This window comes from Pongo abelii, chromosome 1 (assembly GCF_028885655.2).
Source record: "Pongo abelii isolate AG06213 chromosome 1, NHGRI_mPonAbe1-v2.0_pri, whole genome shotgun sequence".
NCBI classification, from domain to species: domain Eukaryota; kingdom Metazoa; phylum Chordata; class Mammalia; order Primates; family Hominidae; genus Pongo; species Pongo abelii.
In genome coordinates this window covers 154,259,607-154,403,785 of record NC_071985.2, presented here as the reverse complement: position 1 = coordinate 154,403,785, position 144,179 = coordinate 154,259,607, and the positions used below count along the sequence as shown (strand labels likewise).

The window sequence follows — 144,179 nt, the reverse complement described above, 5'->3', positions numbered from 1 at the left end:
AAAGGAATTGATGGAATAGCAAATGAAATAAAACAAAGGATGATAAAAATTCTAGGTTTGAGAGATCTCTGGAATGAAGCTGAATTGCAGTGAGACTGACTGTAACTTGTGGCCTGACCTTGAGCTCTGCCCCAGTGACCTTGATATGCTCAACAGGATTTCTGCTCTGTTCTATTTAAAAGGAAAACAAAAATCCCTCTCTGTGTTTTCCCTTCTTTTCCTTCTTCTTCATTTTTCCTAAAATGCCTTTCTTAATTTAGGTTCAATTTTCAGACAATGCATATTGCTGGAAGAAAAAAAATGAATTATGTCATTAAATATGTTATTTCTTCTACTCTACAGTTTATTTATTCTTCAAGTAATATTCCAAGAAGATCTGCTTTGTTCTTACAGCTTTTACCATTACTTTATAAATCCATTGATTTAATAAATGCTTTTGGCAAATAGAGGATGTTTTTTTCTATACCCAGGAATTAGCTAAACAGAAGCCATTACAGAAGATCTTTTGCTGAAATTTTTAATTATTGGCCACGTCTCTTGAATAAATCAGTAGCGTATTCCAGGAATCAAAGTGGTTTATATTGTAGAGATATTGACTATACCTATGACTTTTTAAAGAAGTTTAGAAATACCAGAGTCCCAGAATGCCTGCCCTTTATAGAATAATCAAGTACATTAGTCACTAATAAAAAGAACCTCATCTTGGTTGATGTGTACCTCTTCAATATCAATTAATTGTCACAGCACATTATGGAACTCACTAGGTGAAGAATATGGTACTGGCTACTTTAGAAATCAATATGTAGACGTCAAAGTGGAAACGAAGACACTAATGAGTAGATTCAGAGAAAAATCCATTTGAAATGTGCTTTTAATTTATAAGTCTGAAGTGTTATGGACTGACAAAATAAGTGAGAAATAAAGTTTAATTTTTATGTAATAGATTAGGCCAGGGATTCTGCTGCACTGGGGATAAACTCAAGCAGTTTTGATGAGCAGAAATTCTGGAAATTATGTTAATCCAAGGGTTTCTGCCAAGTTTTATGATGTTTAAAACGCCAATGAAGGGCAGGAATGGAAAAGTGTAAATGAAAGCCCGGATAGTTCCCCATGTCTTAAGGCATATACTCTTATAAATTGGGGTAGAAAAGAGATCTGGCAAAGAATGACACACAGCTGATAGGATGATGTTCACCCTTATGAACACCCAGAAAGGCTTCTCAAGGGCCAGTTTGTTTCTGAAGTGAGAATTGTTATTGAAAAACTGTTGTGTCACTTATGAAATACAGTATTTAAGGTTTAGTGTATACAATAATACAGGGTAACATGTATATATAATGATTATAGAAATGTGTTAAGTGTAATAAAAAATTGCTATGGTTATAATGTGTGTTCCCTCCAAAATTTATGTTGAAACTTAATCACCATTGTGTTAAGAGGAGAGGCCTTTTGAAAAATGATTAAGGCTTGAGAGCGGAGTCCTCATGAATGAATTAGTGCTCAATAAAAGAGCTGGAGGGAACTAGCTTAGGTCGTTTGTGCTCTTCTGTCCTTTCTGCCATGTGAGGAGACTTAGATGGAGCCATCTATGAGGAACGAGCCTTCACCAGACACTGAACCTACTAGTGCCTTGATCTTTGATTTCCCAGCCTCTAGAACTGTGAGAAAATAAATTTATCTTGTTTATAAACTAACCAATCTCAGGCATTTTGTTAATAGCACAACAAACTAGGATCTGTTATATTATGCAAAATATAATTTCCATCACTATTTACATAGTTTTTCTTTATCTTTTTCTCTTTTGCCAAACATACAATTCCGTTTCACATTAACTGTACAAATAATATGACTCCACTGAAATAATTTTAATAATTATTTTTGTGTAACTTTCATTTAAGGAGTGGCTTATTCTGTATTAGGACTTTGCTGATACTTTTAGATATTTAATTTGATACTTACAACAACACTGTGAGATAGAGATTGTTTTCCCATTTTACAAATGATGAATCTGACAGAGAAATTAATACTTATGTAATCAGGGTTTTAGCACACTTCAATTCAATCTGACTCCTATACAGTAGGTGGTGTTCATTGAGCTTGAATGTACATATACTATACACACACATAGTACAGTACAATTGTGTTTCTTTCTAAATTGCATAACTTCAGTGCAATTGATAAAATATTACAATCGTATTCAATCCATTTTTGTTTTTATATTCTGAATCACTGAAAGAAAATCCGTTGCAGAGAAGAATTAATGTTTGAGGGGCCTCAAACCAAAGTAACGAGGATGCCACTGGTTTCATCCACTGTTATATCCTTTAGAATCTACTCTTCGCAGAAGACTAGTTATTGGATCTAGATAAATACTAAAAATATAAATACCTAATGTTTAATAAGGCCTAATTATGAATCAGGGACTTTATATTTACAATGTTATGAGTTGAATTTTATCTCCTCAAAATTCATATGTTGTAATCCTAAGTCTGAGTACCTCAAAATGTGACCTTATTTAAAAATAGGGTCGTTGCAGCTGTAATTAGTAAGTTAAGGTGAGGTCTTAACTGGGTAGTAGAGTGAGCTCCTAACTCAGTAAGAGTGGTGTTCTTATAACAAGAATTCCACGTGGGAAGAAAGAGATGAATACTGAGGGAAACTGATGTGAACACAGGGTGACAACGGCCATCTACAAGCACAGGAGACAGGCCTGGAACAGACCTTTCCCTCGCAGTCTGCAGAAGGAGCCAACCCCGCCCACACCCTGATTTTGGACTTCTAGGCCTCCAGAACTGTGAGGCAATACATTTCTGTTGTTTAAGCCACCCAGTTTGTGGTGCTTCGTTAAGGTAGTTCCAGCAAGCTAATACATATATCGTTTCATTGAATCTTCACAGCAAATCTATGTGGCAGGCTTTCTTATTATCTCCACTTCACCAGTGAGGGGACAGATACCCAGAAACGTTAACTACCAGTTACTAATGACCTGACTGGGCTGTGATGCTGGATTCCTTCCTGTCTCCATCAGAAGCAGACTCATCTCCCTTATTACTACAGAGATTTTTTTTTTTTTTTTTGAGATGGAGTTTCACTTTGTCGCCCAGGCTGGAGTGCAGTGGCATGATCTTGGCTCACTGCAAGCTCCGCCTCCTGGGTTCATGCCATTCTCCTGCCTCAGCCTCCCGAGTAGCTGGGACTGCAGGCGCCCGCCACCACGCCCGGCTAATTGTTTTGTAGAGATGGGGTTTCACTGTGTTAGCCAGGATGGTCTCGATCTCCTGACCTCATGATCCGCCCGCCTCGGCCTCCCAAAGTGCTGGGATTACAAGAGTGAGCCACCACGCCCCGCCAATACTACAGAGATTTTTACAACACCCAGAAAAACATGTTTCTGGTGTGAATTAAAAAGATTGACTTTATACTTTGACTCTCAACAGCTTAAAAGAGTTAATGAAGTTTCCTGGGATACTGAGTAGAGAGTGAAAAGTCAGCTTTTCAGGTCCCAAGAGTGTACTACCTGCCTGTCACCATCACAGACACAGGCACACACACACACACAGGCACTCCCAAACTGGTGTTTATAATATGATGTAAAAATTATGTTAGGGAAGCTTTTTTCCCAGTTTTCCTCTAAAGAATCCCAAGCTCTCTGGGCTCCTTGGGACAGGCACTGAGTGAACACTGAGACTCCAGAGGCTGAGAATAGGTACCTGGGCCAAGAATTGCAGCTCCTCCTGAGATATGATGTTCTGCATTGGTATGACCTCCAAATCACACCAGTCCTTTTATTAATAACAACTGAAGGATGAATTGTTTATGCAGCCAGTAAAATGGGCCATTATTTTCTTAGATTGTTGCTAACACTTCAAGGTGATTTATTTCTCCTTGTTATTGCTCTGTTTGTACCTTTGGTATTGGAGACCTGATTTAACCAAAAGTTTCCATTTTAAGTGATCTAAAATAGCATAAGGTTAGTTCTAAACTAATCTCTTAAAGAATGATTAGATTTTTATTGTGGTAAATGATTGTTCAACAACTAAGGGTGAACAAAATGGAAAGTTACATACATTGCATCCTCTTGTCTCCTCTTGCATATCTGTTTTGAGGCATTGTAGGAGGAAAATGCTTTTGTAAATAGAGCAGGAAGTTTGGAATTAAGGTGAGTTTGAATCTGGCTTCATTATTTGTGTTATCATGTTGTTTACTTCCTTAAGAATTTGAGCCACAGTTTTTTCAACTAAAAAACAGAGATAACAGTCCATAATTTTTAATGGATTTTAAGGTTTAAGGAAAATAATGCATATAAAAATTTTATTGTAGCGTACTTACTACATAGTAGGCCCAATTTTTTTCCATTTTCTTTAGTTTGGGAAATTTGATTTTAAAATGCTGCTTTTAAGGTACATATTTTATATTCCCAGCAAGAGATGATGAGATGGCACCATGTATCCACAATAACAACAAAAATTTAAAAACAGATGATACCAAGTAGAGGCAATAATGTGGAGAAATGAGCACTCATATACATTGCTATTGGGTGAGCAAAACTAAAAATAATTTTGGAGAAGCTGAAAGAGTATTTAATGAATTTGTGTAGGTATACTTCCAAATTACCTAGAAATTCTACCACAAGGCACATTACCAGAGGAATTCTTTCACATATGCATAGAGAAGCACACATAAGAACGTTTGGCATGGCAGTTTTTGAAATAAGAATTAGAAACAACTGAAATAATTAAAAGGCAGAATGCATGAATACAATGTCTATTCATGTGATGGGAGGCTATACAATGTTAAAAGGAATGAACTAGACCTGCACACATCAAAACTGATCAATTTCAACATCTCAAAACCACAATTTTTGAGAGAAAACAGATACTTGACCCTGGATGCCTACAGAAGGGTGGAGAGGTAGATGAGCAAAGTTTGGGTGATAAAATGAACCAAAAATGATGACCTAGGCCTGGACCAATATGCATAATTGTGCTGTGAACTGAGTCTGACAGATTTTATCAATCTCATTGTGTTTTCCTATGGTTCATATAATAACAAATGAAACAGTAACAATAGTAGACATATTACATATTTTTATTCCTCAAATTATTTATATTGAGGGGTGATAGAAACAATTTGGTGCCATTAAAAAAATAGGCAAGATTTTGCTTTGCTGAGACTTTTCCCCCTTCTAGTTGGCTCACTTGGACAGGACAGGATCTAAAGACAGACTCCATGTGGGCTTGCTCTTTTGTGGCCCCCTTCTGGCCCTTGTAAACATTTATTAAACCTTTGCCCCTGACAACTCCTGGTCAGTGCCAGTGATCAGAACCTCTCCTTTAATTTTCTAGTCAGACTACCTTTTGTTTTAGATTTTCAAGGCATCAGATATCACTCTGTCATATTTTCCTAACTGCGAAGGAAACAGAAATTAGGTTTTCAGAGGAGACTCTTTGGAAACCAACTCACAAGTCTTGTGGTAAGAGGAAAGCACTCCTTTTTGGGGGAGTTGGGACACACAGTGTAACTCTCTCCAGTGAAATCTCTTCACAGTTTCTCTTCCTCTAATCTCCAGCAACCCAATCATTTTATACTCTGAAAGTGGATGAAGAACTTAAGAGTTGAGTATTTTTCCCTTTTGTTTTGTATCTTCTTTTTTTATCTGTGCTCCACTCTAAGCTCCTATTACATTTATTCTCTGCTTCTAGAGGCCAAGGAAACCAGTTTCTCATTTTAGAATCTCCACTGCTTATGCAGTGTCTGGCACATAGTAGGTGCTTAATAAATGCTTTTAAAGTTCACCTGGAATAGTATAACAGCCTCCTCTCTCTCTGCTTTCATTTTTCCACTCCCTGCTATTCGTCATTTTTCCACACAGCAACCAAAGTGAGTCTTTAAAAATGTCAATCTGAAATGTCATGCCCTGGCCTTAAACCTTCAGTGAGCACCTACCACAGAGTATGAATTAAATTCAATCTTTATCATGATGTACAAGGCCCTGTCTGACTTGGTCCCGATTATTCTTTCCTCTTGCTAACTCCTCACCAGCTACATGGGCCTCTTTGCTGCTCCGACTTGTCAAGCAAAATACTACCCTAGGAATTTTGTGTTTGCTATTCCTTTTGATAACCTCTATCCTCAGACATTTGTATGCCTTCCTCCTTCCCTTCTTTCACATCTCTGCTTAACATTTCCCTCAGCTAAGATGCCTTCCAAAACCACTTTACCTTAAATAGCATCTCTCTTCAACACTTCTATTTTCTTATGTGGCTTTATTTCTTCATAGCCCTACCTGACAATATATGTCATTTGTCACTGCCTATTAGATTGGGAGCTCCAAGAGGAAAGGGATTTCATTGGTTTTTGTGCATTGCATATCCCTAGTACCTAGGTCAGCCCCTGGCAGATAGCAAGTGTCACCCTTAGCGGTATGTTTTATATTCTTACTTTTCAATAACTTTCATATTGAGCTGAAAACACATAGAGTAGAATTCATGTCTTAAAAATTAGCAAAATGTATTAATTCGTTCCTGTAATGAAAATGTTTTTTCCCCTTTTGAATTCTAAATATGCCTATCAATTTTTCTTGGTTTGTGAAAAAATAAATTATGACCTTTAACCTTTAAGATGTCTGATTAATTTATTCTATGAGAATAGTATAACACCATAAAAGCAATGCACACTTTAAAGATATTTCTTGAAAATAGTTATCCAACTCTAATAATTGTGAAATCCAGTGATAATCCTATTTCACTTTAGAGAAAAATCATCCATGTAAGAGCTGTAAAAAGGATTAAACAAATGTGGAGTGATCAAGTCTTAAGTTTTATAACATGGGGGATTCTTCGCAATTCTGGAGAGTCTGGGCATTATTATAAATAAGTCCCTACGCATATCGTGCATCATCTGTAGGCTGACTATGTAATATGCCTCTATATGTAAAAGTCTTGTCGCACATCTAAATGTCATATTTAGATGTGTCACATTTAGATGTGAGACAAAACTTTTATATGTAGAATATGGTTAATATGATTCATTTAAAATGATGGATTTTTTATTAATATTTGGTAATACTTTCTTTCCTGGCCAATGAATATTTTAAAAGTGGAGCTACTGTCGTATGGATGCAAGGGAAATGTTTTTAGCTTAAAAGAAAGACTTGTGCACCCCCTCCCCCCAGCAAATATGGGTAAACAGTGATGTAATTGACAACTGTCATTTTACAGGTAAGGACAGGGAAATGCAGAGAGCTGCGTGCAGTGTTTGAGGGCAGGTTTCCATCAGGTGAGTCCTGTCCCTAGGGCCTGCCCCTTCAGTATCATCAATTTCTTATTTTCTTGGAACTCAGAGATGGGCCCTTTATGCATGTCTGTTTTCCCCCTCCCTTTATTTCTCTCTCTTCCCTTGTTTTGTGCTTCATCAGTTCCTTTGGGCCTTCAAAAAATTACTGACTTTGCAATATAGAACTGAACCATTAAAATTTTATTGTGCATATGTTTGCTGAAAGACCCTTTGGCCCGAGGGAATTCAAAGCAAAAGATCACAGGAGTGTTGAGGATGGACCTTATCATGAACCACCTGGGCCAATGATCTACACCATATCTGAATAAAACTGAGAAAGAAACTTACGTCATGAAATGTTTCAAGTGCTTAAAGCTGATTTAGGCTCTAAGAGTCACCAGTCAGAAAACAATTAATTAGACATATGGGACATTACATTTCAGAGATGTAACTGTGCGTTATTAACAATTACAAATATGTTGGAATACTTTAGGAAGCACAGAATAAACATACAGAAACTCAATATAAAGCATACACACATACTTGAGTTCATGTGAGAAAAACAAGACTTTCTAAAAAATTTGCATGCAATTTTTTCCTTTTAGCTTCGTATTTATATTTATATTTTTGTATAGGCAGGTTCTTGCTTTGTTGCCCAGGTCTTGAACTCCTGGCCTCAAGTGATTCTCCTGCCTCTGCCTCCTGAAGTGCTGGGATTACAGGTATGAGCCACCATGCCTGGCCCTTTTAGCTTTTTATTTTCACAGAATTTCGTGAGAAATGTTTCAAAAAACAGCACAAAAATTCCTTTATAATTGATTTACTTGCAGAAACTGACCCTTTGACCTCTGAATACTTTAGTGGACATTTCCTAAAAATAATATTCTCTCACATAACCACAGAATAAAGATCAAAATTAGAAAATTATTATTGATATTATACTCCTTTCTACTCTGCAGACCCAATTCAAATGTTACGGATTATTGCAATCATATTGTATTTTGTAAGAAAGGAACATCCCAAATCAGTGTTGCATGCAGTTGTCTCCTTTATTTTGACTCTTTAGTCTCCTTTATTTTAGAAAACTGTGTGTAGCTTTTAAATTTAACTGTAAATTAAATATAATAATATATGCACCAATCATAAATGTTCAGTTTGATTAATTTTAGCAATTATATATATGTATGTAACCATCGCCCAAAACAAGACAGGATATTTCCTCAGCCCAGACAAATGTTCCTTTGTGCTCATTTCCAGTCAAGTCTGTTCTCCCCAAGAAGTAATTACTTTTTGATTTCTTTTTATTATTATTATTATTATACTTTAAGTTTTAGGGTACATGTGCACAATGTGCAGGTTAGTTACATATGTATACATGTGCTATGCTGGTGTGCTGCACCCATTAACTCCTCATTTAGCATTAGGTATATCTCTTAATGCTATCCCTCCCCCGTCTCCCCACCCCACAACAGTCCCCGCAGTGTGATGTTCCCCTTCCTGTGTCCATGTGTTCTCATTGTTCAATTCCCACCTATGAGTGAGAACATGCGGTGTTTGGGTTTTTGTCCTTGAAATAGTTTACTGGAATGATGATTTCTAATTTCATCCATGTCCCTACAAAGGACATGAACTCATCATTTTTTATGGCTGCATAGTATTCCATGGTGTATATATGCCACATTTTCTTAATCCAGTCTATCGTTGTTGGACATTTGGGTTGGTTCCAAGTCCTTGCTATTGTGAATAGTGCTGCAATAAACATATGTGTGCATGTGTCTTTATAGCAGCATGATTTATAGTCCTTTGGGTATATACCCAGTAATGGGATGGCTGGGTCAAATGATATTTCTAGTTCTAGATCCCTGAGGAATCGCCACACTGACTTCCACAATGGTTGAACTAGTTTACAGTCCCACCAACAGTGTAAAAGTGTTCCTATTTCTCCACATCCTCTCCAGCACCTGTTGTTTCCTGACTTTTTAATGACTGCCATTCTAACTGGTGTGAGATGGTATCTCATTGTGGTTTTGATTTGCATTTCTCTGACAGCCAGTGATGATGAGCATTTTTTCATGTGTCTTTTGGCTACATAAATGTCTTCTTTTGAGAAGGGTCTGTTCATATCCTTTGCCCACTTTTTGATGGGGTTGTTTGTTTTTTTCTTGTAAATTTGTTGGAGTTCATTGTAGATTCTGGATATTAGCCCTTTGTCAGATGAGTAGGTTGCAAAAATGTTCTCCCATTCTGTAGGTTGCCTGTTCACTCTGACGGTAGTTTCTTTTGCTGTGCAGAAGCTCTTTAGTTTAATTAGGTCCCATTTGTCAATTTTGGCTTTTGTTGCCATTGCTTTTGGTGTTTTAGACATGAAGTCCTTGCCCATGCCTACGTCCTGAATGGTAATGCCTAGGTTTTCTTCTAGGGTTTTTATGCTTTTAGGTCTAACGTTGAAGTCTTTATTCCATCTTGAATCAATTTTTTTATAAGGTGTAAGGAAGGGATCCAGTTTCAGCTTTCTACATATGGCTAGCCAGTTTTCCCAGCACCATTTCTTAAATAGGGAATCCTTTCCCCATTGCTTGTTTTTCTCAGGTTTGTCAAAGATCAGATAGTTGTAGATATGCAGCGTTATTTCTGAGGGCTCTGTTCTGTTCCATTGATCTATATCTCTGTTTTGGTACCAGTACCATGCTGTTTTGGTTACTGTAGCCTTGTAGTAGAGTTTGAAGTCAGGTAATGTGATGCCTCTGGCTTTGTTCTTTTGGCTTAGGATTGACTTGGTGATGTGGGCTCTTTTTTGGTTCCATATGAACTTTAAAGTAGTTTTTTTCCAATTCTGTGAAGAAAGTCATTGGTAGCTTGATGAGGATGGCATTGAATCTATAAATTACCTTAGGCAGTATGGCCATTTTCATGATATTGATTCTTCCTACCCATGAGCATGGAATGTTCTTCCATTTGTTGGTATCCTCTTTTATTTTATTGAGCAGTGGTTTGTAGTTCTCCTTGAAGAGGTCCTTCACATCCCTTGTAAGTTGGATTCCTAAGTATTTTATTCTCTTTGAAGCAATTGTGAATGGGAGTTCACTCATAATTTGGTTCTCTGTTTGTCTGTTATTGGTGTGTAAGAATGCTTGTGATTTTTGTACATTGATTTTGTATCCTGAGACTTTGCTGAAGTTGCTTATCAGGTTAAGGAGATTTTGGGCTGAGACAATGGGGTTTTCTAGATATACAATCATGTCATCTGCAAACAGGAGCAATTTGACTTCCTCTTTTCCTAATTGAATACCCTTTATTTCCTTCTCCTGCCTAATTGCCCTGGCCAGAACTTCCAACACTATGTTGAATAGGTGTGGTGAGAGAAGACATCCCTGTCTTGCGCCAGTTTTCAAAGGGAATGCTTCCAGTTTTTGCCCATTCAGAATGATATTGGCTGTGGGTTTGTCATAGATAGCTCTTATTATTTTGAGATGTGTCCCATCAATACCTAATTTATTGAGAGTTTTTAGTATGAAGGGTTCCTGAATGACTACTGGGTACATAACGAAATGAAGGCAGAAATAAAGATGTTCTTTGAAACCAACAAGAACAAAGACACAACATACCAGAATCTCTGGGACACATTCAAAGCAGTGTGTAGGGGGAAATTTATAGCACTAAATGCCCACAAGAGAAAGCAGGAAAGATCCAAAATTGACACCCTGACATCACAATTAAAAGAACTAGAAAAGCAAGAGCAAACACATTCAAAAGCTAGCAGAAGACAAGAAATAACTAAAATCAGAGCAGAACTGAAGGAAATAGAGACACAAAAAACCCTTCAAAAAATTAATGAATCCAGGAGCTGGTTTTTTGAAAGGATGAACAAAATTGATAGACCGCTAGCAAGACTAATAAAGAAAAAAAGAGAAAGAATCAAATAGATGCAATAAAAAATGATAAAGGGGATATCACCACCGATCCCACAGAAGTACAAACTACCATCAGAGAATACTACAAACACCTCTACGCAATAAACTAGAAAATCTAGAAGAAATGGATAAATTCCTTGACACATACACTCTCCCAAGACTAAACAAGGAAGAAGTTGAATCTCTGAACAGACCAATAACAGGCTCTGAAATTGTGGCAATAATCAATAGCTTACAAACCAAAAAGAGTCCAGAACCAGATGGATTCACAGCCAAATTCTACCAGAGGTACAAGGAGGAACTGGTACCATTCCTTCTGAAACTATTCCAATCAATAGAAAAAGAGGGAATCCTCCCTAACTCATTTTATGAGGCCAGCATCATCCTGATACCAAAGCTGGGCAGAGACACAACCAAAAAAGAGAATTTTAGAACAATATCCTTGATGAACGTTGATGCAAAAATCCTCAATAAAATACTGGCAAACCGAATCCAGCAGCACATCAAAAAGCTTATCCACCATGATCAAGTGGGCTTCATCCCTGGGATGCAAGGCTGGTTGAACATATGCAAATCAATAAATGTAATTCAGCATATAAACAGAACCAAAGAAAAAAACCACATGATTATCTCAATAGATGCAGAAAAGGCCTTTGACAAAATACTTTTTGATTTCTATTAACATAGATTAATTTTGTCTATGCTTGAAAGTCACATAAATGGAATTATATGTGTATACTATTGTGTCTGACTTCTTTCACTCAGCAAAATGTTTTTGAGATTAATTCATGCATCAGTACTTTGGTCTTTTTTATTGCTGAGTAGTATTCCATTGTTTGAATATACCATAATTCATTTATCTGTTTTCCTGTTGATGGATATCTTGGCTGTTTTCAGTTTTGTCTATTATAATAAAACTGCTACAAATATGAAAGTACAAGTCATTTAATTGATATAAGTTTTCATTCTTCTTAGGTAAAAAACTAGAAATGGAATTGATGGGTCCTAGAGTGGATGTTTATGTATTTAAGAATTGTCATATTTGTTCACCAAAGAAGATGTGTGATTTTCCACTTCTGCCAGAAATACACGAGAGTGTCAGTCTTTCTATATCCTCACCAAAATTTAGTATGTCAATCTTTTTTATTTTAGCCATCCTAGTGGGTGTGAAATGTTACGTATCTTCTCTTCTGCTTGTTGACTATTTATATGTCTTCTTTTGTGAAGTATCTGTTCAAGTCTTTTGTCCATTTTTTAATTGGGTTGTTTGACTTTTTATTGTGGTTTTTGAGTTCTTCATATAATCTGTATATAAATCCTTTGTCAGATATACATACTGATTTTTTTTCTCAATCTGTGACTTGCCTGTTAATTTTTTTCATGGTGTCTTTGGATGAGTAAAACTTTTAAATTTTGATGAAGTTGTTTTCTTTTTGTCATATCCAAGAAGTCTTTGTCTACTAAAAGGGAAGGATATTCTTTATGCTTTAAGAGCTTTTGGTTCTAGGTTTTATGTTAGGTCTATGAACTTTATTAATTTTTTTAATATGTGGTAGCTAAGGACCAAGGTTTTTTTACTTTCATATGACTATCTAGTTGTTTAAATGCCTTTTTTAAAAAACACTTTTCTTATCCTAATGAATTCTACTGGTATCTTGATGGAAAATCAATTGAGTGCATATGTGTGCACTTATCCCTAGACTCTATTATTTTTTTCCATTGATGTATCCATCCTATGTCAATATCACACTTTTTGCATTACAGTAGCTTTACAACAAGTTTGAAATCAGGTAGTGTAAGTCCTTCAACATTTTTCTTCTTTTAGTTTTTTTTTTTTTTTTTTAGCAGTTTAGATCTTTTACATTTTAATATAAATTTTAGAATCGGCTTATCAATTTCTCAAAAAAAATCCTGCTATAATTTGATAGTGATTGTGTGGAGTCTAAGATCAATATGGAAGAATGGACATATTAACATTGCTAAATCTTAATGGAGATTTGTTTACAATCTTAACAATTTTAGTAGCCTTCTAATCTCAGAATATGCTATATCTGTTTTATAGTTCTCCTTCGATTTCTGTCAGCAATATCTTGTATCTCTGCTCTTTTTCATCTGTCAGGTAGTCTGGAAAATGTAGTTTTCCTTTTGGTAGTTACACACTTTAACCATAGCAAATTAATCAGCAATTTGGATCTTCTAATCAAATAGATTCATTTAAGGAAACAAATTCTTTAATTCATAGGTGAAGAATGAGGAACAGGTTTCAATAGTCTCAAACTGGTTGAAATAGTAAATACACTTTCCTTTAGACCTGCTGGCTTTTGGAGGAATAAACCTAGAAGATTCTGTTTCAAAGAAACTGCAATGGACAAGTCAAGGTTGACTTAATTGTCTAAGTTAGTCAGCAAACAATTAGAACTATCAAACATGTGCTCCCTAAAACAAGAACCTAGATTCTAAGAAAAAGATAAATAAGGCAAATTAATTTCTCGGAGGGAGCTTGTCATAGAAGAGTAACAGATATTTAAACAAATAATGTTGCTATATTGTGATAAATGTGACCTTAGAAGAAACTACAAGGAGCTGAAGTAACGTGGCAGAGAGAAAAGGGCTAACTTCCATTTGTAAAGTTCTTTAAAAATGGGAACAGAGATCTTGCATGAAAAAACCCATCATAGTCCCTGGTACATATTAACAACAAATTAATGTTAATGACTGCCACTAACAGCTTTAGTTTTTCATGCATAGTCTCTTTTTATCACCAACTCTGTGGTATTACTACTACTATGCTTCTACAAATGGAGGCCCAAGGAGGTCAAAATTATACTGAGCTTTTTGGTAAGAGGCAGAATTAATACTCAAATATTAAATTTTAATACATTATTAATTCTTATATACTTTTTACCAAAAGTGTTTACAAACAGAGAGCAACCATTTATCAGTTCTGATTTTTCAGTTACCTAATAAATCAATACCTTTATTGCCTGTCACACTATTTTGAATAAATATTACAAAATTAATAATGGAAATAATTCAACAGTAAGAGCAGAACCAGTTGAAATAATGATGCTGTCTTTTTTTTTGAGAAAGAGTCCTGCTGTGTTGCCGAGGGGCGTGATCTCCACTCACTGCAACCTCCACTTCCCAGGTTCAAGCGATTCTCCTGCCTCAGCCTCCCAAGTAGCTGGGACTACAGGCTTGAGCCGCCATACCTGGCTAATTTTTGTATTTTTAGTAGAGATGAGGTTTTACCATATTGGCCAGTCTGGTTTCGAACTACTGACCTCGAGTGATCCGCCTGCCTCAGCCTCCCAAAGTGCTGGGATTATAGGCATGAGCCACCATGCCCGGCCAATAATGCTGTCTTAATGCATCTTTCCCAAAGCCTTAAAATATGTAAAAAACTTGGTTATTTTAGATTTTATGTGCCATTTTGATAACAGGGTGAAATAAAACAGACTGTACTTTGAAATTTCTATGCCAGTTTGGAGCTCTATAGATAACTTTCTCATACGAAGAATAATGCTAATAGGAGAAATCTGTATTATGGTGCTCTTGTGAAGATTTTAAAACATTTATTTATTTCACAAATATTTTGAGTCCTTACTACAGTTGTGTCTATCTTATCAATTGAATTTGTCTAAATAAATACAGTTTCAATTTATTAGGTCTTCAGGATTGAGGGTAAGTTCAGTTTTACACTTTCCCTCTAACATATTCTTGTGCTCTTGTCTTCTGTCACCAAGTTTCCAGACTAAAACTTAGGTGGCAACTTCAAAAATAGAAGACAGAGAACACAGAACATAACTCAGTGTCTGAGGAAACAATGTTGTTGGACTGGTATTTTGTTCATCGAAAGTCTTCCCAAAAGCAGTGATGAAATTTACTTCTGTGAAGATTTTCAAAAACATCATTGATTTTTTGGCAAAGACCTGACTCGAAACAGAGTGACTTCTCTGAATTGGGAGGATCTTTTATTTACGCAGTGCTGACCTGAGTAGCATTTTTTCTCATCCTGCTACTGGTTTGATCACTAGAGAGACTTTGTTTCCTTTGACTTCAAGATCTCGGGAAGCTCAAAAGAAGGAAATGAACCAATAAAACACCTAATTGGTTTTATTGTTTGATGACGTGACCAATTACTGTCTTGTCTTCCTCTGTTTTCATTTTTGATAACATCCAGCAGCTTGTAAATGTGACAGATTACATGCTACTTTGTCGAGATGTAAGCCTCCGGAAAGGCCTGTGGTACATCTCAACAGGATTGAGAAATTTCTGTGTTACATTTTATCCTTAGCCTTGCCATTTATTTTAGTTAATTAAAACAAAACATTCCCTTAGTGAAACGTTATCCTAACATGGTTGTTACATCAAGATTAATAGATATATTACATATACCATATCTACTGCAAAGAATAGAAAGAATACAACTTTTTCTGCAGACACTTCATTCTTCAGGGATGTTTGTGCATTCCCTTTATTAGCCACTTGAGAATAAAATTCCCCCCGTCAAAAAAAAAAATGCAAAATGCAATTTGCCAGTCCTTTACAGCTTGAAACCAGAAAGAACATGTAGAAACACATCAAATTGGATATTTTATTAAATCATGCTTAAAGGGAATTTCACATGTTGTGAAAATAGCTTTTGAAGTATTTATTTCATTTAAAATCTTAAGCTCTAAAGACAAATATTAAACAACAAGTATAAAGATATTTTAAGCTAAGCTTTGTACTATAATAAAATTTCACATCATTATAGACAGGAAAAATTTTGGAGACCAATGTAAAAAGTATATAAAAATGTAATTTGGAAGGCAACCAAGATGGCCGAATAGGAACAGCTCTGGTCTACAACTCCCAGTGTGAGTGACGCAGAAGATGGGTGATTTCTGCATTTCCATCTGAGGTACTGGGTTCATCTCACTAGAGAGTACCAGACAGTGGGCGCAGGAAAGTGGGTGCAGCCCACTGTGCACGAGCTGAAGGAGGGCGAGGCATTGCCTCACTCGGGAAGTGCAAGGGGTCAGGGAGTTCTCTTTCCCAGTCAAAGAAAGGGGTGACAGATGGCACCTGGAAAATCAGGTCACTCCCACCCTAATACTGTGCTTTTCTGATGGGCTTAAAAAATGGCACACCAGGAGACTATATCCCACACCTGGCTGGGAGGGTCCTACGCCCATGGAGTCTCGCTGATTGCTAGCACAGCAACCTGAGATCAAACTGCAAGGTGGCAGCGAGGCTGGGGGAGGGGCGCCAGCCACTGCCCAGGCCTGCTTAGGTAAACAAAGCAGCCGAGAAGCTCCAGCTGGGTGGAGCCCACCACACCTCAAGGAGGCCTGCCTGCCTCTGTAGGCTCCACCTCTGGGGGCAGGGCACAGACAAACAAAAAGACAGCAGTAACCTCTGCAGACTTAAATGTCCCTGTCTGACAGCTTTGAAGAGAGCAGTGGTTCTCCTAGCACGCAGCTGGAGATCTGAGAACGGGCAGACCGCCTCCTCAAGTGGGTCCCTGACCCCTAACCCCCGAGCAGCCTAACTGGGAGGCACCCCCCAGTAGGAGCAGACTGATACCTCACACGGCTGGGTACTCCTCTGAGACAAAACTTGCAGAGGAACGATCAGACAGCAGCATTAGTGGTTCATGAAAATCTGCTGTTCTGCAGCCACCACTGCTGTTACCCAGGCAAACAGGGTCTGGAGTGGACCTCTAGCAAACTCCAACAGACCTGCAGCTGAGGATTCTGTCTGTTAGAAGGAAAACTAACAAACAGAAAGGACATCCACACCAAAAACCCATCTGTACATCACCATCATCAAAGACCAAAAGTAGATAAAACAAGATAGGGAAAAAACAGAGCAGAAAAACTGGAAACTCTAAAAAGCAGAGCACCTCTCCTCCTCCAAAGGAATGCAGTTCCTCACCAGCAATGGATCAAAGCTGGACAGAGAATGACTTTGAAGAGTTGAGAGAAGAAGGCTTCAGACGATCAAACTACTCTGAGCTACAGGAGGAAATTCAAACCAAAGGCAAAGAACTTAAAAACTTTGAAAAAAATTTAGATGAATGTATAACTAGAATAACCAATACAGAGAAGTGCTTAAAGGAGATGATGGAGCTGAAAGCCAAGGCTCAAGAACTACGTGAAGAATGCAGAAGCCTCAGGAGCCGATGCGATCAACTGGAAGAAAGGGTATCAGTGATGGAAGATGAAATGAATGAAATGAAGTGAGAAGGGAAGTTTAGAGAAAAAAGAATAAAAAGAAATGAACAAAGCCTCCAAGAAATATGGGACTATGTGAAAAGACCAAATCTACGTCTGATTGGTGTACCTGAAAGTGACGGGGAGAATGGAACCAAGTTGGAAAACACTCTGCAGGATATTATCCAGAAGTTCCCCAATCTAGAAAGGCAGGCCAACATTCAGATTCAGGAAATACAGAGAACGTCACAAAGATACTCCTCAAGAAGAGCAACTCCAAGACACATAATTGTCAGGTTCACCAAAGTTGAAATAAAGGAAAAAATGTTAAGGGCAGCCAGAGAGAAAGGTCAGGTTACTCACAAAGGGAAGCCCATCAGACTAACAGCGGATCTCTAGGCAGAAACTCTACAAGCCAGAAGAGAGTGGGGGCCAATATTCAACATTCTTAAAGAAAAGAATTTTCAACCCAGAATTTCATATCCAGCCAAACTAAGCTTCATAAGTGAAGGAGAAATAAAATCCTTTACAGACAAGCAAATGCTGAGAGATTTTGTCACCATCAGGCCTGCCCTAAAAGAGCTCCTGAAGGAAGCACTAAACATGGAAAGGAACAACCAGTACCAGCCACTGCAAAATCATGCCAAATTGTAAAGACCATCGATGCTAGGAGGAAACTGCATCAACTAAAGAGCAAAATAACCAGCTAATATCATAATGACAGGATCAAATTCACACAAAACAATATTAACTTTAAATGTAAATGGACTAAATGCTCCAATTAAAAGACACAGACTGGCAAATTGGATAAAGAGTCAAGACCCACCAGTGTGCTGTATTCAGGAAACCCATCTCACGTGCAGAGACACACATAGGCTCAAAATAAATGGATGGAGGAAGATCTACCAAGCAAATGGAAAACAAAAAAAGGCAGGGGTTGCAATCCTAGTCTCTGATAAAACAGACTTTAAACCAACAAAGATCAAAAGAGACAAAGAAGGCCATTACATAATGGTAAAGGGATCAATTCAACAAGAAGAGCTAACTATCCTAAATATATAGCACCCAATACAGGAGCACCCAGATTCATAAAGCAAGTCCTGAGTGACCTACAAAGAGACTTAGACTCCCACACAATAATAATGGGAGACTTTAACACCCCACTGTCAACATTAGACAAATCAATGAGACAGAAAGTTAACAAGGATACCCATGAATTGAACTCAGCTCTGCACCAAGTGGACCTAATAGACATCTACAGAACTCTGCACCCCAAATCAACAGAATATACATTTTTTTCAGCACCACACCACACCTATTCCAAAATTGACCACATACGTGGAAGTAAAGCTCTCCTCAGCAAATGTAAAAGAACAGAAATTATAACAAATTGTCTCTCAGACCACAGTGCAATCAAACTAGAACTCAGTATTAAGAAACTCACTCAAAACCGCTCAACTGCATGGAAACTGAAAAACCTGCTCCTGAATGACTACTGGGTACATAACAAAATGAAGGCAGAAATAAAGACATTCTTTGAAACTAACGAGAACAAAGACACAACAAAGACACAACAGTTCTTTGTAGATTCTGGATATTAGCCCTTTGTCAGATGAGTAGATTGCAAAAATTTTCTCCCATTCTGTAGGTTGCATGTTCACTCTGATGGCGGTTTCTTTTGGTGTGCAGAAGCTCCGTACTTTAATTAGATCCCATTTGTCAATTTCGGCTTTTGTTGCCATTGCTTTTGGTGTTTTAGACATGAAGTCCTTGCCCATGCGTATATCCTGAATAGTATTGCCTAGGTTTTCTTCTAGAGTTTTTATGGTTTTAGGTCTAACATGTAAGTCTTTAATCCATCTTGAACTAATTTTTGTATAAGATATAAGGAAGGGATCCAATTTCAGCTTTCTACATATGGCTAGCCAGTTTTCCTGACTGTTTTTCATCTAGTTGTACCAATTTACATCCCACCAACAGTGCACAAGAGTTCACTTTTTTCAATATGCTTGCCAATAGTTGTTATCACTTATCTTTTTGATAACAGCTATTCTAACAGGTATGAAGTATGTTTTGATTTGCATTTCCCTGATTATTACTGATGTTGAACACCTTTTCATATACCTGTTGGCTATTTGTATGTCTTCTTTGGAAAATATTCTAGCGCTTTCTTATTTTTAAATTAGGCTATGTACTTTTTTTTTTTTTTTGCTGTTGATTGGAGCTCCTTATAAATTTTGGCTATTAACCCTTTATTAGATATATGATTTTCCAATATTTTCTCCCAATCAATATGCTACTTTTTCATTTTCTTGGTTGTTTCCTTTACTGTGAAAAATCTTTTGAGTTTAAGGTAGTTTCACTTATTTATTTTGTATTTTGTTACTTGAGCTTTTGGTGTTGTAGTAAAAAATTGCCATGGCTTATGTCAATAACCTTTTCCCTTTGTTTTCTTCTAGGAGTTTTATGATTTCAGGCCTTATGTTTAGGACTTTAATCCATTTTGAGTTGATTTATTATATGGTGAAAGAAAAGGGTCCAATTTTATTCTTTCATATATGGATATAAGGTTTTCCCAACATCAGTTATGGAAGAGGCTGTCCTTTCCCTGTTAGGTCTTCTTGGTGTCCTTGTCAAAGATTTGTTGACTGTATATGTCTGGGTTTATTTCCAGGCTATTTTGTTTGCTCTGAAGATGTTTTATATGTTCATGGAAAATGCTTAAATAATTCTGGAATATGTATATTTTAAAATATTCCTAGAATTGAATTTCATAACCTTTTACAAGTAATTTATTCTGATGTTTAAATTCCTTTAGTGTCAATAATTGCTTCCTTATAACTAATGGAAATTGATTATATGTGTATTAAATTGTTTATCAGTCTCTATACATTAACTCTTCATCTAAAAATAGAGAATGTCTCCAGGAAGTCCAAACTGAAATATTCAATTAACTAGTCAACATTTCCACTTGAATGTCTAGCATTTTAATTATCTCCAGGCCTTAAGTAATGATTCCCCCTATGTCCCACAAGCCTGCCAGTCTCAGATTTCTGTATCTCAGTTAGTGATTCCTTCAGATTTTTAGTTATTCAGGTTAAATAATCTTTGATCTGTATCCTCCATTAAGTCCATCAGAAAATCCTGTTGGCCTTTTAAAATATATCCCATTCTAACCCAGTGCCCAGATATTGGTTTCTCCATGCCATTCTTGAAACAAAGTAACCAAGGACACTTAGAGAAATGGTTGTTTCTAGGGCTGGGACAGGGTAAACATAAGATGAGCCTGCAGTATCTTGTAGTTACAGAAACTAGGGAAGTGCTATAAAACAAAAGCTAGGATATGTCAAAGGAACTCAGGAGCTTAGTAACAAATAAAAAATGTAGTTTTGGATTATAACCCAATGTATAAAATAAATATTTATGCATCCATACTGAAATAAATACATGATTAAATAAATAATGGAGAAGAGAAAAATTTTTCTTATATAATTCAAATTAATACATGGATAATAATATATGGAGATATTCCCCATTCCATAAGAGCTGACAGTGAAGATGAAGGATGTTTCAGCACATTTATGTTCTTCACTGCCTTTATAATTTTATGAATATCAAAGGATAGATTATTTATATTTTCAGCTTCCCCCATTTTGATGCAATGCTGGATATGCTTTAGCAATTTGACTTGCCTTCATTTTACTTTAACTTACTCAGCTATGGCAGTGACCATTTATCTTTTCTACAATCTAAAATGTTGAGATTTTAGCGCACATTTCTCCCCAAATTATCCTGTACTGTACCTACCTAATCAGAAATCATTTGTTTCTAGAGAAAATATAATAATTTTGGGGGGGGCATTTTAATATCATCAAGAAATGTCTATAGCACTGCTGTGGACTGAATGTTTGTGTCCCCCTAAAATTCATACTTTGAAATCTTAATTCTCAATGTGATGGTATTTGGAGGTGGAGCCTTTGGGAACTATTGAGGTTGGTATAAAAGTTATTGCAGTTTTTGCCATTAAAAGTAATGACAAAAACCACAATTACTTTTGCACCCACCTAATAACTATTAGATGGGGTCATGATAGTTATATCCTCATGATAGGATTAGTGTTCCATACAAAAAGACAAGAGAAAGATTGTTTCCTCTGTTAGCTCTCTGCCATGTGAGGCTACAGCAAGAAGAAAGCCATTTGCAAATCAGAAAGTGGGCCCTCATCAGACACAAATCTACTGGCCCCTTAATCATGGACTTCCTAGCCTTTAGAATTGTGAAAAATAAATGTTTGTTGCATAAGCCACCTTTTCTATGGTAATACAAACTGACTAAAACAAGCATTTACGAAAATAAGGAATTAGTACAGGTCTAAGATTGTGAAGGAAAGGTGGGTGATTCCCTGGGGAAGCAAGTGAAATGGAGAACTGAGAGTTTCTTGACAATTTAGGCCAAGAAAACCACTTCTATTTCAATTATATGAATAGTTCAACTGAAAGTTGCTTATTGAGGAGAAAAGATAATAATCTAGATAGTTTCCTCTTAAATTCTCTGTAATTTATTCCTCTAGTATAATCTAAGTAGAGTGTTTCCATTCTTGGATAAGTTAAGGAAGGCCAAGTCTAGAAAGAATTGATAACCAATTACCTGGCGAATTGGGTCGTATAGTCAACCTAGAAGAAATAGTCATATTTCTTATATCATCAAATAAAATGATAATTCAACTGGATATCTGGATAACTGGATTTCTATAAGTTTACATTTTATTAACAAAAAATGCAGAAAAATCCCAGACTATTCAGTTAAAATATATAACAGAAAGTCTCTATAGCAAATTATGGTGGATTATTAAAAAGATAGCTGGTTTCATCAAAGATTTCAGGGGATAATTTAAATGTCCAGTTGGAAGTAAAGCTTATAATTTTTAAAAATTTAATTAAACAAAAATGTGGATATAAGTGTTGGCACAAAGATTGAAAATTGCTGTCTAATGTATAAATATAGATGTATAAAATAAAGATGAATGCTGCTGTATTGAATTGGAGGTAGGAACTAGATGGCAGGGATGTAGATATCTGTTTATTAAATTTGATTTACTTTAATATCATTGCTAATTTCCTTAAAAGGAGCAAAATCACATGGATTACATTTCTGAATGACAGTACATTGGACAAAATCTCTATTTCAATAATGCCTGAAAAAAATCACAGAGTTAGAGATCTGCAGAGAATAGTGAAGATATACTTATAAGTAGAAAATAGGAAATGAAAAAATAAAGCTGTTTTTAGTTTTAGATGACATGTCTATGTAAAAAGCCTTAAAATTCTACAAAAATCTTAGAATTTATGAGTTTAGCAATGTCACAAAATACAAGGTCTACATGCAAAAATCAATCGTATTCCCATAGCCAACAATGCACAATTAGAGTTTGAAATAAAAACATACCATTACAGTGGCACCAACAAAAATGAAATCCTTATGTAGAACTCTAACAAAATATGGACAATGTCTGTATGCTAAAACTACAAAAATTAATGAAAGAAAATATAAGAACTCAAAATTAATGGGGAGACAAGATTGTGTTCATGGGTTTGAAGACTCAGGTAGTTAAGATGTCATTTCTTTCCAATTTGATCTGTAGATTCTACACAATTATGATCAAAATTCTAGCAAGCTATTTTATACGTATTAACTAGCTGATTCTTAAATTATATGAAATTATATGACTTGGAAACAGCAAAACAATTTTGAAGCAGAATAAAGTTGAAGTATGCACATTATCTCATTTCAGGACTTACTTAATATAAAACTACAGTAATGAGCGTAGGCATACCTGTGAGACCGGCTTCCTGAGTGTCTGATCTGTCCAGTCACACAGGGCCATGTGCTCAGAAGCACTCCATACTTGGCTTAATGCTTTACTGTCACAGTATGCATTAAAAATGCATACTTAAAAATTTTTGAACACAGAGCATTACATTTTTATTTTGAATTTGCCCCACAAATAATCTAGGTGGTCTTGCACAAAATAGACTAATACAAATATAATTAAATGATTTCTGACAAAGATATGAAGACAAACCTTCATACCTTTGGTAAAGAATTGTGTTGGAAAAATTGGACCTCTACGTACAAGAAAATGATCTTTGACAACATACCTCAGACCCTATATAAAATTTAACTCAAAATGGATGATAGACCTAAATGTGTAATGCAAACCTATAGGATTTCTAGAAGAAAGCATAGGAGAAAATTGATGAGATCTTTGCTTGGGCAATTAGTTTTAGATACAATACCAAAAACATGGCTCATAAAAGAAAAAAAAGCTAAATTGGACTTTTCAAAATTAAAGAGGGCTGTTTACAAAATAAAGACAAGCCACAGATTGGGAGAACATATTTATAAATCACAGATCTGGTTAAAGACTTGTGTCCAGGATATACATAAGGAACTCTTCAAACTGAACATTAAGAAAACAAACAACCCAATTTTAAAATGGTGGTGTATACACCTAGCATTCAATTCTGTTTTCAAGTATAGATCTTATTTCTTCTTTTTGATAAAACTTATCAGGCATATGCTGCAGTCCAGCTCACTGTTTGTCCTACTTTATTGCAGTTTGTAAACTTTAGCTTTTTCTTCAATATATTTGCTTTCCACCTCTATCACTTTTACATGCATTTAAATAATATTTATTTCTTCCTGTTGCAAGAACAACATGAGTATATTAGTTTCCTAGGGGTGACATAAGAAAATACCACAGACTGGGTGACTTAAACAGAAATGTATTTTCTCACGATTCTGAAGACTAGAAGCACAAGATCATGGTGCTGGTAGGGTTGATTTTTTCTGAGGCCTCTCTCTTTGGCTAGCAGGAGGCAGCCTTCTGCCTGTGTTTTCACATGGTCTTCCCTCTGTGTTTGTCTGTGTTCAAATTTCTTCTTTTTATAAGGACACCAATCATGTTGGATTAGGGCCCACCATAATGACTTAATTTTAACTTAATTACCTCTTTCCAAATGCAGTCAGATTCTGGAACCTCTTTCCAAATGCAGTCACATTCTGAGATACTGTGAGTTAAGACATCAGCATAAGAATGGCGGGGCATAGTTCAGACTATAACAGTAAGTTTTTATGTCTTGAGATGGCACTTAGGAGATGATGGTGGCATTTTCCTCCATCCAGGTTTCCTCACAGTCGTGTCAGAATATAGATCATAACATCATCTCTGTATAACACGGGCCCTGGGAAGAGACAGTGGCGGAAACAGTGCAATACATTCCTTAAATTCATTTTATTTTGTCCTAGGCATGAAGAATACTACATGCTAAAACCTACTCCTAATACTACTAGTAATAGTACTCCTAAAACCTCATGCATGATTCTGTATGTCCTTTCCTAAATGCTGGAGGATGTCATTGCCCAGGGCAATCCCAGAAGCCATGTGCTGAAGATGGTGGAGCCCTCTTCAGCTTGGGTCTCTAAACGACTGTATGAAGCAGAGAGCCGCCCTCCCTCTACCCACCGGCCATTTGGTGTCGTACTGTTTCATGAGCTAAGAATACACTTCTCTTGGTTTAACCATTGAGATATAGGCAGAGGTTTCTGTAGCAGTCGTCTGCCAGGACTACTCAGATTAACTGAAGATTTTGATGAACAAATTGACAATGAATGAAACAACTTCAAGTCATTATCAAGGGAACAAATTACTTCAAGTGTATACAACATTTAGATGATTTTATGAATTATGAGTCCACATTTTTAAAACGGAAAAGTTTCTGTTAAATTGGGCCCTGATATTAAAAAATGACTTGGCAGCATAGGTTCTTATGGGGGACGACAGCGTGCACTATTATTATTTACATTTTAGAGATGAGGAGACTGAGGCATGGAGAGCCTCATACAACTTTGCACTGCTGGTAAGAAGCTAGTGCAGCTGCAGAGGCTGGGCCTGCAAACCCCACTCTGCACACTGCTTCTTATTGCTACAAGGCACTGTTAGACACTTGGTGAATTCTTGGATCTATTGACAAATCAACAACTGCACTCTTGTGGTTATTAAGACACCCAGGCATCCTTGAAAGAAGAACAAGTGATAATAACTTGAATTTTGTGATTAATCATTTTGTGCAAGCCATTCTAGCTTGAAATTGCTTTTCAATGATTCATTATCCATGAAGAACTGTGGTATATAGTTTGTTTCCACAGTTAAAGAAACTCTCCTCCAGATTCATCTGGAGAAGCTGGGTCTTCTTTTCCTGCAAATTGCTTCAGTGCTGCTAGCTCAGCATCACTTTCTATCCTTACTGCACATTCAAAACAAATGGGAATTTTAGAATTGTCATACAAAGACTGATTAGCAAAACTTAGTAATTCAAATGCAGTGCAAAATCCCAGAGATATGTCAATCATAAACATTTTTAAGTTGTATTCAAATCTTGAATGAAGATTTATCTCTTACTAATTTGAATAAAATAATGAATCTAATATAATTCAGATAGAAACAACCCTTAGTAGAAAAGTTCTCTGCCAACTTTCATTTATTCATCAAATATTTATTGCCCACTCATTCCGTGGTAGGCACTGTTCTGGGTACTTAGAATATATTCTTGGCAAAAGAAAGAGTCCAGAACTTATGGAACAAACTGCAAATGTTTTCCAGTGAATGATGCATTATAATGTCCCTGGAAGAATGTGGATTCCACTGGCCTTACATTTTTTTTGTAAGAATACCATGCATGGGGTATACACATGTAATGGCATGTCTAGGGAACATTACATTAGTGTGGGCCAACTTGGTTCCAACCAGCAACACTCCTGGTAACCTGCATGCTGTCTTTAGGAAGATAAATCACCTCTAAGGCATAAAATATATTTTCCTTCTGGGGAGTGGAAGTATCAAAGGTCTGTGCCTTCCTTGGAGATAATCAGAAAGTTAAACTCTTCAGAAAGCTGGGTAAAATGTGGGTAAAAATGAGAACACTGGGAGGTTGTTCTGCTACCAACCAAACCTAGAAATAGATCTACTGGTTTCTAAGATCTGGACTGTATCAGAGGCAGTCTTTTATCTAGGAGGGAAAATGGAGTAAGCTTGTGTGTTTCTCCAGATGGAAAAATCAAGCAGTCTAACTGGCTTCTCCGGGTCTCAAAAGAGAGATGGGGCCAGGGACCACCCAAGGCTCAGATACCTGCACCAACTGACTTCTATGGCTCTGGGATAGCAGGGACCTTGAAGGGCAGTATATGCCTGAAGACCTTCGCCATCAAGATTCAATATTGGGCCCAACATAGGTCCTTTTACCTCCCTTTGAGGATCATGTACTAGATCACACTTCTTCAAAGGACCATGCCTGCCCATGCCAGAGCTGTCAAAGAAAACCTGTGAATTTGCAACAGGAGCCAGAATAACAGCTGATAATAGATACAAGAGGAGGGAAATAAGAGGAGCTTTGTGTTTAGATTGTATGTGTCCCTTGGGTTCTTTAAAAAAGCAGAGGAGGAAGGGGTGGTATGGAGGGGTAGGAGATGTAGCTCAAAAAGCTATTGCTGAACTACCTATCAATCCATAAAAGGGAATTGAGCTGCTTTTAATTTATTTTGGGAAAAATTTAAAACAAATGTAACATCTAGGAATCTCCAAAATTTCGGAGTATTTAAATCGGTTAATATTTAAAAAGTAGAGAGAAAAATTAGCATTTGTTGAATCACTTCCATATGTTGAGTATTGTACTAAATAATTTTATCTCCATAAATTTTTATCGAATTGATAATTCTTGAGTGCCAATGTTTAATTTATTTTATATTTGCCCTCATTCATTTTAAGACCCTGGGCCAGTATTTATCTATTCATCCATCCATCCATCCATCTTCCTATCTACATATGTATTTTTGATGTGGGTATTTGTGTGTGCATATCATAAATAACTAGAACTGTAGCTTTCTATTTGCTGAATAGAATTCTCATAATCCAAATCTTGCAGAAGATGTTCATAGGGCCAAAAATATGTTAAAATGTTCTTCTAATTAATAAATAGTTATAGAAGGCTTTACTTTCCTAATATTATTTAAACTCTAAAACAATCCTGAGAGTTAAGCCTTCCTAAAAAGCTAGGAAGTAATTTAGGTGACTTTGAATCCTACCCTGTATGGTTACAGTCATTACTGCCAGGTAAGGACTTATGAAAGAGGTGACATTAAATCTTAATTGTTTTAAAAAGGATAACTACATTCACTAAAAAGGTCCTCTTGAGGTGCCTCCTGTATCTTTTGACCTTTGCTCACCATGTTGAGCTGCACTGATTTTCTTTCTGTTTCTCAAATAAGCCAGTCTTGTTACCTCAAAGGCTCAATTATCTTCTGCGACTGTCTTTTCCTCAGATATTTAAGTAGTAGTTGGCCCAGTGTTTTCAATCAGATGTCCAATTAAACGCCCTCTTCTCAGAGAGGCCTTCCTTGAACACTGTCTTGGTCCATTCAGGCTGCTATAACAGATTATCATAGACAGAGTGGCTTATAAATAACAGAAATTTGTTTCTCACAGTTTTAGAAGTTGGGAAGTTCAAGATTTGATGTCTGGTGAGGGATTGGTTCGTGGTTTATAGACGGCTGTCTTCTTTCTGTGTCCTTACATGGTTGAGGGGTGAGGGAGCTCTCTGGGGCTTTTTTATAAGGGCACTAATTCAATTCATGAGGGCTCTTCCTTCATGCTAATCATCTCCCAAAAACCCCACCCCCAAATATCATCACACTGGAGATTAGTTTCCAACATGTGAATTTTGGGGAGACATAAAGGTTCAGTATATAGCAATCACTCTGACTAGAATGATGTATCTTCCCCAATCTCATGGCCCTACTCACAAAACACAGTAGGTGTTCTGTAAATGTTTATTCGTTAGCTCATTCAAAAAGATTGTGCTTGATATCATTTGAAAGCTAACATAAGCAACTTAGAAATACTCCATTCTGTAGCATTCAATGACTTTACTGATTCTGATTTTTCAACTAATCTCTGTTGGGTAATCTCTCCAGAACAGTCACTGTGTGTGTATGTATGTGTGTACATGCACACACATTTTCTGGTGTGAGTTGAGGAGTATGGTAAGTGGTAGAGTGAGAGAAAGGAATAAAATAGGTTATAATAAGATAAAATGCAAGGAAACTGATTTTCAGTTTGGCTTCAGAAGTACCAAAGGAATATGTGGAATTATTATTGACTAGAAGATATGTAGCAGTTTGTTTTACTACCTGACATTCTTAAAACTTGTTAATCTGTATGATTTAGGGCACTTGACCACTGGAAAACCGAAGTAAATATTTTGGGGATATGTTTACTTAGCTTTTGTATGTTTCATAAATAATATTGTGATAAATGCCATTCAAACTTTTATATTCTGGTAAAATAAAATATATTAAACAGAGTCTTATCCTAAAAGCTCTTATAAATAATATTTATCTGAATGCTATAGTGATGTATATAAGTAGTTCCATTAAACTGGCCTAGATGTTATTTTATAAATACCTATTAAAAACTAATGACTATCATGAAATATTAGTACAGTATCTAGATACTTTTGAGTGATCAAGTCTTTTTCATATATTTGAGAAGAAACTAAACTTTAAAACCTACCTCTGGAGAAATATTTTGTTCTACTGAAAATTATAGCAAGGTAATATAATAGCTCTCAATTTTAACAGCTATTATTAATAGTTGTGTACTTTGTGCTAAGGTACTTTAGTAAGCAATTTGCACCTATCATTTTTAATTTTCCTGTAACATTGATTCTTGGTGGAAAATTGAATTTCACTCAAATGGTTCTACTAAACAGACTTTATCGATGGGGACAGGGTTAAGGAAACCAACAAATGATACTGAGCTCCCAGAGCCTAGCAACAGTGGCAAACCACTATGATTTGAGAATGCTTGAAAAAGGAAATCTCACCAGAATCCAATGAAAGTGGGGGCGCTACTGGAGGGTATGCCTGACAAGAGCTGAGGTCCTAGACATATTCAGCCACTGTCTGAACTTCATGGTATAAAAGCAGCAGTTTTGCAGGGAGGAGTAAAGGAGAGAAATAACCCAGTTTCTCTCTTTTCTTACCTTATGAACTTCTACTGGTGCCTCAAAATAGGCTACACTAGCAAGGGACTTTATGGATGCAGTCCATCGGTGTCAGCTTACTGAGAAATAGATTAGGGCAGAGAAAGTGGAAACTGATTGGTCATCTCAAGGAATAAAAACTATGTTATAAACATGAAGACACTGGGCTCAGAGAAGTTAAGGAGTCTACCACAGATGGATTATAAATGGTAAGGTTAGGATCTGACCACATACCTCTATTCTTTCTATGATATCATTAGGATTAATTAACTCTGGATGAGGAAGAATAGACTTGCATGCAATCAAGATGGACAATGGTGGATAGATTGAAAAAGTTGGCGAAGCTGAATTTCAGAAAAGAGACCAGGTAAATAAAAGATTGAGAAAAAGTAAGATCAATGGTATCCACTATGGCTCACTGAAAGAATGGTAAATGTTAATAATAAGCAACTAACATTATGCAATAAATATGATGTTAAGTGAATGTGGAGAGGCTGAAGATGGCCTTTACTCAGCAGACTTCAAGATAGCCTTTCATAAACTGTCTGTGTTCAGTAAAATCTATCCTTCTCTTTTCCATATCTATAAGTCCCTTCTCTGGCAGTGAGAAAATGGGTCTACCTATCCATAATGTATTTGCTTATTTACTCAGTCTCCACTCCTTAACTCAACTCTTGGTCAAGCCAGGTGGAAACTTGGCTTAGGACTCCTTGCTGTGCCTTACCTCCTGTTGAACAGGCTGGCTGAGCCATAGGAGGATTGAAGGAAGGAGATTGAAAGAGAAAGTTCAAGAATGCTTAGCTTGGGATATGCTATTCTCCTGCTCCTTGCAAGTGGCAGTGCCATCAAAAATTTTTGTCTGGAACCAAAAACCCTTCTTCACCCTCACCCTGCCCCATGTGGAAAGTCTTAATCCACAATAATTTGACAGTGAGTGAAGGGAATGTTTCCAATCAGCTAGGAATGGTCCCTTGAAATCTTTCAGGTATTGTATCAACTTCTCCTCTTAATTATCTCAGACTTTTTGATTGAAAACCTTTTAGTAACCAGCATTGCTGTTGCTGACTGAAACGAAATTTAGCTTTCAAAGCTGACTATTAATGTGTGTTTGCAAAGCTGAAGTATCAATTGGGATTTAATACTGTAACTATTTAGGTATTAATTTAGGTTTAATACTATAACAGAAAAAAACTCTCAAAGTAATAGTGGCTCATATAAGATGAAAATTATTTTACTTTCATATAAAAGAAAGCTGGAAATACATAAACTCATGTTACTATGGCAGCACCACGGTATTAGACAGTCAAATTCTCTTCCTTCTATTTTACCATCCAAGGGTGTGGTTTTCTTCCTCTGGGACATCACATGATCCATAACAGCTGGTAGAACTTCGGTCATCATGTCATCTGCAGAAGAAGGAATGGCATAAGCGAAAATAATTGGCTTCAACTAACTGTGGTGACTGTTGTCAAGTAAATTTCCTCAAGTTCTGCAAAACTTCTACTGATATTCATTGACCAGAATTTAGTCATAGTTTCCCCAAAGCTGCAAGGAATGTCGGACAGTATACTCTTTTATTTCAGGTGACAATGTGCTTAGCTAAGAATCTATTGCTGAGGAAGAATGGTTAGGACAGGACTTTTCCAGTTTCTGCAAAGACTAATACTGGTCAAGCAATGTTTGAGAGCTTGGAAGCCACTGAATGAGAATAAAGCACACTCAGTAGGTGAGAATATTAAATAAGGAGAATACAGTCATGTGTTGCACAATGATGTTTCAGCTAAAAATAGAGAGCATATATGACAGTGTTCCCATAAAAATATAATGGAGCTGCCCTTTCCTGTTGTACCATATTAAAATCTTTTATACCATATTTTTACTGTACATTTTCTATATTTAGATACACAAATACCATTGTGTCAGAATTGCTTATTGTGTGCAGCACAGTAGCATGCTATACAGGTTTGTAGCCTAGGAGCAATAGGCTACACCACATAGCTCAGGTGTGTAGCGGGCTATACTATCTAGGTTTGTGTAAGTATGCTCCATGATGTTTGCACAATGATGAAATTGCCTAAAGATGCATTTCTTAGAATGTATCTCTGTTGCTAAGCAGCTCATCACTGTAATACAAACTCCTAATTTGATAGACAACTCTATTAAATTTTGAAGTCTGTTCTTGGTGTCAACATGTATTAAAAAATACATACATTCTCCTCTTCAGTGCTCATGAGTTTATATGTAAATGGTCCTCCAGGAACTGACTGAGAAAGTAGCCTTCTCTCAAGAACAATAATACTCAGAGTAACAACTACAAATGTCTATTGTGTACCTATTAAGTAATAATCCAATTTACTATTAAAATAATAGTTACAAATTAGTTTTAGTAAGTGCTGCCCCACTGATTTTGGAGTGATTTAATTCATTCTTAATCAATCTGATAGCATATTACCCTATTGTACTTAGACTCTCTGTAATATAACTAATGACAGGTTTCACATTCCATTTAATATTGAGCTTTAGCAGCAGAAGAGAAAAAAAGAGAATAAGGTAATCATAGATCTGAATAAGGAGACCTATTTTAAATGTTTTAATACAATGATGTTAAAAACTGCGTATGGGATTTGGCAATGAGCACTCTTAAAGGGTTGAAGTGCTGGTATGTTCTTACTGAAGGCTGAATGGGATAGACATCATGATAAGGATATTCTTTTAGAGGGTCTGCTCACTCTGTCTTCATTGGTATTCCAAATGTCTCTCAGTTGAGTTATATAGAGGTTTATAGGTAGATTGAAGTAGTTCACGGATGTAAAAAAGTAAAGGTACAGTGGTCCCCCTCACTTTTGGGGTGGATACATTCCAAGACCTTCAGCATATTCTGTAATTTTCTCTCTGTCCGTTTCACTGTTTTCCTAAGGTCCTTTCCAAAATAAACTGTCTGCTTTTAAGCCCTGCCTCAGGCTGTGATTTAAAGGAAACCAAACTAAGACATATATTTACAAGAAATGTTCTGCTTTTCTAATGTTATTAGACAATAATAATATCAAAATATCAACAATAGCACAAAAACAATGTTCTTTGTCCCTTCTTACTCAGCCTTAGTTTTGGAATAAAACAAGGAGTAGTGGAGTTTAAATTGGAGAGATTAATTCCTACCTAAAGGAGGTAGTGCAACCTAACTGTAGTCAATTGTTAATTTGTGGGAACAGGCCAGATCTTCTAATTTTTCAAAAGAAGCTTGAAATAGTGACAATTAAAATTTTTAAAATTAAAAACAATCAGAATACAGTACTTTGCTTTCAGCCTGGATTCAGCCTTTGGATTACCAGTTATGATATAAAAGTACAATGTCATTAGCTGGCTTTGCTGTATGATACCCAAATCACTTAATTACCAAGTACCTAGGAATAAATCTAACAAAAATGTGCAGGATCTAAATGAAAAACAAATCAAAACTCCAAAACCACAGCCAAAACTTTATTGAGGAAGATAAAATAATATTTAAAAATTATAAAGATGTAAATTGTTCCTAAATTAATTGTTAAAATTAGCACAATACTAATGAAAATTACATTGGTATATATTGGGGAACCTAAAAAATTATTCTAAAGTTAATCTGGAAAACAGGTAAACAAAAATAGCCAATGTTTTCAAAGAAAAGTAGAAGGGGACATTTGCCACAGCAGATAGTAAATTTATTACAAAGTACTGTAATTAAAACCTTGTGGAACTGAGGCAGGAGAATAGGGCTTGGAGGCAGGGAACCTAAGACCAATTTACACTGACTTCCTCCAACTAAATCAAAAGGAAAACCCAACTTTCCACTCCCAAGTAACAAAAGGATCAGAGTCTACTCCCTTTGCAACCCCCTCCTTTATGCCATGCAGATGAAAATGGAAAGTAACTCTGACTGACCCCCTCCCACCACCAATCAGACTGGTCACAGGCCTAGTCTTCATTTGCATAGGGGTATAACTTTGTAACTTCACTTCAGCCTCTGATTGGTCCCCTCCCAAAACCAATCTGATGTTTGCATAGGGGTATAATTTTGTAACTTCACTTCAGCCTCTGATTGGTCACCTTCTGCAACCACTTAGACTGGTTGCTGGTCACTACTTCATTTACATAGGGTGTAACCAAGTAACCAATGAGAAACCTCTAGTGGATATTTAAACCCCAGAAAATTCTGTAACCAGTGCTTTTGAGCCACTTGCTCAAGCCTGCTCCCACTCTGTGGAGTGTACTTTCATTTCAATAAATCTGTGCTTTTGTTGCTTCGTTATTTAGTTGTTTTGCTTGTCCGTTTTGTCCAATTCTTTGTTTAAAATGCCAGGAACCTGGACAACTCATAATCAAGATTCTCCACCGGTAACAGAACCACAATGAGATACCACTTCACACAAACTAGGTTGAAAATAATAATAATAGTAATAATAATAAAAAAAACAAGAAAATAACAAGTGGTAGTGAGCCTTTGTACATTGCTGGTGAGAATGTAAAAATAACAATGTAAAACTGAATCTACTTTGGGAAACTGTTTGGAAGTTCCTCAAAAGGTTAAACATATAATTAGCATATGATCCTGCAATTTCATCTTTAGGTATATACCAAAGGAATTGAAACAGGTATTCAGACAAAAACGTGTACACAAATGCTTATAACAGCGTTATTCACAGTCACCATAAGGTAGAAGCAACTCAAATGTTCATCAACTGATGAATGGATTAACAAATGTGGCATATCCATACAATGGAATATTATTCAGACATAAAAAGAAATAAAGCACAGATATATGCTACAACATGGACAAACTTCAGAAACATGCTAAATGAATGAAGCCATACACAAAAAGTCACATATTGTTGAATCTGATTCATGTGACATATCCATAGATTAGTAGTTGCCAGTGGCTGGGAGGTGTGAGGAGTGATTGCCTAATGGATACAGGGTTTCCCTCTGGGATGATGAAAACTAGGTTGGTGTGATGGTTGGACTACATTGCTAATGCATTAAATGCCACTGAATTGTATCCTTTATTTTATTGTATTTAGTTTTATGTTATATAAAGTTAGTTTCAAAGTTAAGAAAAAAAAGGCCCTGTATATGGTGCAGGAATAACCAGGTAGAAGAATGGAATATAATCAAATTTCCAGAAATTTATCATATATACATATAAATACTATTTATTGGATTTAGTGCATCAAGCCAGTGAGGAAAATGATGGATATTTAAATAAATATATTGAGAACAATTTCATATGAAAAATAAAAATTAGTTTTTTACTTATCAAAATGAATTATAGGAGGACAAGTTTATATATAAGCAAGAAAACTAACAAAAAGAACCAACAGAAAATACAGTAAAAAATATAATGGAATACCTGCACCTGGGCAGAATAAAAAATGGGAAGAATTAGCAAAAGATAAGACTGATGGATTTGATGACATAAAAATAATTTTCAAGTATTTCCAAGCAATTTTAAAATTTTATTCACTTTTGTCCCCCAAGAAGGGGGGAGTATCTCAGTACTGTCATCATACATTTTATCATGTCTCTCTTGTATTTTAAAATACTCAGTGCTTTTATTTTGCCTACAGGAGAAATTGTACATTCCTTTGAATGTCATGAAAGTAATTTTATAATAAGATTACCCTTACCTCACAGGCACCCCCTCTTCCCACTCTGCCTCCTACTCATATTCACTATGGCAGTTCTGTTGTATAGGGCCAGATGGCAAATACAACCTAATAATGAAAGTTACAAAGGAAATTTAATTCTTTTAAAACTGTGGGAGTCAAAATAAAATATAGAGACAAATCTCTAAATTTAACTTTTATTTTGGGAAGCAAGAATTGAAATTCAGGGCATACGCAGAATGGGTGTTCTTTGATAGGTCTGAAGAACAAAGAAAAGTTTGGGAATCTTATTAGAAAGAGAAATGTTACATATTGTTTTGAAAGAAAGCTCATTAGCACTAGAGAAGCTCTTGGGAGCTGGCAAGCTGTGATTGGTGAGTGGTGATGGTAGGCAAAACTAGTAAGCGTCATGGCAGGTTGTTTAGGAAGCTACTAGGTAAAACTGGTCTTAGGATTAGAGTAGACAATTTCAGCAGCTGGGCTTGTGGAAAATTTAATTCCGGGAGCAGATGGTATGCACCCTGAGTGCTAGTTTTTTTCCCTGGCCCTTCTACTCTGATTTAATTGGGTCTCAAAAAAATGACCCAATTTTTATAATCAACTTTCACAGAACTTATGTAAAAAATTTGGAATTATTCACAGAAATCTATCAGTCACTCTGCATTAATGACAGCCAGACAGGTTTGATTATTACATAAGATTCAGGACCCCAAATGACAATGAAGGTACAATATAGCAACAGCATTAAAGTAAGGACAAGCATCACTGCTAAAAGTGCTTCACAGGCCAGGCGCGGTGGCTCACACCTATAATCCCAGCACTTTGGGAGGCCGAGGTAGGCAGATCACTCGAGGTCAAGAGTTCAAGATTAGCCTGGCTAACATGGTGAAACCCTAACTCTACTAAAAATACAAAAATTAGCTGGGCATGGTGGTGTATGACTGTAATTCCAGCTACTCAGGAGGTGGAGGCAGGAGAATTGCTTGAACTCCGGTGGTGGAGGTTGCAGTGAGCCGAGATTGGGCCACTGCACTCCAGCCTGGGTGACAGAGCAAAAGTGCCTCATTGCAAGGTATGCAAGTATGTCTTAACAAATATGTAAATATTTCTTAATAAATATAAATATTATATTTGAAAGTGAGCTAAGATTTCTGTCTAATGATTAGCCCTTCATCTGTAGGAGGAGATTTGACCAGGATGTGGGGGAATAGTGAGGAAGGCTGAGAACAATTCAAGTTTCTTTCAGTTGACAAACACGAGTCTACCCAGGCTTCAGGAGAACAGTTAGAAAACAAAACTGTATGTATCTATCTAAAAAAATTTGGGAATGAAAAAATACTATTATTCCAAAACCTCAGAGGCAGAGTCTACCTCTGGAAATTAGATACACCACCAAAAATACAGAAAACACTGGCATTCTGGTAATGATGAATTAATATAAAGTAAAATGAAAGAAGAGGCTAAGATAAAAAGAAGCTGAATAAAATAAACAAAACAATTGGAAATGAAATAGAAAGATTAAAATCCACATTAGGGGTGATAAACAGCAAAACTTATATTGGGGACAATTTTATTAGAAATAATGGAGGTCAGATTTGATAAAATCTCCTAGAGTGTAAAGGAAAATGAATTAAGAGATTAAAATGATGAAATAGTTAGTAAGAGAAATAGAAAAAAGAAAATAGAACTCCCACTGAAGAATTAATTGCAATCCTTAGGAAGTACTTTATAAAATAACAAAATGTTCCTATGTAGTAAAATAAAAGACCTCATTAAAAGGACTCATTATTTTCTAAGTAAAATTCATTTAAAAATCCATGGAAAGATACTCTGAATTTTTAAAATTATATGTGAAAAAGAAATAAGCTTGTATGATAAAGGAAATGTGTTAAACATCCGAACAGAGAGAAAGAAAGGAATAAGAAGGAAACCAGCTTATTTACTTAAAAAAGAGTACACATTTATGCTGGGGTAAGTTTTTTTTTCTCCCTCTGAGGTGAAATTGCTAGGAGACCTTGGGCCAACATTTACAGAATTTTGAAGGGGAAGGATATACTCAGATACACCATAGTACAGAGAATATTCTCCCAAAACAGACTTCTTGGGAATGAAATACTTCAAGACATGCACAAGTTAATAGGGAAATAAATAAAGGTTTATGACCCAAGAATGGGGAATTTGCGGTACTAAAGGAATGGGATAAGCATAGAAAACATTTCAATAAAAATAATAGAAGCACTTATTTTCTGTTATTTAATTTTATTTATCTTTATTTTTTTGAGACAGGGTCTCGCTCTGTCACCCAGGTTGGAGTGCAGTGGTGCACTCACAGCTTGCTGCACCCTAGACATCCTGGTCTCAAGTGATCCTCAAACTTCAACCTCCTGAGCAGCTGCGACAACAGGTGTGTGCCACCATGCCTGGCTATTTTTATTTTTTATTTTTGTAGCAATGGGGTCTCACCATATTGCCTGGGCTGGTCCTGAATTTCTTGGCTCAAGTAAATGTCAAAAGTAGTTTTTAAATGAAAACACATGTAATATTGGAAATAATAATTTGATGTTAATAACATATTGGACTGCTTAGATTATATTTACAAACGTAGAAGAGAGAGAACAAAAACTAAGTAAATTTTCATTTTATAAGGAGTGGGGTGAGGCAAATTCATCCTTTGATAATCAGAGAAATTATCATCTTTTTGTTTTTTAATCTTAATGTAATTAGCAGCATTTAAAAGCAGGATATATCTCTCCTAAATCACTGAGTAGAGAGTGCTAAGAATATTTAGTCTGTAATAAAATGCAAAAAGTTGGGAGTATTTTTTTAAAAAAAGGAAATTCGAAATAAGAGGAGTTACATCAGTTAAAAAAAATAAACACAAATGGGTTAATCCTCCCTTATGCATAATGATAATCTCATATTGATTTAAAAAGGATATTTCCACAATATGCTTCTTATAAAAGGCATATCTAATAAACTGACACAATCAGCTGTGTCACTATAGGTTGGTGCAAAAGTAATTGTGGTTTGGTTTTTGCCATTAAAAGTAGTTGCAGAAACCGCAATTATGTTTGCACCAAGCTATAGTCACACAGCTAATTAAAATAAAGAAACAATAAAAGATTATAAGGCAAGTAGAAAAAATCAAAGGAAGCAGTATTAGATTTCAAAGAAAGGATAATTCAAGGCAAATAATTAAGCAGGATAATACCATATCAACAAGTATGGTTTACAATGACAATATTAGTCATGAGTTATTTTAGTAGAATATATAAACTTGAAATATTTTTTGTAAAAATGTGCTAGAAGTATACAGACAACTAGAGAGAAACAATATTTGTAGAACATTATAAAGCATTCAACTAATGAAACAAATTATATCTAAAGGACAGCTATGTCAATTAAGAAATTAAAAATTTAATAATTTATATACGTTTAAAAAATAAATTATTAAGTAAACTCACCTAAATAACTATTGGATGTAAAATAAAATCCAAACTCAATTTCACACTATTTAGAGAAAACTAATATGAGGCTATGCTGTATGAAAACATGAAATGTATCCAAAGAACTACTCAAGAGCAAATTTAAGGCCTTAAATATTTAAATGCAAACAGATAAAATTTTAAATGATTGATTTCAGCATTTTAACCACTGGAATTTGAAAATGAACAACAACAAAAAATCTTGAAAGTACTATGGACTAATGGAAAAATTCTTCAGGAAAGATAGAAGTAATCTCATTTCAAAAGCTCAGAGGAAGAGCATAATGACAAAAGCTATACACTTAGGAACCTGATGATAATTAATTGTTTGGTTTCCTATCACACATGAAGAATGACTTTTATGTCAAAAGAGTATAGAGCAAATAAAAAATTAAAAAAATTAAAAACCTAGAAAATAGATGAAACAAGAAAACTGATAAATTTAAAAATTGATTGTTTTAGGGAAACCCAATAATCTAAAACATAATTGGGATAAAAAGATGAAAATTAATGAAATAAATAATGAGAACTCAAATACACTAACACATGTCTAAATTTGTTTTTAGTTAAGAACATACTGCACACAACTCCATCCTAACAATATTACAAACTGGGCAAAATTGATTATTTTTCTTTATCTCAATTTCTCCTATCTCACCATATATTGTATAAATAGAATTTAACTAGTCTTTTATAATGGCACAGGCTGAATTAGACTTCAGAATCTAGACTCTATTACTATTTTACTGTCAAAACATTGTTTGAGCTATCATTTAGTTGTTTTTGTCTCCATTTCCTTTCTTTAATAATAGTTTTATATTCTACCTATCTATCTGATTATCTATCAGCTATCTTTAACCTCTTCTTTCAAAGAATGTTATGCACACAAGCCTGCCAATATTTGTAAAGCTCTTTTAAGTTTCCCAGAAGCGGTTCACTAGCTCTTAAGGTAGAAATAACTTGGAGTTTCATTGTAAACACTCAAGTGTACACCTATTTTTGTAAGGTATCAAACCATCAGCATAAATATATCTGGCCTTATAGTTTTCCTAAAATGTGTTATGCCTCAGCCATCTCAGCTGGGTGTCTGGGTTAAAATTTAGCTCCTCAGTGAGACACCCAAGCTTCATTTGAGCTCAGCTTTCCAAAGGCCATAGATTATGAAAGGCAAATAATAACTTCTTAATATTTCCAATGGAGTTATCAGGTACAAAAGTTCAGCAACAGAGTAGGGCATAGGAAATGAGTAGGCTCTTTGTATATTAATACAAATAACATCTGTTGGCTCCCAATCCCTGCACTCTGTGTTCCTCAAAACAGGTGCTTAATTTTCCTGCACTAATCATCATGTGTAAATTGTAACACAATATCATCTCCATGAGAAATACTGATCCTTCCTTCCTTTTAACAAATATTTGCTAACACCTTTCAATATCTCCTAATTTTAGAAGCTACATACTAAAACTACACATTAATCATTAAACTCATGGCAACAGAGTGGCCAATATTACTTTCATAAGAGTAGAAAACACAATGGAAATTTGAAACCTATATGGGGTATTATTAATTTAATAACACCTGGCAGCTGTAAGCATAAATTAATTTTTTCTTGTTCTTTTATAAAACTAAAAATCATTGATTAACACAATATGAATACATCTTTCTTTGATTTATTTTGGCTTAGGCATATCATTTAGACTCTTTGGAACCATTTTCTCTCATATATAAAGTGAGAACAACATTATTTACCTCCTGGATTGCTCAATATTTTAATAAATCATAATGATACATAATATATAAATATATGACCGTTATTTCCATTGGTGAATTCTGTACTGCTTCTTGTGGTTGTCTGACTATTAGTGAAGGATAAGATCAGAATTGTAACAATAGGGGAACTCTCGGTCTGGGTGTAGGGAAGAGTCTATTCAAAGATGCACACGTGTAAAAACATGGTGTGTTAGAAATATCGTATCATTGGAGCTTAGGGTGGACTGTAGTTAAAGATTAGTCTGAAGATTCTTGGAGAACCTGGGCCTTACTGAATTTGTATCATTCTGAAAGCATCACCAAACTATTTTAGAAAGGAAAATCATGTAAGATTTGCATTTTAGAAAGATGCCATGCCTCTCACAGCAGTGAGTAGAATGTATTGGAGGGACTGTTGCCCTTGCCTAGTTGAGGGCAATGGCCTGATCCGCTGATAAGTCCATTGATGATCCCAACAGGGACAATGTCAGTCAGTATAGAGGGGGAAGGACAGAACAGAGAGCTAATGCTTAGGAGACAGATTACCAGAACTTGGTGACAATTATATTTAGGGTGCAAGGAAGAGGGAGGAATAAAATTTAATTCCAATGACATTGATTTAGGTACACTAGGTGGAAGCCTATACTACTCAAGATAGAGAACAGAGGAAGATCAGGTTTAGGGAAGAAAATGGTGAGTTTTAAGTGCCTTATATCATTAGAGATAAAGTTCATATTTCCAGTTGTCAGCTAAATACAACAGTCTGGAGTTTAGTTGGGAGGCCTGTACAAGTGTAACACAGCAGCTTTGAACATATAGGCTTCATATGGCTTCAGTTAAGCCATGGAAATGAATGGGGTTTCTTAAGTCCAAGGAACATGCTCTTCGGGCCGTTGCTAGTACTATTTAGGCAGAATATAAAATACTGATGTCAATGATTCATTTTAAAATAATGGAGGTGTATAATTTTTCAAAGGTAGCACACACACATTAGGTGTCAGATGAATGCTGGATCTTATTATTTTATGAAGATGTTTCATTCTATTAGTGTCAATTGGGAATTGTACTCTGCTGCATAAAGTAAACTAAATTATCAGTGATTAACTTAAAAAAGTCCTAAAATAGAATCAAACATTTGTGAAATCATGACAGAAAGACCTCTAAATTTAAGATAAATAATGAAATGGAAACTCTTCCGAGAGTTAGTGAATTGGGCTACTTTCACCAAGGTTTTAATTACTTTATATAGAAGGAAAAAAAGTAATATTTCTATTTTGAGAAACAATAGTAAGAATTGTGGAGTATAAAAAACTAATTTCTAGATACTTTGAAATTTGAAGCAAGGTATCAAGTATAGTCAAATGAATATTATATGATAAAAAATTAAGAAGCTGAGGAGTGTCAGTGCCAATAAAATGGAATTATAAAGGATCTTTAGCTTTCATAAATAGATCTATTTTTTTGGGAAAAGAATAAACATTTTTACACAATGTTGTATATATAACCTATATGCAAAACTGAATTTTTCTGAATAAGTTCTATGACAGACTATACTTCTTCAATCCTAGCTATAGGATTGTATGATAAGTCAGAAATAATATTAGTGACTAGGATTTAAGGAATTTACAGAGAATCACCACAAAAGATACTTAGATGTAATGTTTTCACTGCACATATAAAATGCCAGAGATTTTTGAGGATACCAAAAACTAGATTTTTGACTGATATTTCAAAGCTATTGGCTAGTATGTGGTCTGAAAGTACTATAATCCAATGGTTATAATGATATTGTTCCTCCCTTTTCTATGTCAGTATGGGTGATCTTATCCCAGTGTGTCTGAGCATGCATATTTTACATCCAAATGGATTCAATCCTACCTGGATGCAAACATTAAAAAAAATCTGTTGCATAATGAAAAACTCTCTGGAGATTTAAATACTTATGACTATCATCACACTGATCAGATTCTATAATTTAAAAATATTTATATAAATGTATTTTCAAGATCTGTGTCTTGCATTAGATGGAAGCTCTGTGATGACAGGGACTATATATATATACATATTTTTTTTTTTCAGCACTCTCTCTTTGATGCTTAGCTCAGTCGTAACAAAGCACATAAGAGATGGTCCATAAAAATTTGTAAATTAATAATAATGAAAAAATAGTTTTGAATTTTCTCTGTTCGTCCCTGCCATTCATTATCATCTGTTACTTCTTTATTTCTTGACTTTCAAGGATAAAGTTTAGATATACTGAGATATAATGCCAGATAGCAGGAACTATATGAATAAAACAAAGAGGTGCTGTAAAATGTGATTTTCTAGGAACAGAGTAAGAAGTCATGCTTGATCAATATTATTCTCTTAATATTATATTTAATTTTTTGGAAGGTTTTGAAGAGATTTGAAAGCTAAAACTTTGATGATTTACTGCAGTGAACATGCAAGATGGGATTTATATTTGTTGATTGGAAGTAAATGGCACTGTATGGAACTAAAGAGTCTAATGCAAGTCCTACTGGCCCTAAAGAATTATTTTCAACACACCTGGTGTTTTCTACAACACACTATTTATCACTAAATTGAAAATCAGACTTCAAGTAATAGGAGAAACTTTTATTTATATACTTATGTCTTATCATTCTATATCTTTCCATTTTTGAACACTTATAGGGAACATTGTTTTCTGATCTGGTAGAATCTGAATGCTTTTCTTTAATTTCAAGAACTAAATGATTTCATGACCATTTTAAAGAAAGAAAAGAGAATTTTATTTATAATTCTTCTAAGGTTTGTTATTTAGTAGTGTTTATGTCCTCCCCAAATTTATATGTTGAAATTCTCACCACTAAAATGATATTAGGAGGTGGGACCTTTGGGAGTTAACTAGGCTATGGAAGCAGATCCCTCATGAAGGAGATCAATCCCCCTATAAACGAGGCCCAAGAGAGACCCCTGGCCCCTTCCACCATGTGAGGTTAGAGTGAGAACACATCTGTCTATGAGGAAGTGGGCCCTCACCACACACTGAATCCACCAGCGCCTTGATCCTAGACTTCCCAGCCTCTAGAACTATGAGAAATAAATTTCTGTTGTTTATAGGCCACCCTGTCTATGGTAATTTTTTTTAGCAGCCTGAGAGGACTGAAGGGACAAAGACCAACCTAAATGTAAACATGGCAATGTATTTCTCTGAAATCTGTCTCTGTCTTGTCTCTTTCTTTCTCTCTGTCTCTCACTCTTCTCTTCTTCTCATTATTTCACATTCTGACTAAAATTAAAATGTGATTTTTTTTTTTTTTGAGACAGTGTCTTGCTCTGTTACCTAGCCTGGAGTGCAGGGGTACGATGAAAGCTCACTGCAGCCTCAGTCTCCCAGGCTCAAACTATCCATCTGTCTCAGCCTCCTGAGTGGCTGGGATTACAGTCATAAGCCACCATGCCTAGCTATTTTTTTTTTAATTTTTATTTTTAGTAGAGATGAGCTCTTGCTATGTTGCCTAGGCTGGTCTCAAACTCTCGAGTTTAAGTGATTCTCCCACCTCGGCCTCCTAAAAGTGTTGGGATTACTGGTGTGAGCCACTCTGCATGGCCTAAAATGTGGATTTTAAGAAGTATTTTTCTTTAAATCAGAAAGTGAAGTTACCTGACAAGAATGATATTTAATTGGTCTCCAATTCCGGTTTAGAGAAATCTTCATTTATTTTACCAAACTGGTTTTTTTTTACCAGGATTGACTTGCTTTATCAGATTAGTGGAGAAAACAAATCTAATTTGGGCAAACAACGAGTATCTTCCTCATTTAAGAAAAAAAAAATCAAAGTTTTGATTTTTGAGCTGGCCTCAAAAGTGTTTTCTGGGCATGGTGGCCCACGGCTGTAATCCCAGCACTTTGGGAGGCTGAGGTGGGTGGATCATCTGAGGTCAGGAGTTCGTGACCAGCCTGGCCAACATGGCGAAATCCCGTCTTTACTAAAAAACTACAAAAATTAGCCGGGTGTGGTGGTGGTGGGCACCTGTAATCCGAGAGACTAGGGAGGCTGAGGCAGGAGAATTGCTTGAACCTGGGAGGTGGAGGTTGCAGTGAGCCAAGATCATGCCACTGCACTCCAGCCTAGGTGACTCTGTCAAAAACAAACAAACAAAAAAAAGATAACAGGCCGGGTGCAGCGGCTCATGCCCATAATCCTAGCACTTCAGGAGGCCGAGGAGGCTGGCAGATAACGTGAACCCAGGAGTTCAAGAACAGCCTGGGCAACATGGTGAGACCCCATCTCTACAAAATATAAAAAAATCTTAGCTGAGTGTGATAGTGAATGCCTGTAGTCCCAGATACTTGGGAAGTTAAGGTGGAAGAATCAATTAATCCCAGGAGGTAGAGGATGCAGTGAGCCAAGATCAGGTGACTGCACTCCAGCCTGGGCAACAGAGTGAGACCCTGTCTTAAAAATAGATAAATAAGTAAAACAACTAAAACATAATCTCTTTTCAGGTAATCTATTTTATATAAATATTAGCATTGGGTCAGGTAATCTAAAAAAGGACAAAAAATAGTTTCTTATCCCTGACAACTTACTACTCTCTGGGGAGAGAAATGAGACAAATATTCTGTCTATGAGGCAGAAGTTAAACTGGTTAAACTGTACTCTATTTTTTAAGCCATGGCTATTTCGGAGCATGTTAGGTTGTGGGGGTACAGGAGTGACACACTGCATATTATCTAACTGCTGGAGTTTTCAAACAGCAGCTCAAGGGTAGAGAGAGGGAAGGAGAAGATAAATGGGATGAACAAATCATGCAGTGAAAGGCACTCTTAAGGAGCTCTTGAACGCTCCCATGTCCAACAGCCAACTGAGAAATGTCACATGGTTGTTCAACGTCTAACTTTGCATGTCCAAAATGGAACTTTTGGGTCCCTGTGCCAAATGTGATCTTTCCTGAGCTTCCCTTTGGTTCAGAAAATGACACTTCCATACAAATAGTTGCTTAAGCCAAACAGTTAGGAGTTGTTCTTTGTTTCTTTCTTCCTGCCAGTCCCATACATGAACAACCTGCAGGTTTTCCTGGCTTTCCCTCCAAAACATTAATTTTACAATTATTTGGATTCAAATTACTTTGTTCTTGAATATATTATTTTACCAAATCAAATAAAATGAATATCACTGAGTTTCTACTACATGTTTACTTTATGAGGCATGAGGCATTCAGTACATTTGTGTATAACAAAAGATTTGTGGAATCTAGTTTAAGTAACAGTCAGATAAAAATATTGTGATCTATTAAAATGATTGTCTAAATTTAACAGAAAGTTAATAGGGATGAACAAAGTCCTGCAATGCAGATTGTACAGATGGTTTAAATATAACTTCCAGAAAAAAATCATCTGTGGATATTAACCAACTGCCAATTTAAGCAAAGTCTGTGATAGGATATAGCTGATAAAAATACTTCAGTTGACTTAATAGGAGTGTATACTCTGTACAAAACAAAAGAATTTGGTCCTGAGAGAGCAATAACAAAGGCTAGAAATTACAAAAGGTAGATTTAAATATTAAGTTAGAATGCATTTTCTAGCAATCAGGTAGTTTTTGGAGAAACATTCCAGTACTCGTTGGATGACCATTTTCAGGATAATTGTGATGAAGCTTCATGCTTTATATTATATTCTATAGATTTACAGACAAAGATTTTCAGAAGAGTGTGCCTTGCTGAGCCTTTGAAGAAAAATTAGTAAAATGCATCAGAACACCAACAAGAGAATCTAGAAAATATAGTCATTGTAAATAAAGGAATGTAGCAAGAGAACCCCCTTGTGGCTGGAGAAGATTTTTTCCAAATGACTTTAGATTTTAAAAATCTTAGACCCAGTACACTTGAATTGTGAGTTAATTATACCATATTCACTAATTTGATTTGATCATATTTGTTTGTTTTTGTTTGCTTTTCTCTCCTCTCTTTTTAAAAAAAATTTATTGGTCACTTCCAAGACAGCCGAATAGGAACAGCTCCGGTCTGCAGCTCCCAGCGAGATCGACACAGAAGACAGGTGATTTCTGCATTTCCAACTGAGGTACCTGGTTCATCTCAGTGGGACTGGTTGGACAGTGGGTGCAGCCTACAGAGGGTGAGCTGAAGAAGAGTGGGGCATCGCTTCATGCGGGAAGTGCAAGGGGTTGGGGAATTTCCCTTTCCTAGCTGAGGGAAGCCGTGACAGACTGTACCTGGAGAAATGGTACACTCTGATCAAATACTGCACTTTTCCCACAGTCTTAGCAACCAGCAGACTGGGAGATACCCTCCCATGCCAGGCTTGGTGGGTTCCACGCCCATGGAGCCTTGCTCACTGCTAGTGCAGCAGTCTGAAATTGACCTGCTACACTGCAGCTTGATGGAGGGGAGGGGCGTCCGCCATTGCTGAGGTAGCTCACAGTGTAAACAAAGAGGCCAGGAAGCATGAACTGCTTCTGCAGCTCAGTAAGGCCTACTGCTTCTATAGATTCCATCTCTGGGGGCAGGGCATAGTAGAACAAAGGTCAGCAGATAGCTTCTGCAGACTTAAACAGCCCTGTCTGACAGCTCTGAAGACAGCAGTGGTTCTCTCAGCATGGCATCCGGAGAACAGACAGACTGCCTCCTCAAGTGGGTCCCGGACCCCCGTGTAGCCTGACTGGGAAACACCTCCCAGTAGGGGCCGACAGACACCTCAAACAGGAGAGTGCCCCTCTGGAATGAAGCTTCCAGAGGAAGGATCAGGCAGCAATATCTGCTGTTCTGCAGCCTCCGCTGGTGATACCCAGGCAAACAGGGTCTGGAGTGGACCTCCAGCAAACTCCAGCAGACCTGCAGCCGAGGGACCTGTTAGAAGGAAAACTAACAAACAGAAAGGAATAGCATCAACATTAACAAAAAAGACATCCACACCAAAACCCCATCTGTAGGTCACCAACGTCAAAGACCAAAGGTAGATAAAACCACAAAGATGGGGAGAAAACAGAGCAGAGAAATGGAAAATTCTAGAAAACAGAGCACCTCTTCTCCTTCAAAAGATCGCAGCTCCTCTCCAGCAAGGGAACAAAACTGGGTGGAGAATGAGATTGACAAGTTGATGGAAGCAGGCTTCTGAAGGTCGTGAATAACAAACTTCTCTGAGCTAAAGGAGCATGTTCTAACCCATCGCAAGGAAGCTAAAAACCTTGAAAAAAGGTTAGATGAATGGCTAACTAGAATAAACAGGGTAGAGAGGACCTTAAATGACCTGATGGAGCTGAAAACCACAGTACAAGAACTTTGTGATGCATGTACAAGCTTCAACAGCTGATTCGATCAAGTGGAAAAAAGATATCAGTGATTGAAGATCAAATTAATGAATTAAAGCGAGAAGACAAGATTAGAGAAAAAAGAGTGGAAAGAAATGACCAAAGCCTCCAAGAAATATGGGACTATGTGAAAAGACCAAATATACATTTGATTGGTGTACTTGAAAGTGACTGGGATAATGGAACCAAGTTAGAAACCACTCTTCAGGATATTATCCAGGAGAACTTCCCTAACCTAGCAAGGCAGGCCAACATTCAAATTCAGGAAATACAGAGAATGCCACAAAGATACTCCTTGAGAAGAGCAACCCCAAGACACATAATCATCAGATTCCCCAAGGTTGAAATGAAGGAAAAAATGTTAAGAGCAGCCAGAGAGAAAGGTCGGGTTACCCACATAGGGAAGCCCATCAGCGGATCTCTTGGCAGAAACTCTACAAGCCAGAAGAGAGTGGGGGCCAACATTCAACATTCTTAAAGAAAAGAATTTTCAACCCAGAATTTCATATCCAGCCAAACTAAGCTTCATAAGTGAAGGAGAAATAAAATACTTTACAGACAAGCAAACACTGAGAGATTGTGTCACTATCAGACTTGCCTTCCAAGAGCTCCTGAAGGAAGCACTAAACATGGAAAGGAACAAGTGGTACCAGCCACTGCAAAAACATGCCAAATGGTAAGGACCACTGATGCTATGCTATGAAGAAACTGCATCAATTACAGAGTAAAATAAACAGCTAACATCATAATGACAGGATCATATTCACACATAACAATATTAACCTTAAATGTAAATGGGCTAAATGCCCCAATTAAAAGACACAGCCTGGCAAATTGGATAAAGAGTCAAGACCCCTCAGTGTGCTGTATTCAGGAGACCCATCTTACGTGCAAAGACACAAATAGGCTCAAAATAAAGGGATGGAGGAAGATCTACCAAGCAAATGGAAAGCAAAACAAAAAGCAGGGGTTGCAATCCTAGTCTCTGATAAAACAGACTTTAAACCAACAAAGATCAAAAGAGAAAAACAAGGCCACTACATAATGGTAAAGGGATCATTCATCAAGAAGAGCTAAATATCCTAAATTTATATGCACCCGATACAAGAGCACCCAGATTCATAAAGCAAGTCCTCAGAGACCTACAAAGAGACTTACGCTTCCACACGATAATAACGGGAAACTTTAACACCCCACTGTCAATATTAGACAGATCAACAAGACAGAGGTTAACAAAGATATCCAGGACTTGAACTCAGCTCTGGACCAAGCAGACCTAATAGACATCTACAGAACTCTGCACCCCAAATCAACAGAATATACATTCTTCTCAGCACCACATTGCACTTATTCTAAAATTGACCACATAATTGGTAGTAAAACAATCCTCAGCAAATATGAAAAACAGAAATCACAACAAAGTGTCTCTCAGACCACAGTGCAATCAAATTAGAACTCAGGATTAATAAACTCACTCAAAATTGCACAACTACATGGAAACTGAACAACCTGCTCCTGAATGACTTCTGGATAAATAAGGAAATGAAGGCAGAAATAAAGATGTTCTTTGAAACCAGTGAGAACAAAAACACAACGTACCAGAATCTCTGGGACACATTTAAAGCAGTGTGTAGAGGGAAATTTATAGCACTGAATGCCCACAAGAGAAAGCAGGAAAGATCTAAAATTGACACCCTCACATCACAATTAAAAGAACTAGAGAAGCAAGAGCAAACATATTCAAAAGCTAGCTGAAGGCAAGAAATAACTAAGATCAGAGCAGAACTGAAGGAGATAGAGACACAAAAAACCCTTCAAAAAATCAATGAATCTTGGAGCTGGTTTTTCGAACAGATCAACAAAATCGATTGACTGCTAGCAAGACTAATAAAGAACAAAAGAGAGAAGAATCAAATAGATGCAATAAAAAATGATAAAGGGGATATCACCACCGATCCCACAGAAATGCAAACTACCATCACAGAATACTATAAACACTTCTACACAAATAAACTAGAAAATCTAGAAGAAATGGATAAATTCCTGGACACATACACCCTCCCAAGAATAAGCCAGGAATTAGTTGAATCTCTGAATAGACCAATAACAGGTTCTGAAATTGAGGCAATAATTAATAGCCTAACAACCAAAAAAAGTCCAGAACCAGATGGATTCACAGCTGAATTCTACCACAGGTAGAAAGGGGAACTGGTACCATTCCTTCTGAAAGTATTCCAATCAACAGAAAAAGAAGGAATCCTCCCTAACACATTTTATGAGGCTAGCATCATCCTGATACCAAAGCGTGGCAGAGATACACAAAAAAAGATAATTTTAGGCCAATATCCATGATGAACATTGATGCAAAAATCCTCAATAAAGTACTGGCAAATCAAATCCAGCAGCACATCCAAAACTTATCCACCACGATCAAGTGGGCTTCATCCCTGGGATGCAATGCTGGTTCAACATATGCAAATCAATAAACGTAATACATTGCATAAACAGAACCAATGACAAAAACCACATAATTATCTAAATAGATGCAGAAAAGGCCTTCGACAAAATTCAGCAGGCCTTCATGCTAAAAACTGTGTCAACTAAGTATTGATAGAACGTATCTCAAAATAATAAGAGCTATTTATGACAAACCTACAGCCAATATCATACTGAATGGGCAAAAGCTGGAAGGATTCCCTTTGAAAACTGGCACAAGACAAGTATCCCTTTTCTCACTACTCCTACTCAACACAGTGTTGGAAGTTCTGGCTAGGGCAATCAGGCAAGAGAAAGAAATAAAGGGTATTCAATTAGGAAAAGAGGAAGCCAAATTTTCTCTGTTTGCAGATGACATGATTGTACATTTAGAAAACCCCGTTGTCTCAGCCCAAAATCTCCTTAAGCCGATAATCAACTTCAGCAAAGTCTCAAAATACAAAATCAATGTGCAAAAATCACAAGCATTCCTATACACCAATAATAGACAAACAGAGAGCCAAATCGTGAGTTAACTCCCATTCACAATTACTACAAAGAGAATAAAATACCTAGGAATCCAACTCAAGGGATGTGAAGGACCTCTTCAAGGAGAACTACAAACCACTGCTCAGTGAAATAAAAGAGGAAACAAACAAATGGAAGAACATTCCATGCTCATGGATAAGAAGAATCAATATGGTAAAAATGGTCATACTGCCCAAGGTAATTTATAGATTCAGTGCTATCTCCATCAAGCTACCACTGACTTTCTTCACAAAAGTGGAAAAAAAAACTACTTTAAAGTTCTCATGGAACCAAAAAAGAGCCCGCATAGCCAAGACAATCCTAAGTGAAAAGAACAAAGCTGTTAAGTATCATGCTACCTGACTTCAAACTATACTACAAGGCTACAGTAACCAAAATTGCATGGTACTGGTACCAAAACAGATATAATAGGCCAATGGAACAGAACAGAGGCCTCAGAAATAACACCACACATCTCCACACATCTACAACCATCTGATCTTTGACAAACCTGACAAAAACAAGCAATGGGGAAAGGATTCCCTATTTAATAAATGGTGCTAGGAAAACTGGCTAGCCATACGTAGAAAGCTGAAACTGGAACCCTTCCTTACACCATATACAAAAATTAACCCAAGATGGATTAAAGACTTAAATGTAAGACCTAAAACCATAATAACCCTAGAAGAAAACCTAGGTAATACTATTCAGGACATAGGCATGGGCAAAGCCTTCATGACTAAAACACCAAAGCAATGGCAACAAAAGCCAAAATTGACAAATGGGATCTAATTAAACTAAAGAGCTTCTGCACAGCAAAAGAAACTGTCATCAGAGTGAACAGGCAACCTACAGAATGGGAGACAATCTTTGCAATCTACCCATCTGACAAAGGGCTAATATTCCAGAATCTACAAAGAACTTCAACAGATTTACAAGAAAACAAACAAACAACCCCATCAAAAAGTGGGTGAAAGATATGAACAGACACTTCTCAAAAGAAGACATTTATGTGGCCAAAAGACATATAAAAAAGTGCTCATCATCACTGGTCATCAGAGAAATGCAAATCAAAACCACAATGAGATACCATCTTACGCCAGTTAGAATGGCGGTCATTAAAAAGTCAGGAAACAACAGATGTTGGAGAGGATTTGGAGAAATAGGAACACTTTTACAGTGTTGGTGGGAGTGTAAATTAGTTCAACCATTGTGAAAGACAGTGTGGTGATTCCTCAAGGATCTAGAACTAGAAATACCATTTGACCCAGTGATCCCATTACTGGGTATACACCCAAAGGATTATAAATCATGCTACTATAAAAACACATGCACACGTATGTTTATTGTGGCACTATTCACAATAGCAAAGACACTTGGAACCAACCCAAATGTCCATCAATGATAGACTGGATTAAGAAAATACGGCACATATACACCATGGAATACTATGCAGCTATAAAAAAGAATGAGTTCATGTCCTTTGCAGGGACATGGATGAAGCTGGAAACCATCATTCTAAGCAAACTATCACAAGGACATAAAGCCAAACATCGCATGTTCTCACTCATAGGTGGGAGTTGAAAAATAAGAACACATGGACACAGAGCAGGGACTATCACACACCAGGGCCTGTCGGTGGGTAGAGGGCTGGGGAAGGGATAGCATTAGGATATATACCTAATGTAAATGACGAGTTGATGGGTGCAGCAAATCAACATGGCACATGTATACCTATGTAATCTGCACATTGTGCACATGTACACCTATGTAATCTGCACATTGTGCACATGTACCCTAGAACTTAAAGTATAATAAAAAAGAAAAAAATTTATTAAAATATAACACATATACAGAAAGCAATACAAATCATAAACCTATAGCTCCATGAATTATCACAAATTGAAACACCAGTGTAATCAGCACACAGGTAAAGAATAAGAATATTATTAGCATTCAGGATGTTCACCTTGTTTCCATTTCTAGTCACTACCCCTGCAAAAGTAGCCACTATTCTAATTTTTAACACCATAAGTAGGTTTTGACCATGCCTGGACTTGGATAAATGGGGTCATATGGTGAGTATTTTTTTTTCATCTGGTTTCTTTCACTTAACATTATGTTTGTGGGATTCATCTATACAGATTGTTTGTATATATGGTGCATTTATTTTCACTGCTCTACAGTATTCCAGTTGTGAATATACCATAATATATTTATTTGTTCCATTGTGCATTTGAGTAATTTTCACTATAAAATAAGGCTGCTATGAACATTTTTGTACCTGTCCTATGACAAATTTGCATATGATTATGCATAAATGGAAGTAGAATTACTGGATCATGAAGTACACAGATGTTCAGCTTTTGTTAATATTGCTTTCCAGTTTGTAAAGTAATTGTACCAACTTGTATTTCTACAGCCAAAATTTCCACTGTGCCACATTCTAGCTAAAACTTGGTTGGCCTTTCTGATTTTAGTCAATATTGTAGGTGAGTAGTGGTATCTCATTGTAGTTTTCATTGTCCTTTTCTTGATTACTGATGAAGTTGAATACTTTTGTATATGTATATTGACTATTTCTGAAGTACCTAATTTTTCTATTGTTTGTCTATGTTGATTTGCAGTTGTCCTTTCAGTAGTCTGAAGTTCTCTGTTAAATATAGGAATGGGAAATATCTTCTTTAACTTTGCAGGATTTTATTTTAAGTCGTATGTCTTTGATAAGAAGTTCTTAATTTTCAAATTTTAATTTTATTATTTTAAGGGGTTAGCAACTTTTTGCCTTTAAGAATGCTGTGTCTACTCCAAGGCCTGGAAATGTTCTAAAATTTTTTTATTCTAAAAGTATGATTGTTTTACCTTTCACATACAAGTTTGCAATCTATTTGGAATTTATTTTTAAGTATGGTATGAGGTATGGGTCAAAATTAATTTGTCTTCTGTGCCTATCAACTGACCTAGAACCATTTATTGAGTGGTTTCTCCATTTTCTCCAATGTATTCCCATGTCTTGTTTGTCATTAATCAGGTGATAGTCTATGTGTGAGTCTGTCTCTGGGCTCTATTCTGTTCAATTGGTCAATTTGTCTCTCTTTGCATTAATAACATACCATCTTATTGTCTTAGTCTCTCTAGGCTGCTATAACAGAGTATCATAAACTAGGTAGCTTTTAAACAAAACAAACTTATTTCTCACAATTCTGCAGGCTGAGAAGTCCAAGATCAAGGAGCCAATAGGTTCAGTGTCTGATGAGGGCTGCTTTTTGGTTTATAGATAGTACCGTATTGCTGTGTCCTCACATAGAGTAAGACGAAGGCAGCTCTCTGAGGTCTCTTCTATAAAAGCACTAAGTCTATTTATAAAAGCCTGCCCCCATGACCAAATTACCACCCAGAGGGCCCATGTCCTCATACCATCACATTGGTGATTAGGTTTTAACATATGAATTTAGGGCATTGTTGGTGTATAGAAATGCAACTGATTTTTGTGCATTAAATTTATTTCCCGAGACTTTACTGAATCCGTTTATCAGGTCTAGGAATCTTTTGGAGGAATTTTTAGGGCTTTCTAGGTATAAGATCATGTTGTCAGTAAACAGATAATTTGACTTCCTCTTTTCCAATTTGGATGCCTTTTATTTCTTTCTCCTGCCTGATTGCTCTGGCTAGGTCTTCCAGTACTATGTTAATAGGAGTGGTGAGAGTAGGCATCCTTGACTTGTTCCAGTTCTTAGGGGGAACGCTTCCAACCTTTGTCCATTCAGTATGGTGTTGGCTGTGGGTTTGCCAGAGATGGCTCCGGTATGTTCCTTTGAGGTCTAGTTTGTTGAGGGTTTTTAAAAAAAATTATAATGAGATGTTGTATTTTATCAAATGCTTTTTCTGTGTCCACACAAAAAATTACCTAGGAATACATTTAACTGAGGAAGTGAAAGATCTCTACAATAGGAATTATGAAACACTGAGGAAAGAAATTGTAGATGACACAAACAAATGGGAAAACATCTAATACTCATGAATAGGAAAAATAAATATCATTAAAATGACCATACTTCCCAAATCAGTTTACAGATTCAATTACTGTAGTCATTTTTCACAGAATTAGAAAAAACAATTCTAAAATTCATATGGAACCAAAAATGAGCCCAAAAGTCAAAACAGTCCTGAGCAAAAAAGAACAAAGCCAGAGGCATCACATTACCTGACTTTATACTATGTGGCTGTAGTAACCAAAACAGCATGGTACTGGTACAAAAATAGATACATAGTTCAATGGAGCAGAATAGAGAACTCAGAAATAAAGCCCCATACCTACAACAAACTGATATTTTACAAAACTGACAAAAATAAACAATGAAGAAGGGATACCCTATTCAGTAAATGGTACTGGGAAAACTGACTTGCCATGTAGAAGAATGAAACTGGACCCCATATATCACCATATACAAAAATTAACTAAAGATGGATGAAAACATTAAGTGTAAAGCCTGAGAGTATAAAAATCATAGAAGAAAACGTAGGAAAAAATTCTTCTGGACATTGGCCTAATCAAATAATTTATGACTAAGACCTCAAAAGCAAATGCAACAAAAACAAAAATAGAGAAATGGGACTCAGTTAAATTAAAGAGTTTTGCACAGAAAAAGAAACAACAGAGTTAACAGACAACCTACGAAATGAGAGAAAATATTTGCAAACTATGCATCTGACAAAGAACTAATGTCCAGAATCTATAAGGAATACAAACAAATCAACAGAAAAATAACCCCTTTAAAAAGTGGGCAAAGGACATGAACAGACATTACTCAAAAGAAGACATTAAAGAGGCCAACAAACATATGAAAAATGTTCAACATCACTAATTGTCAGGCAAATGCAAATTAAAACCACAATGAGATATCATCTCACACCAGACAGAATGGCTATTATTAAAAAGTAAAGAAATAACAGATGTTGGTGAGGATGTGCAGAAAAGAGAATGCCATACACTTCTGGTGGGAATGTAAATTAGTACAAGTCCTGTGGAAAATAGTATGAAGATTTCTCAAAGAACTAAAAATAGAACTACTCTTTGACCCAGCAATCCCACTATCGGTAGCTACTCAAGGGAAAGGAAATCACTTTACCAAAAAGGCACCTACACTTTTATGTTTATTGCAGCATCATTTACAGCCGCAAAGTCATGGAATCAATCTAAGTGTTCATCAATAGTTGACTGGATGAAGGAAATGTGGCACATATTTCATACGATGAAATACTATGCATAAATTCATGTCCTTTGCAGCAACATGGGTGGAGCTGGAGGCCGTTTTTCTAAGTGAAATAACTCTGAATCAAAAAATCAAATATCAGATGTTCTCACTTACAGTGGGAGCTAAACAATGGGTACACATGGATATAAATATGGAAATAGTAGATGTTGAGGACTCCAAAAGAGAGGCGGAAGGGGGCCAAGCCTTGAAAAACTATCTATTGGATACTATGTTCGCTATTTGAGTAATGCTTTCACTAGAAGCCCAAACTTCAGCATTACATAATATACCTATGCAACAAACCTGCACCAGTAACCCTGAATCTAATGTTTAAAAAAATGAATTTAGAGGGGCGATGCAAACATCCAGACCATTGCACATGTTTGTGAAGGTTTTATAATATTATGTCTTCTAGTTTCATTTTCTTTTGCTCCAGTTATCAATTTATTCCCTCAGCTCCAAACTCATGCATTGCCCAGTCTCTGAAAACGGAAACTGTCCCTTTAAATGTTTTTCCTTTGTCAGCCGGCATAAACTTAACCTTTGTCAGTAGAGGGCGCTGAAGAGACATTGCAAGAGAAAGTTTTGCTCTCTAGTTCTGCAGATTTTGAAGCACGTGTTACTTCCCAGGGCCCAGCTTCTGCAGCAGGCAGAGCTATTCCGGTGCCAAGTTCCTGCAGTGAGTCGATGGTGGCCAGCAGCGCCTAGCAGCTTTCAGCTTTCCTCAGTATGACCCTAAGGTGGTTTTGTAGCAGTGTGACTTGGGTGAGACATTTCCCTGCCACCAGCTTTCCCCAGTAGCATAAAGTGTGAATTTCCAGCAGTTGTTACCAGTGCAGCGCCATAAGCACTTTTCTGGCATTTCGCAAGCCACAGTCACATCCATGGTCTGGCTATCAGCCTGCCAGGACCTCTTCATTGTCTAATATTTAAAATAATTCACTAGCAAATGGGGGTTGGGGATTTTCTTTGTAAGAAAGTTGTCCTTTAATTTTTTTTTTGGCAATAATTTCACACAGAAAAGTTGAAATATAGTACAGAAAGTTTTCATATACCCTTGATTCAGCTTTCCTTAAAATTAACATTTCTCATAACCAGAGTAAAATTATCAACACCAAGAAATTAACATTGGTGTAATATTAACTAAATCACAGACCTCATTCTAATTTCATTAGTTTTTCTATTAGTGTCCTTTGTCCCAAGATCCATTTAAGATCTCACAATGTATTTAGTTGTCTCTTTAGTCTCCTGCGGTCTGTGACAGTTCCTTAATCTTTCCTTGTCTTTCAGGATCTTGACACTTGAAGAATTCTGGGAAGTTATTTTATAATATGTCCTTCAGTTTGACTCTGTCTGATGTTTGCTCAAGGTTAGATGAAAGTTATGCAAAAATACCACACAAGCGATGCACTCTTCTCTGTGAATGATAACTGGGGTACCTGGCATCAATATGCCCATCCTGGCAATGTTAACCTTGATCGTTTAGTTGAGGTGGTATCTGTAGGATTTATCCACTTTAAAGTTACTTTTTTTTCTTTTGAAATTAATAAATATACCAGGGGAGAGTCTTTGAGGCTATATAAATATTCTATTTCTCTCCAAATTTATACTCATTAATTTTAGCATACATTGCTGGATCATGCCTGTAAACATTTATTACTATAGAGTTTACCTAATACTGCTTTTCTATTTCCCTCATTTTTCCTACATTTATTAATTGGAATTTAGAGTTGTGAATTCTCAATTTATATACTTACTCAGTTATTTGTTTATTTATATCAGTATAGATATTGATTTCCTTCTATGGTGATAATCCAATACTCTTATTTTTTTTTCTCTCAAATTGTTCGGCTTTTGGTCATTTCTCTGCCTTCTGACATGCCCCATTTGTTTTTGAGCATCTTCTTACTTTCTGGCATGAGAAGATATTCTACTTTCATTTTGTAGTTTTGTGATCCCAGACCTGTAGTCAAACATTTCTTCAAGTAGCCTTGATTCCTTTTATTGGAGACTGATATGACACGATAGCTGGCTAACACCTTGAGTGACAGACCCTGAGCAGAGAATCCAGCTGAGTCATGCTAATCTCCTAATCCATGAAAACTGTGCAATAATATATTTGAATTGTTTTAAAGCCTGTGGGTAGTGATAACTTGTTACAAAGTAAGATAAAACTGATATACCCTTTTTTTCTAGGACATTCAATTTTGATATGCCATTCCTCTGCTTTTAGAGCCTTAATAACTTCTCATTGTCTTAATGATAAAATCCAACTTAATTGAAAACTTGCAAGGCCCTCGTCACCTCCCTAGCTCCACTGCTTATGAATCCAATGCTGTCACTCCATTCCAGACAGACTGAAATACTTGGATGGCCCTGCTGACACCGTGTTCTCCTGCCTTCCTTGCTTTCATTTCATGTCTCAGTTTAAACTTTGATTTGCTAGCAAGCCTTTTACAAGTGCCCCAAGACTGGATGAGGCTACTGTTCTCCTGGCTTTCAGAGAATCTTGTTTCATCCTTAGCACAGTAATTCAGTTGTCTTTGTCTGACTGTCTTCTTGAGTATACAGCACTCTCTTTGAGGGCATTTTTTTTTATTTCAATTTTTATTTTTTAAATCTTACCCACCGTTATCCTCCCCCAGGGTCTATGCCAGTGTGGACTGAGTGAAGGAGTAAATGAGAAAATGAACAGTGTAATGCCTTATGAATTCAGCAAAAGCTGAATCATCATCTTTTTGTTCCAGTGCAGACAGGCTTGGCTTTGAACACCATCCAGCTCCACGATTCTATCAGCTAAATTATTATTTTTTGTACTTTAAGAAATAGGAACAGTCATAGTGTTTACTGTACGCAGTTGTTCTGAGGAGAAATTAGGAAAAGGTATGCAGTTACACAGTGCCATGTGCAACTCTAAATTCCAATTAACAAATGTAGGACAAATGAGGGAAGTAGAAAAATGCACAAGAAATGTTAACTATTAGCTTTACTGCAGTTTCTTCTTGGTAGTTATCATTTCATGCATGCCTACAAATGGGCTACAAGGGGACCAGTGATCATTTTTATGTGCTCAGCAGGATTTTTTTTTCTTTCTTTCTCTTCCTAGTGAGGAAAAAGAAACTTAGTGGCAGTTGGCATGCTGCCAGCTGAGTTTTTTTGCTGCTTTGAGTTTCAGTTTTCTTTCTTTCCTAGAGTCTCCGAAGCCATAGATCTCTTAAGAACCTTCTGTCTCCAAACCGTGGCTGCTCGATAAATCAGACAGAACAGTTAATCCTCAATTTAAGCCTAATCTAACCCTTAGAAACAGGTAAGCGACTTTTTAAATGAAACATAATATTTGTACATATTTATGGGGTGTGTGTGATATCTTGATACAAGCATACGATGTGTAATGATCAAATCAGGATCATTGGGAAATCCATCGCCTCAACCATTTATCATTTCTTTGTATTGGGAACATTCCATATTTTCTCTTCTAGCTATTTCAAAATAGACAATAAATTATTGTTAACTATAGTTACCCTATTGTGCTATGAACACGAGAACTTATTCCTTCTATGTAGCTGTATTTTTGTACCCATTAACCAACCTCTTTCCATCATCCCCTTCCTCTGACTTTCCCAACCTCTGGTAACCACCAGGCTACTCTCTGCCTCCATGAAATCAACTTTTTTTTTAAGCTTCCACATGTAAGTGAGAACATCACAGGTAAGTGACTTCTTGCCATCCAATGTTTCCTAGCTGTGTGTGAAGAAAAAAGCTTGCTTTTTTTTTCTAAAAAGGAGTTTCAGAGTGGAATTGCTGCTAATAATAATACTTTGCTCTTTCATTTGTCTTTTATTTTAATGAAAATTTCACACACAGATAACTAGAGAGTATAAATGAACCACACTGTAATCTGATATAGTTTTATCCGATTTTAAAAATGATTTGCTTTTTAAATTAGAATAATTTTCTTTTACTTAAATACAAAAGCATTACAAATAAAGTTGAAGAAATCTATGACTCTCTACTATATATTGTTTTCTTTTGAGACGGAGTCTCACTCTATTGCCCAGGCTGGAGAGCAGTGTCAAGATGTCGGCTCACTGCAAACTCAGCCTCCTGGGTTCAAGGGATTCTTGTGCCTCAGCCTCCCAAGTACCTGAGATTACAGGCGTGCACCGCCATGCCTGGCTAATTTTTGTATTTTTAGTAGAGACGAGGTTTCACCATGTTGGCCAGGCTGGTCTTGAACTCCTGACCTCAAGTGATCTGCCAGCCTCAACCTCCCAAAGTGCTGGGATTACAGGTGTGAGCCATCACACCCAGCCTCTCCTATATTCTTTACTCTTCTTTTTATTTCCAGAGGGCAACATTATCTAGACTTTGGTATAAATTATTGTCATAATTGTTTTTATGGTTTTCTGTATGTATGTATATATGTATCTAAATATGATCTCGAGTATTACTTTGTTAAAATTACTTCTGTTTTTATATACCAGCAAAAATGGTTTTACACAATAATTTAAAAATTAATATATTTATATTAATTTTATTTTTATTGATACATAATACATTACATATTTATGGGGTACAGGTGATATTTGGTGATGCACTTAGAATGTGTAATGATCAAGTCAGGGTATTTGTGGTTTCCATCACTTTGAGTATTTATTATTTCCATGTGCTGGGAACAACCCAAGTCTTCTAGCTACTTTGAAATAGACAATACATTGTTTTTGACCATAGTCACTCTATTTTGTTGTTGACTAATAGAACTACCTTCTATTTAACTGTATATTTGTACTCATTAACCTACATCTCTTCATCTCTCCCTCCAAGACCCACCCACCCTTCCTAGCCTCCAGTATTTATCATCATACTCTCCACATTTATAAGATCAACTTTTTTAGCTGATCTAAAATGATGAGTGAGAACGTGTGATATTTCCTGTGCCTAGGTTATTTCACTTAATATTCTCCAGTTCCATCCATGTTGCTGCAAATGACATGATTTTACTGTTTTTATAGCTAAATAGTATTCCATTGTGTAATATGCCACATTTTCTTTATCCATCCACTTATGGACAGTTAGGTTGATTCCATATCTTTTCTATTGTTAATAGAAATTCACAATAGAAAGGTTGCTGTGATAAACCTGAGAGATACTAGAGGGAATTTTAACATATTGACTATATTAAACAATATTTAACATATTGATTGTATTCAGCTATGTTTTACAATGTGGTGTATAGACTCTAAAATAGCTCCTAATTGTCCCTGTCCTATTTTTTTTTTTAATACTCATGTCCGTGTATAATCCCCCCTTGTCTGTGGATGGAAACTGTGACTTAACGGTAACAAATAGAATTTGGCAAATGTGATATGTTAAGATTATAATGTCTGCTATGCTAGGAGATTCTCTCCCTTGCTGGTTTCAATGAAGTAAGTGGTCATGTTGGGGAGGCCCATTTGGCAAGGAACTAAGGGTGACTTCAGGTCAGTAACTAACTGAGAACTGAGGATAACCTCTGACCATTAGTTGGCAAGAAATGGAGTTCTCATATCTACAACCATAAGGAACTTAATTCTGCTAACAACTATAGGAGCTTGGAAGCATGTCCTTCTCCCATTAAACATTCAGAAGAGTCTGCAGCTGTGGCTCGCACTTTGATAACTGCCTCATGAAAAATTCTGAAGCAGAGAACCAAACTGGATTTCTGACCCAGAGAAACTGTGAGACTATAAATGTGTGTCGTTTTAAGTCTCTAAATGTATGAGAAATTGCTATGCAGCAATAGATAAATAGCACACTAAATTAGTCAATACTATTACTTGATCTGTAGATGCTTTAGGATTTTCCACATATGAGATATTATCATCTGTGAGCAGAGATGATTTTACTTCCTTTATAATTCAGGTACCTTTTTCTTTTTCACTTTCTTTTGTATTTTGGCCTACTTGTTCTGGCTAGGACATTCAGCATTATGTTGAATAGAAGTGTTAAAAGTGGATAATCTTGTCTTGTACCTGATGTTAGAGGAAAAGCTGTCAGTTTTTCCCTGCTGAATATGATGTTAACTATGGACTTTTTATACATGGATTTACTATGATGAGGTAATTTCCTTCCACTCCTGGTTTTTTTTAAGTGTTTTTTTGCCTTTTTTTAATCATGGAAGGATTTGGGTTTTGTCAAATGTCTTTTCTGTATCTATTGAGATGACCAATTTGTATTAGTCAGCGTTCTTCAAAGACACTGAACCAACATTAAAAAAAAAAAAAATCAAAAACTAAGGAAATTTGTTATGGGAGTTGGCTCAAATGACGTTGGAGGCCAAGATGTCTCACTATCTGCCACCTGCCAGATGTAAAGTCAGGAAAGCTGGTGGTGTAATTCAGTCTGAATCCAAATGCCTGAGAACTGGTGGAGCCAGTGATGGAACTCCCAGTCTGAATTCAAAGTCCTGGGAACTGAGAGAGCTGGTGGTGTAAGTCCCAGAATCTGAATGTCTGAGAACCAGGAACTCAGATATCTGAGAGCAGAAGAAGATGGATACTCCAGCTCAAGAAGAGAGAATTTGCTCTTCCTCTGCCTTTTTGTTCTATTTGGCCCCTCAATGGACTGGATGATGTCAGCTCATGTTGGATCTTTTTAATGCGGTTTACTGATTCAAATGCTAATCTAAAATGGGTTTGTGTCTTCATTTGTCTCAAGATTTCTTTTCTTTTCTTTTTTTTCCTTTCTTTTCTGTTTTTGAGATGGAGTCTCTCTCTTTCACCCAGGCTGGAGTGCAGTGGTGCAATCTCCGCCTCCCAGGTTCAAGTGATTCTCCTACTTCAGCCTTCTAAGTAGCTGGGACTACAGGTGCACACCACCACACCCAATTTTTGTATTTTTGTATTTTTATTAGAGACAGGGCTTCTACGTATTGGCCAGTCTGGTCTCGGACTCATGATCTCAAGTGATCCGCCTACCTCGGCCTCCCAAAGTACTGGGTTTACAGGTGTGAGTCACCATGCCTGGCCTCAAGATATTTTTAAATTTCCCTTTTGATTTCTTTTTGATCCACTGCTTATTCCAGAGGGTGTAGTTGAATTCTCACATCCTTGTTAATTTTCTAGATTTTCTGCTATTGATTTCTAGTTTCATTACATGGTTATAAGGAAAGACACTTGATATGGTTTCAATCTTCTTAGATTTGTTAAGACTTGTTTTTTGACCTAACATGTAATCTACCCTGGAGAACACTCTTATAATACACGTGAGAAGAATGTGTATTTTGTTGTTGCTGGGTGGAATGCCCTGTATATGCCTATTACGTCCATTGGGACTATAGTGTTCAAGTTCTCTGTTTTCCTATTGATCTTCTGTTTGGATATTTTATAATGGATAAAGTATTGAAAGTGGGCTATCGAAATCTCCTTCTCTTATTGTGTTGCTGTTTCTCCCTTCAATTCTTTCAGTGTTTCCTTCATTTATTTAGGTGCTCTGATGTTGGATGAACATATATTTATAACAGTTATATTTTTCTGGAGAATTGACCCTTTTATTATTATATGATGTCCTTCATAGCTTCTTATGACAGGTTTTGATTTAATGTGTATTTTGTGTGGGATAAGGACACACACCTCTTGCGGGTTACCTTGCGGTTCTTGTGGTTACCATTTGCAAAGGTACCCTTATTATCATTTGATTTTCATCCTATGTGTGTTCTTAAGTCTAAGTGAGTTCTTGGAGACAGCATATTGTTGTATTTTGTCATGACATGCTTTGACTCAGTATTATCCTTCTTTCTTTCTTTCCTTTTTTTTTTTTGGTTTGCTAATATTTTGCTGAGGATCATTCCATCTATATTTATAAAAGAGATGGTCTGTAATTTTTCTTGCTTATAACACCATTAGCAGGTTTTGGCATCTAAGTTATTCTCTGGAAGAACATGTGTAAGATTGTGTATTATTTATTCTTCAAAATTTGGTAGAATTCAGCAGCTAGACTCTGATCCTTGAGTTTTCTTGGGGAAGTCTTAAATTAATTATGAATTTAGTTTTTAAAAATAGCTATGAGATAGTCAAATTTTGTATTTACTTTTATGTCTGCTTTGGTAAGTTGTATTTTTCTAGAAATTTGTCCACTTATTCTCAAATTTAATTTTACAAAGTTGTTTATCTTCAGACCATTTTATCATTTATCATTTATTGCATCTGGACTGACGTTTTCTCTTATGTTTTTGATTTTAGGACATTCCTTCCCTTTTTTCCCTTTATCAGTGTCAGCAGTGTTTTACAAATTTTGTTAATCCCTTTGAAAACTGGGTTTTGGTTTTGTTAATCTTCTCTATTGTATACTTGATTTGTCCATTAATATTTTGGTCCATTATTTCTTGCTTTTATTTTTATTGTTTATTTCTTTCTACTGCTTTGAGTTTAATTGGTATTTTTTCTGACTTTTTGAAGTGAAAGTCCATATAATTAATTTTCAGCTTTTCTCCATTTCTAATACATATGTTTAAACTTATATGATTTTTGTAACATTTTATCTTCATTGTATAAGTTTTAACAAGAATATTTTATCATTTAATTAAATTTCATTATGATTTCTTATTTGAATAATGGATTATTTCAAAATATATTTTTTATTTTCCAATGTATGAGGGGATCTACTAGTTATCTTCTTGTTAAAAAAACTCTGGCTTATACTGTCTGTTCAATATTTAGTACTTTGAAATGTTTTGAGACTTGCTTGCTTTTTAAGGTTTGTAGAATATCTCTTCTATATTATTTTTCTTTTATTCTTGTTTTCTGGTTCATATGTCTTAACTAATTTTACTGTATCCTTTAATCCCTTTTGCCCTTTTCTCTTTTTATTCTCTTTTAGTCTCAATACTTCAGTTGGTAAATTTTCTTCTAATTCTTTATGCCTACCTTGCAGTTAAACGTATTCATTTAATTATTAATTTCAGATATATATTTTTACCTATAGAATCTCTTTTTGACTTTTTATTGTATTCATTTTACTGTAAATCATTCAATCTTACCTTTTAGCTGTTTGAACATATTAAACATAGTAATTCAAAAATCTCTATGGGTAACTCCAGTATAAGTATGGGTTTGTTTCTAGTGTGTGCTTTTTCCTCTTGGTTGTCTATCATGTTGTTTCATTTACCTCGAAACATGAATGTGTTTATGATGAATGAGAGTCACTGAATATTTAAAAAATCATAGAGATATTTTGAAGCTGGAAGAATGTTCTTTTCATCCAGACAGGATTTATTTTGTTTCTGCTGTGCAGCTATGGACACTAGCAATTCTCATTTACCTTAATTCAATCAAGGATTGAGAATACTGAAGTATGAAATTAACTCTGTCTGCTTCCAGTTCATACTTCTTCTCTGTAGCTCTTTTCTTAAAATTTTTTTTTTAAATTTTATTTCAATAGCATTTGGAGTATAAGTGGTTTTTTTTTACATGGATGAATTATATAGTGGTGAATTCTGAGATTTTAGTGCATCCATCATACAAGTAGTGTACATTCTATCTAATATGCAGTTTTTTTAATCCCTAGCTCCTCTTCCAGCCTCTCCTTTCTGAGTCTCTAAAGTCCATCATATCAGTCTGTATGCCTTTGTGTACTCATAGCTTAGTTCCCACTTATAAGTGAGAGCATATGGTTTTTGGTTTTCCCTGTAGCTCTTTAGAATCCCAAACTGTAGCCTGAGGGAAAGGTTTCCAAGGTACTCTCCTTATTGCACTCCAAAGTATGATTTTTATCTCCCTAACTCTATGAGTCTAGCAAACGCTTTGCTTAACTTTTCAGCATCTCAAGTGCCTTTTCTGAATTTGACAGATACACGTCAGAAATGTGCTCCCAAATGCCTAGCTTATCTCTCTTTATTAACTTCTCCAAATCTTTGCCAATAGCTATATGTCTTAACTGCCTTGTTTCCTCTTTAGAGCTTTGTAACACATGTATTTTTATAGTTTATCCTGCTTTTCCAGTTTTTTTCATTGAAATAATTGTTGTAATGACCAATAGTCTAGTATGCTGCTGTAAGACTTCTATAGCTGTTATCTCCTTTCATATTTCAATTTCTTTATGTGCTTTTTTTTGCATGAATTCCTAGGCTCCATTTTCTAATTCATACGTTGGCAAATGATGAATGTGATATGACGATGATGACCTCTGTTCCAGCCATATACATTTTAAAGGAAATTTTATTGGAACACAGTCATGCTCTCTTGTTTACATATTATCTATGACTTCTTTTGTATTACAGTGGCAAAGTTGAGTAATTGTGGAAGAGACCATATGGTCTACAAAGGCTAAGATATTTACTATCTTGTTCATTATGAAAAAGTTTGCTGACTCCTACTGAGATTTATTTTTTCTTTATTCTTTAACTTTCTGAAGTTTGTCAATTGATTTAAAAATTTTAATGACTTTTCCTTTCTAAATTATATATTTTTATATCTAACATTATTCTGCCATTTCTATATTTTTTGCTATATTTTTTGCCTTAACCAAATAAGTGTTTTAATTGAGTCAGTGAAGAAAGAACTCACTGAAAGTAGAAGTGGAAACCTAAGCTATAAGCTACTATATTATATAAGCTTCTCAACCTATAATTGTTTTTCCATTAGATATAGAACAATGGAAGTGACAACAAGATTGACATGGAATGATGAAAATCATCTGCGCAAGCTGCTTGGAAATGTTTCTTTGAGTCTTCTCTATAAGTCTAGTGTTCATGGAGGTAGCATTGAAAATATGGTTGAAAGATGCAGCCATCAGGGATGTACTATAACAATGACTTACATTGATGACAATATGATTGTAGCCTTTATGCTTGGAAATTATATTAATTTACATGAAAGTTCTACAGAGCCAAATGATTCCCTATGGTTTTCACTTCAAAAGAAAAATGACACCACTGAAATAGAAACTCTACTCTTAAATACAGCACCAAAAATTATTGATGAACAACTGGTGTGTCGTTTATCGAAAAAGGATATTTTCATTTTATGTCAAGATAATAAAATTTATCTAGATAAAATGATAACAAGAAACTTGAAACTAAGGTTTTATGGCTACCATCAGTATTTGGAACGTGAAGTTTTTCGAGTTGAAGGTACGTAAAATTAGATAATCCTACATCTCACATTATGATTCTAATCCTTGTGTTCGGTAGGTAATAATTGATCTACAAGAGCAAGGAAAGTGAAAGGAACAGTTAGATTCATGCCAATTTATACTCTTTGATAAATTCTGAAATGAAACGTGGGGAACATAAGGATTATGAGGTTTTTATCCAGAATGTATAGGCTGCTTTGAGCAAAGCAAGTTGAGAAATATATGTGCAGAGATAGAGATGACAAAGGAGATGGGGATGTGGAGAGAGAGAGATCTTATCATCAGAGCTGCTCTGTTTTGACATATGACCCAAAGATCAGACCCTTATAACATATGACCCTTAGAACTTCTAGGTGTAATTGTGTGAGAGCTTCCAGAGCAAGTTAATGTGCAGAGAGGATAATTTTTCCTCCTCTTCCTCTCATTATGTTGCCAACTCTGACTCCTAACTGAGCAGCTCAGCCCTGGGTTATGCAAGCAAACTCAATGTCTTATTTCAAAAGTAGACTTGGCCACATTTAACCAGACAAGTTTTAAAAATTTATTATGCTATGATTATTTCCTATAGGAATTAAGGATAACCTAGACGACACAAAGAGGATAATGAAAGCCAGAGAGTAAGTTGAATTCTTGGGCTATCTATTAATCATTTTATTTAGACCAATTGTATAAAGAATGCTGACAAATACGTGGTAAAGATAAAAATCATGCCACTGGAATGATTAAAAAAAGAGTTATAATGTTATTGACATAAAATAACAAAAGCACTACTAACTATGAAACTTTATATCCACCTGATGACATTGACCAATTTGACTTCATTTCCACTTTAGACCAAAATTTTCCAGGTAGGGTCTGGATAACCATTTTAGATAATTTCTCTGAATCCTGTCCTTGAGAAACAGCTTTTGAGAATCCTCAGTAAATGTCAAAAACAAACTTTCTTTTTAAATTTATAGATAGCTACATTGCATATATTTTATTTTGATTTCTCCTTAATGTATTTCTAGTGAAAATAATAATTTGTGTTCAATGTCACTGATATTTCTTATTACATTCATGTGATCTAAGACTAATAGTTGAAAAATGGTTTGGTTGCAGGTTAATATTTAACTTTAGTCAGATATAAAATAATGCATTTTCTTTAAGCACAAAATGTGTAACTTTAGATATTTCAAATCATATTATAGAAGATCTCATTATCAAAATAATAATTAAGTATTGAAAAAATACCCTTCTCAGGGAAGAGAAAGAAGCTCTAGGTGACTTGCGGTGTTCTTTATGGTATTCTTTATTGGCTGTTCTAATGCTGTATTTAACCACTATATTTTAACAGGCACAGAAATAGGCTTCTAGCAGACATCAGAGCCTACAAGCCCTATGCAGACTTGGTTTCAGAAATTCGTATTCTTTTGGTGGGTCCAATTGGGTCTGGAAAGTCCAGTTTTTTCAATTCAGTCAAGTCTATTTTTCATGGCCATGTGACTGGCCAAGCCATAGTGGGGTCTGATATCACCAGCATAACCGAACGGGTAAGTTATTTCCCTGAGGATTTTATTTTATAGATTACAATTATTACATTGCTTATGTCTTTGCCTTTTTCTCTCAGGGCAATCCTAATATACAATTAAATGCTAAATCAAATGGAAAATAGGAGTAAAATTTTAATCAGAAGCACCTCCATTGTGCTATGTTATACAGAGAAGCTTTCAATTTTTATGGATGGAAGAAGCAGTTATATAAAGAATACTTTTTAGTATTTGTATAAAAAACAACAAAAATTTAAAAACCCTATGAAAATCTTTGACCATTATATTTGATGTTCATTTTACTCATGTACCACATGATTTTACCTGGTTTAAAATGTTTTTCTTTTTTTGTAATAAAATAATGAGAATTATGTAAGGTAATTTTTTTTTTTTATTACATAGGCCCATTCTCTAAGACATGGTCATGAAAAGCTAAATAGTAATTCACTTTGGTGGGTCAACTTTGAAGAAGAACTTGAAGTGTAAATCTATGCTCTTACAAAAACTATCTTATTTACAAAAAGATATACATAAGGAAATAAATAGTAATATAGATTTCTTAATTGTTGCTCTAAAGAACTACAAATTATGATGCAGCACTTGTCTAGAAAATTCTTTCTGATTTATGTTTTTCAATGTTATCATGCACATGCAATCAAACAAAAAATAATAAAGGGAAAGATAGAAAAGTTTAGAATCAGGCTTTTTTAATGATTACTACAAATTAATATTATCATTTGTTAGGGAATATGCTGTGTATTATCAATGCAAAATTTAGCATAAGACAGCATAATAAGACAGTAATGGTTCATTTTAGCTTTTGTGTCACATTCAATAACTGGAAGAATTTTCTAGGATTTTCAAGAATCGCACCTTATTTGTTGATGTTGGCCTGATACTGTGCTCTTGAGTGGCTTTATTTTAATATATTAGTCTCAGAAGCCATGGCAAGGTATGGGCAGCACAAATGAAATTAATTAGGCATTGATTGAAATGTTTCTGTTTGCTAAATATTTATTCAGACATAAAGACCAAAATACAAATAATGCTTGGTCCCATTGCCCGGATATCTCAGAGACCAATGCAGATAATAAATCTGTATCATTCATTGTGATATATGCTATAATAGAGGTACTACTCAGGACAAAATTTCACTTTCTTCCTTTTAAGTTTTAAATTCCAAAGGTCTTATTTTAGGAGAAGATGTAGATACTGAACTCCAGTGAAATGCAAATGTTATTTAAATTGAAGAAATATAGGGCAGACTTTTATGAGGGAAATTGAATATTTTATTGCTTAAAAGGCCCTTTCCTTTGAATAATTGAAGTTGTGAAGAAAGCAAATTAATGGGTAAGGAAACTATGAAGATGCATATTGGTGTTCCTGAAATTTTACAATGTACTTTAACTCTAGTGCTTAGTATAATTTCTTTCATGTTGAGGCACTGGTAAGTCCTATTCTCCTAGATAAAAATCTTCAGTGGGATTACTCCTCTGCATTTCATGGCCCAATGAGAGCTTTTGATTTTATTACAGATTACAATAGGTCATAGACGATTCTCTCCCTTCTGTTTGAGTGATACTACACCCTTGCCAGCACCACAGGTGGAAAAATTGTAATTAAAGTGTCTCTGAGAAATCCTTTTCTTTGCAATTCTTCCCAAATCGTCCATATTTTTTTGTGTATTTTGAAAGTATATCTGACCAACAAATAAAATACTTTCAGAATTGTTCTAGAAAATATCCTTGCAATAAGATTGAATGTGTTTATCTAGGAAAGAAAGTTCTGTTGTGCTTCTCAAAGTGAGATTTGTGGACCCCTTGGGTTCCCGGAGACATTTTAAGGGTATCTCTGTGTTCAAAACTATTTTTAGAACTATTCTAAGTTTTTTTTTTGTCTTTTCTAGTGTATTGACACTTGAATTAATTGCACAACATAGTTTTACCTGTTGGCACGTTAGTATGAATCAAACGGTGGCACCAAACACTACTAGTAGTCACTGTATTTCTCCCAATTACTGCACTTACAGGAAAAAAAATGCCAGTTTTACTCCTTGATGAATAGTAACAGTTACTGGTTTTATTTAAACTCCACTTTGGAATACACATCATTTTGATATTCAGTGTGATAAAATGGGAAGTGCTCATAAAGTACTTCTAATGCATATTGAAAATTGGCAGTTGTCTTTCGAAAAAGCACTGGAGCAGCTGAGTTGTTAACTGAACTTTTTTTTAAATGTGACATCACTTTTACTGGACAGAACAGACTTACTCATTCATACTTGGATATTTGGCAGATATCTTAATGAAAATGCTCAAGTGACCCTACTAATCAAGAACAAAAACAAAAGCTGACAGTGTTTGTTGCCAATAACAAAATTTGAGCTTTTGAGAGAAATCAAACTTTGAGAAACTTGTATCCACTATTCTGAGCCTGACAGCTTTTCAGCACTTAAAAACTTATCCAATGAGATTAATGGTGGTATTAACAAATGTGCTGTTTTAATATTGCATGATGAAATGTGTCAACATTAGGAAGATCTGGATAACCCAGTGAACCAATGTTTTAAGATGATCAATAAATTAGGTTAAAAAATCATGCATGAGTAAAGGGTATATTCAAAGTATAAGACAAACCAATGGATTTAATGTGGCGGCATATAAAAATGTCGTAGATTCCACATTGCAACTAACCTTTAAGAAGTTATTACTTGTTGAGCTTTGCTATATTACGTTGAGGAATATTCACAATTCCCTGAAAGCTATACAGTGAAATATTACCTCCTTTTCATATTATACATACATGTGAGAGTCCATATTTTCTTCACATACCTCAATTAAAACAACATATCAAGAGATTGAATCGGAGCCACATATGAGATTACAGTTATATTCTTTAATCCAGACATTAAAGAGAATTTTACTAATAAACCAATGATACTGTTTTCTGTAAATTTTTTAAAAAATGCTTTTTAAGTAAAAAATGTTATTTGATGAACATGTGACAGGTTTATAATTGAATTTTTAATGATTAAAACAACATTTAAGAGCAGGAGGGGCAGAGCAAGATGGTCACATAGGTCTCTCCAGCAATCATTCCTCCATTGAAGCATCAATTTGAATAACTATTAGCACACAAAATATCACCTCAGGAAACCAGGTGAAAGATTACTGTACCTAGTTCTAGCACAATAATAACAAAAGATACATTGAAGAGGGTAGGAAAGATAGTTTTACGTTATCTGCATCACCCCCCTCAACCCCAGGGAGCATAGTGTGGAGAGAACTGTCATCTGCTTTGGGGAAAAGAGAGAAGTGAGCACAGGACTTTGCCTGGACTCCAATATCAGGCCTACTGCAGTAAAATCCAGCACTGGATAGAACCTCATGGCCCCAGACTTTAGGCTGTTGTTTGACGGCTGAGCCTCTAGCCCCATGCTGGTGCCAAGTGAGACCGTGTGGCCCTAGGCTTCAAGCTTGCATGGTGGACTCAGTCCCTGGACCACACCATGGATGGGTTATTAGTGGCCCAACCTCTGAACAGCACTTAGTGACATGGATGCCACAGTGGCCCTGAGCTTTAGGCATGCCTCAGTGCTGTACCAGTCACAGTGGTCCCAGGCTTTGGGACTATGCAAGGCAGCCTGCCCAGAATTTTTGGATAGGCTGATTGTTGAAGGACTTTTCCAGACAAAGGCAATCTGCAAAGATTGGAATAAGTACCTACTTCCAGAGATGTTTATACATTGACACATTGTTACAAGAGTCAAAAGCAATCAGGGTAACATGACGTCACTAAAGAGAGAAAATAATGTGCCAGTGGCCAATACTAAAGAAATGGAGATGTATGAACCACCCGAAGAATTCAAAATAATTATTTTAAGGAAGCACAGCAAACTTCAAGAAAATACAGAGAAACAATTTAACAAAATGAGAAAAATGAGTGATCAGAATAAGAAATTTAATAGAAAGGTTGTAATAATTATAAAAAATGAAACAAATTTCAGAGATGAAAAATACAATGGGTGAAATGAGAAATGAAATAGAGAGCATCAACAGCAGAATTGATCAAGTAGAAGAGTCTGTGAACTTAAAGGTAGGTTATTTGAAAATATAGATAGAGAATAAAAAAACAGAATGAAGAGGAAGGAAGAAGAATAAAAAAACAGAATGAAGAGGAAGGGGTTTATGGAACATCATCAAAAGGACAAATATTCAAGTTACAAGGGCGAAAGGAGACAAGAAATTAAAAGTAATAGAAATCTTAAGTAAATAAATAGTAGCAAAAAACTTTTAAAACCTGGAAGATGATGTAAATATCCAGGTAAAACTGAGAGAAAAGTCCCCAGTCAGATTTAATCCAAAGAAGATTAACCCAAGATATATTAAAATCAAACTGTAAAATCAAAGACAAAGAGAGGATTCTGAAAACTGGCAGATAAAAAAGCAAATAACATCTTAGAGAGTTTTAACATGACTAGCAGCAGACTTAGCAGAAACTCTATGGGCCAAGAGAGTAGGATGAAATATTCAAAGTGCCAAAAGAAAAAACAAACAAACCCATCCAATTGAGAATATTATACCCAGTAAAGCTGTGCTTCAGAAATAAAGGATAGATAAAGATTTTCCTGCAAGAACAAAAGCTGAGGGAGTTCATTACAATTATACCTGTCTTACAAGAATGCTAAAGCGAGTTTTTCAAGCTGAAAGAAAAGGATGCTAATAAGTAATATGAAAATATCTGAAAGTATAAAACTCACTGGTAAAACTAAGTATACAGTAAAATTCAGAATACTCATACTATAATGATGGTGAAGTTTAGAAGACAAAACTACTAAAATAATAATAGCTGTAAGAGTTTGTTAAAGGATATGCAATATGGAAAGATGTAAATTGTGGTATCAAAGGTGCAAACTGTGGGAAGGAGTGGAGTAAAAATGTGGAGTGTTTTTTTTTTTTTTTCTATCCAAGTGGAGCTGTTATTAACTTAAAATAACCAGTTATAAATATGTTTTTTTTGTAAGCATCATGGTTAACCACAAAACAAATACTGATAGTAGATACACAAAATATAAAAAGCAAGGAGTCAAAACATACCACTATATATATATATGTGTATGTGTGTATATATATATATACACACACACACGATTTACATGATAAATTACATATAATTTTCTTTTTTAATTAAAAAAGAAATATTTACATTTTTTTCAGTTTTAATTTCCAATATTTTAAATATCCATAGATAGAACTCACATAAATAACAGATCTTCTCAATAACAGATCTTCTTAATGACTTTTAAGAGTCTAAAGGGGTCCTGAGACCAAACTGTTTGAGGACCATGGCGTTCAAATATTAACCAGTCTCTTTTCTTCTTATTGTCATGTCTTGAATGCTGGGTGATGAATGAACCTTTACACTTAATATTTTTTTAACAGTATAGGATATATTCTGTTAAAGATGGAAAAAATGGAAAATCTCTGCCATTTATGTTGTGTGACACTATGGGGCTAGTTGGGGCAGAGGGAACAGGACTGTGCATGGATGACATTCCCCACATCTTAAAAGGTTGTATGGCAGACAGATATCAGGTAAGATTTCTTCAATATCCAAAACATTTCAAATTATTTTCTTCAGTATTTTTCACTGAATTTTTAACCACATAAGGCAATTTCAACTTCCATAATGTGGTTTCAACATCAATCAACACTATTCTACTTTAAAGGAATAAGAATTCATATAAAAAAGTAGAGTGACTATTGTTCTTTTCTATAACATTGAGAAATAAAGCCAAAAGGCAGGGTTCTACTCATTTGCATTCTAGTAAAAGATCAAGGAGATAGTGTGTTTTTATCACTCTTTACAATAATGTAAACTAATAATAAAGTAGTCACTTAACCCCTTGCACTTTTTGGGTTACATAGACAAAATATTGGAACAAGTAACTATTTTGTGTTGAAATGTCATTTTATACGTAAATGCTTAGATTTCACTACTAAATACCTAGATTCAAAATTTGGCTCTGCTACTAACAGATGTGTACTCGTAAGTAAGTTACACACTTCTCTCTTTTAGTCTTTTTTTTTCAGGTGTGAAATGTTAGTATTAATAGTGTCTATCTCATAGGGTGGCTAAGATGATTAAATGAGATGATATAGTCTAAGTTTTCAAAAAAGCCAACAATGATTTTTCCCTTTCTTTTAGGTGTTGGGTATCAGCCTCAATTTCTAAAGAATTATCTCTTTTGCCTCCCAAATGTGCTGAATTGGAAACCTTACCTATGTATTTATTTATTCATTCAAAAAACATTTATTATAAACCATATTTGTGCCAAACTCTAAGCCAGTTACTGAAAACACATAGGTCAATAACAACACAATCCTTATCCTCCAGGAGTTCATAATCCAGTCAGGGAAAAGGAGACACACAGGTAAAGAGAGGAGGGATAGAGCGAAGACATTGGAGAAATCAGGAGCATACTAACACCCTAATTTTTCACAGCAGGGAGCCAGTCAATTCAGTCCAACATTGAAATACATAGCTTAATAACTACATGTTTCCAAACCATTGTTTCATAATCTATTTCCTTAATCTTAGAAAGATTACTGTCTTGTGGTAAGAAGACATTAACTTCAAATTTGGTATTTCTTTTATTCACTTTAGTTTGTTTTTCTTCTATAAAATCAAAATAAATTAGTCTTTTAATTTAAATAGCATTTTCAACATATTTTTCTTTCTTTTATTCTCTCTATCCAGTTCATTTAAGCATGCAAAATGCTTAGAGAGGAGTCTTAAATGTATTTAACAAATGTTAATGGTGTTTATTTCTGGATACTAGGATTTGAAATTAGCTTTTCAAAAATATTATTTAAACTTTCCTGCAATATTTACAATGGATAATTATCATTTTTACCAAAGCAATAAAGTGTTTTTTTTTCCTACAAGAGAGATATAATGGCATTATGCTCACAGTGGAAAGGAAGTAAAGAGGGGGTGCTACTAATTTGGGGAAAGAGTAGCTGAGGAGAAAGAGGGAGATCAGTAGTTACAGTATTAGAAGCATTAATTGTGTCTTTAAGGGTTAAACAGAGGCTCTCTGAATTCTGAATGTTACCTTATGTTTTTATAACAGTTTAATTCCCATAAACCAATTACACCTGAGCATTCTACTTTTATCACCTCTCCATCTCTGAAGGACAGGATTCACTGTGTGGCTTATGTCTTAGACATCAACTCTATTGACAATCTCTCCTCTAAAATGTTGGCAAAATTCAAGCAAGTTCACAAAGAAGTATTAAATTGTGGTGAGTCTCACTGAACTTATAAAAAAATTTACTTTGAAATAATTATAGATTTGTAGGAAGTTGCAAAGAGAGTACAGAGATTTCCCATGTACCTTTCATCCAATTTCCCTGGAGTGGTGGCCATCACAGGTAGAGATCATTCACAGGCATGACTGAAGAAAGACCCCAAATCCTAATGTTCAGTCTTTAAAGAATAGACTGACCAACCATTTTTTTTTCGTGTGTGATTTTCCTGAGGCTTTAGATAGGGCTAAAGCCTATGTGGCTAGACCGGGAAGATCAAAACCAGAAAACTGATTATTGTTAACAATGTGTGTTTATAGTTCTATGTCATTTTATCACATGTGTAAGTTTATGTACCCATCACTGCAACCAAATATTACATCACTTTGTAGATTTCCCTCATGGCACCCACTATTCCTCCACCATCCTTAACTCTTGGCAACCACTAATATTTTCTTCATTTCCATAATTTTGTCATTTTGTGAATGTTATACAAATGGAATCATACAGTATGACACCTTTTGAGACTGGCTTTTTTGACTCAACCTAATATCCTTTGACATCCATCCAAGATGTATGTATGTATTTACTGTTCATTTAAAAAACTGTATAGTATTCCATGGTATAGATATACCACAGTTTAACCATGCTCTATCAAAAAATATTCCAGTTTTTAGCTATTGCAAATAAAAGTCCGATCAAGTTTTGTGTGGATATAAGTTTTTATTCCTCTGGGGTGCATCTCCAGAAATGTAATGCTGGGTCATAGAGTAACTGTATATTTAGCTTTGAAAGAGATCACCAAACTATACTCCAGAGGGACTGCACCATTTTACAATCCCACCAGCAATACATGAGAGATCTATTTTTTCTGCATTCTTGCTAGTATTTGGTATTGTTGCTATTAAAAATTCCTTAACTCTTCTAATAGATGTATACTGATATTTCATCAGGGTCTTAATTTGCATTGCTTAAAGACTAATGACGTTGAACATCTTCTCATGTGCTTATTTGCCTTCTATATAGCTTGTTCAGTGAAATGTCTCTTCATGTCTTTTGATTATTTTCTGATTGGGTGATTTGTGTTTTTTAGAAGTTGAATGCTAAAAGATCTATAAATCCTAAATATGAGTCAATTGTCAGATACATTGTTTGCAAATAGTTTCTCCCAGTCTGTAGTTGTCTTACTATTATGATGATTTCCAGCCCTGCCATCTCTCATCTCTCCTTTTGGAACTCTGGGACATGAATTCTAGATATTTTGTTATAGTCTCACAATTTATTTATTTATTTTTTATATCTACTTGCTCTTTATTTTTCAGAGTGGGTAATTTCTATTGTTATATCTTTGAATTCACTTGTTCATCACTTTGCCCTCTCCATTCTGCTTTTGAGCATAGCTATTGTTTTTCCTATCTTGGGTATTATGCTTTTTAGCTCTAAAATTTCAATTTGATTCTTTTTCAGGTCTTCTATTTCTTTGCTGAGACATCCCACTTCTTTCATTTTTTTCAAGCATGTTCCTATTTTGTTCTTAAGCATTTTTATGATGGTTGCTTTAGAATCCTTGCCAAATAATTCTAACATCTTTGTCATCTAATTAGGGTCATGATCTTCTGATTAGCTTTTCTCATTCAAGTTGAGAATTTCCTGGGTTTTGATGTGACAAATGATTTTTAATTGCATCTTTGATATTTTAGGTATTTTATTCTGTGACTCTGGATCTCACGTCTCATGTTTTAGTAGACATATTCTGATACTGGTAAGATGGAAAGTACAGGTTTCCCATGAGGCCTTGTTTGACACCCTTGGAGAAAGGGTACTTTCTTACTGTGCCCCATATAGGATACCCTGACATCACAGGGGCTAGAAGCCTCCTTGCATCTAAGGTTAATGAAGGCTAAAGTTCCAGCTTCTCACTTGTTCTCCTCTGACACTGCCAGAGAGGGAAAAGAGCACCTCATTGCTGCTGATTCGGTGGAAGTCTAGGATCCCCAAGTAGCCTCCCTTGACACCATCAAGAGGGACCTTGTTAGTATAGTGCAGGTATAAATGTCCTGGCTCCCTACATTTTTTTCTTCTCTGATACTACCTTGGCTAAGGGTGAAAGTTGGAAAAGGGAAGGACATATCCATGGATAGGGCTAAGGTGAATTCTGTGGTGTTTGACTGGGGTAGTGTGGCTATTTTCTGAAAGTTTTCTGTCTTGCTACACTGTCTTTTTCTCATGCTTTGACTAGATGGAACAGGTTTTACTTTACTTTTTTCCTTTTTGCTGGCTCTAATCGGTATTTTCCAGTTGTGAGTGTCTCCAAAATCCAGTCTGGGGCATATGAAGTAAAAAGAAAACCTAGAGAGCTCATCTCTGTATTGTTTCTTGGGTCTCAAGGTCTCTAGCCAAATTGCATTCTCTGCACTTTTCAATCTTTATGTTTGATTTATGCATAATGTCCAGAGATTTTAGCCATATTTAGTGTAAAGAAGAGGGAAAAGTGTGTCTACTCCATTTGGTCCAGAACTGGAAGTACTCTCACTGAACTTCCAAAAGATTTTAATATAAAGAATTGTTGGGGCATTTATACTCCAAAGCCTCATTGCTTACTTTATCAGTAGAAAGATCACATATTTAGGTTCCGAAAAGTGCTTAATGTATAGAGCATGTTTAATGTATAGAGCATGGTCTTGCTTAAGTGAACCTAGTTTTTAAATAGTAGTAAACTTTGACCTCGAGAAAGGTAATTTAATTGCTCTGAACTTTATCTCCTGTTCTTCTAAAATGGGGATAATAAGTTTTACATCTGAACTTAATAAACTGCCTAACAAAAGTCTGAGTAGTGAACATTAGATATACACAATGTAAATATATAAACTTATATAAGCACTTAACAGCTCTAAAATTATGGAGGGTTTGGGGTAAGAGAGAAATGCTAAGTTTTAAAATGACTTTTCAAGGATGTATGGCAACACATTGTCCTTGGCGTGCTGGATGCCAATGCTTAATGCAACTTACTGTGCTGACTTAGGACCTCTAAAAGGACATTGTATTAATTTTGAAAGAGAAGAATTACATTGCAACAGAGGTTGAAAAAAATTATAGGTGTCAATTGAGAACTGCCCTCTACCAGAACCTAGGTATTAATTGGCCAACTTTGCTAGTTATTCCTCTGAAACCTGAATGAAGAGAAGGTAGTAAAGGAAATCATTCAGTAATGGAAAAAATAAACACAAGATTTTAGTAGGAAGAAGGTACTAAAATCCCTGTTAAAAGAGTCCTGGGAGCTTCCTTGACTGGCATTTGAAATTAATCTTATATTTTCCTCATAAGCAGTTGTTAGCATAGCAGAATTTTGATTTGTTTAGAAGTCAAATGTGATTTACTAATTCAATCCCTGTGGTTTGAGGGAGAAAGGAGTAGGTCCCTATTGGAACTGTGAAATCAGCACAGTTTGCTGATTTCATACGCAACCCTCCTCACTTCCTCTTTTTCTTGTGGTTCTTTTTAGTCCTCAAAGTCCAGCAACCCCTTTTTTCCCCTTGACCAATTTAAAACAAACTATTTGAATGGAATCGTAGATGATTGCAATTTAGTGTGAATTTAGTTGCATTGAAAAATGCTGTCTCATGTTGGAAAAAAAAGATCAAAGATCACTTCTCCTCTAGAAAAGCTTCAGGCTCCATATTGAGATGTATTGGGGATATTTCATTCTTCAGCTCTCAAAATCACCCTATAGAGTTGCTTTCACACATATTTAATAACTTTTTGACACATTGCTATTTATGATATAAAATAATTGATTTATCTATTTGATATAGGTATAGCACATGTGGCCTTGCTTACTAAAGTGGATGATTGCAGTGAGGTTCTTCAAGACAACTTTTTAAACATGAGTAGATCTATGACTTCTCAAAGCCAGGTAAAGAATGCTGATCATAACCAGATATTATTGTAATAGTATTACAATCATACGTGTGTGTGTGTGTGTTGTGTGTGTGTGTGTGTCTGTATGTGTATATGTGCTCACACAATGTATTTGCAGGGAAATGAAGAATGGGATCAATTGCTTGATTAATTCAAATTTATATCACACTTTAAAACTGCAATGATCTGAATTATTGAATGTTCTGAAGATAACTTATTAAGCCATTGCTTTTTTGGTTTCTTTCTTAAATTGTATTTAAAATTGATCAAATTTCAAATATTAAATACAAGACTTACACTTTTTAAATATACTTTCCACAGGTCATGAATGTCCATAAAATGCTAGGTATTCCTATTTCCAATATTTTGATGGTTGGAAATTATGCTTCAGATTTGGAACTGGACCCCATAAAGGATATTCTGATCCTCTCTGCACTGAGGCAGATGCTGCGGGCTGCAGATGATTTTTTAGAAGATTTGCCTCTTGAGGAAACTGGTAATCTGGCCCTTTTCTCCCCCTCTCATAGATCACTAGTGCCTTTTGAAAAATGCTAAGTTATACATCAGTTATTTGATGACTGGGGCCCACCTGCATGCCCTAGTCCTGAAAGCTACATTAGGATATATGTTTCATTTCCACTCTTGTTTGTTTCATTTTCAGGTGCAATTAAGAGAGTGTTACAGCCCTGCATTTGATATAAGTTGCCTTGATTCTGACATTTGGTCCAGCCTGTACTAGTGTGCCTCAATGAGAGTCAATCTCTATTGACAGCCTGCTTCAGATTTTGCTTTTGTTCATTTTGCCTTCTTTCCTTGGAACAGTCATATCTCAAGTTCAAAGGCCAAACCTGAGAAGTGGTGGGCTAAGATAGGTCCTACTGCAAACCACCCCTCCATATTTCTGTACCATTTACAATTCAGTTTCTGTGACATCTTTTTAAACCACTCCAGGAAAAATGAGATATTCTCTAATTTATTCTTCTATAACACTGTATATAGAGCTATGTGAGTACTAATCACATTGAATAATAGTTACAAAATTATTGTATAGACATCTGCTTTCTTAAATAGATTGTGAGTTCTTTGAGAAACAGCGTGGATTTTACTTATAGATGTATTCACAGAACTTGGCACAGTGCCTGGTAATGAGCAAGCATACCTGCCACTACTTTTCCTTCCCACTCTCTCCAACATCACATTCACTTTAAATTTTTCTGTATATAGAAAGGAAAACTAGCCTGGGCAACATGATGAAACCCCATTTCCACTGCAAAAAAAAAATAAAGAACAAAACAAACCCCATAAAAATTAGCTGGGTATAATGACACATGCCTGTAGTCCCAGTTACTCAGGATGATTGATTGAGCCTTGGAGGTGGAGGCTACAGTGAGCTGAGATTGTGCCACTGCACTCTAGCCTGGGAGAAAGAGTGAGATCCTGACTCAAAAAAACAAAAGAAAATGAAACAAACAAACGAAAAACAGAAAGGAAGACTGAAAGAGAATGAAAAGCTGGGGAGAGGAAATAAAAATAAAGAAGGAAGAGTGTTTCAGTTATATCTGAATGAAAATATGAATGACTCTAAGTAATTGAATTAATTAAAATAAGCCAACTTTTTTTTAACAATTTACATTTTATTTCTATGGAAAAAATAAATATTCCTCTTCTAAAAAACCCATGCCTGATTTTCATTAATTGAATTCCAAATCATCCCAGCCATGTGTCCTTCAATTTAGGTTACTGGTGCAAATCAGTAAGAAAGTTCTTATACTTATGCTCCAAATAATTCTGAAGTCCTCTTAGTAGCTGTGAAAGCTAGTACTATTAAGAAAGAAAAACAAAATTCCCAAAAATAGCTTTCACTTTTTTTTTCCTTAAAGACTTCTTAATTCTCTTCTCCAAATTCTTAGTCTTCTTCAAAATAATATGCTTTGGTTCAATAGTTATCCACATTCTGACAGTCTAATTTAGTTTTAATCAGAATTATACTCATCTTTTGGGTAGTCATAGATATTAAGAAAGCAAGAGTTTCTTATGTCCAGTTATGGAATATTTCCTAAAGCAAGGCTGCAAGTGAAGTTGTGCTCAAGTGAATGTTCAGGAGACACAATTCAGTGGAAGAAATTAAGTCTTTAAAAAAGATCTAGGAATAGGAGAACCATGGAAATTGAGGAGGTAGGCCTACAAGTAGATATTGGGAACAAAATTAGAGAGGCAGCCAGAAAAAGTTATTTTAGGCTCACCAGAGTTGTTCTTATTGCACAGTAACATACCAATACACCGAAACAGCAGGTATTGCAGTAGAGAAAGAGTTTAATAATTGATGGTAGAAAAATGAGGAAGGTTGAGGAAACCTCAAATCTACCTCCCTGCTGAGTCTAAGTTTAGGATTTTTAAGATAAAGGCAGGTAAGGGGCTGAAGGTCTGGAGCTGCTGATTTGTTGGGGTATAGGGAATGAAATGAAACATACAGAGATGAAAACTGGAATTTTTTTTTTTTTTTTTGCTGAGTCAGTTCCTTGGAGGGGGTCTTCAGACTGACTGGTGTCAGCAGACCCATGGGATTCCAGGATCTGGAAAACTTTTTAGATAGAAACTTGATGTTTCTTAATGTTACATATGTTATCTCATAGAAATAACTAAGAGAAGTTAGTGCTTTGTGACCACATCTATGTGACTTTTAGGCAGTAAGAAACTATAAGGAAAGGAGCTAACAGTCATGCTATAAGTAGCTACAAGGAATTGGTTTAAAGGGCAAGCTGGTTAGTACTTAGCTGTGTTTTTATTCAAAGTCTACATATAAAATGTACACTACATAAAGTAGTGGTTAATGTTTGCTGTTCATTAGGATGGTTTCACAGTTACCATACAAATGTAGAAGCAACAGGTCCAAAAAGTAGGGCATGATTTTCTCCATGTAATCCAGGGAGAAACCAAGCCATGACCATTGTTGGTTGGGGGACTGAAGGTAACTGAAGGTTCACCATCATCCTCACCAACTTTTGGGCCATAATTCACCCATCCCTTTGGTGGAGCCTGAAAAAAATCTGGGCAGAATGTAGGACTTCTTTATTTTGTTTAAAGGGGTAACACAGAGTGCCCTTATGAAGGAGATGGAGATCCTGCAAGGAAGAGAAGGAGTAAAGGAGAGATCAAGAGAGAGAAACAATGAGGAACATTTCATTTGATCCAACATCCTTTAGGAGCATAAATGTTGATGCTAAGTTATCCTTTTTGTGCTAAAATGGACAGTATTAACAAAATGATACCACAACTTGTTATCCCCTGGCTCTATATTGCTTTGGAAACACTTAAACATCAAATGGAGTTAAATACACATTTGGAATTTAGGTTAGGAAATATTAGTGAGGAGGCATCAAAAAGGGGGAAACATCTTTTGCCTGGGAGGATATTTTCCGTTTTGTGGATTTCCCTGATCTTTTTCTACCACCCTGAGGGGTAGTGGGAATTATCATTTCGCTACATTTTAGAGGTCATTCAGGATTTTTGAAACTTTACATTCTTTACAGTTAAGCAAGATGTACAGCTCAGTCAAAGATACTAAATTCTTCTTAGAAAAATAGTGCTAAGGAGTATAGCAGATGAACTATAAGTGTGTTGGGAGGTAGAATATCATCGTAAAGTGAGAGTGATGTTGTGGAGACAGTTGAAATGTCAGTGCTAGAGCCTTTGTGGTGTGAATGGGTAGGTTAGGTTGTTGCATTAGAAAGTGACTGTTTCCGACAGAAATTTGTAGCTTTGTGCAAACTCACCCAGCATCTACCTCAATAAAATATAGAGAAAAGAAAAATAGAGCAGTTTGAATTTTATGAGGTATGCAGGCCCAGAGAGATATAAGTATGTTCCTTTAGTCTTGCTTCCCGTGTGCCACACTGCCCCTCCACAACCATAGCTGGGGGCAATTGTTTAAAGTCGTTTTGTTCCCGACTAGCTGCCTTGCCCATTATATTCATGTTCCTGGAATTTGATACAGAGAACAATTTATAGCCAATTGATAGCTTATGCTGTTTTAATGTAAACTCATGGTAAATAACTTAGGAACTGCCTCTTCTTTTTCTTTAAAAACCTACTTGTAACTGTTGCTAATAAGAATGCGTATTGTTCAGGGCAACTTGTCTCCATGCATTTGGGTTGTAACCCCCATGCTTGGCCCAAATAAACTCTCTACTTATATCAGTTTTTCCTACACTTCTTCCTTTGAGGTCAACAATACCAAGAGGGGTTACTGTGCTGGGTAATGTGTAAACTTGTGTCTTGTTTAGAAAGATAAATCTAAAGACTATCACATTGCTTTTTCATAAAACAAGACAGGTCCACAATTAATTTATTTTGAAGCAAATTGATAGGGGGAGCCAAGTAAGCCCCATATGCTTAATGATCAGCTGATGAATAATCATCTCCTAGCAACATAACTCAATCTAATGCTAAGGTACCCACAAGATGGCAAGGCTGATCAAAGTCTTCATGGAGTCCTGCCACCAAAAGCCATGGGAATTTGGAAGCCCTCAAATCCCATTCCTAATCTGATGAGTCTATGGACCAATTTGTGGAGGACAGTAGATTAAATAGATCTGATTTTTACCATCAATGTAAGGAAGATAAAAACTTCCATACCAGTTGTAAACCCTTGCAAAATCTTTCTCTGATGTTGGAGAAAATGGGCCAGTGAGATCATAGATGTAGAAGTACAGTCAATATTCAGCTTTACCCTCCCCCAATCCCACTTCCTTCCTCAAAACAATTCAAACAAATAGACTCAGACTGTTTCAGGCTCCAGGACAGGAAGTGCAGTGTAAGCAAAATTACAAAAATTGAGGGCACGGGGTAGAGGTGGGAAGGTTGAGTAACAAGCTGTGCTAAACAATTATGTGTAAATATTTTTTTCATTTTTAAAAATTGATTTCTTTTACACATTCCATGACAATACCTGTCAGATTTTTAAAATAAATGCAAAGAAGCATATGTCCAAACCACTGAGCTCATTTGTCTTCTGTTTTGATAAAGTGGTAAAGAAGGAATTAATATGTGAATGGATTGCTACAATTTAAATAAGCTTACCAAGATAAATTCATTTATGGTGCTTTGAGTATATGAGACCCTTTTCTAACAGATAGATGATGAGTGTTAGATTTATAGAGAAGGGATTATCAAATTCCCATGGCCAAGAAGGTCAGAGAGAGAGAGAGAGAAAAAAAGTGATTCATGTGCATGATAGAACTATAGACATATCAAATGGACACTGTATTAGTCCGTTCTCATGCTGCTATAAAGAACTGCCCAAGACTGGGTAATTTATAAAGGAAAGAGTTTTAATTTGACTCACAGTTCCACAGAGCTGGGAAGCCTCAAGAAACTCACAATCATAGTGGAAAGGGAAGCAAACATTTTCTTCTTCACGTGGTGGCAGGAGAGAAAAATGAGTGCCTATCAAAGAGGGGAGCCCCTTATAAAACCATCAGATCTCATGAGAATTAACTCACTATGACAAGAACAGGATGGGAGAAACTGTCTCCGTGATTTAATTATTTCCACCTGGTCCCTCCTACAACAAATGGGGATTAAGGGAACTAAAATTCAAGATGAAATTTAGGTAGGGACACAGCCAAACCATATCATTCCACCCCTGACCCTTTCCCAAATCTCATGTCCTCACATTTCAAAACACAATCAAGCCTTCCCAACAGTCCCCACAAATATTAACTATTTTCAGCATTAACTCAAAAGTCTACAGTCCAAAATCTCATTGGTGACAAGGCAAGTCCCTTCTGCCTGTGAGCCTGTAAAATCAAAAGCAAGTTAGTTACTTCCTAGATACAGTGCGGGTACAGACATTGGGTAAATGCATCCATTCCAAATGGGAGAAATCGGCCAAAACAAAGGAGCTACACGCCCCATGCAGGTCTGAAATCCAGTTGGACAGTCAGAGCTTAAAGATCTGAAATGATCTCCTTTGAATCTATGTATTACATCCAGGTCACGCTGATGCAATAGGTGGGCTCTGAAGGCTTCGGGAAGCTCTGTCCCTGTGGCTTTGCAGGATACAGCAGCCCCACCCAAGCTGCTTTCACAGCTGGCATTGAGTTTCTGCAGCTTTTCTAGGCACACAGTGCAAGCTGTCAGTGTATCTACCATTCTGGGGAATGAAGGACAGTGGCTCTCTTCTCACAGCTCCACTAGGCAGTGCCCCAGAGGGGACTCTGTGTGGGGGCTTTGATCCCACATTTCCCTTCCACATTGCCCTAGCAGAGGTTCTCTATGAGGGCTCTGACCTTGCAGCAGACTTCTACCTGGACATCCAGGTGTTTCCATATCTCCTCTGAAATCTAGGCAGAAGTTCCCAAACCTTATTCTTGTTCTCTCTGTACCCACAGGACCAAGACCTTATGGAAGCTGCCAAGGCTGGGGGTTTGCACCATCCGAAGCAATGTCCTGAGCTGTACCTTGGCCCCGTTTAGCCATGGCCGGAGTGGCTGTGACAGAGTCCTGAGGCTACACACAGTAGTGGGACCCTGGACCCAGCCCAGGAAACCATTTTTTCCCTCCTAGGCCTCTAGACCTGTGATAGAAGGGCCTGCCATAAGCTCTCTGACATGCCCTTGAGACATTTTTCCCATTGTCTTGGTGATTAACATTCAATTTCTTGTTATGTATGCAAACTTCTGCTGCTAGTTTGAATTTCTCCCCAGAAAATAGGGTTTTCTTTTCTATCCTATTGCCAGCCTGTGAATTTTTGAACTTTCATGCTCTGCTTTCTCTTGAATGCTTTGCTGCTTAGAAATTTCTTCTGCCAGATACATAAAATCATCTTTCTCAGGTTTAAAGTTCCATAAATCTCTAGGGCAGGGGCAAAATGCTGCCAGTCTCTTTGCTAAAGAACAGCAAGAGTCACTTTTGCTCCAGTTCCCAACAAGTTTCTCATCTCCATCTGAGACCTCCTCAGCCTAAACTTTATTGTCCATATCACTATCAGCATTTTGTTCAAAGCCACTCAACAAGTCTCTAGGAAGTTCCAAACGTTCCCACATTTTTCTGTCTTCTTCTGAGTCCTCTAAACTGTCCCAGCCTCTGCTGGTTACTCAGTTCCAAAGTTGCTTCCACATTTTTGGGTATCCTTATAGCAGTGCCCCACTCCCTCTGTAGCAATTTACTGTATTAGTCTGTCCTCACACTGCTATAAAGAAATGCCTGAGACTGGGTAATTTATAAAAGAAAGAGGTTTAATTGACTCACAGTTCCACAGGGCTGAGGAGGCCTCAGGAAGCTTACAATCATGTCGGAAAGGGAAGCAAACATGTCCTTCTTCACATGGCAGCAGGAGAGAGAAATGAGTGCCCAGAGAAAGGGGAAGCCTTTTATAAAACCATCACATCTTGTAACAACTAACTCACTATGATGAGAACTGCCCCCATGATTCAATTATCTCCACCTGGTCCCTGCATTCTCCTGTTTACTGCCATTCTCCCCCAAACTTAACTCTGCACCAACCATACTGACCTCCTTACTTCAAAAAGCTGCCCCAGGGGTGATTATCCTTGCCATTCTCTCTGCTTATAAAGCTCTTTTCCTAGATATTTCCATGGTACTCCCTCTCACTCCATTCAGGACACTTCTCCAATGACATCTCATTAGATAGACCTTTCCTGATTATGTTTTCTAAAGCAGGAGATTTCTTCCCACATCACTCCTATTCCTTCTCTTTTTCTCACTTAATACTCCAAAACTCTGTTTATTTACTTGAAAAGTGACAATAATATTGGTGTCTTCATCATAAAGTTACTAAAATAAACACACGAGATACATGTAAATTGTCTTGCAAATAATGTCTATAATAATATAATTTTTAAAGCCAAGTATATAATACCCCATAAGCTGCTTAAAATATTTTTATTTGATGGTGCTATTGTTTTTAATAGGGCCAGAAAATTAAATAAAACCTATTTAGGGCAGGCAGGTAATTTAAATTTTTTGGAACCAGTCAGGTATAAAGCAAGAGGGGACAAACGAGGACTGGAGAGTGGATGCCCAATGATATAAAAGCATTCACGTTCAAAAATTAAAAACTATAAAGACATTACATTGGCCCTACAAAAAAAATGTGCAGATTGAATTCTGCCTATAGGACACTAATTTATGGTCCTTAGCAATGTGAAGTTAGAGAAGGGGCTTTATTGTGAAATTGACATAGGTTGTTTTATATCTTATAAATGAAGTCTCCTCATTTTCCTGTGGTCAGGAGAAAGGAGGCAAGCAGAAAAGCAGAGGAACAAATTTGGAGGCTAAAATAACATTCTACATAAGGAACTATGCTACAGTAGAATTAATTGATAGCAGGGATTAAGAGATGTAAATGAATTTGAGATACATATTCTAGAGGTAGAATATGTAATACTTTTTGTATGTCCATATACAGAAATTGGTTTCATTTTCCTTAAATAAAAAGATCTTTTAAAAGTCAGTGAGCTGTTATGTTTTCTTCCCTCTGACTTCAATTCCTTGATTCTTTCAATAATTTTTTTTATATAAATTTACTGTCTAAAAGCTGGATCAGCTCATGCTCCTTTGTTGAGAGAAGTTGGCATGCTGTCAAGTGGGCTGGGCACACTGAGTTTCAGTTTCCTTTCTCTGAGTCTTTGAAGCTTCAAGGCTGCTGAATAATTTCCTTCTTCCATTTTGTGCCTGCCTAGCTATCCAGGCAGAGCAGTTACCCTCAGCTCTAGCTGATACTACAGATAGCACAACAGGTAAATGTCTTTCTGCTTTTCATTTTTCCTAGCTAGAATTAGTCTCTCTCTGTCTCTCTCAGGTGACAGTGTCACTTGCCAATCTCTGTTTTTGTTTTAATTTAAAAAACAATAATTTATAGTAAAAAAATTAGCTAATGATTTTTTTTGCTTTCTGTTCATCCTTTGTCATTTTTTGTGTTATGTAGAGTATATAGGAGGGATAAATGCAAATTTTATAACTACATATTATCTGTTTTTTAATATTTAATGGAAAATATATCTGATTTGCCACTAGATCAAGAAGCATGGCAGTGACAACTCGTTTGACATGGTTGCATGAAAAGATCCTGCAAAATCATCTTGGAGGAAAGCGGCTTAGCCTTCTCTATAAGGGTAGTGCCCATGGATTCTGTAATGGAGTTTTGCTTGACAGATGTTGTAATCAAGGGCCTACTCTAACAGTGATTTATAGTGAAGATCATATTATTGGAGCATATGCAGAAGAGAGTTACCAGGAAAGAAAGTATGCTTCCGTCATCCTTTTTGCACTTCAAGAGACTAAAATTTCAGAATGGAAACTAGGACTATATACACCAGAAACACTGTTTTGTTATGGTGTTACAAAATATAACTCCCCAGCTAATTTCCAGATAGATGTAAGAAATAGAAAAGTGATTACGGACTTAAAGACAATGGAAAATCTTGGACTTGCTCACAAGTATACTATCTCTATTCAGGATTGTGAAGTTTTTCGATGCGAAGGTAGGTTTAATTAGATAATCCTGTATAGAGTTCTCCCTTGCATGTTTGGTAGGTTTGAACCAATTCATCTCTTTAAGGAAAAATGAACTTTTCACTTGTCAATAATTTGGATGGTTCAGACTGAAACCTGGATACAGATTGTTTGCTAAGAGACAACCATGGTCAATAAAATGTATATTTATGATAAGAACACTTAACATAAGATTTATCCTCTTAGCACATTTTAAGTACAGTAAATCTTCTGTTAATGTGGACTATAAGTTCTTGGAAACTGTGACTTAAGTGAAAAAACTTAGAAGGAAACCAATTTATTTCCCCCATCATTATGGAAGAAAGTCATTATTCAAGGACATGCTGTATGTTGTTTTGCTTAAAATTACAGTTTCCAAGAATCCATGATGATGTTAAGTGACGACTTACCGTATACCAGCAGTGGTCACCAACCTTTTTGGCATGAGGGACCAGTTTCGTGAAAGACAATTTTTCCACAGACTGGTGGTGGGGGGATGGTTTCAAGTGCATTACATTTATTGTGCACTTTATTTCTATTGTTACTATGTTGTAATATACAATGAAATAATTATACAACTCATTGTAATGTAGAATCAGCAGGAACCCTGAGCTTATTTTCCTGCAACTAAATGGTCCCATCTTGGGGGTGATGGGAGACAGTGAATCATCAAGCATTAGATTATCATAAGGAGCATGCAGCCTAGATCCCTCATGCACAGTTCATAATATGGTTTGCGCTCCTATGAGAATCTAATTCCGCCACTGATCTGACAGGAAGCAGAGTTCAGGCTGTAATATGAGCAATGGGGAACAGCTGTAAATACAGATGAAGCTTCACTCGCCAGCCGCTCACATCCTGCTCTGTGGCCTGGATCCGAACTGGCCACAGACAGCCACGGCTCCGTGGCCCCGGGTGTTGGGGACCCTTGCCATATGGTATTGTTGCTGTAGGTACTATGCTGTACAGTAGATCTCTGGGACTTGACTGTCTTGTATAAGTAAAACTTTACGCCCTTTGACAAATGTATCCTCCTTTCCTCCTTCCCACAGTCCCTGGCAAACCACCATTCTAACTCTGCTTTTATGAATTTGACTATTTTAGATTCCTCATATAAGTGGGATTATGTAGTATTTGTCCTTTTGTGTCTGGCTTATTTCACTTAGCATAATATCTAATATTGCTGTATTAGTAATTTCAAAGATGGGGCAATCAGAAATCTAAGAAAAGGCAGAAAGAGTACTTAGATATTCTGTGTGGCTCCCTAAATCTTTTCTTTCCACATTGGACATATGCTTTAAGGGCCAGAAAAATAGGCAGGGGTTTTAAGTGAAGTTTATGGGCCACTTTACATATTGAAAAACTATACACCAGCTTCCACGACATTTTCAAGGCAGGCAAGCATGCCCCCTTAATCCATGGAATCTGGATTTTTTTTTTTTTTTTTTTTTTTTTGAGACAGAGTCTCTGTCACCCAGGCTGGAGTGCAGTAGCGCGATCTCGGCTCACTGCAACTTCTGCCTCTCGGGATCAAGCAATTCTCCTGCCTCAGCCTCCTGAGTAGCTGGGATTACAGGTGGGCACCACCATCCCCAGCTAATTTTTTGTATTTTTAGTAGAGACAGGGTTTCACCGAGCTGGCCAGGCTGGTCTCAAACTCCTGACCTCGTAATCCTCTTATCTTGGCCTCCCTAAGTGCTGGGATAACAGGCGTGAGCCACTGTGCCCGGCTGGAATCTAGATTTATTTACTAAGTAATTCTTAGCCACAGGTATCCTGTTAAGGACGTTCAAGAGATGTAGTCTATTTACCAGGACATAAAATTACTAGCATATTTATTAGAAAATTAGACTCGGTCAGTTGTCTTCCTTTTTTCCCTGAGAGTGTTCCCTGGTAAAGTGAGTGAATGTATCTGTCTAGCTGCTTTAGCTCCTACCTTCCTAGTGATTCATCCTTATTTTTGTACGTAGCAATAGTTTGTTCCTTTTCATTCACATAGTATTCCATTGTGGTGCACCCTGCACAGTATTTTATCCAATCATCACTGGTGGACATTTGTGTTTTCCAGTTTGGGGCTATTACAAATAATACTGCTATAAATATTATTGTACATATCTTTTGGTTGACACATATAATTGTTCTTTGAAGAAAATACAATGAAATTGCTGGATCATAGGGTATGTATATGTTCATCTTCAGTTGACACTGATGAAATTTCCAAACATAGTTTTATATCAATTTCTACAACTATAAGTAGTGTACAAGGGTCTCTGTCACTCCAAATCTTTTTCAGCATTTTGTTTTATTTTTAGATTATGTAACTATTTTGGTATATGAGTGGTGGTATGACATTTAGCAAATTTGTCTTTCTTTGATAAAACAAGATAATAATTTATTTATTTTACATTTTAAAATAATCAATTACTATATTAATTTATCCTTTCTTCACGTTTTAAAATTTGGTTTTATATTTTATCATTTCTCTTTATATTCCTAAGGTTTGTTTGTTTATTCTTTTTTATTCTATTTTCCATTTTCAACGTTTTCCTTCTTTCTTGTCATTAATGAAATGGGATTTTATCACAACATTGACATAAAGGTTCATATTGCTATTTCCTATATATTTATAATTGTGGTTTTTATTTCCTTTTGGGTATTAAAGTTATTTAAGACAGTGCTTTTTAAACTCCCAGGAGGCTGCTTTTCCATTTGTTTGTACTTGCACTTTGCTAGTCTTATTACATTATAGACATTGAGTGAAGTTTTCATAATTTCTACTATTGGTAATTTATTGTTTACTTTGTTGCCATACATATGGCCATGTTTATAAATGTTCTACATGATATTCTTCTTTTGTAATTGAGAGAATTGGTAGCATCGCTTATCCTTATCCTTTCTGTTTTAAATTCACCATAAAAATGTCTTTCCAAGAAAAAATAATTCTGAGCCTGTGCCTTATTGATCTGAATGAAATCCTCTGCTTACCCCTGAACAATTTACTGCGCTCTGGTTGGGTAGGCATGAGTCTCATCTTCTCTTCTGGGGGCAGGAATAAAATTAAGTGAGCTGGAAGTTTCTGGAGTTCCAATTGTTAATAGCAGGTTGTAGAGAAAATCTAGTGCCTGTGTTTTCTGTTTGTGTGTCTCTGCACATTATTCCTCTCAGACCTATTGGATTATGAAGGGGAAAATGTCTTATTAGACATTTCCACATTTCCATATTAGACATTCCCACATCTCTAGGCCTTGCTCCTTTTATTTAGAAAATACCCACACCCTCAATTCCCATGTCGGAGTAAGTTACACACTACTGTTGAGTAATTGAATGAGAAGAGATCTGTTGATAGTACAGAGGGTCTACCTTACCTCTAGCCCTAGCCTCTTCAAATGAGATGATGTTAAAGAGATTTATCAGAATTTGCTCTATAAAATTGTTCCCTTTTCACCATACAGGACTATTCTCATGGAAAAGCTATTTTTGTATTTGTCCCTAGTGGATTCACTGATACTCATTCATTCATTCAGCCAATTATTCGACAACTTCTAATCTACCTTATTCTTTGATTATTTCCCCAGACTCACTGGATGAAAGAAAGATAAAAGGGGTCATTGAGTAAGTCAATGTTTTTAAGATTCTATTACTCTCTTAATTATCTTTGACTTATTCTATGATAGGTCTCATCAATATAATTGGCAACACATATTATCACACATAACTTGTGGATCATCAAGAACAAACTGTATTTATAATCATAAAATATTTGATAATATTAATGTTAAAAAGGACACTGAGTAGAGGAAATGAATTTTTAATGTTATATACTTGAAGAAAAATAGTTACTTGTTTGTGTGTCTGTGTTTTGCTTAGAATTCTTGCAGTTAATATTTCAACTACTCTAGAGAGTTGCTGTAGAAGAAGTGGTTGGTGGGTGGAGAAAACCTACCATGAACTTCAAGAACATGTTAGAAATTGTCACTTTCATGAACTTCAGAAGTCATATATATTGTGACTTATATATATTGTGACTTATATATATGTAACACAATATATATGACTTCTGAAGTTTAGTCTTAAATAATTGATCTTTATGTTTAATACTGCTATTACTTATCCTTAGATTTATACGGTCTAGTAATTTAAATCTGAAAGATTTTATGCCTGGCTTTAGTTGTGTATTATTTTTGCTTTTTGTTCTTTTTGCAATAGGATTTCAGATAGGTTCGTCTCATGTCTTTCATGTAAGAAGGCAAATTGCTAATCAAAAATAATATCTATGAAAAAAATGAATTCTCGGAAAATGTATAATAAGGTTTTGCGACCTAACCTCAGTCAATTGTTAAAAACAGTCATGTCTAAACAGGCTCAGGAAGAGCTTACTGTCTGCCTTGAGAACTTATGAACCATATGGATCCCTGGTTCAACAAATACGAATTCTGCTGCTGGGTCCAATTGGAGCTGGGAAGTCCAGCTTTTTCAACTCAGTGAGGTCTATTTTCCAAGGGCATGTAACGCATCAGGCTTTGGTGGGCACTAATACAACTGGGATATCTGAGAAGGTAAGCACATTTGAGGCCACCTAGCCTTTGATTCTCTGTTCAAATCAATTATATTTCAAAAGCCTTTTGCAGATCAACTTTATTACATATAGACTTCATCTCAATTTATAATAAAAAATGAAACTTTAAAATTGCTTTTCTCCCCTCTACAGTATAGGACATACTCTATTAGAGACGGGAAAAATGGCAAATACCTGCCATTTATTCTGTGTGACTCACTAGGGCTGAGTGAGAAAGAAGGCGGCCTGTGCAGGGATGACATACTCTACATCTTGAATGGTAACATTCGTGATAGATACCAGGTAATATTTGACTAATGAGAAATTATAACTGATATTTAAAATGCTTATTTTTGTACAAATGTATCAGCATTTATCTTCTTAAACTATACTTGCTCAAGATCCTTTGTCCCTTTTCGATTTTTTTTTTCAAAAAGAATAAAAACATCTCGAGGGCTCTTCCATCACGGCTATCGTAACAGCTACTCCACTTTCCATTGCTTTCAGCTATGTGAAACAGAAATCCAACTGCATCAACTTACCCATGCAGATAATTTTTCTTATGTAAGAGAAAGTCTGAAGGCAGGCAGCTTGGGACCAGTGTGGCAGCTATCTGAAGTTATTAACTTCAGAGATCCTTCCGACTCTTTGAGGCCCTCAGTGTGGGCTGTTAAGACATGCCTCCCCCAAATTTATATGTTGAAGTCCCTAGTCCTCAATGTGATGGTATTTGGAGGTAGCGACTTTGGGAGGTAATTAGGTCACGAAGATAGAGACCTCATGAATGGGATTAGTGCTCTTTTATACATAAGAAAGATGATCTCTTTCTGTCATGTGAAGATATAGCCTGAAGGTGACTCTCTATAAACCAGGAAGAGGACCCTGACCAGAAATTGAATCTTCTGGCACCTTGATCTTGAAATTCCCAGCCTCCAGAACTGTGAGAAATAAATGTTTGTTGTTTAAGCCACCCAATCTGTATAATGTGTCATAGCAGCCCTACCTGACTGAGATGTATGGCTGTCGTTTTTATGTGAAAAAACACTGAGCACTGTCAGTGATCCAGGCAAGAGGAAGGGGAGATCAAAGAACCATCTCAGTATATATTTTTTAAACTTTTAGTCTTTTAATGAACATTCAGATCTTGAATTAATCATTAAGTTTACTTTGTTCCAAATGGTAGTTAATGATGCCAGCATCTTTCACCGAATGCCTTTTGAATCTTTCCATTATGAAATATTTGGGTCAGTTTTTGTATTGTCTAGTTTTTTCTATTGATGTAGTGATCTATTATTTCATGATAGCATTTTAATTACTATATTATCTAATTGTTTTAATTACCATAGTAATCAATTATGGCTTGATAAGTTACCAGACAAATCACATTCATTTTTTATTACTTCTATTTGTTTTTCTTGGCAATTTTCATACATAGGCCTTTTCAAGTGAGGTTTTTTGTTCTTTGTTTGATCATTTGTGTTTGATTTCTTGTTGTTTAGATTGAAATTATATTTACACTTTATACTGAAAATTGATTGACATCTTTACATATCTCGTGTGCCTATTAAAAAACACAGCAAGTTTTGTTTTTCTATTTATGCAAGATTTTTTCATTCTTTAGTATAGAGTTATCTTGTAAATGCTGTTTATTTTTAAATATCCTTTTTTAAATACAAACTTTTTATCATAGAGAATTTTAAAATATACAAAGTAGTTTAATGGATTCCCATGTACTCAGCTTCAAAAATTTTTGACTCACAGACAATCTCGTTTTATCTATATCTACCCACTTTCTCTTCTCTCGTATTATTTTGAAGCAAACCCAAGAAATCATAACATTTCATTCAATATTGAATATACATATAACTATATAAATAGGAGCATATATATTTCTCCTTAAACATAGCCATAATACTCTTATCCCGCCTAAAATTTACAGTCGTTCCATAAATTATCAAATACAACTCAATGTTCAAATTTCTAATTGCTTTATAAATATACATCTTTAAGTTTGTTTGAAAAACATTCAAATAGATCTATTCAGTCTCTTTGATTGTATGTTCTGACTATATATCCCTTTCTTTTTCCTTATCATTTGTTTCTTAAGAAATCTAGTTGTTTTGTAGACTTCTATGTAATCCGAACTCCATTATTTGCATCCCTTGGGGTAGTTTTACACGGTCCTCTGTTTTCTGTGTGTCCTGATTATTGAGAGTTGAATCTAAAGTGTGTTCCAGTTCAGGTTCTACTTCATAGATTGTGTTGTATTCTATGAAACCATGCACAATATGGGGATTTATCCCTTTTCTAATACTGGTATTAATCAATGTTTAATTCCTAGATCCATTTATTTGTTAAGGTGTGAAAATAGTGACATTCTATATTATTCTTTCACCATTTCACATATGAAAGGAAGCTTACCCTCATCCATTCTTTGATTACCCAGTGGCACAGTTTAAAAAGAACAACAGGATATATGCTTGAATTTTTTGCCTTTTTGCAAGACTTTGAAATAATAACATCTCCTTCACCTTTGCCAATAGGGTCAATATATTATTTTATTGTTATTAAGAATTCAAGATGAATTGAACATATCTTGTGTGTTTCAATCCATTGTAGGTTTTCTCCATACTGATGTAAAATGTACCATCTTGTACCGGTGAGAGCCTCTACAATTTGGATCCTGAGTCCTTTTGACATGAACCTAAAAGTCTTTTTTATATTCTTTTATTCTTGCCACAGCTTTTAAAACAGCTATTTCTTCAAGTAGTCCTGGTGTGGGGCATTAGAAATGTTCATAGCTACTTGGTTGGTCATTGTTTCTTGACTTTTTTAGTGAGCAGAGTTAAGTAATATACATTTTCATGAAAAAATAAATTATAAACTTATACAAAAACTTCTTGTTCAAATTCAGTACTGGAAAGTTTTTACTTACTCTCTTTTCTATCACTTGTATATCTGCTTTCTCCCAAACTGATAATTCTCATTCTCAAAAACACTGCAGGTAACAGAATATCATGTCACAACTCATTTCCTTTATCTTATATAAACATCTATAGTAGCCTCAGTATAAAAGCTCTATCAGTACCATGAACAATCTCATCATAATCACACTTAATATCATTTCATATAATCACAATCAAAACTGGAAACAATTAAAACATTTTAGTAGATTTTTATAGTATGTTTAGGTTGTATCATGTGTCCTTGGAGGGGTATACAAATTATTGTATTTTAAAGTCAATCAAAATAGTTTATTCCTGTATTATAACCACAACAGTTCACTAATTCAATTAAATTTAGGAATTGATTTTTTAAGTTAATTTGGTTTTATATTTATGTTTAGCATTTATGTGGTTCAAAGATCAAGTCTACAAAATAATGTATATTCAAATAATCTATCTTCCTTCTCTGCCCCTTCAAATAAATTTCTCCCCCTTCCCATTAGTAACCATACAAAATTTATATTTTACTTGCCTTTTAAAATATATAACAAAGTACGTATAAATTTGCAGCTACTCCATTCTTGGAGAAGTGGTAGAAAACTATGTTATATTGACATATCAGACATTGTTTAATTCACATGGCATTTTTCTGCTACAAATGTTCCAGCAGTTAATAACCTTTGCATATATCATTTTGCATTTTTGTCAGTATGTCAGTGGGACAGATTCCCAACAGAGAAAGTGCTGGCTGAAGAGTAAAGTCATCTCACCTTGAACCCCTTCCCTCGTTGCGCTCTGCTTGATGGTACCAGCTTTTTTTTCTGAATGCTCTTACTTCCATCTGTGGGCAGATTGCCTCTCTTATCTAGAACACTTCCAGCCATATCCTTATCCTCTTTGGCAGACTAACTCCTGCTATTTCAGCTCTCAGATTACATGTCCTTCCCTCACAGAGGCCTTACTTGACTAGGTGAAAGGACTGCTAGCTTACTTGCATAATGCCTGTCTTCTCTACCAAGATTGTTAGCCTCATACTATTAGAGATTTTTCTGTTTTGTTTACCATTTGGTTCACTTGCACAGTGCCTGGTACATAGTTTGTGCTCATAAATATTTGTTGACTTAATATGTTGCTTTATGTCTACCTTACAGTTTAATCCCATGGAATCAATCAAATTAAGTCATCATGACTACATTGATTCCCCATTGCTGAAGGACAGAATTCATTGTGTGGCATTTGTATTTGATGCCAGCTCTATTGAACGCTTCTCCTCTCAGATGATAGTAAAGATCAAAAGAATTCGAAGGGAGTTGATAAACGCTGGTGAGTCTCATTCCACTTTGCTACTAAGGGTAATTGACTAGACTGTATTTTAGAATGTTTTTTTGACAGTGTAAAGAACTTAAGTCATTGCGTATTTCAATCTTCCCTAGCCTACCAGGATGCTTCAATGAAATTGAGCATTCATTAGCTATATGACTTTGTGCATGTAACTTAAACTCTCTGTGCCTCAATTCTCTAATCAATAAAACTAGTATAATAATAGTATTTCTTAGAGACTTTTTTTGTTAAGAATTAAAACAAATTAATGTATATATGAAGGGTAGTACAATCTGAACTACAAGCTACCCCTGTATCCTGGCATGAATTTATTGACCAAGATTGGGCCTTGAACTTTAAGAATTAGAAAATGAAGCAGAAACAATTCAGAAAGGAAAAGAAACAGGAAGTTAAGATATTTGGTAGGGAGAGGTAAAGAGTTTGGGGAAGGTAACCAGGATCAGGGATTTAGGGTGACCCATTCTGGCTTTTCTTGTCATATCCACTTTGAGTGAGTAAGAGCCAGTTTATCACTGTTCCTAGTTTTGAATCAGAGAGTGATCAGCTTACCTGCTTTTTGAAATTTAAAACTTTGCAAAGAGGAGATGTGCAGAGAGATGATTGCTAGTGTTGTGAAATAAGGGAAGTTTACTTGTGATGCTTTGACACATTCTGTCTCTTTCTTGAGGATTCTTCTCCCCCATCTTGTTTATTAGAGCCCTTTGGTCTTTAGTCTCTGTCAAAACACAACTTCTGGACAGAATATGAAATCAATCAGCAATATTGCAGCATAAATTTTAGTTACCTCTTCCAAGAGGTGGTTTCATTTGAGGCCTCATTTGTTATCATGGAAATCAATGAAGGTGACTCCCCATGTCAGAGAAATTCCAGATACTAATAAGTAGTCCAGGGGAGTTTTTTGGGGAGATGAGGGTGACCAGGGTGTGGGGGATCTTTCCAAATCTGAAATTGTTCCATAGGTTGCCTATTACATAATTGATAGTTAAGTAACTTGAAGATACTGATGCTCTCTAAAATGATTTAAAAAATTCTGTTTGGTGTAGGTGTGGTACATGTGGCTTTGCTCACTCATGTGGATAGCATGGATCTGATTACAAAAGGTGACCTTATAGAAATAGAGAGATGTGTGCCTGTGAGGTCCAAGGTAATGAATGATGCCCTTCGTAAACACATTTTCTGGGATATGTTACTACAATCACATACTAGTGTGTATAAAAATAAAAACAAGCAGCTACTGGGTTTAAGAAGAATTACAAAAATTACTTAAATAGGGCCCATTTCCCAAGATTTAAAAATTAAGTACAGTTGTTCCTTGGTATTTGCAGGGGATTAGTTCCAGGACTTTGCATTGTTACCAAAATATGTGGATGCTCACTGGCATAGTATTTGTATTTGCATATAACCTATGCACATCCGTTGGTATACTTTAAATAATATCTAGATTACTTATAATACCTAACCCAAATTAAATACTTTGTAAATAGTTGTTCTACTCTATTTTTAATTATTAATGACAAGAAAATAACCTGTACATGTTCAGTACAGATGAAATATTTTTTCAAATTTTATTTTTTTGAGATAGAGTTTCTGTTGCCCAGGCTGGAGTGCAATGGCATGATTTCAGCTCACTGCAACCTCCACCTCCTGGGTTCAAGTGATTCTCCTGCCTCCGTCTCTCAGCAGCTGGGATTATAGGCACGTGCCACCACGCCTGGCTAATCTTTTTTGTATTTTTGTAGAGATGAGGTTTCACCATGTTGGCCAGGCTGGTCTCAAACTCCTGACCTCAGGTGATCTGCTCGTCTCGGTCCCCCAAAGTTCTGGGATTAAGGCATGAGTCCCTACACCCGGCCATTTTTTTTCAATTTTTTTTGAGCCTTAGTTGAACTCACAGATGCAGAACCCACAGATACAGAAGGCTAACTCTCTATCTTTACACTGACATGGGTAAGTTCATTTATTACAATTTAATTCAACTATATTTAATTCAATAAATGTTTATTGATAGTATCTTTAAGATTGAGCCAGTGTGATACTCTCTTATCAGCTACACAAATCATGAAAAAATTTCCCCTGCACTAAAAATTTTACAATTTTATAAATAGGGGTGAGGGGATGGGAGTGTGCGATAAGAAAAAGTTGACAAGAGATTATGTATGACTGAGTGTGATAAATGTCATGAAACAATGAAAAATAAAGTGCTTTAAAAGTTTAGAGAAGGAAAGTATAGTGTTAAAGGGGTTCGGGAAGATTTCATCAATGGAACGGCACTGGGAAATGGCTTTCAAGGAGAAGAAATATTTCAGAAAATGAAGAGACAAAAAGGGCCAACAAATTCAGCATAAGACAATATATTAATGGAGGAAAAGTCAGCGTGTTTGGGAAACGTGGAGTTCAGGTTAATGAAGGGCTGGATCTTTGTAGGCGGAGATAAAATGGGCAAGGAACATTTGCATGAAGTAATTTTATTTAATTAGGAGCATTATGAGGAATCACAGCAAGTTTTTGAAAGAATAATGATATGATCAAAGTTAATTAAAGTTATGATCTTCAGAAAAATTAATCTGGCACTGTGTACAGAATAGATTGGAATCAAAAGGAACCTGGAGGTGGGAACACCAGTTGAGAGAATGCAATGATAGCGAATATTTCTTGAGCACTAGGTATGTGATAGATTTTCTTTTTTCTTTTTTTTTGGCTTAAAACAACAGCCTTTATTTACCTCACAATTTTGTGGGTTAGCAATATGAGCTGGGCTTACTTTGCTATATTTTATTTTATTTTTTTGTGGTCATGTGATTTTTTTAAATTTTATTATTTTTATACTTTAAGTTTTAGGGTACATGTGCACAATGTGCAGGTTAGTTACATATGTATACATGTGCCATGCTGGTGTGCTGCACCCATTAACTCGTCATTTAGCATTAGGTATATCTCCTAAAGCTATCCCTCCCCCCTCCTCCCACCCCACAACAGTCCCAGAGTGTGATGTTCCCCTTCCTGTGTCCATGTGTTCTCATTGTTTAATTCTCACCTATGAGTGAGAACATGCGGTGTTTGGTTTTCTGTTCTTGCGATAGTTTACTGAGAATGATGATTTCCAATTTCATCCGTGTCCCTACAAAGGACATGAACTCATCATTTTTTATGGCTGCATAGTATTCCATGGTGTATATGTGCCACATTTTCTTAATGCAGTCTATCATTGTTGGACATTTGGGTTGGTTCCAAGTCTTTGCTATTGTGAATAGTGCGGCAATAAACATACGTGTGCATGTGTCTTTATAGCAGCATGATTTATAGTCCTTCAGTCCTTATAACAAGCCTATGAAATGGGTACTATCGTTACTGCAATTTACAGGTGAGGAAACAAAGAAAACAGAGTAAATATTTGCCAACATTTATTGACAGTGCTGAGCAGTGACAGATAAATATTTCGAACCTAGGCAGTTTGGTTCTAGAGGTAAAATAGTCTAAACAAGAATTAAACATTAAACTGGTCTAATAAAATCTACTTATCCAGAGAATGTCTTTTAAAAGAAACAGGAAATTTATGGACTGTAGCATAGGTGTCATAAAAATTTTGTTTCTAAATCATTTAGAATCCACTGCACGTATTCCAAATTACAATTATCAGTGACATTAGAACCTGATATGTGAAGTTCTTCAAGAGTACTTTGTGAGACCAGATCTCCATTTTTTTCCAATGGGAAATTATTGCCAGGTTCCTACATTTTGATATTGCTTTCGTAATTTATACTGACATAAAATAATATTTTTCACTGTTTTGCAATGTCTTTTTAATTTGTGTATTGCAGCTAGAGGAAGTCCAAAAAAAACTTGGATTTGCTCTTTCTGACATCTCGGTGGTTAGCAATTATTCCTCTGAGTGGGAGCTGGACCCTGTAAAGGATGTTCTAATTCTTTCTGCTCTGAGACGAATGCTATGGGCTGCAGATGACTTCTTAGAGGATTTGCCTCTTGAGCGAACAGGTAGATGTGTTTGGTGGTGTGGAAGCTTGGAAGCGGTCAGGTAGTTGGCTACTTTCTGCCTGGATCTACCAAATACCTGGCAGCTCTCTGTCTTTTTGTGGGTTGTTGCCCTGTGATTAGTTCTGCTTTTTAACCCACTCCCTGGATGCATTTTTCCCTCTTTGCATTTCCCTCTTTTCCTGGAGTTCATACTAGAGAATCTGCACTATGTTTTCCCCTTTTTGTCTTGAGATGAAAGTTTTAAAATAATCCACCTCTGTAATTTCCACTCTCTGAACATCCCAAGCTGTATCCCTGGCCTCTTTTCTCAGACTATGTTTCTTTACTTGGGACCTAGAACTGGATTGGATTAGCATTGCTCCTGATCAAATGCGACCTTTGATTATTTGCTCCTTCCTTAGGACCTTATGCTCCTGTCTTTCTTTGACTTACCTTTTTGTTTCTTTCCTTCATCTTAGTCCCTCTTCATGCAGTGTGGTCATTGCTAGGTAGAGGTATGTCCTTTTATGTAATGGCCACAGAATTTAACAATTAACAATCTGTGCATAGTACATGCTGCACTGTTCCATTTAGAGATTTGACAGAGGTTTCAGTTTAGTTTACTCAAATCTTATTTTAGTGCTTGGGAAATCAATTCAGAATATCACATCCTCTCCATTTCTCTCTTACTCAAATTGCTGGGAAACTCTCATGTTACTAACTTTGTTGCTCTAACTCTGCCATCTTGGTTTCCCCATTCCTTCTCTTCCTCGTGGTACATGTGCTCCTAATATTAGCGTTGGTTGAGATCTCCAGTGGCCCAATATTCCTCTTCCCTCTGGTTGCCTTTCCTCAGATAATCCACTAAGAATATTTTGCGTTTCTTTTCTCAGGGAATCTAAGGGAGGAAATTATCAAGTGTGCACAAGGAAAAAAATAGATATGTGAAAGGTTCACGTAAATTTCCTCACATCACAGAAGATTAAAATTCAGAAAGGAGAAAACACAGACCAAAGAGAAGTAACTAAGACCAAAGGGATGTGTTTTATTAATGTCTAGGATGAAGAAATGCATAGAACATTGTAGTACTTGTAAATAACTAGAAATAGCATGATTTAAAGTCATAATTGTGAAAAATAATAATAATTTTTCTTGGATTTATGTTCTGTATCTGTGAAAAAATAAATTTCTTATAAAACTTGGGTCTAACTTGAGAGTGTATGTGATTTTGGAAAACTTATGATTTGTCAGCATCTTCTAATATTCACTGCTTTCATCTTAATTTTCCCTTCTGATTTTATTTCTGAAGTATGTGATTTTGGTCTGTATGAATCCCTTCTTAATGTTGTATTCTTTAACCTAAAGCCATTTTTGCTTAATGTTTGATACTTACCGAATGTGGTAATTGATATTCATAAGAATTCCATAAGACTAAAACTGAAAGAGACTATAGCTTGATTACTTTATAGTTATGACTATTTTAGTTACAAGTGACAACACTCACCCTGAACTATATGAATAAAAAAGAGGATTATAGTATTGGATCAAGTAATCAAACCAAAGAAAGGGCATAGAACTGGCTTCAGAAATGATTGAATCTGGGGATTTAAAAGCTGTTGACTATTTCTCTCTCTCTAGCTGTCTCTCCATTTTGGTCTCTGTCTCTCTCGCTCTCTCTCTCACACACACACTCACCCCTTCATTACTTCATTTATGTGTTGCTATCATTCTCTCAGGTTAGCATCCTTGATAATCTTAAGCCATCTTAATTCAAGTCTTATTAATACATATAAAATTACTAGCAATTACTTTTAAAAAGCTTTTTATTAAAATATAGTATAAACATAAAAAGTGCATGATTCATGTATATGGCCCAATGCATTTTTATAAACTTAACAAATCCAAGAAACTAGCACTCAGATAAGAAACAGAACTTCACCAGCAGGCATCTCAGACGTCCCCTTTATGCCCCAGCCTAGTTATTAGCCAGGGTATCCACTATTCTGAGTGTTACCCTGCTGATGGTAAACCTTAGTTAAAGGCAAAGTTAGGTCCACAAAATGGGCAAAATTGAAGGCAGTATATCTGACAGTATAGGAAAATTTTGACTCATCTGAGGTAATGCTTGCTATTCTGATTCATGCTGTGGTTAATGCCCTTGCATTTAGTGCATATGAGATCCACATGATCAGTCAATTAAGAATACACTTTGAGGAGAATTAAATTATGAAAATCTGTAGTAATGTTGTGGAAGAATTAAAATAGATCATGTCAATGGCCACCAAATAAAGCCTAGTCGCTGGCTCAGAAGGGATTAGAATACAAAGGCTGATATACTGGTCCACTCCTTGGATGTCTTTATTTGGGTACATGAAATAAACAGAGATATTGTCATTCAAGCTATAAACATTGGGTGGAATCACAACATACTCCTTTATGGAAACTGCTAACGTAGTAACACAGTATTCATAATGCTAATAGAGAATTTCTAAAACACGGCTTTTGGTAAGATTCTTTGCAAGCAAAGAACCACAGGTAGACTATGTAGAAACCTTACTAGTAGCCCCAGGTGTCTTCAACTGGGTTCTGACTAGAATAAATGAATGTCAGGCTTTGACTTTGCTTATACTTTGGGTGTAGCAATGTCTTAGGACAGTGGTCCCCAAAATTTTTGGCACCAAGGACTGGTTTCATGGAAGACAATTTTTCCACAGACCAGTGGTGGGTCAGGTGGTTTTGCGATGATTCAAGCACATTACATTTATTGTGCACTTTATTTCTATTATTATTACATTATAATATAAAAAGAAATCATTATACAACTCACCATAGTGTATAATCAGTGGGAGTCCTGAGCTTGTTTTGATGCAATTAGACAGTCCCATCTTGGGGTGATGCATGACAGTGACAAATCATTAGACATTGGATTCTCATAAGGAGTGCACAATCTAGATCCCTTACACACGCAGTTCACAATAGGGTTCACATTCCTATGAAAATCTAATTCCACCGCTGATCTGACAGGAGGCAGAGCTTAGCCAGTAATGTGAGCAATGGGGAGCAGCTGTAAATACAAATGAAGCTTCCCTTGCTCACCCGCTGCTCACCTCCTGCTGTGTGGCCTGGTCCCTAACAGGTCACAAACTCATACTGGTCTGTGGCTTGGGGGATGGGCATCCCTGGCCTAGGACACTATTAAAGATGTGGAACAACAGAATGTGAATAAGCTCAGTTTTCTAGGTTGTATTTTCTCAGATCAGAGTATACACATCATGTTGCCTATGTACAAAACTGAGCTAAGAGACTCAGCATCATATAGACTTATGAAGTTCTGCATCATCAATATAGCAACAGTTTGATCAAGAACTGAAATGGGTCATTCTGCCCTTTTTCAGTGTTCAAGATGTCTAAGCAAGGATGTGGTGGGTTCTCCAGTGTGAAATGCTGGAATTCCTTGGGTTTTCCGATAGGAGCTAAGATCAATTGTGTTGACAACACAGGAGGCAAAAATCTCTATATCATGTCTGTGAAAGGGAATCAAAGGACAGCTGAACAGACTTTCCACTGCTGGAGTGGGTGACATGGTGATGGTCCGTCAATAAAGGCAAACAACCAGAGCACAGAAAGGAAATATATCCAGCAGTGGCAGTTCAACAACAAAAAAATCATACCAAAGAAAGAATGGCATGTTTCTTTATTTTGCAGATAATATAGGGGTCATAGAAAACAATGAAGGCAAGATGGAAGGGTCCTGCCATCATAAGACCAGTTGGAAAGGAGTGTGCAGACTTGTGGCCCAGGATTGTGTTAGATGCTGACAGCATTGCGTGATTCTCCAGTATATTTGTGTTAAAAAAAAAAAAAAAGCCAAGTAGCTAATTAAAAATATTTGCTCTTCCCACTCCCCAAAAAACTAACTGGAATGGGCAATTAAAATATCTGTTGATAAAAACTGGTGATGATGAGGTCATGAAGGACTAGCTGGCCAGATTGGGTGAATTTAAAGCAGAAAAACCATTGGGAAGGATTTTGGTAAATGGTTGTAGGGATAAAGAGAAGATTGATGATGCACTTGCACAACTTTATCTTTCCAACAAAAATTTTCTTTTATCTTGCCAGATCAAGTTGTATCAGGTTTGGGCTACAATAGCATATCCCAGCATAGGGAGGCATCACCACTGAGGATACTATTTCAATCTCTGTGAATTTGGCTTGCATCTGGTAAGGAAACAATGGACTTGATAGTGACTCCATCTCATGTATAAAGTAGGACTGGCTGTAAGTGTCGCTCCATTGCCTACAAGTGGGGTGGTCCCATCACTACTTATATTTATAGTTCTTCTTCCTGGGGAAGGCCTGGCAGGGTTATTCCAGCTATTTGCCTTATGTAGGTAAGCAGTAGAGACACACCCAAGGAGTAAAATCTGGTAATAAATAGGTAACAAATGGAACCCAAAGGGGGAATTGTGGCAGATGAGAAAGGTGTGCATAAAATGTGTAATGATGCTGAGAATGAACACATCACTTTTATCCTAAGAGAATAACTCAGAACAAGACGAAAACACTCTTAACAGTTTCTGTATTCTGTAGTGCCAAGTAATTGCCAGCTCAGAAAGAAGATCCTAAAATTTTCTCCCACTGGAAAGGAGAAGGGCATTGAAGCCAAGCTACAAGATTAAGCCAAGAACTCTGTTTAGGTTATTTACTGAAAAGACATCAATTACTCTCGATGACCTACCTTTATATTAACTGGTTGAAATTTTCATTTGAATCTCATTTTGTTGGTTGCATTTATCGTATTGGTTCTGTTGTAGGCTGGAGAGAAGTCTTACCCTTGAGCTGAGCTGGATGTATTGTGACTCTCAGCTGGGTATGGCTATGAAGAAAAATGTGCCACCACTGCATTTCTAATAGGCTGGAATCCCCTTTGCTCTTTTCAATAAATCACATGTGAATGTGGAAGAAATATTAAACAAATAGGACATTGGAGTGGGGTCCAAGAGAGTAAACTATTGCTTGATATGATGATCAAATATCGCTGATGGATTTGCCTTTGAAACTTTGAAAAGAATGATTATGGGCAGTCTTATGCATATTAAATTGAACTGCACCTAGGAGTCATCGTGTTCTACTGACAATCTTCTGGAGGATCAGTATTTTGGGTGCCAATTATATACTTCAACAGCACTCCAGCATAAAGAGTTAGTAGCAACTATATTTACGGTATTAACTAAAACCAGCTCCAACATACTAAGAGGGATTTGGGATCCCTGGGAATTAAATTAGATGTGGTAACGAAGTGCAGATGGCTTTTCTGGAGGCTCATTTTTATAAGAAGGAATTTTAACTGATGGTCACTAGAAAGAATTCTTTCTCAAGAATCTTGTCTGTGCTAGGTAGGCCAGCTAGAAAATAAAACTATTTGAAATTTTAAAAGAAAGAAAAGAAGGAAGGAAGAAATAGGGGAAGAAAAGAAGAAAGGAAGGAAAAGAGGAGGGAAGGAATTAAAGAAGGTAGGAAGGAAAGGAGGGATGGAGGGACAGAGAGAAACAGTGGGGCTGGGTAAACTAGAGACTTTGGCTGTGGAAACACTAGTGCCAACCTACTATGGCAAGCTATTACTGGGAATGCAGTCTTTACTGCTAATTTCTTATAACCAGAGTACCCAACTTTAAAAGAAAGCCATATTCCTTATGGTGAAATTGGTTGAGATTGGACAGATTAAGGATCAACACCATTTCCTTTTTATGGGAAACAGATGCTACTTAAAAGCCTTTATCAGTAAAAGCTTATTCTGTAAAGGCTGGCATGTGTTTTTCTCTCAGACCAGATGGTACTTGGAATTTACTGAGCAGTGGCCTCTAGTAACTACCCCAGTTACAGGAAAATATATAGCATGCAGAAAATGGAATATTTACTATATTTACTGGGATGGGTAGTAAAATGACACAGTAGTATTATTGATGTGTAGTGTACTCAGCATTATTTAAATTTCCTACCATAACTGTTTGGTGCAATAAAGGATATATAGACTCATTTTCACATTACTATGAAAATAAAACTTTCATAGATAGTGAACTTTCACAATGCAATGATCTCCCATTTGATTAATTACCTGTGGAAGCTAACTGTCCAGAGGAAGAAGTAAATTTAATTTTGGAAAAGTATACATGCAGTTGAATGCCTCTATCAACATCTATAAAATATGCAAGTAATTGTGAATAAAAGCATAAAGTAGTCCATCTATTAAAAAATATCAAAACACTTGTACGTTGTATGTTCTTGGTAAACATATTTTGCTGAAGGAACTCCAACTCTATATTTAATGATGCAGATCTTGGTGGCCTTCTGTTTTAATGTTTTAGTACTTCTGTTTTTGTCTATTAAGCATTGTTGAAGTTGCTTTAATAAGAATTATTAGAAAATGTCTTAGGAATAGGCAGCAATGATATATTGACAAGTTTTCAGAAAGGAACGTTTAACAGCTAGTTTTAGGATTACCTGGGGAATTGACTATTGGTCAATTTTCTTTGTAACGAACACAGAATTCAAGATGAAGAAGAATCTGTTCAAAAATTCTGGAGCATACCAAGTGCATGTTATTGAATAACGAGGAAACAGTATTGATGAAGTGTAGCTTCCTCAGAGAGTAAGAAGGGGAGGGAGGGTCTGCATGAGTAGCCGTGTGTAAAAGATAAAGACCTTTCAGGGATGATGGCTTCCTTAAGCTGAGGTTATCCTCAGATATGTAGCCTCCTCTCTCATGTGAAATGACAGAAACAAACAAACCAAACAAAAAGCCAGCATTCAATAAACTAATTCTCTTGAACTAGATGTGGCCCCCTAAAATATAATCCTCTTCCAAGCCTAAGTACAACCAACTCGGAATCCTCTTATGAGCTCATCAAGGCTCAATTAATCACTGCTATAAAACACCAGAATAACCAGAGCATTGCCAAAAATCTTACAGTCTGGTGTTATATTATTATTATAATGTTACTGAGTAGGTTTCATACTTTCTGTATGGGTCAACTTAATTGTTGACACTAGAGTAGGTCTAACACTTTAGACCTACTCACTAACATTGATCCATTATTCTAATGTCAGTGAGTAGGTCTAACACTGTATGGGTCAACAGCTACTTATTGTTGCCATTACTAATACTGTATAATCTAATACTATTGGGTCAACATTACTGATTATTAACATTATTGTGAGACCTACTCGCAATAATGTTAGTGAGTAAGTTTAATACTGCATGGGTCAACCTAATTGTTGACTTTAGACTTTATGTGAGTAGAATCACACAGAATGTACTTTTTTTGTTTTTTGCTCTGTAGTTTTTTTTTTTTTTTAATGTCCTTTCCTGGCATTAGTTTCAGGGTGATATTGGCTTCATAGAATGAGTTAGAGAGGATTTTATCTTTCTCAATCTTATGAAATATTTTCAGTAGGATTTATAGCAACTCTTTTTTGAAGATCTGGTAGAGTTTGGCTGTTAATCCATGTGGCTTTGGGCTCAGTTTTTGTTGGTAATTTTTTAAATGACTGATTCAATCTGACTGCTTGTTATTGGTCTGTTCAGGATTTCTATTTTTTCCTTGTTCAAGCTAGAAGAGTTGTATGTTTCCAAGAATTTATCTATTTCCTCTAGATTTTCTCATTTGAGTGTATAGAGGTGCTCATACTAGTCTCAAATGATCTTTTGTATTTCTGTTGCATCGTTTGTAATGTCTCCATTTTATTTTCTAATTAAGCTTATTTGAATTTTCTCTCTTCTTTTTTGGTTAATCTAGTTAATATTCTATCAATTTTATCTTTTCATAAAACCAAGTTTTTGTTTCATTGGTCTTTTGTAATTTTTTTGTTTCAATTTCATTTAGCTCTGCTCTGATCTTCATTATTTCTTTTATACTGCTAGTTTTGGGTTTGATTTGTTCTTGTTTCTCTAGTTCGTTGAGGTGTGACATTAAGTTGCCAATTTGTGATCTTTCAGACTTTTTGATGTAGGCTTTTCACACTCCAAATTTTCCTCTTAGTACTGCTTTTGCAGTATCCCAGAGGTTTTGATAACTTCTGTCACAATTTTTATGCACTTTGAATAATTTTTAAATTTTCATCTTGATTTCATTTTTAATCCCAACATCATTCAGGAACAGATTGTCTAATTACCATGTATTTATATAGTTTTGAGGTTCCTCTTGGAGTTGATTTCTACTTTTATTCTATGGTGGTCTGAGAAGATACTTGATATAATTTTGATTTTTAAAAATTTATTAAGACTTGTTTTGTGGCCTACTGCATGGCCTATCTTGGATAATGTTTCTTGTGCTGACAAGAAGAATGCATATTCTGCATTGCTTGAGTAGAATATTCTGTAAATATCTCTTAGGTTCATTTATTCTATAGTGCAGTTTAAGTCCAGTGTTTCTTCATTGACTTTTTCCTTGATGATCTTTCTAGTACTGACAATGGAGTACTGAAGTCTTCCTCTATTATTGCATTGCTATCTTTTTTATTAGGTCTAGCAGTAACTGTTTTATAAACCTAGGAGCTCCAGTGTTAGGGGGATATATATTTAAGGTTATAATATCTTCTTTTCAGATTGATCCTTTTATCATTATGTAACGATATCCTTTGTCTTTTTTTTTTTTTTTTTTACTTTTGTTGCTTTGAAGTTGTTTTAGCTGACCTAAGAAGAGCTATTCCTGCTCACTTTTGGTTTTCTTTTGTGTAAAATATCTACCTCCACCCCTTTACCTTGAGTCTATAAGAATCCTTACATGTTAGGTGAGTCTCTTGAAGACAGCAGATATTCGGCTTGTAATTGTTAAAATCCATTCTTTCAATCTATCTTTTAAGTGGAGCATATAGAACATTCACATACAACATTACTATTGAGATATGAGGTACTGTTCCAGTCATTATATTGATTGTTAACCAGATACTCTCCCCCACCCCTTGAGGATGTGATTATAATGATTGTATTTTATTGTAACCTAATTTTGTTCTGAGTGCTTTCAATGGTGATGACTCTGTATGAGTTCCTTAGTTTTAGACAGTCTTTCTATGATGGCATACCTAAATGATAATTGTAGTAGCAATGTGTTCTGTGTGTGAGTAGATTCACTCTCTCCTGTGGGGTTGAAATGGCAGAGGTTTCTTGATGTTTATCCTGTTTCCCGGTGGTGTGCTCTTATTTATTTATTTTCCTCAGTATCTGGATTGACCAGTTCAGGCTTCAGGTCAGTAGGGGAGGTATCCATGAGTGAAAACCAGCTTTGGATAAACCAAGTGGGTAAATGCAATACCCAATGGTGGACAGGGGTTCCATCCTTGACAGAGGTGTCTGGGGGAGCTCTCAGTGAAACACAATGAGGTCTTTTCAAGGGGGAAGTGAGGGAGTTACCTCAGCTCCCTTGCCAAGCCAGCATGAAAATGACCTACCTCCTATTCGTACTCCTGACCCAGTGTTCCAGCTATTCAGATCAGACACGCATCTCTTTTCATCTGCAGGAATGCTGATGTTCTACATAGAGAGAGATTGACTCTACCTCTTGTGCAAGCCTGAACCTGGAGGGCACTCCACCTGTGGGGGTGTAGTCATACTGAAGTGTTCCAGAAAGGCTGTCTACAGGTATGCCCATGCCAAGCTCCTGTGGGAGAAGCTCCAGCTGTGTCTTCATGGGTGGGTGAGAGGGAGAAGTCCCCTTCTCCAAGGCCCTTCATGAGCACAGGACTGCCTGACTGTTGGGGTAGAGCTGAGCACATCACTGCACCTGTGCCTCTGCTAAAAGAAACTTCCCGCAAGTGGAAAGTTCTGGGACTCAAGGCCTGCTGTCTGGATTCTTTTGTCTCACAGGGTGTTCTCTTAATGTGGTACATTCTCCCTTTCCCTAGGAGCAGGAGTCCCTGCCGGTCAGAGTACTGTGAATGCTGCTACTCCTCTGGGTCTAGTTACCTTGTGAGGCTGCTGCACTCCAGGCTGGTGTTGGGGAATGTCTGCAAGGGATGTAGTGATGTGACCTATCCTCAAGTCTCCCAGCGGCAGCTGCTAGCACCAGCTCCAATGGAGGTGGCAACGGAGTGCCATAGACTTGGTGAGATTCCTCGTTAATAGCCTTAGTGGGTCAGCTTTCTCAAGTGACAGCTGTAGTAGTAATGAACTGGTAAAGTAGACAGACTCAGGACCTTCTGATTAGCCAAGGCGATGCAGACACTTGTGATAGCTGGGTTCACTCACAAGTTTTCTCTTTCCTGGGCACTGTGCTATTCTAACTGCAAATGTTGTCAGGGACTGTGTCATTTGGCTTCCAGCCAGGAGGTGGCACTTGCAAAAGAGCTGTGCTGGTAGCAGTGGTATTCATGCTTGCCTTATGTTACCCAAGGGATGTACTCTGGTGTCTCAGGCAATGGGTGGGGCCTTAGAGCTCCCAAAAGTTTCTGTCTTTTGTGCGAAGCTACCAGAGCGGGTGGAGGGGCAAGCCAGGTTGGGGCTGGGTCAGGAAAGTCTTATGCTGTGGCTTTTCACGTGCGAGCAGTGGCCCCAGTAGGGATCATTAGGCAGTTTTCTGGTTGGTGGGGTAATGTTCTAGGGAAGAGTGCAGCTGCCTCTGCTGCACAGGAGAATCCACATGGGGATCTGGGAGTAGCAGGCAGCACTAAGCCCCACGTAGAAAGGCAAGTCTTACACCTGCAGTGTTTCACTAGCAGTAGCTAGGTTCCAGGCAGTCTGCACTCAGAACTCAAAGCTGCCTCAGGCCGTAAGCTTTCTCCAGGTATTAGCGGTGGAAGGTACCCAAGTCACAGCACCAAAATATGTTACAGGCAGAAATTATTCGAGTTACCAGTGGCGAATCCCCATAGGTCTGCAGCAACCTCAATTCTTGCCTCCTTAGAAGAAAGAGTTCAACTGAGGGGCATAAGGCAGAAAGAGACCGAGGCAAGTTTCAGAGCAGGAGTGGAAGTTTATTAAAAAGCTTTAGAGCAGGAGAGAAAGGAAAGTACACTTGGAGGAGACCCAAGCGGACGTCTTGGAGGTCAAGTGCCCTGTTTAAACTTGAACCTAGGATTTTATATGTGGGCCTACTTTCGGTGTCTTGTGCTCCTTCCCCTTCATTCTTCCCTTAGTGTGAGATGCCCACATAGCGCTGCCCTGCTTGTGCTTGGGAGGTGAGCATGTGTAGTTTACTGGAGTTTGTGCGCATGTTCACCTGAGACTTTCTTCCCTCTTTTTGGTGGGATGCCCCTAGAAAGTCATTCTCCGCATTTTGCCTCTTAATGAGCATGCCCGAGCCCACTTGCCCAGTTCCTGAGATCTTATAGGAAGCTGCTGATTATCAGTTTTAGGTGTTTTCATCTACTGGAAAACTGCCTCTCCATGGCACTGGCTGCAGCCAATTATCATTTAAGAGAGGCAGTGTGACAACCGCTGGACCATCACTTGATGGTCTCCTGGCATTCCTGGTAAGTCGAGAGAGCCCTCTCTTTTCCTGCTCATGACTGACTACCCACCTACTGTAACACAGTGAGAAAGAAAATATGGCTTTCAGGCCATGCGTTTTCAGTCAGCCTGTGAAGCAGGGACAACCAGCTCCTGTGCCTATAGCTACAGCACACTTCCAGCTAGCCCCTTGGTTCTAGTCAAGGGGATTCATCCCCGCTCGAGATTATACTGCAAATCTCAGTTGGGCGTTTCTTTCAACCTGACTGCCACCTGAGTTAGCTGGCCGACTTCCACAAGGTCCCCTGTGAGGTACAATCAAGAATAGCTTCTCTCTGTCCCCTCTGGAGACGGTGTGCATGCAAAGCACGTCTTGATGCTGATCCTTCTCGTATACTTCCCACCGCTCACTAAATCAGCTCCAGAGCTGGGTGGGGTTAAGGCCTTCCCCCATCGCCCTGATTGACAGGTTTTCTGGTGGGACTTTACCTCCCAGAGGTAGTCTCTCCCTTTCTCACACTCTGTGACTTCTCACACTCTGAAAACTCCACCTGGCTCAGCTGTAGGCTGCAGCCTGCCACTTCTTTGAAAGGGTCTGTGATTTGTTTCAGTTTTCCTGTTAAGTATCTGTGCTGCTTTTTGGAAAAAAGTTCACAGTATGAATCTCTACACACTACTTTGTTTTTCCAAGTGGAAGAGGCATGCTAACAATCCCTCAAATCTGCCATGTTGGAAAGAAAAAAGACAAAAAGACACAAAACAAAACCTGACTTCTTTTACGCAGCCTGAATATTTGAAATTCATCTATGTTGTTGCATCGATCAATAGTTCCTTTCTTTTTATTGCTGAGTATTATTCCACTGTATGTATTTACTATAAGTTCTTTATCAATTTACCTGTTAACTGACATTTGCATTGTTTCCAGTAAAGTTGATGATATGCAGACCTGATGAGCTAGCTCTTTGACTCTTAGTCATACGCCTTAGGGAAACTTTTTGCATATCTGTCTATCTATCTATATCTATCATCTATCTATCTATCTATCTATCTATCTATCTATCTATCTATCTATCTATCTTTGTGTGTGTATACATATACATGTATACACACACACATATATACACACACACACATATATATACACAGATATATATATATGTATATAAATCTTTGCAGTAACCTTGTTCATAATAGTCCCAAACTGGAAACAACTCACATGCCATCAATAGTAGAATATATTATATTATCATGGTTTATTACATAGAGCATTTTATTTCATGTAGCAACAAAAACTAAAGAACTATATACTGCAATGTACATGAATCTTACAAATAAAACATTGACCCAAAGGAGAAAGACATGAATGATTCAATACATTATATATAGATTTATAGAAATCTCACAAAGGTTTTAAATAAAAGAAAGTGAAGAATGATTATAAAGATGAAGATGGTGTTTACCTTTCAAGGTGAAGGAGTTGTGAACAGTGAGGGACTCTCCGGGTGCTTCTTTAAGGGCTAAAAATGTTGTTTGTTTTGAACAGGGTAGTGGTGAAATGGGCATTTGTTTTACAATTATTTTTAAGAAGAGTGTGTGTGTGTGTGTGTGTGTATGTGTATATGTATATATATATATTACTTTTCTGCGTGTATTGTATATTTTATAATTAAAACAGAAAAAAATGAGAAGTTATATCTACACAAAATTTGAAATTAGGAAAAACTGGGTCTGAATTCCTACTCTGCCTGATAATTTGTGAGCTTCTAAAAGTCTCTAGTTTCTCCATCTATAGATGAGGATGACAACAGTACTGAATTCAAAGCTATGTCGTAAGAATGAAATTAGATAATACATATAAACTAGATTGCTGGTACCTTCACTTAGAAAAACAAACTCAAGTGCCAGTGGATATTGCCAATCCTGTATAACAACAAACTGATAACTTACTATGTCTCTCTTGAGTAAATTTAATTTTATCGTAATTGAAAATAAAGATAAGACTTGGTAGCTCATAAGAAAATGAAAGACTGAAAGTTGAATTATAAATTGGTATCAGGGTTTTCCTTTTCTTATTTGAGTATGCAGTTTTCCTTTGACTTCAAGAGGATATATCTAAAAGAAATTCAAAATTTAAAGGAAAGAAACTTATTAAATGGCTTGGTTACGTCTGCCCCCTAGTGGTCAATGCTCTACAACCTACAGAGATGCTGAAGATAGAATTCTGGTTTGAATAAAAACGACTAAGGCTAATTCTTAACAAATAACTATCAGAACTAAAAGTGTTTAAATTTGTAATGTGATTAAAATATGCAATATTTAAGTGCAAAATATTTTCATCCTGGCATTGAATATGCAACAGTATTCGGAGATACTGTGTTCTGTACTACATTTTGATATTTCTGGCATTATATCAAACTGATTATTCATGCACATTTGCACTTTAGGCTGACATTAATGCATCTTATTTTAGCATATTTGTCAACCTGTAGGATAGACATTTAAATGTACAATACTCAGAGATTATAGTGATCAATAAATACGTAAAATAAATACTTTGGCCGTTTACTTTTTCTAACTATGATTCTTTATTACATAACTTTTGGATAACAGAGTTTGGAAGTGACTTATACATGCATGTGATTTGTACAGACATTTTCAGTCAGAACAAACATACTTCAAGTGCCACTTTCCCTCAGTTTTAATTTACAGTGGATTTAGGATTTTTCTATAAGAACCAAGAGTTTGCAAGTTGGTCACTACAGCAGATTGCTATGGAAACATGACAATATGCCAATGCTTTATTCACAGAGATGTACAATGGACTCCTTTCAGTTACATGGTAGTAACTCCAGACTTATATCAGTCAGGGTTCTCCAGAGGCAAAGAACGAATAGGATATCTATGTCCCTGAGAGGGAATGTTTTAGGGGAACTGGCTCACGTGATTATGGAGGCTGAGAAGCCACATGACATGCCATCTGCAACCTGGAGACTATAGGATGATGGTAGCATGGCTCAGTTCAAGTCTGAAGACCTCAGAACCAGGGAAGCTGATGGTGTTACTTTCAGTCCAAGGCCAAAGACCTGAAAACCTGTGCCAGGGTAAGAAGTGGGAGCACTCGGCGCTTGTGCAAATCCTGGAGTCCAAAGGGTCAAGAGCCTGGAGTTCTGATGTTCAAGGACAGGAGAAGAAAGGTGAGTCAGCTCCAAGAGAGAAAGATAATTTGCCTTTTCTCTGCCTTTTGTTCTATCTGGGCTCCCAGTCAATGGAAGGGTGCCCACCCACATTAAGGGTGGATCTTCCTCACTCAGTCAACCAATTCACATGCCAATCTCCTGCTGAAACACTTTCATAGACACACCTATAAATAATGCTATACCTGCTATGTAGGTATCTCATAATCCAGTCAAGGTGAAATCTAAAATTAACCATCACAGATGGCTTCTGAAATTGATTTCTCTGTCATCTGTACTCTTGCTGATTCTTTGTCGATACTGGTTTTAGGTTCAAGCATTATCATACTATATGTTAATTACTTAGCTTTGTGGAGTTATGCATTATGACACTACATGTTAGTTATTTCACAATAAGTCTCTGTACTTGGCTACATTGCTTTTTGTGGTCATGGGTTCAATTAGCATAATTTCTGCCCATAATAGATTTCAATACTGTTTTGGAAGAGTAAATGAAGTGATTAGAAAGCATAAGGGCTTATAGGATGTGAACCTGATTTGTTAAAAGGCAATTGAGAACAACAACAAAACAACTATTTTTAAATGTAAAGGACCAAAGTAGGAAAAGGCAAAGAGAGATGGAGCTGAAACCATTACCCATTTTGTTGGCCAATATTAATGAACATCTGTGTTCATCAGACTTGAGGCAGAAAATGAAAGCAACTCCGGGTCTTGTAACAAAGGTCATTTAAGGAAGAAAGTTGGCTACAAAAGTGCTGAGGAAGATGAGAAGGTAAATCAAGGTGGAGAATCAAGGCAAGGTTAGCTAAAACTGGAAGCCATTACCACCCTAAGGGCAGGAGGCACAGTGTGAGGAGGTGCTGTTACCAGAACCAAGAAGCTGAAGCTCTTTGGAGGAAACCATAGTGAGAGCTTCCTGGTGAGAAATGAAACTGCTGGGGGTGATAGGGGAGGGCTGCCAGATGGAAACTGTAGCCATGGAGGTATAGCTGTTTCTAGAAGTCAAGGCCAAGAGAGTGAGAGAGGAGCAGACATACCCTAGGATGTCTGCACTCTAGCCCTGCAATATCTAGCCAGTATTTCCCATTGTCCAGACCAAGGCATAAACCAGTGAAACGGGGAGTCTGGAAAACGCAGTCTGCAGGGATGGGCATTCCTGTGAAATAGACCAGAATTGGATGCAAGCCTGAGGAACAGATCTGGAGGCAAAAATGTTACTCGCCATTCCATAATCCCTTGTTTTCCCCACTCCTTACATTCCAACCTCTCTGGTCTTTGTTCCATTCCTAAACACAGGATTAATGTTCATGCTGCTGGGTGCAGTGGCTCTCGCCTGTAATCCCAACACTTTGGGAGGCCAAGATGGGTGAATCACTTGAGCTTAGGAGTTTGAGACCAGCCTGGGCAACATAGTGAGACACTAGTGTTCAAATAATAAATAAATGAACAAATTTATTTATAAAATATGTCCATGCCTCTGAACCTTTCCCTATACTAATCTTGTATTCTAGAATGCAATCTCTGTGTTCTTTCCTATTAGAATTCAACAAATTGTTCAGAACCCAATTTGAATGCCACCTCACGATATAACTTTTCTCATACTACTAACATATTCCATTGGTACTCCCTGTACTTAGTACTTTGATGATACTTCTTTTGTAGCAATAATTTCTGCTTTACAGTATGGTGATTTATGTATATGTCTTTCTCTGCTAATATTAGAGGACATATTTAGCTACTCCTTTGACTAAAAATCCCCAGAGATTCAACACTTTGATTAGTGTTAAAATGTATGGAGTTCTTGTATTGTTATAACAAAAAGTGAGATTCTGAAAAAAAAAAAAAAGATCCCCAAAACCACAGGAGTTGGAGAATGGTTTTCCTCAATGATTCTCGAAATAATGTGTTTTTTTTTGGTTTTTAATATAAAGTCATCCCATCAAATTATGATATTCTGAAAATATTTGAGGTATACAGTATAATTTTCTTCCTTTCAGTAGTTTATTACTTATAATAAACTTAAGTCTTTTAAGTTTCTTTCCAAGAGTTTTAAATCACTCAGGCTGAATTTTTAGAAATCTTGCCTTTTTATTTTCAATTTGAAAATAAAATGTGAGATATCTATTAAGATTCTGTTAAAAACAATGGGAGCTTAAAAATTATGGGAGGAAGTATGTCTAACTGCATAAGGAAAAATAAAAGCGATTTTTTCCCACCTGAGAAATTTTAGTCATAGAAAAGACACACTACCCATGTGGAAATTAAGTATTCAATCACCTATAATTAACAGGCTGGATAATTAGATTGCTGGATATTTTAAATTAATCTAGGTAGTATAGATATTTCCCCAGGCCCTGCTAGCTTGAGTGGATAAAGAAGCAAAGAATATAGGTTGAAATAATAATGCTAACACACACACATACACACAAATACAAACACACACACACATAAACACACATATGCATGCTCATCTTTGTCTGAACTTACGTACAACAGAGTCAACTTTTCCTTTAAAAATATGAGTTCCAGATAAATTCTCTGGGTGCCTCAGAATTTGAATTGCTGACGCTGTTGACCATTGGGTTCCTCCTCACATATATACAGAGAGCTGCTCCCTAACTCCAGTACCCAACAAACGGCTCCTTCTCTTTCACCAATTCTGATAATACTGAGGGTGGCAGTTGCCAGATTCAGTCCCAAAGTGCCATACCTCAAAGAGTCCCATTCTCAGGAAAGTCCCTCTGTAGTTATCATCCCTGATGATACTCTGCTCCCCTGACAGCACTACACCCTGAAGAGTCACCACAGAGAGCAGGTGTGCCCCTCTGTGTATGGCTATGAGCCACTCCCATAAGACATTACCTGATGTGCTCTGCCCCCACTCACAGTCCAGGGACTATGGCATATATCTTCTTGCGCACCATGGAGGACTTCTTTCAGATCAGAGATGGTAGGAAAAAGACTTTCTCCCTTAGGCGTGGAGAGGTTGAAGCTGCAATAGATGTCAAGATTTTGCCTTCACTCTTCTTAGAGAATCCATCATTACTAGTGCAAGTCAAAGTTGTTTACAAAAATAAGTGCATTGAATTTTTTTTGAGAATTGTTTTCCTCTAAATACAGCAGAGATGATTTTGTCTCATCTTCAAGACCAGGCTACAGAGGATCAGAAAGGTGTAGCCAGTGCAGTTTTCTTTAATAAGAATGGAAGCTATATATGTGCCACATTTTCTTAATCCAGTTTATCATTGATGGACATTTGGGTTGGTTCCAAGTCTTCGTTATTGTGAATAGTGCCGCAATAAACATACGTGTGCATGTGTCTTTATAGTAGCATGACTTATAATCCTTTGGAATACTATGCAGCCATAAAAAAGGATGAGTTCATGTCCTTTGTAGGGACATGGATGAAGCTGGAAACCATCATTCTGAGCAAACGATCACAAGGACAGAAAACCAAACACTGTATGTTCTCACTCATAGGTGGGAATTGAACAATGAGAACACTTGGGCACAGGGCAGGGAGCATCACACACTGGGGCCTGTCATGCAGTGTGGGCAGCGGGGAGGGATAGCATTAGGAGAAATGCCTAATGTAAATGACGAGTTAATGGGTGCAGTGAACCAACATGGCACATGTATACATATGTAACAAACCTGCACGTTGTGCACATGTACCCTAGAACTTAAAGTATAACTGAAAAAAAAAGAAGAAGAAAAAAAAAAGAATGGAATGGAGGCTGATTCATTAGCACAAATGTTAGGGTTGGTTGGTATCTGCAGATGTAGCTTCAAAGTACATATTTCCCAGTAAGTCAAACAAAAATTTTCTTAGTACTCATGGAAGAGATAATTCACCTGTTCCACAACATTCTTTATTGAAAATCCATGTTCTGTGGCCTGTGTAAATGCCTTAGGAAGGTCAGTTCTGTAGAAAGCTTGATCAATACCACTGGGATGGTGAGGCTGTACCTTTAGAGATGTGTGTTGGAGCTTTGGGTGCCCAGCTTGGATTAAAATGATACAATCTGATTGCATCATAGCAATACCAAGGACATGTACTTCAGCATTCATATCTCTGTCAGTCATTCCAATATCATAATATCTAGAAACTTGCAATTACTCTGTAGTCTCCATAAACTTGAGATATTCTTTCAGAGTCTCAGCCTCTGGGTTTTGGAGGCTCACTCATTTGCTGTTCTTATTTTGCTGCTTTTCCAGGTATATTTTGTTTTTAAAACATTTAGCTCTCATGTAAGATACATTTTCTTTGCACTCCATATACAATGAAAATATGCTTATCCTGAAATTCATGTAAGTTGTAAGTTACAAGGATGAACAACTATTCATATTCAAGAAAATTTATTCCTTTCATTCTTCATGATTATTATTCATGAGCTTCTCCACTGTGCAGGGCATTGTTCCAGATTCTAGAGTCTGAAGAGGGTAGCATTAAAATGTGACTTTGGAAGCCTACATTCAACATTTTTCTTTATCGTTAAGTAGCCCTGTGATTCAAGGTTAATTTCTTAACTTCTATAAGATTTGGGCTTCTTATTTGTAAAATAAAGGGGTTGAACTTCACAAGTTCAACCCTTTCCAGGTTCTTTCCAGGTCTGAAATTCTATGATATTACAACTATAAAAATCCTCATGTAAATATTTGCAAATATAGGATAAGCAGTTAAAACTCTGTAAAGTATAAACTTCTAACACATGAGGTTCTAAGTGATATAACTTGATTTGGAAAGTATGTTTGATGAGCTGGAGATGAAAAAAAAGTACTGAAAAGAAGACTGGCAACCTATATGTTGCAAGTCATCTTTCTGTGACTTATCTCACCTTCCTCTGGTTTCATATTCAGAACAAGTTTTATCATAATTTGCAGCTAAGTAGAATCAAAGTAGGATATAAAATCAATCATGTTTATTCTGTTTTCATACATCATTTAAAATTACCAAATGTACCAAGTATCTGTAATTGGTCCCAGCTTATCATTTGTGGACTCAAATGACAAGACTGTATGTCCAGAGATGACGTGAGAATACCATTTCATTACTTCAACTCGGTTAGGTCTGTGTGACCAAGAAGAGGCAAGCTTGTAATTGGCAATGAGACCTGGACAGTGGGGAGGAAAGGAGAATGATAGCCCAAGCAGATAGTAAAAAAGATGGATGAGCTGTAGGTGAGAGGAGGGCTTGATGGGCTGGGAACATGACTGTACTGAGAAAGAATCATCGTAGTGCAACATCTTAGTGCAGGCCTGGGAAGGCACATTAGCAACTGTTGATCTGGATGATGGCTGGGTGGCTCTGTTCAGCTGCTAATTTTATCTTTTCTCTTTTTTGTTATTAGTCACAAAATGAATCACTTGCATTAAGAGCCAGTATAAGTCATAAAACAACAATACATTAATTATGCTATTTTCCCTGCACAACATTTATTGTTGTTGTTTTCCCTCAATGCCAGTTATTATGAATACATTGCAGAAATTTAGGATAATATACAGGATTATGAGACAAAGACTCACAAGGGCTAATTGTATCCCATGTTCTCTTTTTAATTGTTACTTGTTTATTTGTATGATGCTTCAGGGTAATCAAATCCCCTCACCAAAATCAAAGACAAGGAAAGCCGTCAACGCATACTGAAATGAAATTTAAAATATCTAAAGAAATACATTGTTTACTTCATTCTTCCCAAGTGCCTGCCAAAAAGTACCTGGATATGCAAACAGGTATACAATTAGGTAGAATCTTAGATGTACAAGTCACCAGTGAAAACAGCCTCGATCACTGGAACCTTTCCTAAAAATGACTCATTAAGAGGAGTTTTATCAAGTATTAAAGGGGTGACCTGCTGTCTTGATGTGCTGCTTCCTGGCTGGAGCTGTGAAGGTGCATCAGAAAGAGCCCAATCAAAGCAAAACCATAAAGTCAGGTTTTTATTTGAAATGTTTTCATTTCATATTTCCTCATCTCTCTCTTCCTCCTGCCTTGTTATGATCACTCCATCTTTTAACACCTAGCACTTATGCCACACCATTTCCTTTTAGATCTCTGAAAATGATAATACCAATAGTAGCACTTTTTATGTGATAAATGCTATAACAAATATTATCTTAATTTTCACTCCCAAGAGCTCTTGAGATAGGAACTATTATTGTTCCTACTTTTCAAACGAAGACTTAAAATCAGGAAGAGTTTTGTTCAAGGTCAGCTAGCTGGTACCCAGGAAAGCCAGAACTTGAACAGATTTGTATGATATTGTTGTTGGAGCTTTATTCTCATGCTGTGTTCCAGCCTTATTTGTGTGTCTTTCCCTCTGGATCAAGGATATGAGGGTTTTGTTTTTTTTTCACCAAGTGCTTGTTTTGAATAGAGTATTTTTATGAAGAAAATGCCCTTAAGAACCAGATAAATATACCTCTAAAACTAGTTGAGGTTGGAAGAAATAGTTTTGGCTGAAATTTTCCAAGAACTCCTCAAATGATATCCCCAATTCCAGTGTTTTTCAAGCTGGCCCATCTTCAAGTGTGAGATGGAGATAAGCCAAGAAACTAGAAAAAGCATCACTGCTAGATAACAAGACCAGTTCCCTCAGTCAGCATTCCCATATGACAGAGCAAGACCATAAGCTACCTTTACCTTCTGAATCCTTGAGCACAGTAGCTTTGCCTCCTGTAATACACATGCTGCACACCACTCTGAGTTCTGCTGAGCTGGGCCCAGGACATGAGCAGTGCTACATGTGGCCAATGCCCTGACACTTTATTCCTGCTGACCTCATTTAGCCTAATTACTTTGTCCACTGCCTTTGGAATAAGGTGTTTTAGATACCCATATATGGTGTGTGTCAGAATTCCACCAGACAGCTAGGATGACAGGTCTGGGACCTGATCAATGCACCCTACCCCTCCCCTGGAAAGAAATTAATCTAGATAAATGGAAAATCAAGGCTGAAAAAATTTGACATCTCTAGAAAAAAGGAAAGCATGAGACTCATCCATGTCTGAAAAATGCTCAGCCTGATACTGTGCTAGGAAATGGAGACATCAAGGTAAATAAGATCTGGTCCTTGATGGCATTCACATAAGGCATAAATTAAAGTTGTCAAAAAAGCATGGTCTATAGATATTTACATTTTCAGAACAGATGAGTTCGTTTTTTTCCTGCAGAACAATGATAGTCATTTGTATGACATTTTCCTATTATTTGCTATTGATACTAAAAAAGAAAACTTAAAAATACACTATCCCAGGTGTAAAACAATGATTAAATATAGTGCACTTACAGAGTTCTTCACAAATGATAATTGTACAGAGCAGTGATTTTTTTCAAAGTCAAACAAACTCATATAATTATCACCCCTGAGATGCCTCTGTTTTGTCTCCTCTCAGTCATGACCTCGTCCCCCCCAGTATTATGATTTCTATACCCTAGATTAATTAAAGTTTTTACACTTTATATGAATAGAGTCATGTTTTCACGCTTCTGTGTCTGGCTTTTTTCACTCAACAGTATTTTAATTTATATTAATATAAACCCATACAACATTACACAATTAATATTCATTTAAATTTAGCCTAGTTACTCTGTCCACTGCCTCATTATTTCTACTGAAGATCTTCAAAACAGAGACCTCATTCATTTTTATAATATCTTATCCATGATACACTGTCTCCCTGTACATTTACTTGATCCTATGGGACATAGTATCACACTTAACAGTGATTATTGAATTCATTTAAATGATTGAAATTAAAGAACATCTAGAGAGAGGAAAGTAAAATAAGCAAGTGGTAAGGACACACTGAAAGCAAAATCCTGAATAGTAAAGTGAAGAACCATAGCAATTAGATTCTCAGCATCAGAAGAAATTTCTCTGTTTATGCTTTGAATCTTGTCAATGTTCCACAAACCCATCTTGTTAATTATATTCTGCAAGATTTTGTTTGAGGATTCCTTTTTCTCCATGAACCAGCAAAGTCTTGCCAAATTGCCCTTTGTGTTTCGTTAGCCATTCTTCGTTGGTTGATTTTCTTCTTTTCACAGTCTAATGAATGTTCAGCCTTGTGATTTCTTCAAAAAAAAGTTCATCATGTACAAGCCTATTGTTCTATTAGAATATTATCAGCTCTATTCAATCTATGAAGCTATTATTTGTTGCAGAATCTATTTCAAGTTAATAATCTCTATATGTTTAATTAAATAATTTCTAAATTTTTTGCTGTATTCATGAGTCAGAACACCACACTGCCTATGCCTTGCTTATAGCAAGGCCTGCTTTTAAGAAATCAATGAATCTCATGCTGGAGTGTGTCACTTTTCCAGTTTGGGAAAACGAGCATTCTTTGGTTAGCAGAGGACAGCAATAAAAAGTGAAAGATGGAGGCAATTTGGTTTTGAGTACTTTGTCTGGAGCAAAACTGTATCTGCAATGGAAGCATGATAGAAAGGACAATGGTGGGGATCCAATGGCAGTTCAGACCTAAGTAGTCATTGCACATTCACACAGTCTCTCAAAGACATTTCATCTTCTAAAGATCTCCTTGGAACACAATTCTGTTCCTATGTAGGTCATACTTTGGACTCTTCAGTGGCACACAATTGTATTATCTCCAGAATTGTAAAATGCATCTTTTTGACATTCAGTGAAAATATTCTTTACACTATAAAGACATCTCCCAGGATTTCCAGGGAAGGTCACTTTTTGTTGGAATGAAGTAGATAGAGTTATTATTTGGCAATTCTAGTAGAAAAAATACTTGATGCTATTTACTTTTTAAAAGAGAGAAAACATTTTCCACTTCTGATTTCAAGGGAGTAGTTTATATCAGAATTAATTTCCTGTCTTGGGATAAACAACAAAAGCTGTATACAATTTTTTTAAAATAAATAAAATAGCTATTTAAAAGCACTGGAGAAGAACCAAGGCAATCAGAAATAAGAAAAAATACACCAAGTTGGCCTGGTGCAGTGGCTCACCCCTGTAATCCCAGCACTTTGGGAGGCCCAGGCGGGTGGATCAGGAGGTCAGGAGATGGCGACCATCCTGGCTGACATGGTGAAATCCCGTCTCTACTAAAAATACAAAAATTAGCTGGGTGTGGTGGTGCATGCCTGTAATCCCAGCTACTCTGGAGGCTGGGATTGAACCCAGGAGGTGGAGGTTGCAGTGAGCCGAGATCGCACCACTGCACTCCAGCCTGGTGACAGAGTGAGACTCCGTCTCAAAAACAAACAAACAAACAGAAAGCAAAAACAAAAACAAAACAAAACAAAACCAAAAAAAAGAAAAAAATACACCAAGTTGAGTTCCTCTTTCTCTGCAACTTTTACTCCTTGAGGCATTTGCTGATTAACAGTTTTCAAAGTCAACAGCTAAACAAAAGCAAAGACTTAAAGCTTGCTCTAGTCTCACTTGGCTAGTGATATAAAAATAAGAATTCAGAGATACCAAGGAACTCACGACTTCATGAGCAGGGTTTTGAAGAAAAGGCAACCATGGGGAACAGAACCCACCGTTCTGCTAGGCTCTTGCCTTCATTATAGTATAAAATGAATAAGGATCCCCTTTGAAGATTCTCAGCTTGTTTTCTGTGGATATGCTTGAAGCTTTCTAACTCGTTGTTATTAGGTTGGTGTAAAAGTAATTGCGATTTTTGTCATTGAAAGTAAGAGCAAAAATCGCAATTACTTTTGCACCAACCTAATAGAATTAGCCTTCACAGACTGCCAGAAACCAGTCAAGATTTGCATGTGAAATATCTAGTATAAGCCTGTTAATCTTTTTGTGTAGTTCAAGGTGAGCCTTGGAAAAGCAGTAAGGGAACCTCAAGATTCTTGAGACCATCATCTGATGAGGAAAGGATTAAATGTATGAGAAAACAAGAGCAATGGGTTTCCAGGGGTGACAGGCTGCATTTGTTCTCATGTTTTCCCTGGAAACCCATTCACTGGGGTCTCTTGGTATAATTCTACCAAGGATTTCATAGCACCTCACATCTCTTTCATCAGTTTTTACCTAGGGCAGAGGTTAGCAATTTTTTTTCTGTGAGGTCTAGTTAGTAAATATTTGCAGCTTTGTGAGCCAGGTAGTCTCTGTTGCAACTACTTAGTGCTGCAGTTGTATTATAAAAGCAGCCAGAGATAAAAAGTACATAAATGGGCATGGCTGTGTTCCAATAAAACTTCATGAGCACTGAAATTTAAATTTAATATTTTCATGTATCATGAAATAATATTCTTCTTTTGAGTTGCTTTCACCATTTAAAATGTAAAATCTACTCTTCTCTTAGGCTCTGTGAGAACAGGTGGTAGGGCAGATTTGGACTATGGCTGTAGTTTTCTGACCCCTGCCTTGGAGCTTCAAGTCTTTCCTGATATTCAGGGTCCTCAAAAGAGTCAGTACTATTTTCCTATGAAAAAGACATTATGGTCATATAGGTTTTGGCAGAAATATTCTGAGGACTATCTGTTTTTGGAATTAACTTCAGCTGCTTAATAACCACCTCGTCAAGAAAGGATGGCTTGTCAGTTTAGTGGTTATTTTCAATGTTTGCTCCAGAAATAGCTTGCTTGATTTTTCTCCTTCAGAGTAACAGATTCTAAACATGAATGAGAAATTATTCAATATGACTCATGGTTCTGTCAAGAAGGGAATGTGGAATGAGACAGGATTTTTTTGTTCTTGTTGAAATTTTACATTTGTTAATGAATGACTTCTATTTATGAATAGGTATAAAACTTGACTGGATTACCGCACACGTTCAGTTGGATCATCAGTAAGAAAGTAAGTGACTGGCTGTCTGGTTGAAACAGCATTAAAATACTGACATTTGTCATCTCTTGATGGGTCAAATCAGAGAATAGTCTGATAAATTAGTAAATTAAACAAGAAAGGCAGGATAAATGGCAATAAAATAAGAAAAACATACGATAATACACATCCAACTGTGAGTCAGATTGTTATAGTACAGAAATGTACACTAGAATTTAAAAAATCCTTAAAAATTCCTCCCCCAAATAATAATCAATTTATACAAATGTTTTAAACTCAAATGAGAATGTGTTACAAATACATTTTAAGTGGACAGAAGGATACCATTCCAAGGCAATTTTCCAGCTTTGGAGAAGGAAAATCAGCACTGATATTTATAGCAGGTTGGGAGATGGTTTTCTTGCCTCTTTCAGAAACCGTGTCCTCTTTTTCACTGAAAGAGGACTTCTAACAAAGGAATTAATTCAGCAGAGTTTCACTAACAAAGAAAAAACTTAGAACATACCAGTATGAGGGCAAAATGTTGCTTCAGTGCAGATATCTTTAGCAAGAAATTCAGTACTTGAATGAAAAGACTTTCTGTACTTGCTCCTGCAAAACTGTAATATTGCTCAAGTCAAACAGCAAGAGTGAGTTTTGGAAAACAAGTAATTGAAAGGACCAGTAGATGGCATAAATAAGTCAGGATAGACTTGTTGGTTTGGTGAAAGAAACAAGGACAATTTGGCAGATCCTTACTTTTATGTCTCCCTGTCTGTTTAAGCTTGTAGTATTTGCCTCTGTGATCCTAGCACGCTGAGCTACTACTATGACTTTAGTTCACACTTAAGAAGGATTCCCTGAGCACAAAGCCCAAAACTTAAAGAAATGATAAGGTCAGAAGAGAGTTATATTTACAATCATTATTTTCCTACTTCCATCCTCATGCCTTTTTTTCTTTCTCCCTCCCTTTCTTCTTTCTTTTCATTCTACCTCAAATGCAAATATCTGGGCCACATATATTCCTGGTTTGCCAATGTCATTGGTTGCTAATCCATCTCTGGTTTTTAATTCTCCCCTTTTCTGAGACTGCAGCATTCATCTCCTCCACAGTATTCACACTCATGCATTTGATGTTTACCCTTGACAGTATATGTATGTACACTTATAAAATATGTAGTGTTTTGTGAAGGTATATATTTTTAGTTTTCATACATGGTGTTATGTTGTTGATTTCTTTGTTTCTTTTTTTTTCACTCAATACCAGGTTTCTAAGAAACTGAAGTTGCTGTTACTTCCAACTGCTACCTACTATTATTCTATAGATGTACCTACTGCATTTTAATTGGCTATTCCTTTACAGATGAACAACATAGACCTTGGTTATTAGAGAGTAATCTTTTATTTTTTCTTTCCATTTCTTAGGGTATTTTACGACTTTAAAAATATATTTTGTAAAATGGCTTTTAAAAATTTGATGAGCAGTAAATAAGGCAGAGAAAACAAGGTGCGTGTTTGTGTGTGTGTGTGCATGTATGTGTGTGTGAAAAAGCCTTCTTACTCCTCCACTACAAAACTGCTGTCTTCCTTTAAGCCTTCTAAGAGGATTTTCTGATTCTTATTACTACAAATTTTTATATTTTTACCTACCATAAGTATGAAACACAAGGAAATATGTTTATTTTACCCTTAGATTTTTGTGACTCTTGTTCTAACAATGTATTTGAAGAAAGATCAAAAGTGAAAATGTTATAAAATTTAAAAACTGGTGTTTTGAAGCCCACATAATGACTATTCCTAATATGAATCTTCTCTATCTGTGTAATACCTTTTATGGAAAATGAATATATATACCCTGTAGCATTAAACATCAGTAAGATATCTGTGTCACATAGATGGGCAATAATGGTGGGGTGGAAAGACCATATTCTTTATTATAGACCAGGCATGGCGAAGTGTTTCTATCAGGGCTGCTATCAGCTGCGTTGTGTCCCCTCAAAATTTATGTTGAAGCCCTAATGTCCCATGTGACTATATTGGACATAGGGCTTTTAAGGAGGCAATTATGGTTAAACAAAGTCATAAGGGCCTTGATTCAATAGAACTCATGTCCTTAAAAGAAGATGAAGAGACATCAGTGCTCTCTCTCTCTCTCTCTGCCATGTGACAACACAGCAAGAAGGAGGCTCTCTACAAGCCAGGGAGGGAGTGTCCACCCTGGACAACATGACCATGTTGTCACCCTGCACACACTATCTGCATAAAGGCCCAGATAATAAATATCTTAGACTTATGTACATGACAGCATTGTGAGACTTATTCTGGAAAACTTCTCTAAGGAGTTGACAGTTGCTTGAGAAATCAATCACGAGCAGAACCAGTTACCCAAAATTCAAGGTGTTCTTGGCAGAGTACACAGCAAGTGCAAAGGCTTTGAGGTGTGGAAGTGGTGTTCAGCTTGTGGGGGCAGTGAGGTGCTCAGGACAATGATAGGGCCAGTGTGTCTGGTGTAGAGTGTGAGTGAGACAGATGAGATATGGAAGGAGAATGAGTACAGTGAGGTCATGATGAAGACACAGAAAGGAATGCGGATTTTATCATAAGGATTATGAGAAGATTTTGGAGTGTGTGTGTGTATAGGTAACTTTATATTTATTTGGGACATTTTGAAGCCTGAAAGTAACTTGATCTGATTTATGTTTTTTTTTTCTTTTTTTTTTTTTAAATACTTTTGTCTACTAAATGGAAACTGGGAGCTCTGGTAGGAGGCAATTGCAAACCTGAAACACTGATGCTAGAAGGAGTAGGTAGATTTCAGATATTATTTCGATGCTGAATCATCAAGTCTTGTTGATGGATTACAAGTGGAAGACAAGGGAAAGAGAGGAATAAAACATTGTGTTTTGATTTCAACAACTATAATAAGGATGGTGTATTTCAAATGGGAAAAATAGGCAAGGAATAGTGTTTTTTTTTCTTATGAGAAGGCAGTGAAAGTTTATTCTGGACACGTTGTGGAATTAATGAGTAGGCAGTTATATGTACAAGTCCACATGTCAGTAGAGAATGTGGGTTGTAGTGTGGTCAGCAGCATAGAGATGGATGAAAAGCTATGGGACTATATGGGAACCCCCAAGGAAGGAATGAGCAGAGAAAAGAAAAGGAGGGACTTGTAGAAGCTGAGTGATGAAGGAGGAGCCAACAAAGGGCACCAAGAAGAAGCTGTCAGTGAGTCTGGAAGAACCCTTACAACAGAATAGCATACAATATGAAAGTGAAGAGCAGAGAGGATTTCAAGAAGAAAAAAGAGGTCAATTGCTTTGGATGCTGCTGAGAGGTTATGAAGGATGAGGACAGAGTGGTGATCACTGGATTTGGCAGTGGAGGTTGTTGGTGGACTTGACTAGAGTAGTTTCTCTGAAAGAAGGGGATCAAAGCCCTAATGAGCAGTGTTGAGAAGAGAATGACTGTATGGATTTGGAGGTGAAGAAGGAAATAGGATGAACATTGAACTTGTCTGATAAGCCTGAGATCGAAGTTGATCTCTACCACTTAGTAACTGAACGATCTGGAAAATAAAAGCATGTAATTTCTTTGAATTTCACCTTGCTTCTCTGTAAATTGTAAATAAAATGCCACACATAAGTGGTGTTATGAGGATTAAATGAGATAACATAAGTATCTTAGTTCATTTGTACTGCTATAAGAAAATACTGTAGACTGGGCAGTCCACAAAATCAAATTTATTTCCCACAGTTCTGAGGACTGGGAAGTCCAAGACCAGGCAGTTGGCAGATTTTGCATCTGGTGGGGGCTGCTCTCTGATTCCAAGATGGTGCCTTGTTGCTGCATCTTCCAGAGGGGAGAAATACTGTGTTGAAAGGAATGGAATGTGCAAAAAGGGGCAAACTTCCTCCATCAAGTCCTTTTCTAAGGGCACCTAATCCCATTCATGAAGGTAGAGTCTTTATGACTCAATCACTGCCTAAAGGTCAGACTTCTTAATACTGTTGCACTGGGGATTAAGTTTCAACATTTTCAACATGAATTTTGGAGAGGATACCATCATTCAAACCATAGCAGTAGGTTAAATACACAATGCACATAATAGGCACTTTACAAGTGTCATTTCCCTTTTCCTCTCATACTCTATTTACCACTCTCCAGGTAATGAATATTTCCAAAGTGCCACAGGTAGCCTTTGCATTTGCCAGAAAACTCTAGCATTGAGTACAAAAACAGCAAACAAAACAAAACAAACAAAAAACAGCCAAACAAAAAAACAACTTTGCTGCTCGAGTTTCTTTATCTGTGCATCATATGCAATAAGCATCATCATTATTGATCCCTGAGTACCACACACATGGGTGAGTAAGAGGACAGTCACAACATAGTCATAAAAAGTCTCTGGGCTCTATCAAAAAGATCTGATGTAAGGTTTTTCACAACTAAGGCATGCATTTGTACAGACTGAGTGACAATAGAACATGTAGAAGCTGAGGATGATGCACTTTTATTCGGTAAAGCAAGACTGGCATTGTCAAGTGGGTCCTGAGAAGTTCTAGGAACCTTGTGGTATGTTGCCATTTAATTGCATTGTACATGAACATAAAATAATTTAATGGCACTGCACATGCAATAGAAAAACAGATTGAGAGAAGCCAGTAAATGGCCTTGCCTGAGTCTTCCACAGGGTTGCTTTTCCAGGAGATTCTATTACATAGCAGGCCACATTGGTGCCTACAATGAAAGGAAAATGAGTTATTCCAATTGAGGAACTTGCCAAAGTCAATTTACCTTCTTTTAAGCTTGTCTCCTTATTTATCTTTTTTCCCACTCCTGCACCTGCTACTAAGAAAAAAACATTCTCTTTAAGCTTTATAATTAAAAAATACTTTACTGATTAAAATATTTGTTTATGTAATAACAATAATAATAACTAATTACATCCAACTCGATGAGTTGTATATCACGTCTCAGCCAAGTAGGACTCAAAGCAGCTGAGCTATTAAATCTTGACAAGTGATAATGGAAAAGACTGCTCAGCCTTAACTATAGTGATGTTACCAGCAGTGCTATAATTATAATTTCCTCTTTCATTAAGGACCATAATTTGCCATTGATTTTTATGTAAAACCCCATTGACTTCGATAGGAATTCCTTATGCATAGTAAAGGGAAAATATGGCCTTTGTTACTTACTTGAATGTTTCTAAAACATTTAAACTTTCTTTCTTTTCCTTTCTTTTTTTTTTTTTTTTTTTTTTTTGAGACAGAGTCTCAGTCTGTCACCCAGGCTGGACTGCAGTGCAGTGGCGCAAGCTTGGCTCACTGCAACCTCCACTTGCCGAGTTCAAGGGATCCTCCCACCTCAGCCTCCTGAGTAGCTGAGACTACAGGCACTCTCTGCCACGCCCAGCTAATTTTTGTATTTTTAGTAGAGACAGGGTTTCTCCATATTGGCCAGGCTTGTCTTGAACTCCTGACCTCAGGTGATCTGCCTGCCTCACCCTCCCAATGTGCTGGGATTATGGACAGGAGCCACAGTGCCCGGCCTGAACTTTTATTCTTTATAAGCGCGCACGGTATGATTGGGGGCCATGCACACAAATTTTCACCCTGTTCTTCACATCTTTTTTTCTGTTAGAAAGTATACATAAAATTTCTGCAATTTTTCTTGAAATGTTTATTACTTTTTGAAATAATTTTGTGTAGAATCATATTCCCGAAACAAATATAGCTCAGGTAACATCTGTTTGAAGATAGGCAAGTTCAAGAGCATCATCTTTTCCCACATTTCATGCCACGTTTTGCTCTATTATTGTTTTTGTTTGTGTGTATGTTTGCATGTTTGATAATGTCTGAAGTCTGTTAATTTCTTGAAGGTGTTGAAACATGCTAGAAAAGAGGCAAATTCCCTTTTATCCCAACTATCCACTTACCATTCAAGTGACACACCCATCCCCACTCCACCTTCTTGCTCCCCTGCCAGATACAGACTCGGGCACTTACACCTCTTCTATTACACAGGAACAACCACATTTATTATCAGGCAAGCATAGTGCCCATTTCATGCTTTTGGCCCATTTTCACTTGCCATCAAAGCAGTAGGGCTGGAAAATGGTGAGTTATTCGATCTCTTGTCAGTATTCCTTATGTCTTTCTTTTCTATCTTTTTTTCCTGGTAAGAGCTTGATGCTTGAGGGAATTGGACCCCTGCCACCTTGCTAAGTAAAAGCGATTGCTTGGACAGTCTTCATTGTCCTTCACTGGGAGGGAGCACCCTGTCTCTATCACTTACTGAGCATCATGGAAGAAGGTCCTGGGCATTGTGCTTGGCTGTGGATTCCACCTTTAGGAGTGGAGTTGCTTCCAGGCCCATGCAGTCTTGTGGAAAAATGAAACATGATCACCTGTTGTTTATGATTTTTTTTTTAAAGCAAAGCATGCCCAAACTCTTAGGATTCACTGTGGTTTCAGGAGTATCAATCTTTGTGTGAATAGGGAGTTCTAGTTCCACTACAGTCTTACCTGGTAAATGTAGTAACCCAACCACTCTGGGAAAAGTCACTGACTATTACAAGCTAAGGGCTGAGAATCACTATGTCTGCTTATCAAACCAACCCCAAATTTAGGTTCCAAATAATAGCTTATGCTTGCCCACTTGTCCATGGATACCCTGGGGGTTATAGGCAGATCTAGGGTGAATGCAATTGTGTGGCTCTGCTTCAACCTGTAGCTCCAGTTGGAACTGGCTACTTTTATTTTTTAAACTTTCATTGTAAGTTCAGGGGTACATGTGCAGGTTCGCTATATAGGTAAACTGAGTGTTGCAGGAGTTTGAGATACAAATTATTTTGTCACCCAGTTAATAAGCATAGTACCCAATAGGTAGTTTTTCAGTTCTCAACCTCATCCTACCCTACACCCTCAGGTAGGCCCTGGTGTCTGTTGTTCCCTTCTTTGTGTCCATATGTTTTGAATGTTTAGCTTCCAATTACAAGTGAGAACATGTGATAATTTGGTTTTCTGCGCTGGCATTAGTTTTCTTAGGATAACGGCTTCCAGTTCCATCCATGTTGCTGCAATGGACATGATCTCATTCTTTTTTTATGGTGCACATGTACCATATTTTCTTTATCCAGTCTACCATTGATGGGCATTCAGGTTGAGTCCATGTCTTTGCTATTGCTAATAGTGCTGCAATTAACATATGCATGCATATGTCTTTATGGTAGAATAATTTATATTTCTTCAGTCTAATGACCTCCCAACTGAGCTATCTCAGCTTACTGCAAATAATTTATATTCCTTTGGGTATATACCCAATAATGGAATTGCTGGGTCAAGTGGTAATTCTGTTTTAAGTTATTTGATAAATTGCCTAACTTCTTTCCAGAACGGCTGAACTAGTTTACATTCCCACCAGCAATGCACAAGCATTGCATTTTCTCCACAACCTCACCAGTATCTATTATTTTTTGACTTCTTAGTAATAGTCATTCTGACGGGTGTGAGATGTTATCTCACTGTGGTTTTTGATTTGCAGTTTTCTGATTAGTGATATAGAGCATTTTTTCATATGCTTGTTGGCTGCATATATGTCTTCTTTTGAAAAGTGTCTGTTCATGTCCTTTGCCCACTTTTTAATGGGTTTGTTTGTTTTTTGCTTAACTTGTTTAAGTTTCTTATAGATTCTGGATGTTAGATCTTTGTTAATGTACAGCTTAGAAATATTTTCTCCCATTCTGTAGGTTTTCTGTTTACTCTGTTGATAGTTTCTCTTGCTGTGCAGAAGCTCTTTAGTTTAACTGGATCTCATTTGCCAATTTTTGTTTTTGTTGCAATTGCTTTTGGCATGTTTGTCATGAAGTCTTTACCAGGTCCTATGTCCAGAATGGTACTAGGTTATCTTCTGGAATTTGTGTAGCTTTTGGTTTTAGATTTAAGTTTTTAATGTATCTCGAGTTAATTTTTGTGGGTGGTATAAAGAAGAGGTCTACTTTCAGTCTTCTGCATATGGCTAGTCAATTATCCAAGTACCATTTATTGAATAGGGAATCCTTTCCTCTTTGCTTATTTTTGCTAATTTTGTCAAATTTCAGATGATTGTAGGTGTGTGACACTTATTTTTGGGATCTCCATTCTGTCCACATTGGTCTATGTGTCTTTTTTTGTACCAGTTCCATGTTGTTTTTATTACTGTAGCCTTGTAGTATAGTATGAAGTCAGATAACATAATGCCCCCAGCTTTGTTCTTGTCTAGGATTGCCTTGCTAGGCAAGCTCTTTTTTGGTTCCATATAAATTTTAAAATAGTTTTCTAGTTTATGAAGAATTGGCAGTTTTATAGGAATAGCATTTAACCTAAATTGCTTTGGGCAGTATGGCCATTTTGATAATATTGATTCTTCCAATCCATGAGTATGAAATGTTCTTTCATTTGTTTATGTCATCCCTGATTTCTTTAAGCAGTGTCTTGTAATTCTCACCATAGAGGTCTTTCATCTCTTCGGTTAGCTGCATTCCTAGGTATTTTTTCTTTCTGTGGCTATTGTGAATGGGATTACATTCTTGATTTGGCTCTCAGTTTGAATATTGTTGGTGTATAGAAATGCTACTGATTTTTGTACATTGATATGTATCCTGAAATTTTGTTGAAGTTGTGTATCAGATCAAGGAACTTTTGAGCAGAGACTATGGGGTTTTTTGGCATAGTATCATATCAACCACAAACAGGGATAGTTTGACTTCCTGTCTTCCTACTTGGCTGCCTTTTATTTCTTTCTTTTGCCTGAATGATCTAGCCAGAACTTCCAGTACTATGTTGAATAGGTGTGGTGACAGAGGGCACTCTTGTCTTGTTCTGGTTTTCAAAGGGACTGCCTCCAGCTTTTGTCTATTCAGTATGATGTTAGTTGTGGGTTTGTCATAGACGGCTCTTATTATTTGGAAGTATGTTCCTTCAATGCCTAGTTTTCTGAGGGCTTTTAACAACAAGGAATGTTGAATTTTATCAGAGGTCTGTTGCATATCTATTGAGATAATCCTGTGGTTTTTGCTTTTAGTTCTATTTATGTGGTGAATAACATTTATTGATTTACATATGTTGGACCAACCTTGTATCTCAGGGGTAAAGCTTACTTGATCACGGCAGATTAGCTTTTTGATGTGTTGCTGGATTTGGTATACTAGTATTTTGTTGAGGATTTATGCAGCTATGTTCATCAAGGATATTGGCCTGAAGTTTCCTTTTTTTGTTGTGTCTCTGCCAGATTTTGATATCAGGTTGATGCTTGCCTCATAGAATGAGTTGGGGAGCAGTTCTTCCTCCTCAATGTTTTGGATTAGTTACATTAGGAATAGTTCCAACTCTTCCTTATATGTCTGGTGGAATTTTGCTATGAATCCATCTGGTCCTGAAATTTTATTAGTAGCTATTTTTACTGATTCAATTTTGAAACCCATTATTAGTCTATTCAAGAATTCAGTCTCTTCCTGATTAAATCTTGGGAGGTTGTATGTTTCCAGGAACTTAGTCATTTCTTCTAGGATCTTTAACTTGAGTGCACAGAGGTGTTTGTAATAGTCTCTGACAGTTTTTTTATTTCTGTGGGGTCAGTGGTAACATCCCCTTTGTCATTTCTGATTGTGTTTATTTGTATCATCACTCTCTCACTTTTAAATTAGTCTAGCTAGTGGTCTATCTATCTTACTAATTCTTTCAAAGAGCCAGCTTGTGGTTTAATTGATCTTTCATATGTTTTTTCATGTTTCAGTTTCCTTTAGTTCAGCTCTGATTTTGGTTATTTCTTGTCTTCTGCTAGCTTTGGGGTTATTTTATTCTTGTTTCTCTAGTTCCTCTAGATGTGACGTTAGATTATTAATTTCAGATCTTTCTGACTTTTAGATGTGACCATATAGTGCTATAAACTCCCCTCTTAGCACTGCTTTGGCTATATTACAGAGATTCTAACATGTTGTATCTTTTTTTTTTTTCTTATTAGTTTTAAAGGATTTCTTGATTTCTGCCTTAATTTCATTATTTATCTAGAAGTCACTCAGGAGCATGTGTTTAATTTCTATTTAATTGTATGGTTTTGAGTGATTTTCTTTTTTTTCTTTTATATATATATTTATTATACTTTAAGTTCTAGGGTACATGTGTACAATGTGCAGGTTTGTTACATATGTATACATGTGCCATGTTGGTGTGCTGCACCCATTAACTCGTCATTTACATTGGGTATATCTCCTAAAGCTATCCCTCCCCACTCTCCCCACCCCACAACAGGCCCCGGTGTGTGATGTTCCCCTTCCTGTGTCCAAGTGTTCTCATTGTTCAATTCCCACCTATAAGTGAGAACATGCGGTGTTTGGTTTTTTGTCCTTGCGATAGTTTGCTGAGAGTGATGGTTTCCAGCTTCATCCATGTCCCTACAAAGGACATGAACTCATCATTTTTTATGGCTGCATAGTATTCCATGGTGTATATGTGCCACATTTTCTTAATCCAGTCTATCACTGATGGACATTTGGGTTGGTTCCAAGTCTTTGCTATTGTGAGTAGTGCCACAATAAACATACATGTGCATGTGTCTTTACAGCAGCATGATTTATAATCCTTTGGGTATATACCCAGTAATGGGATGGCTGGGTCAAATGGTATTTCTAGTTCTAGATCCCTGAGGAATCACCACACTGTCTTCCACAATGGTTGTGGCAGCCTCGCTGCCACCTTGCAGTTGGATCTCAGACTGCTGTGCTAGCAATGAGCGAGGCTCTGTGGGAGCGGCACCCTCTGAGCCAGGCGCGAGATGTAATCTCCTGGTGTGCCATTTGCTAAGACCATTGGAAAAGTGCAGTATGAGGTTGGGAGTGACCCAATTTTCCAGGTGCTGTCTGTCACAGCTTTGCTTAGCTATGAAAGGGAATTCCCTGACCCCTTGCACTTCCTGGGTGAGGCAATGCCTCGCCCTGCTTCGGCTCATGCTCTGTGCACTGCACCCACTGTCCTGCACCCACTGTCCAACAAGCCCCAGTGAGATGAATCCGGTACCTCAGTTGGAAATGCAGAAATCACCCATCTTCTGCGTCGCTCATGCTGGGAGCTGTAGACTGGAGCTGTTCCTATTTGGCCATCTTGGAGCTGCCAGTTTTGAGTGATTTTCTTAGCATTGATTTCTATTTTTATTGCCCTTTGGTCTGAGGGTGTGGTTGGTACAATTTTTTAAAATACTTGTTGAGGGTTGTTTTATTCCCAGTTGTGTTGTCTACTTTAGAGTATGTGCCATGTGCAGATGAGAAGAATGTATACTCTGTTGTTTTTGGGTGGACAGTTCTGTAGATGTCTATTAGGTTCATTTCCTCAAGTGTTGAGTTAAGGTCCCAAATATCTTTGTAGTTTTCTGCCTCAATGATCTGTCTAATACTGTCAGTGGGGAGCTGAAGTCTCCCACTATTATTGTGTGGTGATCTAAATGTCTTCATAGATCTCTAAGAACTTGCTTTATGTATCTAGGTGTTCCTGTGTTGAGTATGTATATATTTAAGATAGTTAGGTTTTCTTGCTGAATTGAGCCCTTTATCATCATGTACTTCCCTTCTTTGTCTTTTTTGATCTTTGTTAATTTAAAGCCCATGTTGTCTGAAATTAGAATAGCAACACCTGCTTTTCCTTTTTTTCCATTTGCTTGGTAGACTTTTCTCCACTCCTTTATTTTGAGCCTATGGGTGTCATTGTATGTGAGATGGGTCTCTTGAAGACAGCATACCGTTTGGTTTTGCTTCTTTATCCAACTTTCCATTCTGTGCCTTAAATTGGGGGCATTTAGCCCATTTACACCAAAGGTTAGTATTGATATATGTGTATGTGTTACTGACATCATAATATTATCTGGTTATTATGAGACTTATTTGTGTGGTTGCTTTATAGTGTCACTGATCTATATACTTGTGTATGTTTGTAGTGGCTGGTAATAGTCTTTCCTTTCGATATTTAGCACTCTTTTCAGGACCTCTTGTAAGGTAGCTCTGATGGTAATGAATTCCTTTAGCATTTTCTTATCTGAAAGAGATCTTATTTCTTCTTTGCTTGTAAATCTTAGTTTGGCCAGATATGAAATTCTTAGTTGAAAATTCTTCTTTTTAAGAATGCTGAATATAGGCCCCCAATCTCTTCTGGCTTGTAGGATTTATGCTGACAGGTCTGGTGTCAGCTTGATGTGGTTGCCTTTGTAGGTGACCTGCCCCTTGTCTCTAGCTGCCTTTAACACTTTTTTTTTTTATTAAGATGATGGAGAATCTGATGACTATGTCAGATTCTTCTATGTCAGATGGTCTTCTTGTATAGTATTTTGCAGGGGTTCTCTACATTTCCTGAATTTGAATGTTGGCCTTTCTAGAAAGGTTGGAGAAATTTTCATCATGATATCCTGAAATATGTTTTCCAAGTTTCTTCATTTCTTTTGCTGTCTCACAGGCATGCCAATGAGGTGTAGATTGTGTGTTTTTACATAATCCCTTATTTGTCAAAGGTTTGGTTCGTTCTTCTTTGTTGTTTTTTTTATTTTTCTCTGACTGAGTTATTTCAGAGAGCCAGTCTTCAAGCTTTGAGATTCTTTGCTCAGCTTGGCCAATTCTGCTGTTAATACTTGCAATTGCATTTTGAAATTCTTGTAGAGTGTTTTAGCTCTATCAGATCAGTTTGGCTCTTTCTTACAACAGCCATTTCATTTATCAGCTCTTGTATTGTTTTATCGTAATTCTTAGATTCCTTGGATTGGATTTCAACTTTCTCCTGTATGTTGATCATCTTCCTTCATGTCCATATTCTGAATTCTATTTCTGTCTTTTAGCCATCTCATCCTGGTTAGGAACCACTGATGAGGAACTTGTGCGATTGTTTAGGGGTAAGAAGACACTTTGGCTTTTTGAGTTGCCAGAATTCTTGTGCTTGTTCTTTCTCATCTTTGTGAGCTGATGTTCCTTCAATATTTGAAGTTGGCAACGCTTGCATTTTATTTTCTTTTGTCCTATTAAACATCCGTGAGGACTTGATCACTATATAAACTGGGTTCAGTAGCCTGGCTTTATTTCTGGAGGATTTTAGGGGGCCAAGGCTCAGCTCAGAACTGCTGAACTACATGCTCTAACTCTGAGTGGCTGGTATAGGGCTCCAGCTTTGTTCTGTGGCCCCTGGAGGTTAGAAACCTGTGTGCTAGAGGTTGATCTGACTACTGATCATAACACTCTGATGGGGGCCTCAGTCATAGTGCTTTATAGGGTGGTGGCAGTAGGATCCATTCTCTATTGCACATGCCAACAGCAGCTGCAGTGCTGCAGAATGCATGCTCATTGGCATGCATGCTCCAGAGAGGTGCTGGAGGGTATTCCCAGAGGTGGTGGCAACACAATGCAGTGGAGCAGGGAGCCAGGGGTGGCAGAAAGACCCACTGACATCAGTACATGCATTCAAGATGGCAGTTGTGTTAGCAAGAGGGCTGGCAGAGTGCTGGTGACATGGAACTGTGTGTGCCGTCTATGCCTGGCTTCACGAGGGTAACAGCTGTCTCTGGGGGTGGGGGCAGATTTGCTTGTCTTCCTTCCTAGTTTTCCATACAGGCCGTGTCTACTCAGGGCAGGGGTGCTGGTGGGCAAGGGGCTAGCGGTTTCTATGCCTGTGAACCCCTCCAATAGCAATGGCCAGGTGGAAGGGTTGGGTTTGGGAGGGGCATTGGAAGGGGAATTTGGGAGGGTTGGAGGGGTGGGGTGCACTCAGGCCAGCAGCTGTGGCATGATGGGGTGCATGGGCACATGTGTGCTGGTGGGAAAGGGAGACAAAGTTCACCTGTGAGAACTGCCTGCAGCAAAGTAATGTCAAGGTGGCCATGGGTGAGGCAGGCAAAGTGGTTCTGGGGAGGCTGTGGTGGGGGGAGGGTGTGGTGGGCTGGTGCATGTCATCAGGTGCACGCTACTGGAGCTCTCTGCTGGTCAAGTAAAGTCACCAGAGCAGGAGCTATGATATGGGCTCCTAGGAGGCCCCCTACCTGGGCATCTGAGGCTGCACTGCAAGCAGGCACTGCGAGGCTGCTCTCACAGACCCCTACACAACTAAAGAGGCCAGTGGACTCAGGGTTGTTTAGGTCGAACTGACCTCCTCTCATAGGCAATACCACCCTGCAGTGTTCAAGTCCAACAGCTTCCCTAGGGCTAAAGTCTAGGGAAGAAAAGTGAGCCTTGGGATATAGACATCCCCAGTAGTGCTCCACTACAGACACTCTTGCACCAACCTCACTGGGCTCCACACTGGTTGGAGTTTTGCCCCCATCACTTCTCTAAGCAGCTCTCCTCACCAGCCTGGGGGACCATAGTGTCTCCTGCTGGCAGGATTCCAGAGGCCTGTGGCCCGAGCAGGTTATTCTCCTTGCCTTCTCAACTCACCCCTTGCCCAGGAGTCCTTGGGGGCTAGGAACATCCCAGTGTATTATAGCCCCATGCAGGGTTCCCAGCTTCCTCCCGCTTTAGCTTGGCATGTGTGTCTTCACTCTGTCCACTCTCAATGCCTTCCCTCTGAAGATCTGCTAGGAGTGTACCAGTCTTCCCAGTGTCCCGGTCCCTTGGTGGCAGATGTTCCTCCTAGCTGCATCTGTTTGGCCACTTGCCTCTTACCTCCAGAATTGGCTCCTTTAGAGAGTTGAGCCCACATCTGCTTCACCTGTGTTTATTCTGGGCCCAGGTTGAAGGGATACAGATGCTCTGGGGATGCTCTTGTTATGGTGATATCAGAGGCACAGGAATGCAAGACCAATTCTTGCTCCCAAGCATCTGGCAAGTGTCTTTTTGTGTGTCATATCTGGTAATAACTTGTTAATCAAAACAAGATGTGTGGTTTATTCTGAAGTTAAAGTGCAGGAAAGAAGTGTATCTCTTCCATTGAGGTGGGGAAGGGGAGAGGAGTAATTATTTGACAATAAGAATAAAAACAGATTTTTTCTAGATGTTTACATTTCCATTTTATACATTGGTACATCCAGAAAGGAGGGTTTCAATAGAATAAATTTTGGAGGGAATATTTTGAATTGTGGAAATGGGGTGGTAAGGAAAAATGAAAATCAAGGTTTCAAAGCGGTAATTAAGTGAACACCATGGAAAACATTCTTACATTGATTTAATTGTTTCTTTCTTTCTCATCTAATGTCTTGATAATATTTGTTGATGAGGTAAGGCATTTTAGGCATTACTGCTGGGGTCCAGACAGACTAGATGCATGCAAAAAATTAGAAGTAGAATCTCTGAGTGAAACAGTTCTATCTCATTTTACGTAATGTCTTATCAAAAAGGGCAGCAGAGCAGATATTGATTTCTACAGAATAAAAAATCATTTGTGCAAAAATATAACTGATTTTCCTATAACCAATCTTAATTTTCATCTCAAGCCATACTCCCATCTGATGGAAGGTAAGATGTTTGGTTTTCCTCTTACACTTGCAGTTAAACTCAGTCAAATTTAGAGAATTTTTTTTCATTTCAATTTTAAACTAAAATGGAATCAAGATTTTTCCTTTCCTCTTTCTTCCCTTTGATTATAATTCTCAGTCCTGGGGCAATGACCTGATGTTGTAGTGTCAATGGACAGAGGGACCTTCCCTGTGCTGGCATCTGTTGAGATGTTCAAACCATCTGTTTGGCCCTTTACGTCATCTGAGTTTGGAATTCAAGTGTACGACATTGGTCTGCAGACAAATTCTTCCATCCTAACTTTGAGAATCTTTATTTTGGCACAGCTCATTTCTATAAACTCACGCAATACAAGAGAAATACAAAGCAAGAAAAACATTCTGCAAACCTCAGACTCCTGTTGGGCTGGGCTGGCACTCTATGAGGATGCACTCTTCATAGGCATTTCTATGCAGCTGCTCTCGCTACTCCCCTCTGCTGTCCCCCATGACCCCAGAAGGGCAACAAGAAATATAGATCTCTGCTCACAGGTCCTCAACTTATCTTGGCTTTAAATCATTCCTCCCCAGGGACTCAAGATAGAAGGCAGGGCACAAGACACTTGGTCCAGTGACTAAGGCCCCTTCTCATCCAGCTCTTCTTCCTTTATTAAGCTCTTCTTACTTTATTAAGTAGGATATGGAGGCAGGGGAAACAGTGTTACCTTATTATTATTTTAAATAATTCTGTTCTTACCCAGGGATTTACCAAAGGATTGGTTTGACCTTTAAAAGCAAGAATTTTACATTTTTCTTTTCTATTATGACTTGCCCCTATGGTAATGAGCTACCCTAAGGAAAGATGATGACAAGGCAAAAAGGAAGAGAGAGAAAAACATGCCAGTTAATATAGTACCATATCAACCCATCTTAGCTCTTTTAGGAGATGAGAAAAATAATATTTCGACAATAATGGTTTACAGCAGTAAGACTCTGTTGTTTTCAAGTATTTTCACATCATCTCATTTAATTCTCACAATGGCTCTCTGGGGTTGGGCTCATTTGCAGATGTAGAAGTGTAGTTATATTTTCATTTAATATGCTGTGTCTCCTGGGACTGTTGCTTTAGCAGGGTTAGGAAATACAAGTATACATGCAGCTGAAGTTTCCTTGGAGAAAATCCTGCACCTTTTTAAATATATTTTTTTCTTAATTTTAAATTTG

General features: G+C 36.7%; 2 protein-coding genes and 1 pseudogene across 6 annotated transcripts; all 3 read left to right on the top strand.

Annotated features, from left to right (window-relative positions):
* The first annotated feature begins 59,100 nt into the window (after positions 1 to 59,100).
* On the top strand, positions 59,101 to 88,273 carry IFI44L (interferon induced protein 44 like). 4 transcript variants are annotated; one of them, XM_054532752.2, is made up of 9 exons: positions 59,101 to 59,238; positions 66,551 to 67,038; positions 67,609 to 67,657; positions 68,377 to 68,572; positions 74,011 to 74,163; positions 75,768 to 75,876; positions 79,692 to 79,792; positions 80,119 to 80,293; positions 86,190 to 88,273. In XM_054532752.2, the coding sequence occupies exons 2-9, from the start codon at positions 66,561 to 66,563 to the stop codon at positions 86,249 to 86,251; spliced, it is 1,323 nt and encodes a 440-aa protein (XP_054388727.1). In that variant the 5' UTR covers positions 59,101 to 59,238; positions 66,551 to 66,560; the 3' UTR covers positions 86,252 to 88,273. The 4 variants fall into 4 exon arrangements, with proteins under 4 accessions (XP_054388727.1, XP_054388715.1, XP_063567670.1 ...); XM_054532740.2 differs by having other exon boundaries at positions 75,705 to 75,876; XM_063711600.1 differs by lacking the exon at positions 86,190 to 88,273 and adding an exon at positions 80,459 to 81,471.
* On the top strand, positions 86,385 to 103,335 carry IFI44 (interferon induced protein 44). 2 transcript variants are annotated; one of them, XM_054532769.1, is made up of 9 exons: positions 86,385 to 86,439; positions 88,837 to 89,303; positions 92,889 to 92,925; positions 93,674 to 93,869; positions 94,022 to 94,171; positions 97,965 to 98,136; positions 99,198 to 99,298; positions 101,973 to 102,147; positions 103,020 to 103,335. In XM_054532769.1, exons 2-9 carry the CDS (start codon positions 88,847 to 88,849, stop codon positions 103,064 to 103,066), a joined length of 1,335 nt encoding a protein of 444 aa, XP_054388744.1. In that variant the 5' UTR covers positions 86,385 to 86,439; positions 88,837 to 88,846; the 3' UTR covers positions 103,067 to 103,335. The 2 variants fall into 2 exon arrangements, with proteins under 2 accessions (XP_054388744.1, XP_024093224.1); XM_024237456.3 differs by lacking the exon at positions 86,385 to 86,439 and adding an exon at positions 88,324 to 88,559.
* A 1,617-nt stretch (positions 103,336 to 104,952) lies between these two features.
* On the top strand, positions 104,953 to 106,923 carry LOC129060338 (large ribosomal subunit protein uL14-like; annotated as a pseudogene).
* Positions 106,924 to 144,179: the final 37,256 nt, after the last annotated feature.

What these genes read in the sequence shown, in the direction of transcription:
- IFI44L (XM_054532740.2), top strand. Translation starts at nt 66,561, where the DNA reads ATGGAAGTGACAACAAGATTGACATGGAATGATGAAAATCATCTGCGC. An exon ending in TCACCAGCATAACCGAACGG is followed by an intron (nt 68,573 to 74,010) that starts GTAAGTTATTTC and finishes TTTTTTTAACAG; the next exon opens with TATAGGATATATTCTGTTAA. An exon ending in GTATGGCAGACAGATATCAG is followed by an intron (nt 74,164 to 75,704) that starts GTAAGATTTCTT and finishes TTTTTATAACAG; the next exon opens with TTTAATTCCCATAAACCAAT.
- IFI44 (XM_054532769.1), top strand. Translation starts at nt 88,847, where the DNA reads ATGGCAGTGACAACTCGTTTGACATGGTTGCATGAAAAGATCCTGCAA. An exon ending in AAGATAAAAGGGGTCATTGA is followed by an intron (nt 92,926 to 93,673) that starts GTAAGTCAATGT and finishes ATGTCTAAACAG; the next exon opens with GCTCAGGAAGAGCTTACTGT. An exon ending in GTGTGCCTGTGAGGTCCAAG is followed by an intron (nt 99,299 to 101,972) that starts GTAATGAATGAT and finishes TGTGTATTGCAG; the next exon opens with CTAGAGGAAGTCCAAAAAAA.